The sequence below is a fragment of the Dendrobates tinctorius genome, unplaced genomic scaffold, assembly GCF_039654945.1.
Source record: "Dendrobates tinctorius isolate UK_male_01 unplaced genomic scaffold, ASM3965494v1 ptg000167l, whole genome shotgun sequence".
NCBI classification, from domain to species: Eukaryota; Metazoa; Chordata; class Amphibia; order Anura; family Dendrobatidae; genus Dendrobates; species Dendrobates tinctorius.
In genome coordinates this window covers 2467492-2597880 of record NW_027361834.1, presented here as the reverse complement: position 1 = coordinate 2597880, position 130389 = coordinate 2467492, and the positions used below count along the sequence as shown (strand labels likewise).

General features: G+C 44.3%; 1 protein-coding gene across 1 annotated transcript; it reads right to left on the bottom strand.

The window, feature by feature from the left end:
* Positions 1–61499: 61499 nt before the first annotated feature.
* Positions 61500–127553, bottom strand: GALNT15 (polypeptide N-acetylgalactosaminyltransferase 15). The gene is made up of 10 exons (XM_073550724.1): positions 126654–127553; positions 124057–124223; positions 121703–121907; positions 106837–107004; positions 106351–106468; positions 103188–103379; positions 99878–100009; positions 98384–98479; positions 87378–87506; positions 61500–62082 (listed from the first exon to the last, which is right to left on the bottom strand). Exons 1-10 carry the CDS (start codon positions 127133–127135, stop codon positions 61948–61950), a joined length of 1824 nt encoding a protein of 607 aa, XP_073406825.1. The 5' UTR covers positions 127136–127553; the 3' UTR covers positions 61500–61947.
* Positions 127554–130389: the final 2836 nt, after the last annotated feature.

Below are 130389 nucleotides of genomic sequence, written 5' to 3'. Positions count from 1 at the left end.
CGGGGGCACAACAGGCCCTGGAGGAGTCCTTGGACAGATGGGCCGCAGCCCCCGGATAGGGGCAAGCAGCGGCGATGCGGGGTGGCGGCTGGCAGGCTACCTGCGCAGCCAGCGACTGCAACGGAGGACCCGCGGCGAGCAACGGCCCAGCCCTTGCCGCGGACTGGAGAGGGACAGTGGTGGCCGCCGACGGCACTGGAGTAGCCGCGGCCACGGGTAGAAGCGGGGCGGCTGCGGGCAGCGGGGGACAGGCCCCCGTCGTGGGCTGATGTGAGGCGGCAACGGCCGCTGGGACCCGCGGGCAGGAGCGAGGCGGCAACGACCGCGTGTGTCCGCGGACAGGCCGCAGCTGCGGACTGGAGTAAGGCAGCAGCGGCCGCTGGTCGACGCGCGGAGAGGTTCTCGGACGGTCGTCTCGACGCCGTCCCACAGATGTCCAGGGGGAGTGTCTCTCCTGTCTCTGGCCTCCTTCCTGGCTCCGGTGAGTCGCTCTGGCTCGCAGTCGCTCCCACGGTCTCCTGCTCTTTCTGTCCCATTCTGCTGACTCACTGTGACTAGCGTTCCCCGCCCCTTTTATATTGGCTCCTCCTCCAGCCCACCTGTCAGTTTCCACGGTCCGTCCTTGATCTCTGTCCCCCGGAAACAGTTTCCCCCGGAACCTAGGCGATCGTTCCCTTGGTTCCGACCCGGACACTCGGCGGGGACCCTCTCTCCCACACTGCGGCAGCTGAACACTATTGACATGCGGGCCCACCAGCCCACACGTCAATAGTTAACAGCCGCCAGCCAATCGGAGGCTGGCAGCTGACGTCAGCCGCAGCGAGCACATCGCCGGCATCTGACGTCACTGTCAGTCGCCGGCAAGTATGCGCTTCAGCAGCGTGGAGTGACGGAGCCTCGCCGCTGGAGCGCGGCCAGGTAAGAACTTGTTTTTTTGGGGTTTTTTTGAGAGCGGCGATCCAGGGGGCCCGGGGCAGTATGCTGGACGCTGGGGGCAGAATGCTGAATGCTGCGGCAGAATGCTGAATGCTGGGGGTAGAATGCTGGATGCTGGGGCAGAATGCTGGATGCTAGGGGCAGAATTCTGAATGTTGGTGAAGAATGCTGGACGCTGGGGCAGAATGCTGGACGCTGGGGGCAGAATGCTGGGGGCAGAGTGTTGGATGCTGGGGGCAGAATGCTGGACGCTGGGGGCAGAATGCTGGACGCTGGGGGCAGAATGCTGGACGCTGGGGGCAGAATGCTGGACGCTGGGGGCAGAATGCTGGACGCTGGGGCAGAATGCTGGATGCTAGGGGCAGAATTCTGAATGTTGGTGAAGAATGCTGGACGCTGGGGCAGAATGCTTGACGCTGGGGCAGAATGCTGGACGCTGGGGGCAGAATGCTGGGGGCAGAGTGTTGGACGCTGGGGGCAGAATGCTGGACGCTGGGGGCAGAATGCTGGACGCTGGGGGCAGAATGCTGGACGCTGGAGCAGAATGCTGGACACGGGGGCAGAATGCTAGACATGGGGGCAGAATGCTGAACACTGGGGCAGAATGCAGACATGGGGGCAGAATGCAGACATGGGGGCAGAATGCAGACATGGGGCAGAATGCAGACATGGGGGCAGAATGCTGGACGCTGGGGCAGAATATGACAGTAAGACACAGTAGGGGGCAGAATGTGAGACATGGGGCATGATTGGAGACAGATGGGGCAGGGTTGGAGACAGATCGCCCAGGATCATGGGGCAGGATGGATACGATGGGGCGGGATGGGGAGATCATAGGCTAGTTTCACACTTGCAGCGTTTCGAGCGCACATGATATGCATGCAAAAAACGCTTACAAACGCTTGTAAATGCTGCATTTTTTCGTCGCATCATCGTGCGCATTATGACAAAAAACTCTGCGTTTGTATACGCTTTTATGCGTTTTTCCATGCGTTTGCATTTTTTATGCGCATGGTGTCACAATCACAGGAGGAAAATTCTTGAAAAATTCTTGCAACAGACTCCACCAATAGGACAGCAGTGGGCTTGTGTTATGGAAATTCTTTAAATAGACCCAGTTTACAGCTGAATTCTTCATATTTCCTTGGATTTTCTCTTGACAACATGGATCTGCGCTGGAAGAGTTTTCACTTCAACTTGGATCTGGACATCAGGATGGCTCAGGCTTATGCAGTTGCTTGCCATCAACAAAGGGAGAGAGAGAGACAACGAAGATGGCAGCAGCAGCGTTTGTGGATACATCCGATTATTGAACTCTGGGAGAGCTGTGGAGCGTAACACACCCTCTACAGTGAGCTCCAGGCAAACCCGGAGAAATTTACTGATTACACAGGAATGTCCCAACAAACCTTCAGGTATTTGCTTGGTCGTGTCCAAGATGCCATCCGGAGACAGGACACACAGCTCCGTCGGCTCCTGGTCACATTGCGGTACGTAGTATTGCAAAACCAATGCCTGCATAACTTTCTTTGTTCTCACATGAACTATTCCAAAGCTGGCAGAATTATTGTTCTGCCATGTAGTTAACCAAAGGCTGCATTTTTTTATGCCATGTAGTAAAGAAAAGGCTGCTTATATATTTGTATGCCTTTGTTTTTTTATTGTGTTATGTATTTGTTGTGGTTCTAAACAATCTATATACACAAATATTAATTTTTTTTGTTTCTCGGTTTCACAGATTCCTGGCTACTGGCGAGAGCCTCTCTTCACTGCACTTCCAGTACCGTATTGGAATATCAACATTGTCTGGAATAGTTGCGGACACCTGCCAGGCTTTGTGGGATGTTCTCTATCCCGAATTTATGCCCCTGCCCACTGTGGAAAAGTGGTTTGAAATTGCTGAAAGATTCTGGACAGTCTGCAATTTCCCTAACTGTTTGGGTGCCGTTGATGGGAAACACATCCGTATTATAAAACCAAAAAGAACAGGCTCTGAGAACTATAACTATAAAAAGTACTTTTCTACAGTACTCATGGCCATTTCGGATGCAGACTGTATGTTTATTGCAGTGGACATTGGGGCATTTGGCTGTGGGAATGACTCCCAGGCTTTTAAGAACTCTCAAATGGGCTGGAGGTTGTATGGCAACCAGTTCAATTTCCCCAAGCCTCGGCCTCTTCCCAACACTGAAGGTCCGCCTCAGCCCTTTGTAATGGTTGGGGATGAGGCATTCCAGATGTGCCAAAACCTGCTCAAGCCCTACTCCAGCCGGGACTTGGACCACACCAAAAGCATTTTTAATTACAGGCTGACCAGGGCCAGAAGAACTGTTGAGTGTGCCTTTGGTATACTTGTCTCCAGATGGCGCATTCTCAGCACAGCCATTAATCTGAAACTGGAAACAGTGGATGATGTGGTGAAGGCCTGTGTGGTTCTACATAATTTTGTCATGGTTAGAGAGCACCCGAACTTTGAACTCGATGATGCAGCTCCTAACCCATTGCCTGAATTTACTCAGCACCCTCTCAGGTCATCCGTTGAAGTTGGCGAAATGAGGGACCAATTTGCGGCCTACTTCAACTCAGATGTGGGACGGGTGGAATGGCAAGAGCAAATGGTGTAAACCAAATTTTCTTTTGTGTATGTTAATAAAAAACCTGTGTTGATACCTGTACCGAGTGCACTCTGTCTTCTTACACTTCAATACAATAATCAACTGGCCTGGTGTACCAGTGAATTAATGATGCTGTGTCTTGTGCATCATGAATTTACTAGTACTGAGCAGGTGAATATACACACACACACACACACAAGTTGTATGATCTTTATCATCTCTAGAGTTTGAGTTCAATTTGCTGCGACGGTGGAGATAGTACAAATAATTTTTGTGTCACCTGGCATGATGTTAACAATAGTGATTTGGGACTGCAGTTGCATCCCTCACTATTTATGACACCTAACGATGTGATTATAAATATTATATGTTGTATCATCACTGTGGCTTCAGTTTGAACGCAGACAGTAGACATAATAAAGTTTATACAACTAATACAATACCCAGATTAACACACTATAGTGTCCTCAACACTGCTATAATGGCACTTCTATAACTATGAACACATCAACAGGGAAATAAGATGTAACTAATATCCCAGAAAAATGAAGCGAACCAATAAATATTCTGTGATAAAATCATGATATTTTTATTTCATGAAAAAAGAATTAAAAAAGACCACATGTCATTTTAAACATAATATACCCCTAGGGGAAAATTGCACAGCCCAAAATTTCATAATCTAATTAATCAATATATATTCAATATACAGTATATCATCATTTAAATGTCACAGGAGGTATAATCAAAAAAATGTCTCTTGCACGGCTCCTATTTACGGTTATATTGCAGTGAAGGTAATTAAGTTTTATACTTATATTTCATACTGTGTAACAACTGCTTCTATCTTATATATATTTTTTCAGTGTCTCCTGCTTGGATTATTATATAATATCTTGTGGATAAAATTATTGCATGTATGGAGACTATATTATAGACCTTGTTGATGTGTATCATGGAGTTAATTATTTTAATTGTTAACTTTATATAATGATATTTGAAATTGATATCAGGAAGCGGTTTTTTTGATTATACCTCCTGTGACATTTAAATGATGATATACTGTATATTGAATATATATTGATTAATTGGATTATGAAATTTTGGGCTGTGCAATTTTCCCCTAGGGGTATATTATGTTTAAAATGACATGTGGTCTTTTTTAATTCTTTTTTCATGAAATAAAAATATTGTGATTTTATCACAGAATATTTATTGGTTCGCTTCATTTTTCTGGGATATTAGTTACATCTTATTTCCCTGTTGATGTGTTCATAATACAATACCCAGGCCTGGTGTCATGCTGAAGTGAGGACGCCAAAAGTAACGCATCCAGACTTCATAAGGTTATCACACATGGGCAGGAGAATACATGGGTCGCCCTCACACCCAGGGCTGTGGAGTACTCGGTACCGGGCCCGGTGGATCTCAATGGGAGTTGTCACGGTAGCTGGGACCCAGCCCGTGGCCCTGGGCGCCCATTGTAAATGTTCAGTGTCAATGAATAAGTCGTGACGCCACCTGTGGTGTTCGGCAATGTGGATGTTAGGCCGACGCTGCAGACAGTTCCCCTGGGACGGATGGTATGGTGCAGCAAGGATGGTATAGCCCTCCACAGGCAGGGCTGTAGTCCCAGGGCAGAGTAGATGTAGTGACACTTAGATGGTGTAGCGTCAGGCACAGGGGATGTAGCAGTGCCGGGTAGGTTGACGCAGGAATAAGTGGAGGACACCAGAGCGTGTAGTTCCAAAGCTTTACTCACAGTCTGTAGCGGCTCAAGAGCCCGCATCCGTGCTGAGTCCTCCGGGTCAGGAGCTCAGCCAACCTCCAGGCAAGATGAAGCACACCTCTCCAACACTCCTCCAACTTATGTGCCTTTTCTGAACGTCTCCCTCTTAGCGCCTTTAGTGAAGTCCTCACAGTACTGAGTTACACTGGAGTTCCTCCTGTCAGATGTTCCTATGATCTCTATTTGTACGGCAGACAGCTGTAGCCTGCTTCGGGGACTCTCTGCTACCGAGTCCCGGCTCTCTATCTCGTTGCTGTTGTGCCCCCAAGTCTGGTGTGGGAATAAAGTGTTCATCAACATCTATTCCTCCGGTGTCTGTTGCGGGACCATAAGAATCCAAACACCCTCGGGGACCGGACCCTGGCCTTGCGCTTAGAACTTGGGAAGGGTTTTCTCCTAACCCTGCTCCCCTGGTTCTCTTCCTCTCCTCACGTTCCATACCAATCCTTTCCTTCTTATGGAGATTCAGGCTTTCCTTCAATGTTCCTTTCCTGTGCCAGCGGACCCAGATTACTGAGGTCGGCTGCAGCACTTTCCTTCCTCCATCCCACTCAGGGGATCTCCTTACACAGGTCCGACCTCGTCAGACTCTTGTGACTAACTGTCTAATTCCTATCCTCTTCCCGCTCTTTTGGTGCAATCTAACTCCACCCGCCTCCCAGCACGCTTCGTGTTCCAAGCAGGGAGCCACCAAAGGGTGCTTTGCTACACTAATCCATTGTGTGGGGTGCAGGTTTTGGAGTGTGGATAGGGGTCTCCACCTTACCTGGATGGTGGGGTAACACACCTCAAGAGGTGCAGTACCTCTGTGGCGACTGAACCCTCAGGGGCGCCACATACACATAAGAGGTAACCTGCAGCATCGCAACAGTCTGATAGAAATATATGCAGACTGAAACAACGATGCAGGTTAAAACTCATGTGTAGTCACCTGGCCAGGTGTGATAGTTATGATACAAGGGCAGGGTATTGTACATATGGCGTGTATTTTCCCTGTCATCTCCTCAGTTTCTCAACACACACTGAATAGAGGATGTTGTTAATCACAAGGTATATCTAGAATCACCTTGTCTTGTATCACAAAAAGTTAAATGATGTTGGTAAAAACACACCATAGTCAATTAACTTTTGATGATACCTGGCAAGGTAACAATAGATACACCTTGCACTCAACAACATCCTCTATTCAGTATGTGTAATATTAGCTGACTCAAGAGACTGGTGTGGAAAATACAAGTCATATAGATTTGTGTTTTTGACTACATATATCTCCAAGAATGACACAAGAAACGTGGCAGTAATGGAGCTATGTGGTGACAAAAACGCTAAGTGTACGGCACAGTGTGTGTACGGCGCAATGTGTATACGGCGCAATGTGTGTAGGCGGCGAAAGACACATTAATCAAACAGTTTTTTGTGAAAGCAGAATTGCCCATTTATTTAAAAAAAAAAAAATTATTTTGAAGAACATTTGGGGGAAGAGTGGGAGAGGCGAGGAATGGCTGGAAGTTGAGGAAGGGGTTCTAGGCGAAGGGGCAACTAAAGTAGTCGGGGAAGGGATATCAGGGATGGAAACAGAGGCAGGTTGAGAAACATTAGAAGGAGAGGGGGGACTGACAAACAAAGTCTTTTGTTTTTTGGTCTTCTTTGGGGCAGGAGTCTCCTGCCTGGACCAACTACCACCCTGTGACCGCCTTACATTGCTTCCCCGCCTGGAGATGGTGGACCTTGTCTGTGGTGAGAAAAAGAGGGAATGTGAGTCACCCCTCTGCTGCTCGGTGGTGGGGGTGGCGGTGGTCCTTGAAGGAGAATATGTGGTGTTGGTGCTCCTAGAAGGAGAAGTGTTCTCGGTGCTTCTTGTTGGAGAAGTGGTGGCGGTTCTCCTAGTAGGAGAAGTTGTGGCGGTGCTCCTAGGTCCCCCGAGGAAGCCCTGTGTGTGCGAAATGCATAGGGGCATTGGCGGGACCCCCAGTTTACCACTATGGGTAAGAAAATCTTTTTGTGATATGTACTGATGACTGAATGATAGGAACTCAGGATCATAATGTGTGGTTATTTGGATGACCACGGAGCCTTGCAATTTTGCACATAGGAATTTTCCTTTGATAGGGCACTTTATGTATATGCACAGATGAGTAGTCTTAGACTGTGTGCCCAATTAGTAACCTGGGGAAAATCTTTTTCCTTAATCCGTTCCTGTAAGCTATTATTCCTCCGATCACATCATTATCACCGGGTGGTCTGGTCATGTAGTCTTCCACCATATACTGACTCATATTTTGTATTTTCTGATATTTTAAAAGCTGTAATTGCGTAATAAAATATTTATACTTTTTGCACAAGATAGTATTCTGTGTGTATTTATGCTTGTTTATTTAATTATCATAAACTTTTTTCCTTTTTGGGCGTTTCTTGAACTCTTTTTATCTCTGTTTGTGTGCCTAAGTATCGAGTTGCCCTCCTTGGACTTAAGTCCAATGCTTTGATCAATTATAGGCATGATATTCTGTATTAAAATCATAGCCTGTAAGAAAGCAGTGTTGCAGGCCTGTAACACATTCAGCTGTTGCTCAGGACTAAGGTGTTCCGCCATGCCCTGTTCAATTTTACTAAAGAAATGGTTCGCAGGTCTGTTGAGGTCAGCCTCCAGCCGGTCAAGGCGCTGGTCGACAGATTGGAAGCGGTGTTCTATGTGGATAAAATCGCGTTTCATGAGTGAAAAACCGCTTTCCACTCTATCGGACAGCGACTTGAGGCTGGCATGAAAGGCCTCGCTCAAGTGCATTAACTCGGGCAAGACAGGCCTGTCCGAGGCCCTCTGCCGCTGGCGGTTAGTGCCCGCATAACCAGTGGCAGAGACCTGGGACAGGGGAACACCTGATGGACCAGCTTCCTGGTCACCAGCTGTCCGTGTTGCTGACCTGCAAGTTGCTTCCTGGCTGTCAGATGGCTAGGACGGGTCTGAGGTCGATCGATGAAGGATCGCTCCAGGGACAGGTTGCAGGGTGCTGCTCCAGGTGCTGTGGAAAGAAAAGTAAAACATTACTATCATGCATTTACTAGAAGCATCAGCTGTGGAATAGAAAAGCACAGGTTATTACAAAAAAAATAAATAAATACTTACGCTCTAGTGGCAAGGACTGGTCTCAGGAAAGCCAACTCGCGATGATAGCGGTACTTTGTTCTGATCCTTGCCGCTGAACCACTGTGAACCTGTCCCTCAGCACGAACATCAGTGTTGAAGCGGTCCTTCATTGAGCGCCAACGTGTGCAGACTTTGTTCACTGTAGAAAAAGCAAAGAAAAAACGTTATACAATGCACTGATGGCAACATCTGTATCATCTCACACACCTGAGTGAACGTGGCAAACATTCAATGCGGCATCACAAAAGAATTCAATACACAATGCAGTCACTGTTGATCCTGAGGTCACAGGTGTGTTTACTGCAAGAATATATCTTGCAAGAAACACACCAGTATCAACAGCATCAAGAGTGAAAGCATGATCAATACAGCATTACAATACACAATGCATTCACTGTTGATCCTGAGGACACTGGTGTGTTTGAAGCAAGAATATATCTTGCAATAAACACACCAGTACCTTCAGGAGCAAGAGTGAAAACAGAATCAATACAGCAGTCCAATACACAAAGCAGTCACTGTTGATCCAGAGGACACTGGTGTGTTTACTGCAAGAATATATCTTGCAACAAACACACCAGTACCTTCAGGAGCAAGAATGACACCAGAATCAATACAGCAGTCCAATACACAAAGCAGTCACTGTTGATCCAGAGAGCACTGGTGTGTTTGATGCAAGAATATATCTTGCAACAAACACACCAGTACCTTCAGGAGCAAGAGTGAAAACAGAATCAATACAGCAGTCCAATACACAAAGCAGTCATTGTTGATCCAGAGGACACTGGTGTGTTTACTGCAAGAATATATCTTGCAACAAACACACCAGTACCTTTAGGAGCAAGAATGACACCAGAATCAATCCAGCAGTCCAATACACAAAGCAGTCACTGTTGATCCAGAGAGCACTGGTGTGTTTGATGCAAGAATATATCTTGCAACAAACACACCAGTACCTTCAGGAGCAAGAGTGAAAACAGAATCAATACAGCAGTCCAATACACAAAGCAGTCACTGTTGATCCAGAGGACACTGGTGTGTTTACTGCTAGAATATATCTTGCAACAAACACACCAGTACCTTCAGGACAAAGAGTGAAAAGAGAACCAATACAGCATTACAATCTACAATGCAGTCACTGTTGTTCCTGAGGACACTGTTATGTTCCCTGATAGAATATATCTATCAGGAAACACAAAAGTATCCACAGGAACAAGAGTCATTGTGGCATCAAACAGCAGGGAAATACTTACTAAACGCCTTTTTGGAAGCTGCAGAGGCACTGTGCCAGCCCTCCATCAACGCTGCGGCCACCTCATTCCAGAGCTGCTGGGTCACCACAATGTCTTTGTACTGCTGGTTACGGCTGTCCCACAACGGGACACGTTCCTGGACAAGGCGGGTAAGGTGCTTGTTGTCGAGATAGATGTCTTCATCCCGTTGTGAAACCTAGAAAAAAAAAATATTATAATCTTGGTAATTGATGAGAATCACATTGAAAAAAAAGGAAACAGAAAAGTAGAAAGATATAGAAGATGAAAAACAGGACAGAAAAAAGGAATAGAAATTTTTTTTTTTTAAATAAAGACCTTAAAAGACTTGATACTTACATTGCATCTCTTCGCCGTGACTTGGCTAGGCTGCTCCCGCTGTTCCGCCTCACTTGCCGGTTCCGATGCTGAGATCTGTAAAAGAACACAAATTATTACCCATTTGTAGAGGAAGCTATACTTACACAAAGGCAGCAAAATCCTCACCTCCCGGTCAGCTTGGGCCAGTTCTTCTTCGGATGGCAAATATTCGGATCCAGAAGACATGCTGGAATAAAAAAAACAAAAAACATTAGCACATAATATATTTTTAAGGACAGGCACATATATAGATTTTATAATACTCACATTTTAGCTGCTGAAGCTGTAATCCAAACTTGAGTCTTGTCTCTTGCTGGGTGGGTGTATTGTCTCTTGCAGGGCTTCTTGTCTCTTGCAGACTGTCTGTAGAGTGTGGTCTGGCACTACAGACCCCTTATTTTATGTACACTCCTCCAAAACAATGTTGCTTGTTTAGGGGGTGAATTAAACAAGTGTCTAGACATTGTTTACTCTGAAATCGCGACCCCATAGACTCTAATGCTATTTTTTTGCGCATTGCGTGCGCACACGCATGCATGCGATATTTTAACGATGTTGGGCGGAACAAAAAATGCAACATGTAGCGTCTGGCGCGTCTGGACGCACACCTGGAAAATGAGCAGCGCACGAAAACGCTGAGGCACGCGTGCAATCACTAGACACTGCACCCACCATTTTAAAGATAGGGGACAATTGTGCGTGCGACCAATTGCGCACGATGCGCTGCGCGATAAAGCGCTAGTGTGAAACCAGACATAGGGGGCAAAATGGATACTCATGAGGGTGGGATGGGAGTACATATGGCTGAAGCCAGGAATGAGACACACGGGGGTCAGGATGGGCGATATTATTACCATAGGGGCTAATTAAGGGATATTATTACTGCAGTGATGTATTTAATTTTTTGAGTATACTGTTTTAAATGGGGGCGGTCCTGTTACTCTGCGGAGCGACACTATGTCGCCTTTTTTTCTTCATGTGGTGTAATGTGGAAGTCGGGAAAAAAATAAGTAATGTGTTCTGCAAGCGGAGCTCTAGATAACTGTGTTATTTCCTGCAGAGACGAGCCCTGACTGGAAGACGTGATGGTGATCTGTGCTGGATGAAAGATGAAAAGCAAGGATGAAGGACTTCACCTAGAGACATCACTGGTGAGTTAGTGTGTTACCTATACACTGACACTATACAATGTATACTATATACAGAGGTCCTGTGTATAATGTCACCAGTGATCACTGTGTTACCTGTACACTATATACAGAGTTCTTGTGTATAATGTCATTGATCACTGTATTACCTGTACACAAACACTGCATATTAAGCACAAATCTCCTGTGTATAATGGCACTTATGGTGATAGTATTATGTTTTTTATTAATGATCAGTATTGTAGTATTCAGTCACCATGTAGTGGTAATATGTGGTCTGGGCATGGTGCGGTGGTATTTGTCCCTTGTATGTGCTATTATTTGGTCACTTTGTGGTGGTAATATGTGGTCTGGTCATGGTGTTGTGGTATTTGTTCCTTGTATGTGATATTATTTGGTCACTATGGTAGTAATATGTGGTCTTGTCATGTTGTGGTGGTATTTGTTCCTTGTATGTGGTATTATAGGTCACTGTGGTGGTAATATGTGATCTGGACGTGGTGCAGTGGTATTTGTTCCTTCTATGTGATATTATTGGTCACTTTAAAAATTAAAAAATAAATAAAAATATACCTAAATTGTATTTGCATATTTTAACAAATATTTAATAGGTTTCAGTAGAGTAGGGCCTGGCCAAAAGTGTCTACAGTGTTATGGTGGCGGCTTAAAAAAATCTTTTGGCCAAAGCAAAAGCTGCCGGCAATATGTGTGATCTGGTGATGGGAACTGTTAATGTGTGATAGGGGAGAAGTGGAGATTTTCCAAGAGAGAGCGGTGGGACTCTGGACAGTTCGAGGGGTGGTGGCGGGGCTGGGTGGAGCCTGCGCGGAGTCTCAAGGGGGCCCGAAAATTTTGCCAGTATGGGGCCCCGAAATTCCTGCTGAAGCGCGCACTTGCCGGCGACTGACAGTGACATCAGACGCCGGCGATGTGCTCGCTGCGGCTGACGTCAGCTGCCAGCCTCCGATTGGCTGGCAGCTGTTAACTATTGACATGCGGGTCGGCGGGCTCGCATGTCAATAGCGTTCAGCTGCCGCAGCGCCGCGCTAAGGGCCCGGTTTACCTGCCGGTAGGGGCCCGGTGAACAGAGGAGACCGGGCCCGATGTGGACCCCCTCTGCCCACCGGACCCCATACGCCAGTCAGGGCAGTAATGCCCTGATGGTGGCCCTGTGCTCAACCATACATCAACCTTGATGAAGTTGACGATCGGATTGTGACAGAGATCATAGGGGAAATATTCCCTAAAATGTACACAATATCTAAATTATTTCAAAACCTAATCAATTTTTTTTATTAAAATGGACATAAGGGTGAGCACACCTCCAGAATAAGATGTGGAAGGGGTTTAACAAGCTGAAGAATAGGTACAATATATTATGAATTTATTTTACTGTAATTTACCATCAACTATTGACACCAGAAAGATAGCAATCTTGACAATTTTGAATATTATTATTTTTCAACTTCTTCCATTGTGCTAGACTCATTGTTTTACATGTACAATTTTACACTGATGTGAAGGATTTCCTCCAAAGTTACTTATTGAATGCTAAGAATGGATGATCATTCAATAGTATGGGGGCGTTATAATTTGCAAAACCCACTTTACATCATTTGTTTGAATATTTATACAAGGATGTGAACTACATATTAGAGTACATTGTGGTTCCTGTCTGAGCAAATAATGCACATAAAAGAATGAAACTTTGTATTCTTTTTTAATTAAATAATGTTTTTTTCCATTTCCTTGACTGACCTTAACCAACCCCAGCAAATGTTATTTACTTAGGTTATTCTACATGTTATAAAAATATATACAGTGCCTTAAAAAGTATTCATACCCCGTGAGCTTTTCCACCTTTTTTCACAATACATTTATGTTTTTTGGCGTATTGAGTTACACAATGTGTTTATACCCCACAGATGTGGGTATAAAAAGGGATTTATATCCTTCTGCAGAAAGAGAGATGCTACAGAACAACAGCCAAGGCAGTATGGCACCATCAACAGAAACACAGATTTAATACAAATGGAGATTCAGTGGCGCTTGTGTATGAGTGTAATTCCAGCAGCAAACACTAAGACACCTGTCACAAGGGTGTCAAAGAAATAAGGTAAAATAACTAATAATATTAGTGTGCGCTTGGAACACTCAAAGAAGAGGGAAATCTAAATTGGGTGGTTATAGAAAAAAAAAAAAAACCTCTTATAAGTGCTCTTTATGTAGCTGGATAATAGCGAGAAAATAGCAATTAGTAATAGTCAATTGTAAGACCTCAGAAGAAGTGCTTAAGGGAAAAAGAATATATATAAATGCTGGTGGCAATCTTAGTTCCAACCTGAACAATCACAAACTAAAAAGGCATGAGTGAGGGTAAAAACCTGAAATCACTGAACAGGTTATATACCGCAGGGTAATTCTCCCTGATAGTAGCTAAAAAAAAAAAAAAAAAGTCAAAGTCAAATTGCAGCCTGTGAACGGCTGTGCAGAGTAGCCGCAATAGTAAATGCACAAGTCAGAGAGCGGTACCTGTAAAGATAATGCGATGCAAAGTCCTCACTCCAGTAAGCGGTGCAGGTTAAAATAGCGCTTTTTGCTCCAGCGCTTGGAAAAAGAGGGGGGGTTTGTACACTGGGGTATAGACGAGTTACAGGGCCTGCCCCGGCTGGTGGCAGCCTCCTGTCAGTGTACCTCCAGCTGTGGAGCAGACGTGAGCGGCCTCTCATGCTCCCGGCGTCTGTGAGCTGCTCCAGGTATACAGGACCTTCGTGATGTGAGTCATCACATGACCACGTCAGTTTCACTTGCTGGTGGTTGCGACGGGGACCAATGGACTTTCCAACATGTTTCAAAGACTAACTGTCTTCTTCCTCAGGGACCTTTTTTCACAATACATTTATGTTTTTTGGCGTATTTTATTGGGATTTTATTTTATATACCAACTCTAAGTAGCAAGTATTTGTGAAGTGTAAAGGAAATTATACATGGTTTTCTAAATATTTTAAAAATATAAATGTGAAAATTGTCATGTGCATTTGTATTCAGCCCCCTAAGTCAATACTTTGTAGGACCACATGTGACGACACAACATTTAATTTTAATTATGCCAGACATATATTTTCAGTGGGTCAAGAGACATATATGAACAATATTCTGAGTCAGAACGTTGACTCTTGAGTTGTTTGTGAATTGTTAAATGGTTGCCGTTTACCTCTTAAATCAGATTCTACATGTTATTCTCTGCTATCTTTGGAGGACAGGGTTGCAGAGTCATTGAACAATCAATATTTGCTAATATGTTGATTACCCACTGTACAAATCCATGTAGGTTGTTGACCTACTAAACAGGGGAGGATAAATTATGCATATTGATTAAATACTCAAACAATGCGAGTTACACAATGTGTTTATACCCCACAGATGTGGGTATAAAAAGGGATTTATATCCTTCTGCAGAAAGAGAGATGCTACAGAACAACAGCCAAGGCAGTATGGCACCATCAACAGAAACACAGATTTGACATTCTACAGGATGCCTGCTTAAGGGACCACGACCCTAGCTAAAAGAACACAGATCTGCTACATTGACCATTACTGAACCCATGGAGATGTTTGGGGAAGCCAGGTTGGGACCCTCCAGTCACCTGACCCAATGGATATGTTCAGAGAAGCCAGGTTGGGACCCTCCTGTCACCATGGAGACCTTCAGCGAAGCCAAGTTGGGACCTTTCGGTCACCTGGCCACGTGCCTCAATGGACTGTCAGCTTAATCAGCTTGTTATTACCTTCTCTATGTGGGTGCCTGCCAAGGGTGGGGTTCCATTGGTGGGGCAGTCGGCCCTGGATGCCCCGAAGTCACAGCTGCTCTAATCCAAGCGTGTCAGTAGAATGGTGAGACTCTGTAATTTTGCACCATCTTGGGTATTTGCTTCGAATGTTCTATATATTATTGTCTGTTGGTGGTTCAATAAAGTATTGCCATACTGTTTTACCCTCACCCTATGTCATTTGAATGCTATTCTGCCCACAAGAAAATGAGTTTGGGCGGTCAGTAGGATGAGCCCTGGTTCATGCTGTCTTTCTTAAGACTGCCGGGCTAGCGGACAAGAGCACCCACTGACCCTCATGTCTCCACACCACGTTTCTCTGCAATTACTCCTGCAAGAGTTTTGGTAATGTCTGCTGCAGTGTTAGTTTTCTGCAACACATAGCATTTTTCAGTTAGCCCAAAAAGTTCTACTTTGACCTCATTTTTCCACATGATAGCTGTGTCCCCTACATTGCTTTATGGCAACTCAAATGGGACTTCTTATGGCTTGCTTTCAATGGCTTTCTTCTTGCCACTCTTCCTTAACGACAAGATTTGTGAGGTATATGACCAGGTTTTCCTGTGGACAAATTCTAGCACCTGAGCTGTGGATTTCTGCAGCTCCTCCAGAGTGACCATGGGCCTCTTGGCTGCTTCTCTAATTAGTGCTCTTCCTTGCTTGGGATGTCAGTGTAGGTGGATGACAATGCCTTGGTAAGTTTGCAGATGTTCCTTATGCCTTCCATTATTCCATTTTGGATGAAGGAGTGAACAGAGTTCTGTGAGATGTTTAGAGCTTGGGCCAGGGGTGGACACTGAAAGCTTGGGGCCCTTGTGCAGGAAATGTGTCTGAGCCCCCTCTTTTTATGGCGACAAAGCTACATATATATTCATACATGCACAAACATGTATATATATATTACATAGTCTCATTTATTATGTATATTGCCGTCCCTTATTATACAGTGCCCTCTCTTGTTGTTTACAGCACCTTCCCTTACATATTGGATTGTATTGAGCCCTGTTTTTTATTGCATACCATCCTGTCTTGTTAGTTGTAAAATGCAATGATGGCTGATGGAGCATGGGAAAGCTTCTTTTCTAATGGAGGAACTGATGGACTGGTCGTCTGGTTAACGGCTCCTCCATCAACAGTCATTTTATATCTAACAAGAGCGGGGACTTTGTAATAAAATAGGGCGTTGTGAATAACAAAAACAACAAGAATACACTATGCAAGAGACAGCACTGTACATAACAACAGAGCAAGCTGTATAATAAGGGATAGCATCATATATAACTAGAGAGGATGGTACGTAATAAGGGACGGTGTTATACATAACAAAAGAGGAAACTATGTAACTAAGGATGGTGTTATACATAATAAGTGAGTACACTATATACTAAGGGACTGTGTTTTACATAATAAGTAAGTACACTATATACTAAGGGACTGTGATAGACAATAAGTGAGTACACTATATACTAAGGGACTGTGCTATACATAAAAAGTGACTACACTATATACTGAGGGACTGTGCTATACATAATAAGCAAGTACAGTATACACTAAGGAACTGTGTTAGACAATAAGTGAGTACACTATATACTAAGGGACTGTGCTATACATAAAAAGTGACTACACTATATACTGAAGGACTGTGCTATACATAATAAGCAAGTACACTATATACTAAGAGACTGTGTTAGACATAATAAGCGATAATAACGTCTTCCTCCACCTCCCCCTGTTCATAAATCCATTATAAATCAATCCCTCTTCCTCCCATCCCAATCCCCACACCCCAACTTCTCTTGCAGGCAGCGGAGCTGCAGGGATCTCTCCCTGCTGGCCGCACATGAGGGCAATCTGGCCAGGGGCCCTCGGAGCCTCGGGGCCAGATAAACAGGCCAGATTGCCTTCATTATTAGCCGCCCTGCAGGGGTCCACCTCCGGGTCCTGGTGCAGCCACACCGGTTGCACATGTGGTATGTCCATCCCTGGCTTGGGCTATTTTTTTTTATAACTTAACCCTACTTTACTCCTGGTGTGTTTTCTTGATTTTCATGATGCTGTTTGATCAATAATATTCTCAAACAAACCTCCGAGACCTTCACAGGACAGCTGTAGTTGTAATAAGAATAAATTACACACAGGTGTACTCAGTTTACTAATTATGTGACTTCTGGAAGCAACTGTTCACTCTAGATTTTATTTAGGGGTATCAGACTACAAGGGACTGAATATAAATGCATGTCACAATTTTCAGATTTCTATTTTTAAAATAATTAGAAAACCATGTATCATTTCCTTCATTTCCTTTACACGTCACAAATACTTGCTATTTTGTGTTGTTATATCACATAAAATCCCAATAACAATACATATGTTTGTGACTGTATTCTGAAAAAATGTGGAAAAGACAGGTGTTTTCAATTGTCCACCTATTACCCTTTGGGTGCAGCTTTATATTCTGCCCTGGCATTTCCTACTGGCAATAGATTCATTTGGATCTTCTGACATTCTGTTGATGCTTGGAGCCAGTCTGTGAGATTCCAGCTAAAGGTTTTTCGCTTTGCTGTGTACTTGCTATACTTTCCACCTATCTTCTGTATATTATTAGGAAGTAGGCAGTATATTATTTAACAGTACTTGCTTTATTCTTTGCTTAGTATTTTGTTATTTACTTTACTCGCTCTGTAATCTTTCCTTTGTTCATCACACTTCTCTTGTAGGTAATTCACACTCTACTCTGCCCTCAGGTTCCTTAGGAGGAATGTGAAGCAACTCAATGGCTGTTTAGGTCTGAGTTGCCATCTCCTGGTCTGTGGTTAGGACTATCTCTGCACCACAAGGGATTGTGGAGTCAGAATATCTAGTCTGTACAGGAACCGGCAGGGTCAGTTGCAGTTTTTAGTGTGTGACCTATTTTCCCCAGTAAGTTACTACACAGCCATGATACTATGTATGATCATTTCTGGGTCTTCCACAGATTCATTTTTTTAATCTATTACGAGAAGTGTAAAAGCAGGATCACATTTATGATAAATATTACGCTAGCACTGATCGTGGGCATTGCTGCATGCTGTCAGCTGTCACATACAGCTGACACCCGCACGCAATCGCCGCGGCGCTCAGCGTGAGGCCGTGCAATTGTGCCGCCGTGCAAATACTGATCTTTGCTGGAATGCACCTCCCGCAGAGGAGTATATGTACAGCGCATGTCGGGAAGGCCATGACGATGTGAAAATTGGAGAAAGTTGTTGCTTAATATAGAACCTTTGTGAATTTTAAAAGCGAGTACCAGGCAACCTTCAGGTAAGAATCAATGCAGTGATCTCGCATATTTACTACTTCCACTATATTATTTTTTTCTTGTGATTTGCATTGATTATGTATATATTATGATGTCATCAATTTGGATGTGGTTCGTCATTTTAAAAGAAAGTGGCTTCTCTGATACAGGCATGGTGAGATTAAGACCACTGAACAGTCGAAACGCGTCAATAGAATTTATACTCCCTGTTTTTGCATTTTTAAAGGAAGAACTAATAAAGTAAGTTTTTTTTTCATTCATCTCTATACAATTTTGCCACTTTTTGTCTCTAGTTTTGCACTGTTCCAAATATGAGTTACTCACAAGTGCGTAGAACACTCCTTATTGTCTAGTAAACCCAGCTCCGCTGCCGCATCGTTTACTAACTAGTGACCGAAACTTCTATGGTTCAGTCATTGCTTAGTAAATGATGGGTTCTTGCAAAGAATAATATCTTGCAGGTTCCCTGTGAGGGGAGTCACGAAAGGTTATGGGATCCCTCTCTGCGTACAGAGAATCCAGAACCCCGAAGTTCAAGACCGCGTTTTGCAGGAAAATCAGGCACTTTTGGGAAACATTAAGGCTTCGTTCCCATGTTGAGCTTTTGGTGAGTTTTTGATGCTGTAGAAATTCTGCACCATTTCTGCTCCCACTAATTAAAATAGGATACTTGCATTTTTTTCAAAAATATGCAGCAGAAAAAACTGATTATGAGCCTTGGGAAGTGTTCTGTGCACTTTTGTAAGTAACTAAGTTGAATAAATAGGGCAGCTCCAGACTGTTAATCCCTGTTCACACGTCAGTTTGAGACTTCCCTGTATCTGTTCCACTTTAGCAACACATGGAATTTGTGCCCAAAGTGGACCCTTTTACTATCTGATGCAACCAGAAACAGAACCTGTAGATAATAATGGTGTCAGTCTAGTTCTTGTTTGGTATCAGTTTTTTAAAACTGAAGAAAAAGTTATTTTTTTACTTCCATTGTAAAACCTGGCACAAAATGGAAAACCAGACTGACCGCATTATTATCAACACGTTCCATCTGATTGTGTTTGCATCAGTTGGCAAATGGATCCATTTTTGGCGAGAATTCCACTTGCGAACCTACAACGGAACAGACCATAGAGCTCCCAGACGGATGTGTGAACAGGGCTTCAGAGATGATGCGGTGTATAGTGACCTGTAGTGTGGGTAATGAGCAATTTTATGATTTTCAGCCACTGCTTTAAAAAAAAACATTTTCTTCATTTGGAGGAGGAACACATTCTCAAATATACATTGTGCATTAAGGTATATTCTATTTTTGTCCTTGTTTTTCTTTTTTTTTTATATACAGTATATATATTTTAAGTGACAACCAAATATCTACTAATCTTTATAGTTTGTTTTTCCAAGGTCAGCCATACTTTTTGGTTCGTGCAAATGACGTGTGACCCAAAAGATGTAAAACGAAAAAAGTGGTTTGGTACCGTGTTAGCCAGTAAAAAAAAATATATAAAGTGCTCTCAGTGAGAGAAACAAAATAGGAATCTTGTGGGTATGATACCTTTTAATGGCTAACAAATAATAGTGAATGTTGTTACAAAGCAAGCTTTCGGGACTGTTTATGTCCCTTCATCAGCCTGATGAAGGGACATAAGCAGTCCCGAAAGCTTGCTTTGTAACAATATTCACTATTATTTGTTAGCCATTAAAAGGTATCATACCCACAAGATTCCTATTTTGTTTCTCTCACTGAGAGCACTTTATATAAAAGATGTAAAAGAACAGTATGTAGCATACAATGTACTGCTGTTTTTCAGTAGAAACCTATTCCATTCATAGCCAGCAGGTGGCAAAAGAGACCTTATTTTTTGCTTTTGTTCATTTCTCTGTGTTCCATGAGTTTGAACATCTACATCTCTCACAGGTAGCGAATGTTAATTATTAATACATTTTGCATTAAATAAGTGAGAAATGCTATGGTCTGATGAGAATTTAATAAGCATTTTAGAAAGTTTGGATACTGCTGCCTTCACCATTTCAGTGCTACAATAGTGCAACTTTTCACAGGTGGGATCCACCATCTACGAATTAAAATTATCGTGGTAAGTTGGATTATGTACCCACGGTGCCGAGCCTCCCTAGGAGGGGGCGTTGCTAAGCGGCTACCTTGTCTTCGCTAGAGCTCCTGATGGTGGAGTTAGACTTGAGCGCAGGTTCGGACTGGGGTGTCTGGGGCCCACAGGGGAAATTGACCTCAGGGGCCCACCCTACAACTATAAGCAAATACCTGTTAGTCATTATCCCTGTTATAGTGAGGCATCGACTGTAAAACATTTGGCAACACCTGCACATCTACTGTTTGCCACCATAACTGGGATGTACAATTATGGTAGTTTGCATTAAGGGGATCTTTGGTTAAAACAAGTTATCACTGATCCAAGAGCTCCACAGGATAAGTGAACGTTTAGGTCGAACCATTACTAATGGCACTGATCGGAAGAATGGGGAAGTTTTATGCATGACATGACACTTTAATCCCCATTTTAAAATGCAGCGGCAGGTGGGATGTCTGACCGCAGCTCCATTCATTCTCTTTGGAGCTCCCAGAAAAAAAACAAGTGAAGCGCTGGCAGCCATTGAGGGAATTAATGGATCAGTAGTCAAGTTGCACATGCCACTCCATTCTAATGGGGATAAAAGTTCCACATTCTGCCGATTGGGTCCAAGCAGTCAGACCCCCACCAATCAATATGTTATCACTTATTCTGTGGAGAGGTGATTACTTTTTTCACAGGAGAACCCCTGCAGATGCATCTCTGCCGCAGTGTTGCAAGTATTTAATCTCCGATATTAATTAGGAGAAGATTCTTTATTTCCATTCAAGACAACAAATGACTGCCATACACAAGACAATCTACTATACCAAGACCAATACTACGACATACAGGGAAGAGATACCACCACACCATGACCAGACCACATAGTGACCGAATAATACTGCATGCAAGGGACAACCACCATCACATTATGACCAGACCACATATTACCACCACATAGTGACCAAATAATACCACATACAAGGAACAAATACCGCCAGACCACATATTACCAGCATATAGCGACCAAATAATATCACATACAAGGAGAAATACCGCCACACCATGACCCGACCGCAAATTTCCACCACATAGTGACCAAATACTACAATACTGACCATGAATACAAGCCACAATACTAACAACACTGTTATTACCACCAGTGAAATTATACACAAGAGCTCTGTATATAGTATACAGTGTATAGTGTAAGTTAAGTGTACAGAGGTCAGCGGCTGACGTGAGTGTGCCACTCTCAGACAGCGTATGACATTTGTTGTGAGTTCATTCTCCCCTCCGTCACTGAGGCCTGGTGATCTCCCTATTCTAGTGAAGGAAGGTAGTGAGCCTGATTATCAGGCACCTGGGACTAATGAAGAAGATTGGCTGAGTGGAGTCACTGACTGGATTTAAGGCAGCCTACGCCCTTTCTGCCCTGCGGGTGATTTCTCTGTGGACTCTTGGACACCAGTCTGATTCCTGCTCTCCTAAAGCTAAGTTTTCTGTTTTGCCTTTTTGCATTTAAGATTTGTTTTTGTTTTTCTTGCTTTTTGGATTCTGCCACTCTCTGCTGGAGTGTGCAGTGTTCCGTTAGCTCTGTCTTCTGAAAGTACCTGAGTGCTGATTTAGTTTTTGAAGCTTAGTTGCTTCAGGGCCATTTTTATATCAGCTTGTTGGCTTTTGTCTCTGATAGGGTTTTGGCAGATTGCAGACAGCAGCCTTCCTATCCGTTCCTATCTAGGTAGTTTTTGGGCCCCGTCTTTGCTCAGCCTGTCTTTCTGTCTGTGTAAGTGTTTTCATCTTGCTTCACTGTCATTATATGTGGGGGGCTGCCTATTGCTTTGGGGTCTGCTCTGGGGCAGTTAGATTTCCCCTTTCCTTCTTTAGGCCTATGTATCTCTCCGGCTGTGATCGAGGGGTCTAGGTCATCGTAGGAACCCCCCACGGCTACTGCTAGTTGTGTTGATAGGTTCAGGGGTCTGCAATCTGATAGTTGCCAACTTCTCTGGTTTTCTGGACTTGGCTAGCATTTCTGTTTTTGCCTCCTACGGTGACTCAATCATAACAGACATGGATGTCACAGACCGGCGACATCACTGTCATGTGCCGCCTGCGACAGGCGCATGCACAGAAGTCTGCCTCTGTTAGGTTGGCGGCCTATTGTGAAAGGGCAATACATTTCTACTGAATGGGTGTCCTCATTGTCCTTGTCACCAGCGGGCCCCAACTGCGTTCTGCTCGGGGGGCTCACCAAAGCCCCAGGGCCAACTGGAGAATTTTCCGCTGTCTCAGTGGACCTGTCCAACCCTGCTTGAGTGGCATGTAGCCACCAGGTACCACTCCTAGGTAGTCCCCTGTACTGCAGCTACTGACTCCCAGAGTTAAAATTGCAGGCAGGGACTGGACTTGCAGTCAAAAGGCAGAGCTGGGTTCAGAGAGACTCTGTTCAGATAACACAGGATCTGGGTTATCAGGCAGAACGGATACTGACACAGAGTCACAGGCAGGCCTGGATTTGAATACTGGAACAGGTTCCAACAGTATGTACTCTGAAACACTAACCAGGACTGACACTGGTGCAAGTTCAAATACTGACGGAAGAGTTTCAGGTTGCAGGTTTCAGGTACTGCAGATGCGGCTTCAAGGTTGAGGTCCCTCAGGGTTCAGGTGCCGCGAGTGCAGTTTCAAGCACAAGTACCACATGAGCAGTGTCAGGCTTCAGGTACCACGAGTGCCGCTTCAGACTCAGTTAACGCAGGGAGCAGTGTCAGGGTTCACACACCGCAGATGTTGCTTTAGGTATAGGTTCTGCAGTGAGTGACCTTGGGTTCAGGAACTGCCAGGTGCAGCATCAGGTTCAGAGACTGCCAGGTGCTGTTTCGGCTTCAGGGACTGCCAGGTGCGGCTTCAGGTTCAGTGACCGCTAGGTGCAGCTTCAGGTTCATCGACCACCAGGTGCGGCTTCAGTTTTAGGGACCGCTAGGTGTGGATTCATGTTTAGAGACTGCAAGGTGCGTCTTCAGGTTCATGGACCGCCAGGTATGCCTTTCGGTTCAGGGACTGCCAGGTGCTGTTTTTGGTTCAAAGACCGCCAGGCCAACCAAATGCCTTAGTGTTACAAAGGGGTTGTCAAGTGCATTTAAATAAAAACCTGTTGGAGTATTCTGAGTTAATAGAGGGAGACTTTTGTTTTGGGGTCATGCTCTCTTGGTCAGAGATGACAGTGGGGACAATACTGCGTTCCTCACCGTAAAGAGCCCAGCTCCATATTTTATTACAGAGAAAACCTATTAATCCTAATGGGCACTGTATGATGCATTGTATGATGCTTTATTTTGCTCTAGCGTCACTGCGGGAAATTTATCACATACTCTAGGCCCCAGATTCATCAAAGCAGTTTTGCCAGCATTTTAGAGTAAATTGCTTTGAAAAGTCACAACATTTTATTGCAACTCTGAGTTGCGCAAAAATGAGCGACTTTTGCCATTTGCACGCCAATTTCATTCAAATCCACCAAAATGGAGGTAGCTGGACAAGGGGATGAAAAAAATTATGATGTCGGAAATCATGAGCGCTGTTAAATTAGCTTTTGAGGAATGGAGGCATTTTTTGGAGATGGGCCATTCATCAAATCACTGTAGTCACTGATCATAAAAATATAACTTACATTGAATCAGCTAAATGGTTAATTCATAGATAGGCCAGATGGTCTTTGTTTTTCTCTAGATTTAATTCCTCATATTCAGGCCTGGGTCTAAGAATGTGAAGGCTGATGCACTGTCACGCAGTCTTGATTTAGTTTCACCTCCAGAACCTCCATTCTTCCTAAGGGCAATACAGTATGGTTTCTGTGGTATTCTTAGAGTTGGATGCGGAGATCCGTAAAACTCAGTCTTTGGCCTAGTCCGCCACTCCAGGGTCTAAGCCATTTGTACCTGTGTACTTAAGATTACACCTGTTACAGGAGTTTCATGATTCTATCTTGAGTAGTCATCCTGGGGTCACAGATATGCAGAAAGAAAGAGCCAAGACTCTTTTGCTGTTTTGGTGGCCGTCTTTGAGTAATGATATTAAAGATGTTGTATGCGCCTGTGAAGTCTGCGCCTGTGAAGTCTACGCCTATGCTAAAGTTTGACATAATCGGCCAGCCGGGGAATTGGTTCCATTGCCAATTCTGGAAAGACCGTGGACTCATCTGTCCATGGATTTAATCACAGATTTGCCTCATTCTGATAGGAAAAATGTTATCTGAGTGGTAGATGAACGTTTCAGTAAACAGGCTTATTTTGTTGTCAGGGTTACCTAATGCAGAGGCACTTTGCAGGTTGTTTATTCGTCATGTGGTGAGGTAACATGGAATTCCTCTTAACATTGTGTCTAATAGGAGAGTGCAATTTGTCTTCAAGTTCTGGAGAGCTTTTTATAAGAAACTGGGGACTGACTTGTCTTTCAAATCTGCTTACCACCCTGAATCCAACAGTCAGATGGAGAGGACAAATCAATTTTTGGAGCAAATTTTGAGATGCTTTGTTGCGGCTCAGCAGGAGGACTGGTAATCTTGCAGAGTTCACTTTTAACAATCAGATCAATCAATCTACTAGAATATTGACATTTTTCTGTAATTATGGCTTTCATTCTCATTTTGGTGAGGTTTCCAGGATGAGTTGTGAGTGGGTAGAGGTTGCCATACAAAAGCTTGGGGATGTTTGGGAGGAGATTCAAAGGAATATTGCGGTTCCTCAAGTTCGCTAAAAACAGAAGGTTGATCGAAGACGTTTGGCAGTTCCTTTTTTTAAAGTGGGAGATAAGGTTTGGCTACCATCCAGAAACATTAAACTTAAGGTAACGTCGGCGAAGTTGGGTCTGAAATTCATCGGTCCCTATGTGGTTTTTTGGAAGTGGTAAATCCGGTGGCATTTAGGTTGAAGCTTTCTCCATCTCTCCGCATCCCTAATGTCTTCCGTAGATCCCTATTGAAAGAATTTGTCCCCTCGCAGGTGTCACGCGGGGCTTAGGTCAACTAAGGCAGAAATACCCGGGGCCCCTGTGATGTCCCTTTAACTAGGGGAAACCCTGTCTGACCCTCAACCCAGGGTTTTTGCTGATGGTGCAAATGCCTGAGCCTCCACCCTTTCCTTATCTCCTGCTCAGCCCTAAGCTTAACCCTCCACCCTCCACCCAGTGAGGAGACAAAGCCGCAAACAATAAAGACAGACAGGGAGAACTTAAACTGCACCGCGCCGCATACACACAGGACTATACAGTAATGTGAACAGGGTACAACAAAACACAAATATGGGAAGGCGAGAAGGTAACAATGGATCATACGACACCAGATATGAATCTCTCTATCTCTCCAACACCTCCACTCCAGACCGGAACCACTTGGTATGACACACAAGCTATAATCGGCGACGCCCATAGGCCAGCACAACTATTTAAAGACCGTGGGCGTGACCAAACATCCAACCTGATCTTCAGCTAGATTAACCCCCGATAGCCTGAGAAACTCAAGCCGGCGCCACTGAGGCTATAGTGGACGGAGGTGGAACTACCTCTGCCTGCCGGACGCTGTGGTGTGAATAGCGTCCGACATGACAGCAGGTGTCTTCTCATCGCCGCTTCCTCCAGTTGCTGTCTATGACAGTCAAGATTAAGAGGTGCAAGAGCTGTGGATTCTTGGAGGGTCCGTAATTCCCTCCAGTACCTCATATATGGGAAGGGTTATGGACCGCAGTAGAGATCCTGGGTTCCAACCTGATCTATGAGGGCCAATCGACTGGTCAGAAACAAAATAGGAGAGAGGAGGGGGTGTTCCTGGTGTGATACCCGGTGGTCAAATAGAGTAGGTTAGGAACAGAGTACACTAACCTGCCGTGGTTATGCTGCCGGCATAACCACGTTTGCAGAGCCTGCAGTGCTTATCGTGCACCATTCGTCATCCTGGCTTCCAGGTTTCAAGGTTAGCTGGTCATAAGGGGCGTCACGTGATGCTGATGTCCCCACAGGTCCTCTGTCTTTCAGGTCTTGCAGGATGGTTGAAAGCCTGCTGGGTCCGTGCTGCACCAAGCCGCTCACCCAAGAAGGGTGTAAAATACAAGGAAAGAGAAGTACGGCTAATTAGGGCGCTCAGACCAAGACAGACACTTGTTTTGGATGGAAAACCTGATGAAAGCGCATTCACCGCCGAAAAGCTTTGTGAGGACATAATGACCAAGTAAAGAAGTTTCTTTTCCATCCAAAACAAGTGTCTGTCTTGGTCTGAGCGCTTTAATCAGCTGTACTTCTGTTTCCTAATCGACTGGTCAGGGCCTTTCATACTAGGTTTCCTGGTAAGCCTGAGGTCCAGTGCCCCCTTCCCCCCCTGAAGAGTGGGTATGGTCACGGTTTTAACATTACCTTTGGCCAGGAGCTCTATGAGTGACAGCCCAGACTCCCAATGGGATCTGGAGTGTACTGGACTGTCAGTTTTGTGACTGACAGTCCAGTTATCAAATCTGATCCTGGGGCATGCTGGGTTGTCAACATTTTGATTGACAACCCTGCTGTTCAATCTGGTGTAGTCTGTCGGTGCCTCCCATCCTTAATCATTTGCATGGTAGTTTGGTTTTAATAGTCAATGACAGTTGAAACTTTGCTTAACTTAGGTGTGTTTGCTTAGCCCTGTGTCTCTTTCCTCTGACCTTGTTGCCAGATCTAGGATTTGTCATGACAATTCTTGTAGGTTATCCTCTTGCTCTTGATTGTCTCTGACTTCAGGTATCTGACCCCGAACTTGGCCTCTGACTATTCTTTTGTCTTACTCACTTGTCTTGACGTATCCTTCTGGCATTTGACCCCCGACTGTTTCTTGACCATGCCTTTGACTTACCCCTCTGTACTATGAGCCCTCCTGGTATCTGACCTCAGACCTCCTGATTTCCTTTTCGCTAGATTGCCCATGAGTGGTGAATCAGTGTCACAGTAGAATTGTAATTCTAATAATGACTCATTCAGAGAAAAGAGACTTCCTGTTTCTACACAGAGCTTAGAAGGATTCAGCTAATCTGTTTTTAATCACATGATGTCATAGAGCTAATGGAAAAGATAAGAATTAACTGTGTAGAAGTGCAAAATGAGCACTTGTCAGTACAAAGTGCTATATAATATAATGACTGCAAACGATAGTGAAGTTCTTGCCACACACGGGTAAGGACGTCTGGTGTAACAGAGTGAATAACGTCTGTGATTATCTGTTTTAATATATTAATGTCGCTGACACGTTCAACGTACACATGTTGCTTTACAATTTCCCAAAAGTAAAAGTCTAAGGGTGTCAGATCTGGGGATTTATTGGATACTGTATACTTTCCTGTAACTGGTCAAAAGTGCACCATGACTTTACGGACACACTGTATATATGTAGTTTGTAAGCTTGCAAGCAGGGCCCTCACTCCTCTTGGTATCTGTTGAATTATGTGTTACTTATGTGATATTGTCTGTACATGTCCACTCTGAATTGTAAAGTGCTGCGGAATATGCTGGCGCTATAACAATAAAAATTATTATTATTATATTGTGGAATCTAAAAGCAAGTAAGTATTCTATTTGTCTGCATCACCTCCATAGAATTAGAAAAGCATTGCAAGCCTCCAAAGTTAGGCTAGTTTCACACTTTCTTTTTTTTCCAGCGCGTTTTTCCCGCAAAAAAACGCATTGAAAAAACGCATACATAAGCATACAACTGCTGCGTTTTTTTCAAGCATTTTTATGAGCATGCATGAAAAAAACGCAGCGTTTTTATGCGTTTGTATGCGTTTTTAGCGCGTTTTTACCGCGTTTGCGTTTTTTTCCAACATTTTTAGGTGGCCCCTCACACTACCCAAACCATGACTTTACTAACCCTAACCCTGACCCTAACCCTAACCCTAACCCTGACCCTAACCCTAACCATAACCCTGACCCTAACCCTTAACCAAATCATACTTAACCCTAACCCAAACCCTAAACCCTAACTAACCCTAACCCTAACCCTAACCCTGACCCTAACCCTAACCCTAACCCTGACCCTAACCCTGACCCTAACCCTAACCCTAACCCTGACCCTAACCCTAACCCTAACCCTGACCCTAACCCTTAACAAAACCATACTTAACCCTAACCCTGACCCTAACCCTAACCCTAACCCTAACCCTAATCCTGACCCTAACCCTGACCCTAACCCTAACCCTAACCCTAACCCTGACCCTAACCCTTAACCAAACCATACTTAACCCTAATCCTGACCCTAACCCTGACCCTAATCCTTAACAAAACCATACTTAACCCTAACCCTGACCCTAACCCTAACCCTGACCCTAACCCTAACCCTGACCCTAACCCTTAACAAAACCATACTTAACCCTAACCCTGACCCTAACCCTAACCCTAACCCTAACCCTAATCCTGACCCTAACCCTGACCCTAACCCTAACCCTAACCCTAACCCTGACCCTAACCCTTAACCAAACCATACTTAACCCTAATCCTGACCCTAACCCTGACCCTAATCCTTAACAAAACCATACTTAACCCTAACCCTGACCCTAACCCTAACCCTGACCCTAACCCTAACCCTAACCCTGACCCTAACCCTAACCCTAACCCTAACCCTGACCCTAACCCTTAACAAAACCATACTTAACCCTAATCCTGACCCTAACCCTGACCCTAATCCTTAACAAAACCATACTTAACCCTAACCCTGACCCTAACCCTAACCCTAACCCTAACCCTAATCCTGACCCTAACCCTGACCCTAACCCTAACCCTAACCCTAACCCTGACCCTAACCCTTAACCAAACCATACTTAACCCTAATCCTGACCCTAACCCTGACCCTAATCCTTAACAAAACCATACTTAACCCTAACCCTGACCCTAACCCTAACCCTGACCCTAACCCTAACCCTGACCCTAACCCTTAACAAAACCATACTTAACCCTAATCCTGACCCTAACCATGACCCTAACCCTTAACCAAACCATACTAAACCCTAACCCTGACCCAAAACCCAACCCTAACCCTAACCCTGACCCTAACCCTAACCCTAAACCCCCTTAACTAACCCCAACTCTAACTCAAACCCCTAAATTCCATGGTTAAAAAAAAAAAACGCATATGCAAAAAAACGCTTACATGAGCATGCCAGTGCGCACATATGCGCATCCATAGGCTATAATGGCCATTTTTAGCGCAAAACGTGCGCATATGTGCGCATGCGCTTTTTTGCAGGGCCAAAAAATGCAACATGATGCGTCTGGAAAATCCAATCGCACACCCCAAAAAAACGCAGCGCATGAAAATCGCATACATGCGCTTACAAGCGCGCAGGTATGCGCACCCATGTTAAATATAGGGGAAAAAACGCATGCGCAGGTTAGCGTTTTTTTCCAGCGCTAAAAAACGCAAATGTGAAACCAGCCTTAGAAAGCTTCTTTGTAGTGGCTGCACTCTAATAGATTACTTAGAAAGGCAGAGTTCTTGTATGGGAGCCTGCATCAATCCCTGGCAACTCTAACATGGCACATTTTATAAACTTACTTATAACCTTACTCTTTTTTTTACTAGCCACATAAATACACTATTAAAGTAGTATAACCACATAGAAAATTCTCTAGAAAAATGTTCCAAAGTTTTTTCTAGTTTGACTATTAAACTTAGATTACTCAGACTTGTTAAAGATGGATGTCTAGTGTATTCCAGTAAAGTGGGTGGTAAGCTTTATTTTGGTGACATGCGCTGATTTTACAGCTTGGCAAAGCGCGTTTTAGTATCAAGATGCCAAGACATTAAATTTGTGTTTTGGTATGTAGAGGATGATGACCCAGGTGCCATGGTTTTGGCCAGCTACACTGTAACCATTCCTTACACTGACCATTGACGTTTGCAGTGTGCAATTTATTTGTCTAAATGAAAGAGACTATTTTCCCCGAGCCGTATTCTGATCTGTGAGTCGCTATTGCCAGACGATCATATGTCAAAGTTATAGTGTAGCAAATCCAGAGCAACTGAAAACAGAGGAGAAAATGTTGATACAGCAGATTGGATGGAATGTAACGTAATCTGTTACTTGTTTGATGCCAAAGAGTAGCAGTGAGTGCAGGTTGTTAAACAGGTGGATCAAAGACATAATAGTAATAATAACCTATATTTATATAGCGCCAACATATTTAGCAGCACTTTACAATTCAAACAGTGGTTTTTTTTAGATTAAGTACGTAGTTAAAACCACATCTGAATATGATCATTTTTTCAAAACATTAATTACCGTATATACTCGAATATAAGTCGAGATTTTCAGCCCAAAAAATTGGACTGAAAGTCCCCCTCTCGACTTATATTCGAGTCATATACAAAGGGGTCGGAGGGGGCGGATGTGTCAGGTCATACTTACCCGTCCTGACGCTGTCTTGAGCCCCCAGCTTCTCCCCGTGCTCTCTCTTCCTGCCTTCAGCGGTCACGTGGTGCCGCTCATTAAAACTCATCAATATGCGCATATTGATGAGTTTTAATGAGCGGCACCACGTGACCGCTGAAGGCAGGAAGAGAGAGCGCGGAGAAGCTGGGGGCTCAAGACAGCGTCAGGACGGGTAAGTATAGCGATACTCACCTGTCCTGCGTCCATGGCTGCTTGCTGCTGTCTGTCATCGGTCAGTGACTTCAGACAGCAGAGGGCGCGGTGACGTGGTTAATGCGCACCACGCCCCCTGCAGTCTGAACGTCACTGACTGATGACGTGCAGATAGCGGTGAGCAGCCATGGACGCAGGACAGGTGAGAATCTGACACCCAGCGACGGAGAGGTGAGTATGTCATTTTTTTTATTTTTACATGCAGCAGCAGCACATGGGGGAATAATCTAAGGAGCTTCTTATGGGGGCAGCATATGGGGGAACAATATGGAGCTTCTTGTGGGGGCAGCATATGAGGGAACAATCTATGGAGCTTCTTATGGGGGCAGCATATGGGGGAATAATCTATGGAGTTTCTTCTGAGGACACCATATGGGGGAATAATCTATGGAGCATTTCCCACCCTAGACTTATACTCGAGTCAATAAGTTCTCCCAGTTTTTTGTGGCAAAATTAGGGGGGTCGACTTATACTCGGATCGACTTATACTCGAGTATATGCGGTATAATTATTACATCATCTGTATGACGCATGTTGAGCATGTCAATCTCTGACAGTAGCATTTAGGAATTGCAGTCCAAGAAGGCGTTCCACGCCGTGCCAATGTGATTGTGGGGTGCTGATGGGTTGCCAGAGCAGCCAGAAGCTTCCTGAAGGTCCCCGTGCCAGCCACGACAGTACTCCTGGGAATACTAAACTGTGGCTGAGCTTTAGAGGAGACCATGATATCCTCTACATGCTGCAATACCGTTGTAACAAATCATAACTTAAAAGGACAAAAAAAAGTAAAAATATTTAAAAAATCTCAATATTCAGTACTGCCGCTCCTATAAAATTCTGATCGATCAAAATATAAAGTTGTATAGCTCACCGGTAAATTCCGTTAAGAAAAAAACAAAATGCCAGAACTGTCATTTTATTGACACCTCAGTTTTTTTTAAAAAAAAGCCATAAAACATAATAATGAAACATTGTGTCTGCCAAAAAATAGTTTCACTAAAATGTCAGCTTGACCCCCTCAAAAAATGACAAAAAAATAAAGTTATGAGGATCAGAAAATGGTGAAACACAAAGCAATTTTTTTTTACAACTTTATGAAGCTTTTTTTGCACTATTAAAATAATAATGAAAAACTGTAAGGTTTGGTTTTGCTGTAATCACACTGAACTAAAGAATTATGGTGCAAGGTCATTTTTACCACAATAAATGTCGTAAAAAAAAATTCAAACCATGGCAGAAACTTAGTTTTTTTGTCAATTTAAAAAAAACTTAGATTTTTAGTCTAATTTTCCAGTACATTAGCAGACGAAACTAATGGACTAATGGTTTTATTCAAAACTAAAACTCCTCCCAAAAAACGGCTGTGTAAATGGAGAAATAAAACGTGGAAGAGAAAAAAACACAACCATCAAAATGAATATTGGCTGTAGCAAGAATGGGTTAAATTGAGTCTGTCAGCACAAAATGACTGTTCAAACCAAGCACAGGAGGTCAGTGAACCATTGGTATTGCCAAGCTATGCAGTTCACCTTCCCATATACTGCTTTTGCATCTATCCCCATCCCCCCAACGTCATTGATTTACAACAATGGCTAAACAGGAACCAAAGACTGAGATATTGGAAAGCAAATAGTCAAATAGCTTTGTGCATTTCTAGACCTATGTCAAGGCTGCACTGAGCACCTGTGCTTGGTTTGAACAGTCATTTTGTGCTGAACGACTTCCTTAAAATTAGAAATGATTTTAAATTGTGGCCACATAACATTCAAAAATTCATAAATTTTGTTAGTGTCATAAAACCCTAAAGTACAATATCACATCTATCAGAATGAAAACTTTTATTCACTTTGGTAAAAATCCTGATAGAAACCCTGTGAAGTGTTTGCCAAATGAACACAATTATTGCTGAGAATATCTCTACATCACAGCAGATGGAGTGTGTATTATATGCCTTCATAGTGAGGAGTTGTGGGAACCTCTACGCACACATGATTTGAGTCCTGTGAAAAGTGTATAAAACACTATTCAAACTGCAACCATGTTTACAACCTTAACCCCTTCACCCCCAAGGGTGGTTTGCACGTTCATGACCGGGCCAATTTTTACAATTCTGACCACTGTCCCTTTATGAGGTCATAACTCTGGAATGCTTCCATGGATCCCGGTGATTCTGACAGTGTTTTCTCGTGACATATTGTACTTCATGATTGTGGTAAAATTTCATTCAAATAACTTGCGTTTATTTGTGAAAAAAACGGAAATTTGGCGAAAATGTTGAAAATTTCGCAATTTTCCAACTTTGAATTTTTATGCCCTTAAATCACAGAGATACGGCACACAAAAAACTTGATAACTAACATTTCCCACATGTTTACTTTACATCAGCACAATTTTGGAGCCAAAATTTTTTTTTTGTTAGGAAGTTATAAGGGTTCAAAATTGACCAGTGATTTCTCATTTTTGCAACACCATTTTATTTTTACGGACCACATCACATTTGAAGCCACTTTGAGGGGTCTATATGATAGAAAATACCCAAAAGTGACACCATTCTAAAAACTGCACCCCTCAAGGTGCTCAAAACCACATTCAAGAAGTTTATTAACCCTTTAGGTGTGTCACAGGAATTTTTTTGAATATTTAAAAAAAAAATGAACATCTAACTTTTTTTCACAAAAAAAATACTTCAGGTTCAATTTTTTTTATTTTACCAAGGGTAACAGGATAAATTGGACTGCAAAAGTTATTGTGTAATTTGTCCTGAGTACGCTGATACTGGATATGTGGGGGGAAACGACTGTTTCGGCGCATGGCAGAGCTCAGAATGGAAGGTGCGCCGTTTGACTTTTTCAATGCAAAATTGGCTGGAATTCAGATCGGACGCCATGTCACGTTTGGAGAGCCCCTGATGTACCTAAACAGTGGAAACCCCCTACAAGTGACCCCATTTTGGAAACTAGACCCCCCCAAGGAACTTATCTAGATATGTGGTGAGAACTTTTAACCCACAAGGGCTTCACAGAAGTTTATAACGTACAGCGGTACAATTAAAAAATCATATTTTTTCCACAAAAATGATCTTTTCACCCCAATTTTTATTTTCCCAAGGGTAACAGGACCCTAAAAGTTATCGTGCAATTTGTCCTGAGTACGCTGATACCCTACATGTGGGGGTAAACCACTATTTGGGCGCATGGCAGAGCTCGGAAGGGAAGCAGCGCCATTTGACGTTTTTGGCTGGAATTGAGATTGGACACCATGCCACGATTGGAAAACCCCTGATGTATCAAAACAGTGCAAACCCCCCACAAATGACACCATTTTGGAAACTAGACCCCCTAAGGAACTTATCTAGATGTGTGGTGAGAACTTCGAACCCCCAAGGGCTTCACAGAAGTTTATAACATACCGCCGTACAATTAAAAAATCATATTTTTTCCACAAAAATGATCTTTTCACCCTCAATTCTTATTTTTCCAAGGGTAACAGGACCCTAAAAGTTATCGTGCAATTTGTCCTGAGTACGCTGATACCCCACATGTGGGGGTAAACCACTATTTGGGCGCATGGCAGAGCTCGGAAGGGAAGCAGCGCCATTTGACGTTTTTGGCTGGAATTGAGATCGGACACCATGCCACGATTGGAAAACCCCTGATGTACCAAAACAGTGCAAACCCCCCACAAATGACACCATTTGGGAAACTAGACCCCCTAAGGAACTTATCTAGATGTGTGGTGAGAACTTCGAACCCCCAAGGGCTTCACAGAAGTTTATAACATACCGCCGTACAATTAAAAAATCATATTTTTTCCACAAAAATGATCTTTTCACCCTCAATTCTTATTTTTCCAAGGGTAACAGGACCCTAAAAGTTATTGTGCAATTTGTCCTGAGTAAGCTGATACCCTACATGTGGGGGTAAACCACTATTTGGGCGCATGGCAGAGCTCGGAAGGGAAACAGCGCCATTTGACGTTTTTGGCTGGAATTGAGATCGGACACCATGTCGCGATTGGAAAAAACCTGATGTACCAAAACAGTGGAAACCCCCCACAAATGACACCATTTGTAAACTAGACCCCCCAAGGAACTTATCTAGATGTGTGATGAGCACTTTGAACCCCCCAGTGCTTCACAGAAGTTTATAACGCCCGGGCGTGAAAATAAAAAATTCGTATTTTTTCCACAAACATGATCTTTTAGTCACGATTTTTTTTATTTTTCCCAAGGGAACCAGGAGAAATTGGACCCCAAAAGTTGTTGTCCAATTTGTCCTGAGTATGCTGATACCCCATATGTGGGAGAAAACTACTGTATGGGCACACGTCGGGGCTCAGAAGGGAGTAGTGACGTTTTGGAATGCAGACTTTGATGGAATGGTCTGCGGGTGTCATGTTGCCTTTGGAGAGCCCCTAATGAACCTAAACAGTGGAAACCCCCACAAATGACCCCATTTTGGAAACTAGACCCCCTAAGGAACTTATCTAGATGTGAGGTGAGCACTTTGAACCCCCAAGGGCTTCACAGAAGTTTATAATGCCAGGGCATGAAAATAAAAAATCGTATTTTTTCCACAAACATGATCAATTAGTCCCCAATTTTTTTATTTTCCCAAGGGTAACAGGAGAAATTGAACCCCAAAAGTTGTTGTCTAATTTGTCCTGAGTACGCTGACGCCCCATATGTGGGAGAAAACTACTGTATGGACACACGTCGGGGCTCGGAAGGGAAGTAGTGACGTTTTGGAATGCAGACTTTGAGGGAATGTTCTGCGGGTGTCATGTTGCTTTTGGAGAGCCCCTAATGTACCTAAACAGTAGAAACCCCCCACAAATGACCCCATTTTGGAAACTAGACCCCCTAAGGAACTTATCTAGATGTGTGGTGAGCACTTTGAACCCCCAAGGGCTTCACAGAAGTTTATAATGCCCAGGCATGAAAATAAAAAAATCGTATTTTTTCCACAAACATGATCAATTAGTCTCCAATTTTTTCATTTTCCCAAGGGTAACAGAAGAAATTGGACCCCAAAAGTTGTTGTCCAATTTGTCCTGAGTACACTGATACCCCATAGGTGGGAGAAAACTTTTGTATGGGCACACGTCGGGGCTCGGAAGGGAAGTAGTGACGTTTTGGAATGCAGACTTTGATGGAATGGTCTGCGGGTGTCATGTGCGTTTGGAGAGCCCCTGATGTACCTAAACTATTGAAACTCCCCACAAATGACCCCATTTTGGAAACTAGACCCACCAAGGAACTTATCTAGATATGTGGTGAGAACTTTGAACCCACAAGGGCTTCACAGAAGTTTATAACGTACAGCAGTACAATTAAAAAATCATATTTTTTCCACAAAAATGATCTTTTCACTCCCTATTTTTATTTTTCCAAGGGTAACAGGACCCTAAAAGTTATTGAGCAATTTGTCCTGAGTACGCTGATACCCCACATGTGGGTGTAAATGACTATTTGGGCGCATGGCAGAGCTCGGAAGGGAAGCAGCGCCATTTGACGTTTTTGGCTGGAATTGAGATCGGACACCATGTCGCGATTGGAAAACCCCTGATGTACCAAAACAGTGGAAACCCCCCACAAATGACACCATTTTGGAAACTAGACCCCCCAAGGAACTTATCTAGATGTGTGGTGAGCACTTTGAACCCCCAAGGGCTTCACAGAAGTTTATAATGCCCGGGCATGAAAATAAAAAAAATTGTATTTTTCCACAAACGTGATCAATTAGTCTCCAATTTTTTATTTTCCCAATGGTAACAGGAGAAATTGAACCCCAAAAGTCGTTGTCCAATTTGTCCTGAGTACGCTGACACCCCATATGTGGGAGAAAACTACTGTATGGACATACGTCGGGGCTCGGAAGGGATGTAGTGATGTTTTGGAATGCAGACTTTGATGGAATGGTCTGCGGGTGTCATGTGCGTTTGGAGAACCCCTGATGTACCTAAACTATTGAAACTCCCCACAAGTGACCCCATTTTGGACACTAGACCCCCCATGGAACTTATCTAGATGTGTGGTGAGCACTTTGAACCACCAAGTGCTTCACAGAAGTTTATAACGCTCGGACGTGAAAATAAAAAAATCATTTTTTTCCACAAAAATGATATTTTTGTCCCAATTTTTTATTTTCCTAAGGTTAACAGGAGAAATTGGACCCCAAAAGTTGTTTTGCAATTTGTCCTGAGTAGGCGGATACCCTACATGTGGGGGTAAAACACTGTTTGGGCGCATGGCAGAGCTTGGAAAGGAAGGAGCACCATTTGACTTTTTCAACTTAGAATTGGCTGGAATTGAGATCAGACGCCATGTTGCATTTGGAGAGCCCCTGATGTGCCCAAACAGTGGAAACCCCCAATTCTAACTCCAACCCGAACCCCAACACACCCCTAGCCCTAACCCTAGCCCTAACCCTAGCCCTAACCCTAACCCTAGCCTTAACCCTAGCCCTAACCCTAATGGGAAAATGGAAATAAATACATTTTCGTTTAAGTTTATTATTTTTTCCTTACTAAGGGTGTGATAACGGGGGGTTTGATTTACTATTTATGGCGGTTTTTATGTTTGGCGGCTGTCGCACGCTAAAAGACGCTTTTTATTGTAAAAATAGTTTTTGCATCACTACATATTGAGAGCTATAATTTTTCCGTATTTTGACCCACCGAGTCATGTGAGGTCTTATTTTTTGCGGGACGAGTTGATGCTTTTATTGGTATCATGTTCGGGCACGTGACATTTTTTGACCGCTTTGTATTCTGATTTTTGGGACGCAGAATGAACAAAAACCAGCATTTCATGAATTTCTTTTGGGGGGTGTGTTTACACCGTTCCGTGTGCGATAAAATTGATAAAGCGGTTTTATTCTTCTGGTCAGTATGGTTACAGCGATACCTCATTTATGTCTTTTTTATATTTTGGCGCTTTTATGCAATAAAAACAATTTTATATAAAAAATAATTATTTTTGCATCGCTTTATTCTGCGAGCTATAACTTTTTTATTTTTTTGCTGATGATACTGTATGGTGGCTCGTTTTTTGCGGGACAAGATGACGTTTTCAGCGGTACCATGGATATTTATATGCGTCTTTTTGATCGCGCGTTATTACACTTTTTGTTTGGCGGTATGATAATAAATCATTATTTTTTGCTTCGTTTTTTATTATGTTTTAAGGGGTTCGCTAAAGGGGTTAACTAATGGGACAGTTTTATAGGGCGGGTCGTTACGGACACGGTGATACCAAATATGTGTACTTTTATTGTTTTTTTTTATTTCCAAAAAATTGATTTATTGGGGGAATATTTTTTTTGTTTTCTAATTTATTTGGCGATTTTTTTTAAATTATTTTAACACTTTTTTTTATTTTTTTTTAACTTTATTACATAGTCCCAGGTGAGACTTCACTGTCCTGTGACAGATCGCTGATCTGTCACATCACAGATCACTGTGACAGATCAGCGATCTGTCACAGGCACTACTGCAGACTTCCTCATGCCTGCGCTTTGCAGGCACTGAGGAAGCCAGCTCCCTGCAGGCCCCCGAAGGCCTCCGTCGCCATCTTGGATTCGGGGGCCTGAAGGGAAAGAGACCCCTGCAGCAGCGCTGCACATTGCGCTGCCGTGGGGGGCTCAGGGAAGCACGGAGGGAGTCCCCTCCCTGCCGATGCTTCCCTTTAACACCCGGTAAACTGCGATCATGTTTGATCGCGATGTGCAAGGGGTTAACGTGTCGGGGCGGTCCGTGACCGCCCCTGACACATTGTGCCGGGTGTCAGCTGTGATAATCAGCTGACACCCGGCCGCGATGAGCGGCGCTCACCACGTGGGTGCCGCTGATCACGCTAGACGTACTATCCCGTCCATGGGCATAGGGGCCCGGGTCCCATGGACGGGATAGTACGTCTGATGTCAGAAAGGGGTTAAAGGGGTTATCTATTACTCTGACAACCCCTTATCAATCAACATGTTTGTGTGGCGCCCCTGAGGTTCAGTCGCCACAGAGATATTGCACCTGCTCCTAAGGTGTAGTGCCCCACCATCCAGGTAAGGTGGGAACCCCCTTTCCACGCTCCAACACTCGCACCCCACACAACAGGGTAGTTCTGCACAACCACATTGCGGCTCAGTGCTTAGAGAGTAGCAGAGCACCTTTGGTGGTTCCCTGCTTGGAACACTGGATGTGCTGGGAGGTGGGTGGAGTTAAGATACATAAAAGAGTGGGAAAGTGTAGGATGTGAGGTTCAGTCTGACAGAAAGTCAGCCGGATAGGAAGTCACTCAGACAGGAGTGAGGATCCCTGGAAGAAGGGATGGAGGAAGGAGTGCTGCAGCTGCCTCAGTGATCTGAGCCAGCTGGCACAGGAAAAGAAAAGAAGGAGAAAGACATAGAACTGAAATCTAAGCTTCCATTAGAAAGAAAGACAAGTACGGAATGAAGGAGTAGAGAGAACAGAGAGGACGTGGGTTAGAAGAGGAACCCTGCCTATAGGTTCTCAGCGCAAGGCCGGGGCCAGGTCCCCGAGGTTGTATGGACACTTATGGTTCTGCAGCAGACACCGGTGGAGTAGTCGGCTGTAAATGCACTACTCCCATCTAAGACTTGGGGCACAACAGCAATTGGATAGAGAGCCGGGACTCAGGAGAAGGGAGTCCCCAAAGCAGGCAACCGCTGTCTGCCGTACGAGTAGAGTTCTTGGGAACATCTGTCAGGAGGAACTCCAGCGTACCATGGTACTGGAGATCTTCACACTTAAAGGCGCTATAGAGGAGACGTTCAGGAAAGGCATATAAGTTGGCGGAGTGTTGGAGGGGAGCGTTCCATCTTGCCTGGGGGTTGGCTGGGTCCCTCACACAGAGGACATGGCACAGAAGCAGGCACTACTGACTGTGAGTAAAGCGTTGGAACTACATCCCCTGCGCCGGACACTACACCTAAGTGTCCCCACATCTACACTGCCCTGGGACAACAGCCCTGCCTGTGGAGGGCTATACCATCATTGCTGTACCACACCATCTGTCCCGGAGGATCTGTCTGCAGCGTCGGCTTAACACCTCCCTTGCCGAACACCACAGGTGGCATCACGGACTATTCCATTCCACTTAAACTACATTACAAACTCTCCTTGATTACTTGGGTGCCCAGGGCCACGGACCGGGTCACCGCCGCTGTGACACAACCCCCTGACACCGGCCCGGTACCGAGTACCCCACGGCCCTGGGAGGGCGACCCAACTTGGCGTCACGAACAGGATGACGAAACCCGATGCCATCAGGTTCTGGGTGCCTGAGTGTTGTGAGTTCATATTCTGGTTCACCAGTTGTGAGTTCTCCTTCCAGACTCCCTCTGGTGGTAACAGGAGGTAGTGAGGCTGATTTGATCGGTGGAGATCTGCCACCTGAGAATGAGGATGACAATTGGACCTCAGGAGTCTCAGATTGGATTTAAGACAGCCGACGCCCTATTCAGTTGCTGGTGATTCCTTCTGGCTTGTCATCTCTTGGTTTTCAGCTCTGTTCCAGTCATCTAAAGCTAAGTTTTTCTGCTAATGTTCACACTGGATTTTGTTGGTCTATTCAGTTTTTTGTGTGGTCAGCCAGCCCCGGCTGGGGGCTGTGCTGAATTTCCACTCTTATTTATCAGTATTTTGCCAATTTGCTTTTTGTCCCTTACTAGTTTGGTCTCTTTTTGCTCTGTCTCAGAATGTTTCAGAGTGCTGATATAGTGGGAGAAGTCTAGTGACTTCAGGGTTAATTTTGCTATCAGAAGTGTTGGACATTATTTTTGTAGGGTTTTTTGCAGGTTGCAGACAGTGTCTTTCCTTTCCTTTCTAGTTAGTTTGGGCCCCATCGTTTGCTCAGCCTATTTTCCTGCCTGTGTTTGTGCCTTCATCTTGTTTCACCGTCAATACATGTGTGGGGGCTATCTATTCCTTTGGGGTCTGCTCTGGGGCAGTTAGTTTTCCCCTTTTCATGCTTCAGGCTTATTTAGTCCTTCGGCTGTGACGAAGCGTCTAGGATCATCGTAGGTACGCTCCACGGCTGCTGCTAGTTGTGTGGTAGGATCAGGGATCTGCAATCTGCATAGTTACCAACCTCTCTGGTTTTCTGTGACTTAGCTTGTTTTGATTTTTTCTCCTCAGTGACCAATTCACAACAAAATCACCAGCCATACCGCAGATTCTAGGGTACTCAAAAGCAGGAAAAAGTTGTTAAAAAAAAAAAGTGTCAGAATTTTATATTTTTTCCTCTTTTTCTCTGGGGCCGTAGGAGGATTTTTTTTTCTTTTTCCTAATGGAGATTAAGCAATTGTCTGATTGTGTGAAGCAGCTGGCTGCTGAAGTGCAGGGAATTTCCACCTACCTCATTCAGTCACATGCTGCTGAACCCAAGATCCCTACTCCTGATGTGTTTTCTGGGGATGGGTCTAAATTTCTGAATTTTAAGAATTGTAAATTATTTCTAGCCTTGAAGCCTAACTCATCGGGGAGCTCTGTGCAGCAGGTTAAAATTGTCATCTCCTTGCTGCGCGGCGATCCCCAGGATTGGGCTTTTTCTCTGACACCTGAAAATCCTATTCTGACTAATGTGGATGCATTTTTTCAAGCCTTGGGGTTGTTGTATGATGAACCTAATGCTGTTAATCAAGCTGAGAGAACCCTGTTGGCATTAAACCAGAGTCAGGATTCTGCAGAGTTATACTGTCAAGAATTCCGAAAGTGGGCGGTCCTTACTACATGGAATGATAGTGCATTGGCAGCTCTCTTTCGGAAGGGTTTGTCAGAGACCATAAAAGATGTTATGGTGGGATTTCCTGTTCCCTCTGGTCTGGATGATTCTATGTCTTTAGCCATTCAAGTTGATCGGCGTTTACGTGAACGTAAAACTACACGGGAGGCGCTGCCACCTTTTGAACAAACTTCTGAACCTATGCAATGTGATGGGGTTTTGTCTAGGGTGCAACGTCAGGAGTTTAGAAGGAGTAATAAGCTGTGTTTTTTCTGTGGAGACGTCTCTCATACTATTTCTGTCTTCCCAAAACGAGAGAAACGTTTTGCACACACATTTGCTGTGGGCAGTATACAACCTAAGTTTCTTTTGGCAATTACTCTGATCTGCTCCTTATCCACGTTTTCCACGAAGGCTTTTGTGGATTCAGGAGCAGCGTTGAATCTGATGGATTTGGATTTTGCTAAACGTTGTGGTTTTTGCATGATGCCTCTGCGGACGCCTATTCCTTTGAGGGGTATTAATGCTACTCCTTTGGTGGAGAATAAACCTCAGATTTGGACCCAGGTGACAATGCGAGTTGCCCCAGACCACCAAGAAAATTGTAAATTTTTGGTGCTGCATAATTTGCATGATACTATTGTTCAGGGTTTTCCTTGGTTGCAAACTCATAATCCAGTTTTGGATTGGAAATCTGGGTCTGTGGTGAGTTGGGGTTGTCAGTGTGTTGTTAGGGACGCTCCTGTTTTCTCTACCTCTCCTCAGTCTCATGATATTCCTGATTATCTAGACGATTTTTCTGATGTATTTAGTGAGAGCAAGTCTGCGTCTTTGCCTCCTCATAGGAGTTATGACTGTGCAATTGAGTTGATGCCTGGGTGTAAATTTCCCAAGGGTCGGCTTTTCAACTTATCAGTACCCGAACATGATGCTATGCGATCCTATATTAAGGAGTCATTGGAGAAGGGTCATATTAGACCATCCTCGTCACCTTTAGGTGCTGGTTTTTTTTTTGTGGCCAAGAAAGATGGTTCATTAAGACCGTGTATTGATTATCGTTCCCTTAACAAGATGACGGTTAAATATCAGTACCTGTCACCTCTGATGTCTGATTTATTCTCCAGAGTTAAGAGTGTCTGCTGGTTTACTAAGCTTGACCTCAGGGGGGCGTATAATCTTATTCGCATCAAGCACGGGGATGAATGGAAGACGGCGTTTAATACTCCGGAGGGACATTTTGAGTACCTGGTGATACCTTTTGGGCTCACTAATGCCCCTTCTGTCTTCCAGTCCTTTATGAATGATATTTTCCGTGACTTTGTGGATAAGTTTTTGATCATCTATCTGGATGATATTTTGATCTTTTCTAGTGATTGGGATTCTCATGTGGAACACGTCCGGACTGTGTTCCGGATTTTGAGGGAGAATTCCTTGTTTGTTAAGGGATCGAAATGCCTCTTTGGTGTACAGAGGATTTCATTTTTGGGATTTATCTTATCTCCATCGACTATTGAAATGGACCTGGCCAAGGTACAGGCCATTTATGATTGGGTTCAGCCTACTTCTTTGAAGGCCCTCCAGAAGTTTTTGGGTTTTGCTAATTTCTATCGTAAATTTATAGGTAATTTTTCTGGTATTGTCAAACCACTGACTGATCTGACCAAGAACGGCGCTGATGTGCTGAATTGGTCTCCTGAGGATATCTCAGCATTTCAGGAGCTTAATAAAAGAAACAAAACAAGGCGCATCCACTGTGTGAAACTTTTTAACACAATTGTAATGATGAGACAAGGAGAGACTCACCTGATAGGGTTGTGAAACTTCGGTCACAACACCTACAAACGCATGAAACAGCTGCTGCAGTCTGCACAGGGTCCAAGGACTTGTAAGTGAAGATGGCTTTAAGGTGCAATGATACACTGCGCTGCTGTAGGTATAATTCAAGGAAATTTATTGGTGCCTACGCGTTTCCTGAGCTGTCCCAGCTCACTTCATCAGGGCATCATGCCCGCTTTTTCTAAGATTTTCTATTATGGGTTTGATTTATTTCAGCAGGGTAGTATAATATTTTTTGACTACGAGATAAGTTCTATTTTTTCTGCTGATACCCTTTCTGTGAATTATTAAGAATTTTTAGACTACGAGATAAGTTTACAGTCCTCTATTACGAGATAAGTTTACAGTCCTATACTACGAGATAAGTTTACAGCACCTAGCACTTTTTTTAGCACGAGACAATAATTGTTTCTCCACTTTTTTCGGCATTGTGGTTGTGAGTATTTTTTGTGTCCCCTATTTTAGTATATGTAGGGAGGTCTAGGGCGTTACTAGGGACGCGGACGTTGAGCAGGGGCGCCACATCGTCAACAACTAGGGTGCCAACCTCCGCGGTCAGGAAGGATCTTGGTAGGGCATACTAGGGCGAAGTAGTTTTTGGCCCTTTATGTCTGTGAATTATTGAACCATTTGGTTACCTGACCCTCTGTCTATTTATCTACCTCCCTATGTATTGAGGTAATTTTACTGTATTATGCTTTTTAATGATTGAATTAAAACTTAATTTTTAGGGATTGTTCTTTTTCTGGTTCTGTTTAGAGTACATAATCCTGAATATATAATCTGCTGGAGGTTTGTAACTGGGATACTAGTCCCAGGGGGGAAATGTCTGAACCCCTAACGGTGGTGCCGCGGGCCCCAGTGGGTAAAAGCAGGTCCTGGGAGGAAGAAGAGAGGGCTGAGGCCTGTTGCCAGCAGACCATCCGACAACTGGCAGCTGAACACCGGGAGAGGGAGCAGCACCAGCTAGCGATATTAGGCCCAGATCTGGATGGGAAAGAGAAGGCTCGTGCGGGTCGCTATGGTCCCCGGGACACGGCTGGATGGGGACAGGTCCTCAACGTGAACCGCGAACCGGGGTTTGGGTTCATCGCCGTCCCCCAGAGGATCTCAGATTTGTTTTTCAGCCGGAGGAATGTGGAGTCTCACCTCCGGAAAGGGCACCCAGCGCGAGACCTGCAGCCAGGGGAATATGTCACCTATACCCGGCATGAGGGCCTAAGCGGTTGGTACGCTTTAAACGTATGCCGCATACCGGAGGACTTACTGTCCACGTACCAAAAGGAGAAAGTGCGTGTATCCCCACCGGTACCAGTCACCACCTCTGTGGTACCCCAAGCAGCATCTCGGCAGAAACCACCTACTGCTCCCATTGGCCAGAGTGTACCAAAGGTACAGAAAACAACAGGCTTTACACCACTGGAGGAGGAATATTTGAGGACTGTAGATGCATTCTTTTCACCTGGTAGCAGTTCCCAATCAGCTTCCAGAACCCCAGGAGGGGACCAGCACTAATGATTTACAGTAACTCTCGTTACCCAGGAGGGTTTGTTTAGCACCGTAGTGCCTTTTTGTTTTGCTACCATGGTTTTGTTTTTCCCAGAGTTGCCCTGTTTGGATTGGCAGGGTTCTTTAATGTGAGCTAGCAATCATGAACTTGGAGTGATCCAAAAACTTTTATTGTAAATAGTTGCACCTCTTTAGGTGCCCTCTCTTGGTTTTACATAAGGACACTTTGAGAAGATGATGTCAAGATTTTACGTAAGGACACTTTGCGAAGATGATGTCTCCCTCAATGGACACTGCAGGAGATCCCGGCAGGGAGCGGTGTCCAGCACTTGCAAGAATAATTGTTGAAAGTTTTAATGCGAAGTATTTTGATAATGATGTATCTTATGAGAATATTAGTAACTAGGATAGAATGAGAAATGTTTTGATACAGGAATGAGAGATTTGAATAAAGAGTTGAAAATGTAAATGGTGAACCAGGTATCACGGATGTCACTTGAAAGAAAGTAGAAAATGTGCACTAGAAAGAGAAGAAGAAATGTGTACTAGAGAAGGAAAGATGAAGAATACTGAAGTGATAGTGAGTCACAGATAATAGCACTTAGAATTATGTAAAATTTGAAAAATTGCACTTTTTGACTTAGAATTGTAGGTAGTTAATTGATAATTGTTTGCAACGTTCAAGAAACAATGCCTCCTATATTAGGAAGTTTAGTATAAGAAATGTTTATGCAGCATTACAAAATTTTGTGGAGTGAGGATCCCTGGAAGAGGGGATGGAGGAAGGAGTGCTGCAGCTGCCTCAGTGATCTGAGCCAGCTGGCACAGGAATGGAAAAGAAGGAGAAAGACGTAGAACTGAAACCTAAGCTTCCATAAGAAAGAAAGACAAGTACGGAACGAAGGAGTAGAGAGAACAGAGAGGACGTGGGTTAGAAGAGGAACCCTGCTTATAGGTTCTCAGCGCAAGGCCGGGGCCCAGTGCCCGAGGTTGTATGGACACTTATGGTTCTGCAGCAGACACCGGTGGAGTAGTTGGTTGTAAATGCACTACTCCCATCTAAGACTTGGGGCACAACAGCAATTGGATAGAGAGCCGGGACTCAGGAGAAGGGAGTCCCCGAAGCAGGCTACAGCTGTCTGCAGTACGAGTAGAGTTCTTGGGAACATCTGTCAGGAGGAACTCCAGCGTACCACGGTACTGGAGATCTTCACACTTAAAGCCGCTATAGAGGAGACGTTCGGGAAAGGCATATAAGTTGGCGGAGTGTTGGAGGGGAGCTTTCCATCTTACCTGGGGGTTGGCTGGGTCCCTCACCCAGAGGACACGGCACAGAAGCGGGCACTACTGACTGTGTAAAGCGTTGGAACTACATGCCCTGGTGTCCTCCATTCCTTCCTGCGTCCATCTGCCTAACACTGCTACATCCCCTGCGCCGGACACTACACCACCTAAGTGTCCCCACATCTACACTGCCCTGGGACAACAGCCCTGCCTGCGAAGGGCTATACCATCATTGCTGCACCACACCATTTGTCCCGGAGGATCTGTCTGCAGTAGAGTTGAGCGACTTTTGGTTTTTTAGGGTCGCGTTTCGTTTCGTGAAGCCCGACTTTTCCAAAAGTCGGGTCGAGCAAGATCGTCCGATTATAGGGAAAAGTCGGGGTCGTCCCGAAACACGAAACCCAATGTAAGTCAATGGGGAATAAAAGTCGGCAGTGAGAGGAGGACAGGAAACACACCTACAGTGCCCATTTGAATGCCAAAAGCATCAATTCTTCTTACTTAAGCTTGTCAACCTTAATTAACTTCATAATACAAGTTACGCACTGAAAAATGGGGGTTATTTGGCTAAAGTTGTGGGGGGGGAGGGCTGGCTGCAGGTTTTCATGTGCCCTGGGCGAAAGAGCGCCCCTTTAACACATACCACAACTCATCATGCTCCGATACGGCAGAGAAATAGCGGTATAGTACAATGAAAAATACCTCACTTTTTACATCTCATGACGAGGCCCATCTATTTCTCCATACAAAATCATTGGTCCCATATAATGTTTGAAACAGTATATGATGAGCTCCACATAATGCTACAGTATATGTTGGTCCCCATGGATGAAGCTCCACTGTCTTATGGGCCCAAATAATGCTCCAAACATAATGGGCCCCATTTCTAATGCTCTAGTGTATAATGGGCCCTGTAAATGCTGCTCCAGTGTCTGATGTCCACCTTTGGAATGTTCCAGTGTATGGTGGGCCCCATCTATCATTCTCCAGAGTATAGTGCTCCCCAAAAATTGCTGTCCCAACATTGAAAACAATCAAATAAGTCTCCTCGCTAGGGAATCCCTGTACTTGTCTGGACTCCTCGTCGTCCCCATCTTCCATCTCACTGCACAGTATTTCAACTTTGCAAGTGCTGTAATCCTGAGCAAGCAGGGGGGGCCCACTCGTTGGCGACGGCACTGGCACAGGGCCCCTGATAGTACGGTGGTGTGTCTGATGGCGGGTGGGCCGAACCTGCACTTTCATCTGCAGCTTCCTCTTTGTCACCGTGTAAGATGGAACTGTATATGGGAAGGGTAACCTGAGTTTCATCAGGGTCAGATTCAGGTCGTGTAGCGTGCGAGGGGAATGTAGTGGTCTGGGTCAATGTACCAGCAGATTCATCGAGCAGTGGCTGGGCATCAGTGCACTTGTGTCGCCCCCAGGAGTACGGTCGCCACAGTGGCATTACCTTCTTCCTAGGGAGTGTGATGTCATGCTTGGGAGCAACGAACGATCTCTCTAGCAGGTTAACTGATTGGGCGGCGTTATTCCCACGAGTCATGACCCTCCAAACAGCGTTCATGAAGGCAAAGTGTTTGTTTTACGTGGGCAGTATGGTTGCAAAGCTGAACCTTAAAGGAATGTCCAGAAGGGCACCACCAGGAGTGGAGCCTATGGTTAAATTCGACTCCACCTGGGAAACCTCAACCATGCCAGCTACAGAACAGATGCACACATTGCAAGCTTAATTCCATTAACGAACGAGACTCCGTCATGCCCCGCGGTCCGAGTCCGGCTTACTAGAGGGACACGTGAGGCTCTGGCACATGAGATTGGCCAATAACTGGTGTGTCATGCCCTTACATGTCCGTGGCTGCATGTGCGCTACACTGAAAAGGCCAGCGTTTGTCGCTTACAGGTGCAGATAACCCGCTGAACAACGTTAGTGATGGGGATCACTGAATACAATTATTACCCGCGAACAATGATTTCCCAGTAAGTGCAGGTCAACCGCAGTTCCGGAATTAGGCCTAACCGTCATTCCTGAAAAAATGAAAAACTTACGTGTGCAAACCACAGGTGCTGTAGCTTGCTTAACAGCTCGCCAGCCGTTCTCACGCCCAGTATGGATTACACGTGATTGCACAAAGGTGAGAAAGGGTACCATATCCCCAGATAACATGTATGGATAGCGTACACATTCAAAATATATGTCTATACATCAGGAGGCAGGCTCAGACGGTGTTAGGCCCAGTATGGATTGCACGTGATTGCACAAAGGTTAGAAAGGGTACCGTATCCCCGGATAACATGTATGGATAGCGTACACATTCAAAATATATGTCTATACATCAGGAGGCAGGCTCAGACGGTGTAAGGCCCAGTATGGATTGCAAGTGATTGCACAAAGGTTAGAAAGGGTACCGTATCCCCAGATAACATGTATGGATAGCGTACACATTCAAAATATATGTCTATACATCAGGAGGCAGGCTCAGACGGTGTTAGGCCCAGTATGGATTGCACAAAGGTTAGAAAGGGTACCGTTTCCCCGGATAACATGTATGGATAGCGTACACATTCAAAATATATGTCTATACATCAGGAGGCAGGCTCAGACGGTGTTAGGCCCAGTATGGATTGCACGTGATTGCACAAAGGTTAGAAAGGGTACCGTATCCCCAGATAACATGTATGGATAGCGTACACATTCAAAATATATGTCTATACATCAGGAGGCAGGAAGACGGTGTTAGGCCCAGTATGGATTGCACAAAGGTTAGAAAGGGTACCGTTTCCCCGGATAACATGTATGGATAGCGTACACATTCAAAATATATGTCTATACATCAGGAGGCACGCTCAGACAGTGTTAGGCCCAGTATGGATTGCACGTGATTGCACAAAGGTTAGAAAGGGTACCGTATCCCCGGATAACATGTATGGATAGCCTACACATTCAAAATATATGTCTATACATCAGGAGGCAGGCTCAGACAGTGTTAGGCCCAGTATGGATTGCACGTGATTGCACAAAGGTTAGAAAGGGTACCGTTTCCCCGGATAACATGTATGGATAGCGTACACATTCAAAATATATGTCTATACATCAGGAGGCAGGCTCAGACGGTGTCAGGCACAGTATGGATTTGACGGCCCAGACTACACAGCGGAGGAGCAGAGAGAGGTAAAGATTGCAAATGCTGGGGCCCTGCCCAAGCAAGGGGGGCCCACTCGTGGGCGTCGGTACTGGCACTGGGCCCCTCATAGCACGGCGGTGTGTCTGACGGCGGGTGTGCACCACCACCGTCAGAGACACTTGATTGCACTATGAAGGACCCTGTGCCAGTGCCCGCGCCCAAGAGTCGGCCTACCCACCTGTCCAGGGCAACGGCACTCGCACGGTGTCGTGCGCTAGGTGGTGACCCCGGCCATGGGGGGGGGGAGGCAGCACAGTTAGGGAGTTTTAGAACGTGGCATATGTTGATGTTGGACATTCAGCTGATGCAAAAGGTGAAATAGGTCAAGTCCCAGGAAGAGGTGGACCAAAGCAAGCCATTTTTCTGTCACCCTATGTGTCATCAGGGGAAGGTGGGACAAAATCCTTGGAAACCCATGCGTGGTTCATTTTAATGAAGGTTAGATCATCCACATTTTGGGTTGACAGACGGGTCCTTTTTTCTGTCAGGACTGATCCAGCTGCACTGAAGACTCTTTCCGATAGCACACTTGCAGCTGGGCAAGCGAGCTCCTGTAAGGCATATTGTGCCAATTCAGGCCAGGTGTCCAGTTTAGCGGCCCAATAGTCAAAGGGGAATGACCTGTGTGGGAGAACATCGATATGGGAGGAAAAGTAGTTTGTAACCATAGTTGATAACTGCTGTCTCCTGTCACTTTCCATCGATGCAGTATTACCAGTTGTGTGAGCGGTACTTGAAAAATCAGTCCACAACATTGTCATGAAACCCCTGTCTCCAACGCCACTTCTGCTGTGTGCACCACGAACACCTCTGCCAAGCTGCCCCCGGCCCGTACGGCTCGTGTGAGAACCATCACCGCTGCTGTGTGCTGGGAATGCCTCAAGAAACCGATTTACCAGAGTTGCTTGTTTATTAGCCAATATTAGGTCAAGGTTCTCCTGTGGCATGATGTTTTGTAATTTGCCTTTATAGCGTGGATCCAGGATGCTGGCCAACCAGTAGTCGTCATCGTTCATCATTTTGGCAATGCGTGGGTCCCTTTTTAGGATCTGCAAGGCATAATCTGACATGTGGGCCAATGTTCCCGGTGTCAATGATGCACTGCGAGTGCTGGTTGGAGGAGCACTTTCTGGCAAATCCACATCCCTCCAGTCACGCACAAACCCTGTACCAGACCTTGCCACGCCAACATTTTCACTTGCCCCACGAGATGCATCCTCCTCCCCTAAGTAATCATCCCCATCATCCTCCTCCTCTTCTTCCTCCACCTCGTTCAGGAGAGGTCCCTGAGCAGACAATGGCTGAATGTCATCAAGGATTCCCTCCTCCTCTTCCTCCTCATCAACATTGGCTGCAGACGCCTGCTCCTTAAGGTGCGTCAAAGTTTGCATGAGCAGACGCATAAGTGGGATGCTCATGCTTAGGATGGCGTCGTCTGCGCTTACCAGCCGTGTGCATTCCTCAAAACACTGAAGGACTTTACAGAGGTCTTTCAGCTTCGACCACTGCACACCTGTCAACTCCATGTCTGCTCTCAAAGTGCCTGGCCGTGTATCCTCCCACAAATGCATTATGGCCTGCCTCTGCTCGCACAGCCGCTCCACCATGTGCAGGGTGGAGTTCCACCTTGTTGCAATGTCGATAATGAGGCGGTGGTTGGGAAGGTGGAGCAATCGCTGCAGCTTCTGCATACGAACGGAGTGTACAGGCGACCGGCGGATGTGCGCGCACAGTCTTCGCACCTTCTGGAGCAGGGCTGTTAACTCCGGATAATTTTTGAGGAAGCACTGCACCACCAGGTTCAAGGTGTGAGCCAAGCAAGGTATATGGCTGAGTTTTGAAAGGGCTATGGCTGCCACAAAATTACGGCCGTTATCACTAACTACCTTGCCTGCCTCAAGATGTACACTGCCCAGCCATGACTCAGTTTGTCGCTTCAAGTACTCGGCCAGCACCTCGGCGGTGTGTCTGTTGCCCAAACACATTATCTGCAACACAGCCTGCTGACGCTTTCCACTAGCTGCTCGATAGGGGGACACATCGTGTGCAACAGTGGCAGCTGCAGATGGAGTGCTCGTACGACTGCGCTCTGTGGACGAGCTTTCGCTTCTGGAGGAGGAGGAGGAGGAGGGTCGAACGCCTACAGCCAACTGTTTCCTATACCGTGGGCTAGGCAGCACTGTCCCACCACCGCTGTCCCCTGTGGACCCTGCATCCACCACATTAACCCAGTGCGCAGTGATGGACACGTAACGGCCCTGACCATGCCGACTGGACCATGCATCAGTTGTGAGGTGCACCTTTCCGCTCACTGACTGCTTGAGTGCATGGTCTTTCACATGATGGTGGAGGGCTGGGATGGCTTTGCGAGAGAAGAAGTGGCGACTGGGTAGGTCATAGCGTGGTACTGCATAGGCCATGAGTTCGCGGAAAGCTGTGCTTTCCACCAACCGAAAGGGCATCATCTCAAACGAGATTAGTTTGGCAATGTGGGCGTTCAAACCCAGTGTACGCGGATGAGAGACTGAGTACTTTCTTGACCTACTCATAGTGTCTGGGAGGGTGAGCTGGACTTGAGAGCTGCATATGGTGGAAGTAGCGGTGGACAGGGCGGACTGAGAGAGGGTTGATGATGGTGATGGAGTTGGTGTTCTTTCTGATGGCCTAGAATCAGTCTTTCGTTGATATAACAGTGGGATTCCCTGACTGCTGTGGCCTTGCAACGACACCTCAACATTTGCTGCTGTGCTAACCGGTGGGCTTACAGTGGGGGAAACAATGTAGCGTTGCTGACTACCTTCGTTGTGATCAGTTGCACATGTGGCACTTGAGGTTTGGTGTTGTGTCCACGCTTGCAAGTGCATGCTGGTTAAATGTCTAAGCATGCAACTGGTATTCAAATTTTTCAGATTTTTCCCTCGGCTAAAGGTCTTTGCGCACTTCTTACAGATAACCTTGGCCTGATCATGAGGATTTTGTTCAAAAAAGTGCCACACTGCACTCTTCCTACTTTGGCAGACATTTTGCGGCCTAGCACGCTGTGATCTTTTGACCCTCTGGACAAGCTGTCCAGCAACTCTTTTGATGTTTGGAACCTGTCTTTGGAGTGCTCCGGGCCTGCCAGATAACAGCTGTTGCGATGTCGATGTCTGCTGTGGATGCTCCTCATCTGAGCTATTGGAAGCAGCACCCTCTTCCCCCAATGGATGCCAATCTGGGTCAACAACTGGGTCATCCATCACCTCCTCTTCTATGTCATGTGCACCTTCCTCTGTGTCACCGTGTATGGTGGTATAGTGTGCGGGAAGGGGCACCTGAGTCTCATCAGGGTCAGAATCTGGCTCTGTACACTGCGAGGACAATGTAGTGCTCTGAGTGAATGTACCAGCAGAATCATCCATCAGCGGCTGTGCATCAGTGCACTCCATGTCAGATTCATCTTGGCCTGGGTAATTCACCATTTGACTTGATAATCCAGGCATGGTATGTGAAAACAGCTCCATGGAGTAATCAGTAGTATGGCCTGCGTCATCCTTCAATCTTGGTTGGGGTGAAGGACACAAGGAAAGGTGTGGTTCATGAACATGAGCCTCCAATGACGACTCAGTGCTTTTACTTTTTACAACTGAAGAAGAGGAGGCGATAGAGCTGGAGGCTGAGTCAGCAATGTAAGACAAAACTTTTTCCTGATGCTCTGGCTTTAAAAGCGGTTTGCCAACTCCTAGAAAACTAAGCGTTCGAGGCCTTTTGTAGCCAGACGATGACGCAGGCTCAACACCTCCTGCATTCGGTCCTATTTTGCTCTTGCCACTACCATCAGATCCACCACCAACACCATCATTACCAGCTGCCAACCCCCGCCCAATTCCACGGCCTCTTCCACCAGCCTTCCTCATTTTTGGTAGAAATGTAGACAAAATCCAACAAACTATATAGTAATGTAAAACAAGGTACAAGGTGTCTATAGGACAGGGGAGATTTTGAATTTCTGCAGACACTTGTGGACACTGGACACTTTTGGATTGTGTGAGGCCCACTGATATCTGAGCGCTATGTCACAGGCTCGATGGCAGATATGTCACAGGCTCGATGGCACAGCTGTGACAAAAGTGACTAGAGGATAAGGGAGATTGGATTGCTTTTAAAAAAGCAGTTTGCAGAGCAGTGGGTAAACAGCAATGCCAGCCTGTCAGGAAGCCTTAAAAGGCAGCCCAACAACCAACACCACCGATACACCACAATATAGCCTCCCCTTGCACTGCACACACAGTGACTGGTGTGTTGTGCAGGCCAAATCGCTAGCAGCAGAAGCAGTTTTTTTTTCTTCTCAGCAGGACAAAAAAAAAAAAATTGGGATTGCTTTTAAAAAAGCAGTTTGCAGAGCAGTGGGTAAACAGCAATGCAGGAATGTCAGGAAGCCTTAGAAGGCAGCCCAACAACCAACACCACTGATACACCACTATATAGCCTCCCCTTGCACTGCACACACAGTGACTGGTGTGTTGTGCAGGCCAAATCGCTAGCAGCAGAAGCAGTTTTTTTGTCTTCTTCCCTGCCTAACGCTCTCCCTACAGAATCAGCAGCAACCTCTCCCTATACTGAGATCGGCAGAAGTAAGATGGCGGTCGGCGTGCACGCCCTTTTATACCCCCTGTGACGCCCACCAAAGCAAGCCAATCACTTGCATGCCCTTCTGAAAGATGGTGGTGACCCCTGCCTATGTCATCACGTTGCCCACAGTGTCCGTGGATCCTGATTGGCTGAAAAAGAGCGCAAAACAAACTTTTGAAACGCGACTTTGGCGCGTAAGTCGCCGACCTCGTGGCCGACCTCATCCTAGGGTCGGGTTTCGTTTCATGAAACCCGACTTTGCCAAAAGTCGGCGACTTTTGAAATTTTTCGACCCGTTTCGCTCAACTCTAGTCTGCAGCGTCGGCTTAACACCTCCCTTGCCGAACACCACAGGTGGAGTCACGAACTATTCCATTCCACTTAAACTATATTACAAACTCTCTTTGATTACTTGGGCGCCCAGGGCCACGGACCGGGTCACCGCCGCTGTGACACATCCACCTGACACCGGCCCGGTACCGAGTACCCCACGGCCCTGGGAGGGCGACCCATTTGCCCACAGTACACTTACTCGCCTCCAGTGCTGGCACTGTTCCAGCGGTGTCTGCACTCGCTCTCCTGGAACAAGCTTTACTTTGTCATGTGATTCAGCGCTGGCTTCCCTCTCCCCACCTTTGGATGAATCAGACATTAAGAGGGTCAGAGCTGCAACTGGCCGCTCACTTTCTCTTGGTGTTTGATTCACAATAACGCGGGGAGAGTGAAGCCCACACTGATTGGGCACAGGGTTCACATGACATAATGTGACTCAAGCACCAGGAGAGCGAGTGCTGACACCTCTAGAATGGCGCCAGCATCGGAGGCGAGTATACGTGTTGCCATTTTACTTGGGAAAAACATGCTGATTGAGACGAGGTTGTCTGAATAGTAAAGCATGACGAATTAAGTGACTGGTAAAATAATAGGCTGTAGAACGGCATCTGTAATTGGAGGTTTTGATTATAGGCCAAATGATATGCACCAAACCCCCTTAATGCATAGTGTAATTATCTCTGAAAGAAAGAGTAAGTTGTACTTAAAGAGAATCTGTCACTAAGATCAACCCTTACCCCCTCTCATAAACCGCATATATGGCTAAATGTAGATCCATAGACCTTTTTATATCTCCTATACATTGCTGTATTTCTGAGTAATCAGTTTTAATTCATATACGAATGGGGGTGTCAAGTGCTCTGGGTTTGACAGAACACGTAAGAAGCCCCAGCCTCCTTAGGTTGTTTTGCCACCCAGCACCAGCGTCTTTCAGTTGATTGACGGTTCAGGGTCTGTGTATTGTCAGGCAGCGGTGTTAAGGATATGGCATGTTTGATTTGGAAATGCTGTTCTCTAGAGATAAGTAGCCACCAGGAGCGCGCCTGTGTATGATGGGAGATTCAGGCAGGATATCTGCCTGCTGAACGATCAGCCCAAACCATGGGTCAGCCGACAGTAATTCAAAGTGTGTCGGTTGCTTAACCCCCTTCACGCCGCAGCCCATTTTAGTTTTTGCGTTTGTATTTTGCTCCCGTGCTTCCCAGAGCCATAACTTTTATATTTCCATCAGTATGGCCATGTAAGGGCTTGTTTTTTGCAGGATGAGTTGTACTTTTGAACGACACCATTGGTTATAGCATATTGTGTACTGAAAAACAGGAAAAAAATTCCAAGTGCAGTGAAATTGCAAAAGGATGCAATTCCACAACTGCTTTTTTTTTTATAAACATGTTCACCAAATGCTAAAACTGACCTGCCATTATGATTCTCCAGGTCATTACAAGTTCTTAGACACCAAACCTATAGATTCTTTTTATTTAAGTGGTAAAAAAAATTTATTACATAGATACATCAATTTACTTTTACCGATCCTTAATAAGAACCAGTTATTCCCAGGCTCCAGTTATTATTCTTCAGGCTCCAGATCTAAAATCCCCTAACATTCCTTGCAGGCGCAATATCTCCACAGGGTTTGTTCTTATGATTTAGTACCTACAATCTTATGTAATTGGAAAAAACTTTCCCAATGACTGCTTAAAATTACTACTATTTGAATTTCAAATGCATCTTTGGAATCTAAGAGACTCAAACACCACAAGAGCAATATAATATGTATTTACAGAGTTACTCAGCATTTGAGTTTCATAAAAACACACTGTAAAATAAAGAAATATTTCCTGAATGTACAAGAATTAAATCCATTTGTCCAATGCATGGGTAAGTACAGCGTAACAAATTGTTAATTACAGCATCTTACAAATCTATACAGTGTTACCTACTCTGTACAATTAGAAAAACATTTTGCTTCGTAGACAGAAAAACATAGATGTTGGCCTGTGTACATTTTCTCCATCTGGTTTCCAATTCTGCTACAATTCTTCATTAAATAATATTTGCGGGAGGGGGTTATACTAGAATCAACATTATAGAGAATATGCAAATCGACTCGATCCAGTCCAGCAACCTTAAGGGTGTGCGCACACGTTGCGGATTCTGCTGCGGATCCGCAGCGTTTCTGGCCCTGCGGGTCCGCAGCAGAATCTGCTGCGTTGTACAGTACCATTTTACTCTATGTAAAATGAAAACCGCTGTGCACATGCTGCGGAATTTTCCGCACGGTTTTGCTGCGGTTTCAAATCCGCAGAAAGAAATGACATGTCACTTCTTTTCTGTGGATTCCGCTGCAGTTTACCATCTCCTCCATTGTAGAGGTGATAAACAGCAGAGCAAAACCACAGCCTAATCCGCAGGTAAACCGCAGGTCTTTTGGCCTGAAATTTACCTACGGATTTTACAAAATCCGCAGGGAGAAATCCGCAGCACCTAAGAACTACGTGTGCACATACCCTAATAATCTGTTGCTGCAGGTCTGGTGCCCAGTGAATGGCCACTTACCTTACAGTGTCCCCAACTCATCTTTTGATTAGCCAGCCTGTAATATCGCACCAGAAGAAGACCCATCGATGCCAGCAGGTAGGGGGTGCAGTGGCTGGATGAAAGATGCAAGAGTCTGTCTGAATCCCAGAAACTCACTCAGCTTTTATGCACACACACTGATTACAAGCAGACAGGTCAGATGTGAGGATGTTACCTTTAGTAGCCATTAAACCCACTTGCATTAACTTCAGTGCATATTATCAGGCCAAAATCACCCGGGTATGTGAACTTTTGATCCAGGTCATTTAGATGTTTTGGGTTGTCATTATGATTTAAAAAGAGAAAACACAGTAGTTTGACATTAAATGGCTTCACCCAACCACCAACCATGAGTGGAGAAAAAGTTTTAGCGTTGTCATTCATATTCTCTGAAAAAAGGCCAAGAAAGCAATAATGCTGCTGGGGTGTGTAAACTTTTGAGCACAACTGTATAAGCAACCAAAGTGTTGTATTAAAGATCACTTAACAAATATCTGCAACAATTTTGTTTGGCCCATTTATTGGGTTTTGTGTGAAATTATGTCCAATTTGCCTTTCTTTTCCTGTTTTTCTGTGGTTCCAATGCACACAAGGGAAATAAACATGCGTATAACAAAACATGTGTAATTGCAATAATTTTCTGGGAGAAATAATTAATTTTCTGGAACAATTTCAAGGGTTTCAACACTTTCGGCCATGACTGTATATAGACCTGTTAACCCCTTAACCCCCAAGGGTAGTTTTCACGTTCATGACCGGGCCAATTTTTACAATTCTGACCACTGTCCCTTTATGAGGTAATAACTCTGAAATGCTTCCATGGATCCCGGTGTTTCTGACAATGTTTTCTTGAGACATATTGTACTTCATGTTAGTGGTAAAATTTCATTCATATAACTTGCGTTTATTTGTGAAAAAAATGGAAATTTAGCGAAAATTTTGAAAATTTTGCAATTTTCCAACTTTGAATTTTTATGCCCTTAAATCACAGAGATATGGCACAAAAAAAACTTAATAAATAACATTTCCCACATGTTTACTTTACATCAGCACAATTTTGGAACCAAAATTTTTTTTTTGTTAGGAAGTTATAAGGGTTAAAAGTTGACCAGCGATTTCTCATTTTTGCAACACCATTTTATTTTTACGGACCACATCACATTTGAAGTCACTTTGAGGGGTCTATATGATAGAAAACACTCAAAAGTGACACCATTCTAAAAACTGCACCCCTCAATGTGCTCAAAACAAGAAGTTTATTAACCCTTCAGGTGCTTCACAGGAATTTTTTGAATGTTTAAAAAAAAAATGAACATTTAACTTTTCTTCACCAAAAAATTACTTCAGGTCCAATTTTTTTTATTTTACCAAGGGTAACAGGAGAAATTGGACTGCAAAAGTTATTGTGCAATTTCTCCTGAGTACGTTGAAACCTGATATGTGGGGGGGAACCACTGTTTCGGCGCATGGCAGAGCTCAGAAGGGAAGGAGAGCCGTTTGACTTTTTCAATGCAAAATTGGCTGGAATTCAGATCGGATGCCATGTCATGTTTAGAAAGCCCCTGATGTACCTAAACAGTGGAAACCCGCCACAAGTAACCACATTTTGGAAACTAGACCCCCTAAGGAACTTATCTAGATGTGTGGTGAGAACTTTGAACCCCCAAGAGCTTCACAGAAGTTTATAACGTGCAGCCGTATAATTAAAAAATCATATTTTTTCCACAAAAATGATCTTTTCACCCCCAATTTTTATTTTCCCAAGGGTAACAGGACCCTAAAAGTTATTGTGCATATTTGTCCTGAGTACGTTGATACCCCATATGTGGGTGTAAACGACTATTTGGGCGCATGGCAGAGCTCGGAAGGGAAGCAGCGCCATTTGACTTTTTTGTCTGGAATTGAGATCGGACACCATGTCGCGTTTGGAAAGCCCCTGATGTACCAAAACAGTGGAAACCCCCCACAAATGACACCATTTTGGAAACTAGACTCCCCAAGGAACTTATCTAGATGTTTGGTGAGAACTTTGAGCCCCCAAAGGCTTCACAGAAGTTTATAACATACAGCCGTACAATTAAAAAATCATATTTTTTCCACAAAAAATAATCTTTTCACCCTCAATTTTCATTTTTCCAAGGGTAACATGACCCCAAAAGTTATTGTGCAATTTGTCCTGAGTACGCTGATACCCCATATGTGGGGGTAAACCACTATTTGGGTGCATGGCAGAGCTCGGAAGGGAAGCAGCACCATTTGACGTTTTTGACTGGAATTGGGATTGGACGCCATGTCGCGTTTGGAAAGCCCCTGATGTGCCTAAACAGTGGAAACCCCCCACAAATGACACCTTTTTGGAAACTAGACCCCCCAAGGAACTTATCTAGATGTGTGGTAAGCACTTTGAACCCCCAAGGACTTCACAGAAGTTTATAATGCCCGGGCGTGAAAATAAAAAAATTATATTTTTTTCCACAAACATGATCTTTTAGTCCCCAATTTTTTTATTTTCCCAATGGTAACAGGAGAAATTGGACCCCAAAAGTTGTTGTCCAATTTGTCCTGAGTATGCTGATACCCCATATGTGGGAGAAAACTACTATATGGGCACACGCCGTGGCTCGGAAGGGAAGTAGTGACGTTTTGGAATGCAGACTTTGATGGAATGGTCTGCGGGTGTCATGTTGCCTTTGGAGAGCCCCTGATGTACCTAAACAGTGGAAACCCCCCACAAGTGACCCCATTTTGGAAACTAGACCCCCCCATGGAACTTATCTAGATGTTTATAACGCCTGGGCGTGAAAATAAATCCTATTTTTTTCCAGAAAAATGATATTTTTGCCCCAAATTTTTTATTTTCCTAAGGGTAACAGGAGAAATTGGACCCCAAAAGTTGTTTTGCAATTTGTCCTAAGTAGGCTGATACCCCATATGTGGGGGTAAACAACTGTTTGGGCGCATGGCAGAGCTTGGAAGGGAAGGAGCACCATTTGACTATTTCAACGCAGAATTGGCTGGAATTGAGATCAGACGCCATGTTGCATTTGGAGAGCACCTGATGTGCCCAAACAGTGGAAACCCCCCCAATTCTAACTCCAACCCTAACCCCAGCACATCCCTAAATCTATTCTCAGCCCTAGCCCTAGCCCTAACCCTAATGGGAAAATGGAAATAAATACATTTTTTTAATTTTATTATTTTTCCCTAACTAAGGGGGTGATAAAGGGGGGTTTGATTTACTATTTATAGTGGGTTTTTATGTTTGGCAGCTGTCACACGCTAAAATACACTTTTTATTGTAAAACTAGTTTTTGCATCACCACATTTTGAGAGCTATAATTTTTCCGTATTTTGACCCACGGAGTCATGTGAGGACTTATTTTTTTGCGGGAAGAGTTGACGTTTTTATTGGTACCATTTTCGGGCACGTGACATTTTTTGATCACTTTTTATTCCGATTTTTTAGACACAGAATGAACAAAATCCAGCGTTTCTTGAATTTATTTTTTTTTGGGGGGGGCGTTTACACCGTTCCACGTGTGGTAAAATTGATAAAGCGGTTTTATTCTTCGGGTCAGTACAGTTACAGCGATGCCTCATTTATGTCTTTTTTTAATGTTTTGGCGCTTTTATGCAATGAAAACAATTTTATATAAAAAATAATTATTTTTGCATCACTTTATTCTGCGAGCTATAACTTTTTTATTTTTTCGCCGATGACGCTGTATAGTGGCTCGTTTTTTGCGTGACAAGATGACGTTTTCAGCGGTACCATGGATATTTATATCCGTCTTTTTGATCGCGCGTTATTGCACTTTTTGTTCAGTGGTATGACAATAAAGCATTATTTTTTGCTTTGTTTTTTATTTTTTAAGGGGTTTGCTAAGTGGGTTAACTAGTGGGACAGTTTTATAGGGCGGGTCTGTGATAATCAGCTGACATCCGGCCGCGATCAGCTGCGCTCCCCCCGTGAGCGCCGCTGATCGCTATGACGTACTATCCCGTCCCTGGGAATTAAGTCCCAGGGCACATGGACGGGATAGTACATCCTATGGCAGAAAGGGGTTAATACTGTATATAGTTGGCCTGCTTATTGAGAGTAAGGTGCTCATCCTAGACTTCATTTATTCCAATGATAAGTGTAATGAAAGATTCCTATCAATAGGAAGCTACTTTCTGCTCTTTTGGCCAGTGGGTCCCTATGCAGATGAACAAGCTGCACTTATGATTTTTTTAATCCTTGGTCCACCTATTTGTAGGATAATCATGTAAAAGTCATGCAACATTTAAAGTCAATATGAAAATATTTTGTTTCACCTTTATGTAGCTGGAATACTCTACTACAATAATAGGAACATAATGCACAACAGTTGTATATTGGAACTCATAGAACATTCCTTAAAGGGGTATAGCCATCTCTGAGATCCTATCCCCATATGCAGAAAGTTGCTTACCCCATGTGCAGGCATTGCAGTAGATTAGGTATCCATGGTACCGACCACTCATATAGTGACAGGTAGTTAGTTAGTTGTTAGTGGTTGTAACCATGGATACCTAAGCTGCTGCAATACCTGCACATGGGGTAAGACATAGCGAATCAGAAGAACTATACTACATTTCTAATTGGAGGTATTTGCTAATATTATTTTTTTACACCTACTACATATTGGGATAGGATTTTGGAGATGGGAATACCTCTTTATATATTAGTCAAATTAACATACAATAAAAGGTACATGGTGCATGACTTGCTCATTTTGGTATAATTTTCCAGATTTGGTTCCTTTGGCTATAATGACATGGTTTAATGAATAGAAGTGTGTTGCCAGTCTGTGTTTTCCTTGGTGCCATGCATTTGCCAGTAGAAATATGAATCATCAATCCAGCCTGCAAAAGAAAATAATATCACATAATGTATATTAAGTAGAATTTATAAAAAATGCAATTGATATAAAATGGACTTCTGTATTATTACTTAAAGAATAACCAATATTTTAATTTTTGTTTCATGCATCAATAGTACACATGAAAATAAGCAACTTTGTAATATATCTCATCAGAAAAATCTGCTTCTTTCTCCACGAGAATTTATCATTGTTGTCACGATCGACGTGTGACTGGATACACCGCCTCCAGCAGGGCGAATTTAAATAATAAGACGTGCAGCCGGATATACTGCCTCCAGCAGGCGAATTTCAGAAACACATGTAAAACCGGATCCACCACGTCCAGCAGGGCAAATTTAAATAATAAGGGGAAACACCAGGGAAACAATAACAATGGTGGGCCCTGCGATAGGGAGAAGGGACATGGAGACCTCCTGCACTCCCCTGAGTCAGTGTCTCTACACTCTTACTGATCCCTAGGCCGGTTCCGCACCCGACGCTGCTCAGGATACCTTTAAACCCTAGCTCGCCCTGCACCTACCCCTTTCTAGTGTAATGGCCGGTGCAGAAACGAATCCCACCACTGCACTGAAACACACACAAGGGAAAGTGACAAAACAGGGAACACCACTTAGCTCTGCTCTGTTGCTCTTGCTCCTAGCAAGAGTTCACCACCAGAATGCAGCTTTTCCTCCAGATTTGCTGCAACCTCACCAGGCCTTGTCAGTGCTGCAAGGAACTCTCTCACTAGCTCCTTCCTCCACCAAGGATGGTTAGAAATGAATACTAACACCAACAATCAGTGAGAGCACATGACACACCTTTATAGTAAGCCAGAGGAATCACACCTGCTTAATTATCATGTGCAATGACACTTACCACCACCGGGGGCAAACTAAACTGAAACTACAAAAGTGCAATGACCCTAATGGCCACCTGGGGCAAAACTAGGAAAAAGACACCACTGTGTAATAACCCTTAATGGCCACCGGGGGCAAAACCAACCCTGAGCAAACAGCTCACAGAAAAAAAGGTTACTTGTGTTTTTATCTGACATGATCCAGCATGGATCATGACAATTGTCATGGCAGTAACTTGCATGCCTCCTCTGAGTCGCCCTACTCACCATGGTCACCATGCGGCTTCTCCTCATGTCAGGCCGTGTCTCACTGAATTTGCCATTTGCAGCACTTCTCAGCACTGCTGTATCAGCATGCAGTTTCCATGTGGCCTTAGGCACGCATTGCCAGTCTCTGCAGGAATTTAACCCTGCTGTGTACTGCAGAGATTAGGTTCCCTGACCTATACCTTCCCAGCAGGGTCTATATTAGACAGCTCCTCCCACCACTCTCTGCCTGAACATTGGTTCCTAGCCTGATAGCACCTTGTTTATGCATTTCTCCATATTCTGTCTACCGTTATTGACCTGGCCTGTTTACCCGCTCTGTCTGACTTTTCCATCCCTTACTCAAGCTTTGCACTGTGAACCCGTGTTGCCTGCCTCAACCAATGACCATCTGATTACATTTCTGTCTCATCGTCCTGTACCTCGTACCCACGCCTCTGACCCTCTGGTCAGCAATGGCAGTCCCAGGGACTGACCTGATACCTAGCAACTACCTGCAGTCTGGCCTATCCTCACCACTAGAGGCCCTAGTGAAGACCCAGTAGACACTTAAAGGGGTATTCCCATCTCCAAGATCCCAGCCCAATATGTAGTAGGTGTAATAATAATATTAGCAAATACCTCCAATTAGAAATGTAGTATAGTTTTTCCTATTTCGCTATGTCTCTTTCCTCATTTACAGGGCATTGCAGAACCTTAGATATCCATGGTTACGACCACTGATATAGTGACAGTTACTTTGCTAGTTGCTGTTGGTCGTAATCATGGATACCTAAGGTCCTACAATGTCCTGCACATGAGTATAGAGACATTTTCACGTGTACTATTGATTTATGTAATACAAATTATAAGTATTACTGTTAGATGCTCAAAGATTCATAGTATGGTGACAAACATTTGCAGTAATAATGAAGATATTAACACTAATAAGCCCAAAAGTGTATTTTTAATAGCAGAACAAAATAAAAAAGAAATAAAAAACAAAACAGCAGAGTGCAATGTATTCATCGTACGGTACGCTCAGAAAGTATTGCTGAGTCTAACGTACTTCTCATAGGAAGGAGAAAACTTAAAGGAAACAGATGGTGAACAAGGACTGGACAGCATAATAACAGTACAGAAAGTTTGTCAGGGCTTGAAGGAATTCTCCGGAAAAAGAAAAAAAATCAAGGAACTGTCATTTTAAATAAATTCCTAAATACATTTAATTAGCAAATCACGACTGTTTTGCCTAGAGAGATAATTACTATAGAATTGAAATGGCAGCCATCTTGTTACTGTCAGGAACACCGCACTGCACTTGCTCACTGAGCCAGTGCGTGTGCCCTGAGTACAAAAACAGTGCTCAAAGATACCTGTGGAGCGGGGCAGCAGCGGTGATGATGCATGCTTCAGACTATCAGGACCTGAAGCACGTGACTGCTGCGGGCGTGACCTAAGCTCCACAGAGCTAGGAGCTGCAGGGAAAATCCTAGAAAGGTAACTACGGTACAAGTTACCAAGGGGCATAGACAGGGACGTAAACCAGATAAAGCCGGGTCAAAGCACGAGATAGCAGGACAGTACCAAAGGGTTAGACAGAACGAATAGTCAGGATGTAGCAATAGATCAGAAAACCAGAACTGGCATTGGACGGTACAATAGGGACAAACTGTAACGGACTAACAATAGCCAAGCCAGGAGGTCAGAACCGGAGAAGACAATAGTACCAAAACGAGAGACGGAGTACAGAGTGAGGGGACAGACCGGGTCATACACGGGAATCAAACAAGCAATGCAGTATACACGCACACCATGGGGGTCAGACACACAGCCAGAATACCAGTATAGCTGACACGGAATCCTAGTCTGGAGTGAGTATAAATACCCCTCCCAGAACCAAAGAGAGGCCGGCAAAAGTTAACCCTATGAGAACAGGACATTAACCATGTCCTAACCATGACAGTACCCCCCTCTTAATGGGGGGCCACTGGACCCCCAGGTTTCTTAGGGTATCTGGCATGAAAAGCCCGCACCAGTCAATCAGCGTGCACCGAACTGGCCGGAACCCATGACCAATCCTCAACGGAATATCCCTTCCAATGAATAAGGTACTGAAGTCTCCAGCGCACCCACCGTGAATCAATGATGCGCCCTACCTCATACTCCAGTTGACCCTCTACCAACACTGGTGGAGCCACAGATGAGGGATCGTCTCTAACTGTCCCCACAGGTTTTAATAGGGACCTGTGGAAGACGTTAGATATTTTGAAGGAGGTGGGCAACTGTAATCTTTATGCCACCGGGTTGATCACCTCTACAATCTTGTATGGGCCAATAAATTTGGGCCCAACTTCATAGAGGGTATTTTAAGTTTGATGTTACGGGTGGACAACCAGACTTTTTCCCCCACTGTTAACGCAGGAGCCAACCCCCTCCTCCTGTCCGCAAAATGTTTGTACTTCTTCTGGGCTTTGGAGATGTTCCCCTGCACCTCCCTCCAGAGGGTTTTTAACTGTTGTACCATCCCCACGGCACCAGGGCAATCCGAATCCATACGGGAAAATTCCCCAAACTGCGGAACAAACCCATAATTGACCTGAAAGGGAGACTTTCCGGTAGACTGATTAAGACGACAGTTGAATGCAAATTCTGCCATGGGCAATACCTCACACCAGTCTTCCTGTCTGGAGGAGGCCAGGTACCTCAGAATCTGCTCCAACGACTGGTTGGTGCATTCAGTCTGTCCATTGGATTCCGGGTGATAGGCAGAGGAGAATGACAACGTGACCTGTTGTGAGCTCATTTTCGGGTTTGCCTCTGGCTTCTGGTGAGGGTTATGGAGCTGGCTGTGCTGACAGAGGAGTAGTGAGTTCTCTATCTGGACTCCCTCTGTTGGTGAAGGGAGGTAATGAAGCTGATCTAAATGGCAGAGACCGGCCACCTGAGGAAGAGGACTGCGATTGGACATCAGGAGTTTCTGATTGGATTTAAGGCAGCCGACTCCCTAGTTTCTTGCTGGTGATTTTTCCTGACTGTGGCTTCTGGTTTCCAGTTTGGTTCCTGCCTTCTCAAAGCTAAGTGTTTTTGCTAATGTTCACACTTGATTTTGTTGGTCTGTTCAGTTTTTTGTGTGTTCAGCCAGCCCTGGCTGGGACTGGGCTGAATCCCCATTTTGTCTCTGATCAGTTGATCTCTTTTGCTCTGTCTTCAGAATATACCTGAGTGCTGATATAGGGAATTGAAGTCTAGCGACTTCAGGGCTTTTTTTTTTCAGATGTGTTGGACATTTTGGCAGGGTTTTTTGCGTGATTGCAGACAGCAGCTTTTCTTTCCTGTCCTTTCTAGTTAGTGAGGGCCCAATCGTTTGCTCAGCCTATCTTTCTATCTGTGTTTGTGTTTTCATCTTGTTTCACCGACAATACATGTTGGGGGCTGTCTATTGCTTTGGGGTCTGCTCTGGGGCAGTTTAGATTTTCCCTTTCTTTCTTTAGGCTTATTTAGTTCTCCGGCCGTGACGAGGCATCTAGGACCACCGTAGGCACGTTCCACGGCTACTGCTAGTTGTGTGGATAGGATCAGGGGTCTGCAATCCGCTAGTTACCAACGCTCCGGTTTTCTGGGCTTAGCTTGCTTTTTGTTTTTTCCTCCTCGGTGACTCATTCATAACAGTGACCCCCAACTTCATACAAAACGCTCTCCAAAACCTGGCCACAAATTGCACACCCCTGTCCGACACCACGTTCACAGGCACTCCATGCAATCGAACAATGTGCTGTATAAACAAGCGGGCCAAGGTTTCAGCAGATGGTAACACAGGTAATGGCACAAAGTGGGCTTGCTTAGAAAATCTATCAACCACTACCCATACCACTGAGTTGCCCTTGGAAGATGGAAGATTAGTGATAAAGTCCATGGACAGGTGTGTCCATGGTTTATCCGGAATTGGCAAAGGCACCAATTCCCTGGCCGGCAGGACCTGAGAGCTTTTAGAGCATGCGCACACCCCACAAGTATTTACAAACTTTTTTACATCAGTACCCATAGAGGGCCACCAAAAACCCCTAGCTACTGCCCACTGGGTAGCTGCAATACCAGGGTGTGCACTTAACACAGAATCATGAAATTCTTGAAGGAGTGTGAGACGGAATTGTTCGGGTACAAACAATTTACCTGGGGGTTTATTCCTGGGAGCTTGTGCTTGTGCTTCCAGAATCTCTCTCTGTAACTCAGAGGAGATTTCAGCTACAACCACTCCGGGTTGAAGAATGGAGGAAGGAGGTTCTGGAGAGGACACAGAATCAACACTTCGGGATAAGGCATCTGCCTTTACATTTTTAGACCCTGGTCGAAACGTGATGGTAAAATGAAATCGAGAAAAAAAAAGTGCCCACCGAGCCTGTCTGGGGGTCAATCTCTTAGAAGACTCGATATAGGCCAGGTTTTTATGATCAGTGATGACCGTAATGGGATGAGCGGCCCCCTCCAAAAAATGCCTCCATTCTTCGAAGGCCAATTTAACCGATAACAATTCCCTGTTACCGACATCATAGTTTCTCTCGGCCGAAGAGAACTTCTTAGAGAAAAAGGCACACGGTTTGAGGTTAGTCAGGGTAGAGGGGCCCTGTGACAATACTGCCCCCACCCCCACCTCTGAAGCGTCGACCTCGACGATAAAAGGTCTTGACGAATCGGGTTGTACCAACACAGGGGCTGTGGTAAAACACTTCTTTAATGTAAGGAAGGAATTTTTTGCGGCCACGGACCAATTTTTTACATCTGCCCCTTTAAGAGTGAGGTCCGTAAAGGGTTTCACCACCTGCGAGAACCCTTTAATGTACTTCCTATAATAATTAGCGAAGCCCAGAAATCGCTGCAACCCTTTCAGATCATGAGGCTGCACCCAATCGGTAATGGCCTGAACCTTGCCTGGATCCATGCGGAATCCCTCCCCGGATACAATTACACCCAGAAAAGACAGTTCTTGCACAAAAAATGAGCACTTCTCCAGCTTAGCATATAAATGGTTCTCCCGGAGTCTCATAAGAACCGTACGTAAATGGTGTAAGTGTGACTGACTGTCCTCAGAGTATATCAAAATGTCATCCAAGTAGATGACTACATAACGCCCAATCAAGTCAGAAAAAACAACATTAATGAAATCTGAAAAACAGCAGGAGTGTTAGTGAGGCTGAAGGGCATAAGCAGGTTTTCAAACAGCCCCTCAGTTGTCAGGAACGCTGTTTTCCATTCGTCCCCCTCCCGGATCCTTATAAGGTTATAAGCCCCTCGTAGATCGAGCTTAGAAAACCATTTGGCCCCCGTGAGTTGGTTGCATAGATCAGGAATCAATGGGAGAGGGTACGTGTTCTTAACAGTAATTTTGTTCAGTTCCCGAAAGTCGAGGCACGGTCGCAACCCACCATCTTTTTTCTTTACAAAGAAACACCCCGCTGCCACGGGTGAGACCGAGGGCCGAATATGCCCCTTGTGAAGGCTCTCTTTGATGTACTCTTTCATAGCTTGGCGCTCAGGCCTGGACAAATTAAACAAACGAGCCTTGGGTAATTTGGCTCCAGGTACTAAATCGATAGCACAATCAAATGGTCTACGTGGTGGGAGCGCCTCAGCCTCACTTTCAGAAAACACGTCTTCAAAGTCTCTCAGGTACTCTGGAATACCCTCCAGACCGACAGACGACACAGATACAGATCTTATCGGATTGACAAAAGGAACCGGGTTACAACACAGACCTTTATCATTACATCCCCATCGGATGATCTCCCCCTTCACCCAATCAATGAGAGGATTGTGACGTTGCAACCAGGGTATCCCCAATACCAGTCCTGCAGGCAGATTATTCATAACGAAACAACTTAACCTTTCCACATGAGTGGAACCCATTTTCATAGAAAAAACTTCAGACATAAAGCAAGTTCCATCCCGGGTAAGAGGGGATGAATCCACAGCCACAATTTTAACAGGGTCTTTTAACCTGACTGTCCCTATCTTATTAAGAGTCACAACTTGGGCATCAATCAGATTAATGGAGGAACCACAGTCAACAAAGGCAGTGGTCATAACAGGACCGCCAGCAAGTTCCAATTCAACCTAGAGCACAATCTTTGTACATGAGAAAAAATGTACCTGGGAGTCTGGACAACCTCCTCGATTGTTGCCCAGACTCAGTCGTTTCTCTGATGATTTCTCTGAAGAAGGGCAGGAGGGGCAATTCCTTTTCCAATGTTCAGAGGCTCCACAGTAAAAGCATAGCAGATTGTCTCTACGGTGCCTTCCCTCTTTCTCCTTAACCGAGACTGACCCAACCTCCATGGGCTCAGATACAGGTGTAGTGTCACACAATTTGGGGTACAAGGGAGACTCTTGTTGCATCATTCCTCTAGCACGGAGTCTCCGGTCCATATGGACCACCTGCATCATGGCATCCTCCAGGGTATCAGGGGGAGGATGTAATGCCAGAGCGTCCTGCAGACGGTCAGACAGGCCCCTGCAGAACAACCCCCTCAGGGCGGAGTCGTTCCAGGATACTTTGGCGGTCCAACGTCTAAACTCTGAGCAGAACCATTCAGCATAGTGCCTCCCCTGTGTCACACTCATCACCATATCCTCTGCCAGACATACTCTATCAGGCTCATCATAAATGTGCCCCAGAGCCTCAAAGAACAAATTCACAGACATACGTTCAGGAGCAGAGGAAGAGAGAGAGAAAGCCCATGCCTGTGGAGCCCCCCGAAGTAGGGAAATGACGACCCCCACCCTCTGGAACTCATCCCCGGAGGAGCGGGGCCTCAGAGAAAAAAAAGCTTGCATCCTTCTCTGTACGACCTGAACTCCTTTTTATCCCCTGAGAAAGGGTCTGGCAATTTGACCGGAGATTCGGGGGATGCCAATGACACATGTCTATACCCAGCACTAAGAGCCCCTGCAGCGACAGCCCCCTGCACAGTATGCACCAACTGTTGCTGGATATGGGCCATTGTGCGCTGTTCCCCATTAAGTTTGTGGAACATTTGGATCAGGTGCTTGACCTGATTAGCCAAAGCTTGTATGGGATCCATGAGGATAACACACTTTTTTTTTTCTTCAGAGGAAAAAAAAAACTGAAATGGTCAGCTATAATGTCAGGAACACCGCACTGCACTTGCTCACTGAGCCAGTGCGCGTGTCCTGAGCACAAAAACAGTGCTCAAAGATACCTGTGGAGCGGGGCAGCAGCGGTGATGATGCATGCTTCAGACTATCAGGACCTGAAGCACGTGACTGCTGGGGGCGTGACCTAAGCTCCACAGAGCTAGGAGCTGCAGGGAAACTCCTAGAAAGGTAACTATGGTACAAGTTAGCAAGGGGCATAGACAGGGACGTAAATCAGATAAAGCCGGGTCAAAGCACGAGATAGCAGGACAGTACCAAAGGGTTAGACAGAGTGAATAGTCAGGACATAGCAATAGATCAGAAAACCAGAACGGGCAATGGACGGTACAATAGGGACAAACTGTAACGGAGTAAAAATAGCTAAGCCAGGAGGTCAGAACCGGAGAAGACAATAGTACCAAAACGAGAGACGGCGTACAGAGTGAGGGGATAGACCGGGTCATACACGGGAATCAAACAAGCAATGCAGTATACACGCACACCAGGGTGGTCAGACACACAGCCCGAATAACAGTATAGCTGACAGGGAATCCTAGTCTGGAGTGAGTATAAATACCCCTCCCAGATCCAAAGAGAGTCCGACAAAAGTTAACCCTGTGAGAACAGGACATTAACCATGTCCTAACCATGACAGTTACGCTGACATAAACAACCTAGAAGGCCAGGACAGGAGCCTGTGAGCAGGTGCAGGAGGAGCTCTGCTGCTGGGATCTGGTGATACTTATATTGTTATTTAGAGAGACAGGGCACACAGCAGTGTGAGCGGCCTCTTCTTACCTCAGCAGTTCTGGTATCTCCAGTAGTATTACTGGAGCACATCTCCTTACATATAAAGGAGAGCGGAGCTTCCTTCTGCACCTACTCACAGGCTCCTGTCCTAACATTCTAGAACAGGTTTCTCTCAGTGAAACAAGGCGGACGCCATTTTAATTCTCCACTGATTATCTCCTTAAACTAATTAAATGTATCTAGGAATACTGTATATTTATACTGACATTTCCTGCAGTTATTTAGATTTTTCTGTTCCTGGAGAATCCCTTTAAGGCTGGAATTACACCAGAGTATGGCATCCGACCCTATAACCTAATGACTAGAGTTGAGCGAAACGGGTCGAAAAAATTCAAAAGTCGCCGACTTTTGGCAAAGTCGGGTTTCATGAAACGAAACCCGACCCTAGGATAAGGTCGGCCACGAGGTCGGCGACTTACGCGCCAAAGTCGCGTTTCAAAAGTTTGTTTTGCGCTCTTTTTCAGCCAATCAGGATCCATGGACACTGTGGGCAACGTGATGACATAGGCACGGGTCACCACCATCTTTCAGAAGGGCATGCAAGTGATTGGCTTGCTTTGGTGGGCGTCACAGGGGGTATAAAAGGGCGTGCACGCCGACCGCCATCTTACTTCTGCCGATCTCAGTATAGGGAGAGGTTGCTGCTGATTCTGTAGGGAGAGCGTTAGGCAGGGAAGAAGACCAAAAAACTGCTTCTGCTGCTAGCGATTTGGCCTGCACAACACACCAGTCACTGTGTGTGCAGTGCAAGGGGAGGCTATATAGTGGTGTATCAGTGGTGTTGGTTGTTGGGCTGCCTTCTAAGGCTTCCTGACAGGCTGGCATTGCTGTTTACCCACTGCTCCGCAAACTGCTTTTTTAAAAGCAATCCAATCTCCCTTATCCTCTAGTCACTTTGGTCACAGCTGTGCCATCGAGCCTGTCACATAGCGCTCAGATATTCATTGGGCCTCAAACTGCTTTTTTAAAAGCAATCCCATTTTTTTTTTTTGTCCTGCTGAGAAGAAAATAAAACTGCTTCTGCTGCTGATAGCAATTTGGCCTGCACAACACACCAGTCACTGTGTGCAGTGCAAGGGGAGGCTATATAGTGGTGTATCAGTGGTGTTGGTTGTTGGGCTGCCTTTTAAGGCTTCCTGACAGGCTGGCATTGCTGTTTACCCACTGCTCCGCAAACTGCTTTTTTAAAAGAAATCCAATCTCCCTTATCCTCTAGTCACTTAGGTCACAGCTGTGCCATCGAGCTTGTCACATAGCGCTCAGATATTCATTGGGCCTCACACAATCCAAAAGTGTCCAGTGTCCAAAAGTGTGTGCAGAGATTCAAACTCTCACTTATCCTCTAGTCACTTAGGTCACAGCTGTGCCATCGAGCTTGTCACATAGCGCTCAGATATTCATTGGGCCTCACACAATCCAAAAGTGTCCAGTGTCCAAAAGTGTGTGCAGATATTCAAAATCTCACTTATTCTCTAGTCACTTAGGTCACAGCTGTGCCATCGAGCCTGTCACATAGCGCTCAGATATTCATTGGGCCTCACACAATCCAAAAGTGTCCAGTGTCCAAAAGTGTGTGCAGAGATTCAAAATCTCACTTATTCTCTAGTCACTTAGGTCACAGCTGTGCCATCGAGCTTGTCACATAGCGCTCAGATATTCATTGGGCCTCACACAATCCAAAAGTGTCCAGTGTCCAAAAGTGTGTGCAGAGATTCAAACTCTCACTTATCCTCTAGTCACTTAGGTCACAGCTGTGCCATCGAGCTTGTCACATAGCGCTCAGATATTCATTGGGCCTCACACAATCCAAAAGTGTCCAGTGTCCAAAAGTGTGTGCAGAGATTCAAACTCTCACTTATCCTCTAGTCACTTAGGTCACAGCTGTGCCATCGAGCTTGTCACATAGCGCTCAGATATTCATTGGGCCTCACACAATCCAAAAGTGTCCAGTGTCCAAAAGTGTGTGCAGAGATTCAAAATCTCACTTATTCTCTAGTCACTTAGGTCACAGCTGTGCCATCGAGCTTGTCACATAGCGCTCAGATATTCATTGGGCCTCACACAATCCAAAAGTGTCCAGTGTCCAAAAGTGTGTGCAGAGATTCAAACTCTCACTTATCCTCTAGTCACTTAGGTCACAGCTGTGCCATCGAGCTTGTCACATAGCGCTCAGATATTCATTTGGCCTCACACAATCCAAAAGTGTCCAGTGTCCAAAAGTGTGTGCAGAGATTCAAAATCTCACTTATTCTCTAGTCACTTAGGTCACAGCTGTGCCATCGAGCCTGTCACATAGCGCTCAGATATTCATTGGGCCTCACACAATCCAAAAGTGTCCAGTGTCCAAAAGTGTGTGCAGAGATTCAAACTCTCACTTATCCTCTAGTCACTTAGGTCACAGCTGTGCCATCGAGCTTGTCACATAGCGCTCAGATATTCATTGGGCCTCACACAATCCAAAAGTGTCCAGTGTCCAAAAGTGTGTGCAGAGATTCAAACTCTCACTTATCCTCTAGTCACTTAGGTCACAGCTGTGCCATCGAGCTTGTCACATAGCGCTCAGATATTCATTGGGCCTCACACAATCCAAAAGTGTCCAGTGTCCAAAAGTGTGTGCAGAGATTCAAAATCTCACTTATTCTCTAGTCACTTAGGTCACAGCTGTGCCATCGAGCCTGTCACATAGCGCTCAGATATTCATTGGGCCTCACACAATCCAAAAGGGTCCAGTGTCCAAAAGTGTGTGCAGAGATTCAAAATCTCACTTATTCTCTAGTCACTTAGGTCACAGCTGTGCCATCGAGCTTGTCACATAGCGCTCAGATATTCATTGGGCCTCACACAATCCAAAAGTGTCCAGTGTCCAAAAGTGTGCGCAGAGATTCAAACTCTCACTTATCCTCTAGTCACTTAGGTCACAGCTGTGCCATTGAGCTTGTCACATAGCACTCAGATATTCATTGGGCCTCACACAATCCAAAAGTGTCCAGTGTCCAAAAGTGTGTGCAGAGATTCAAACTCTCACTTATCCTCTAGTCACTTAGGTCACAGCTGTGCCATCGAGCTTGTCACATAGCGCTCAGATATTCATTGGGCCTCACACAATCCAAAAGTGTCCAGTGTCCAAAAGTGTGTGCAGAGATTCAAACTCTCATTTATCCTCTAGTCACTTAGGTCACAGCAGTGCCATCGAGCTTGTCACATAGCGCTCAGATATTCATTGGGCCTCACACAATCAAAAAATTGTCCAGTGTCCAAAAGTGTGTGCAGAGATTTAAAATCTCACTTATTCTCTAGTCACTTAGGTCACAGCTGTGCCATCGAGCTTGTCACATAGCGCTCAGATATTCATTGGGCCTCACACAATCCAAAAGTGTCCAGTGTCCAAAAGTGTGTGCAGAGATTCAAAATCTCACTTATTCTCTAGTCACTTAGGTCACAGCTGTGCCATCGAGCTTGTCACATAGCGCTCAGATATTCATTGGGCCTCACACAATCCAAAAGTGTCCAGTGTCCAAAAGTGTGTGCAGAGATTCAAAATCTCACTTATTCTCTAGTCACTTAGGTCACAGCTGTGCCATCGAGCTTGTCACATAGCGCTCAGATATTCATTGGGCCTCACACAATCCAAAAGTGTCCAGTGTCCAAAAGTGTGTGCAGAGATTCAAACTCTCACTTATCCTCTAGTCACTTAGGTCACAGCTGTGCCATCGAGCTTGTCACATAGCGCTCAGATATTCATTGGGCCTCACACAATCCAAAAGTGTCCAGTGTCCAAAAGTGTGTGCAGAGATTCAAACTCTCACTTATTCTCTAGTCACTTAGGTCACAGCTGTGCCATCGAGCTTGTCACATAGCGCTCAGATATTCATTGGGCCTCACACAATCCAAAAGTGTCCAGTGTCCAAAAGTGTGTGCAGAGATTCAAACTCTCACTTATCCTCTAGTCACTTAGGTCACAGCTGTGCCATCGAGCTTGTCACATAGCGCTCAGATATTCATTGGGCCTCACACAATCCAAAAGTGTCCAGTGTCCAAAAGTGTGTGCAGAGATTCAAACTCTCACTTATCCTCTAGTCACTTAGGTCACAGCTGTGCCATCGAGCTTGTCACATAGCGCTCAGATATTCATTGGGCCTCACACAATCCAAAAGTGTCCAGTGTCCAAAAGTGTGTGCAGAGATTCAAAATCTCACTTATTCTCTAGTCACTTAGGTCACAGCTGTGCCATCGAGCTTGTCACATAGCGCTCAGATATTCATTGGGCCTCACACAATCCAAAAGTGTCCAGTGTCCAAAAGTGTGTGCAGAGATTCAAACTCTCACTTATCCTCTAGTCACTTAGGTCACAGCTGTGCCATCGAGCCTGTCACATAGCGCTCAGATATCAGTGGGCCTCACACAATCCAAAAGTGTCCAGTGTCCAAAAGTGTGTGCAGAAATTCAAAATCTCCCCTGTCCTATAGACACCTTGTTTTACATACTATATAGTTTGTTGGATTTTGTCTACATTTCTACCAAAAATGAGGAAGGCTGGTGGAAGAGGCCGTGGAATTGGGCGGGGGTTGGCAGCTGGTAATGATGGTGTTGGTGGTGGATCTGATGGTAGTGGCAAGAGCAAAATAGGACCGAATGCAGGAGGTGTTGAGCCTGCGTCATCGTCTGGCTACATAAGGCCTCGAACGCTTAGTTTTCTAGGAGTTGGCAAACCGCTTTTAAAGCCAGAGCATCAGGAAAAAGTTTTGTCTTACATTGCTGACTCAGCCTCCAGCTCTATCGCCTCCTCTTCTTCAGTTGTAAAAAGTAAAAGCACTGAGTCGTCATTGGAGGCTCATGTTCATGAACCACACCTTTCCTTGTGTCCTTCACCCCAACCAAGATTGAAGGATGATGCAGGCCATACTACTGATTACTCCATGGAGCTTTTTTCACATACCATGCCTGGATTATCAAGTCAAATGGTGAATTACCCAGGCCAAGATGAATCTGACATGGAGTGCACTGATGCACAGCCGCTGATGGATGATTCTGCTGGTACATTCACTCAGAGCACTACATTGTCCTCGCAGTGTACAGAGCCAGATTCTGACCCTGATGAGATTCAGGTGCCCCTTCCCGCACACTATACCACCATACACGGTGACACAGAGGAAGGTGCACATGACATAGAAGAGGAGGTGATGGATGACCCAGTTGTTGACCCAGATTGGCATCCATTGGGGGAAGAGGGTGCTGCTTCCAATAGCTCAGATGAGGAGCATCCACAGCAGACATCGACATCGCAACAGCTGTTATCTGGCAGGCCCGGAGCACTCCAAAGACAGGTTCCAAACATCAAAAGAGTTGCTGGACAGCTTGTCCAGAGGGTCAAAAGATCACAGCGTGCTAGGCCGCAAAATGTCTGCCAAAGTAGGAAGAGTGCAGTGTGGCACTTTTTTGAACAAAATCCTCATGATCAGGCCAAGGTTATCTGTAAGAAGTGCGCAAAGACCTTTAGCCGAGGGAAAAATCTGAAAAATTTGAATACCAGTTGCATGCTTAGACATTTAACCAGCATGCACTTGCAAGCGTGGACACAACACCAAACCTCAAGTGCCACATGTGCAACTGATCACAACGAAGGTAGTCAGCAACGCTACATTGTTTCCCCCACTGTAAGCCCACCGGTTAGCACAGCAGCAAATGTTGAGGTGTCGTTGCAAGGCCACAGCAGTCAGGGAATCCCACTGTTATATCAACGAAAGACTGATTCTAGGCCATCAGAAAGAACACCAACTCCATCACCATCATCAACCCTCTCTCAGTCCGCCCTGTCCACCGCTACTTCCACCATATGCAGCTCTCAAGTCCAGCTCACCCTCCCAGACACTATGAGTAGGTCAAGAAAGTACTCAGTCTCTCATCCGCGTACACTGGGTTTGAACGCCCACATTGCCAAACTAATCTCGTTTGAGATGATGTCCTTTCGGTTGGTGGAAAGCACAGCTTTCCGCGAACTCATGGCCTATGCAGTACCACGCTATGACCTACCCAGTCGCCACTTCTCTCGCAAAGCCATCCCAGCCCTCCACCATCATGTGAAAGACCGCATTGTCCATGCACTCAAGCAGTCAGTGAGCGGAAAGGTGCACCTCACAACTGATGCATGGTCCAGTCGGCATGGCCAGGGCCGTTACGTGTCCATCACTGCGCACTGGGTTAATGTGGTGGATGCAGGGTCCACAGGGGACAGCGGTGGTGGGACAGTGCTGCCTAGCCCACGGTATAGGAAACAGTTGGCTGTAGGCGTTCGACCCTCCTCCTCCTCCACCTCCTCCAGAAGCGAAAGCTCGTCCACAGAGCGCAGTCGTACGAGCACTCCATCTGCAGCTGCCACTGTTGCACACGATGTGTCCCCCTATCGAGCAGCTAGTGGAAAGCGTCAGCAGGCTGTGTTGCAGATGATGTGTTTGGGCGACAGACACACCGCCGAGGTGCTGGCCGAGTACTTGAAGCGACAAACTGAGTCATGGCTGGGCAGTGTACATCTTGAGGCAGGCAAGGTAGTTAGTGATAACGGCCGTAATTTTGTGGCAGCCATAGCCCTTTCAAAACTCAGCCACATACCTTGCTTGGCTCACACCTTGAACCTGGTGGTGCAGTGCTTCCTCAAAAATTATCCGGAGTTAACAGCCCTGCTCCAGAAGGTGCGAAGACTGTGCGCGCACATCCGCCGGTCGCCTGTACACTCCGTTCGTATGCAGAAGCTGCAGCGATTGCTCCACCTTCCCAACCACCGCCTCATTATCGACATTGCAACAAGGTGGAACTCCACCCTGCACATGGTGGAGCGGCTGTGCGAGCAGAGGCAGGCCATAATGCATTTGTGGGAGGATACACGGCCAGGCACTTTGAGAGCAGACATGGAGTTGACAGGTGTGCAGTGGTCGAAGCTGAAAGACCTTTGTAAAGTCCTTCAGTGTTTTGAGGAATGCACACGGCTGGTAAGCGCAGACGACGCCATCCTAAGCATGAGCATCCCACTTATGTGTCTGCTCATGCAAACTTTGACGCACCTTACGGAGCAGGCGTCTGCAGCCAATGTTGATGAGGAGGAAGAGGAGGAGGGAATCCTTGATGACATTCAGCCATTGTCTGCTCAGGGACCTCTCCTGGACGAGGTGGAGGAAGAAGAGGAGGAGGAGGAGGATGATGGGGATGATTACTTAGGGGAGGAGGAGGATGCATCTCGTGGGGCAAGTGAAAATGTTGGCGTGGCAAGGTCTGGTACAGGGTTTGTGCGTGACTGGAGGGATGTGGATTTGCCAGAAAGTGCTCCTCCAACCAGCACTCGCAGTGCATCATTGACACCGGGAACATTGGCCCACATGTCAGATTATGCCTTGCAGATCCTAAAAAGGGACCCCCGCATTGCCAAAATGATGAACGATGACGACTACTGGTTGGCCAGCATCCTGGATCCACGCTATAAAGGCAAATTACAAAACATCATGCCACAGGAGAACCTTGACCTAATATTGGCTAATAAACAAGCAACTCTGGTAAATCGGTTGCTTGAGGCATTCCCAGCACACAGCAGCGGTGATGGTTCTCACACGAGCCGTACGGGCCGGGGGCAGCTTGGCAGAGGTGTTCGTGGTGCACACAGCAGAAGTGGTGTTGGAGACAGGGGTTTCATGACAATGTTGTGGACTGATTTTTCAAATACCGCTCACACAACTGGTAATACTGCATCGATGGAAAGTGACAGGAGACAGCAGTTGTCAACTATGGTAACAAACTACTTTTCCTCCCATATCGATGTTCTCCCACACAGGTCATTCCCCTTTGACTATTGGGCCGCTAAACTGGACACCTGGCCTGAATTGGCCCAATATGCCTTACAGGAGCTCGCTTGCCCAGCTGCAAGTGTGCTATCGGAAAGAGTCTTCAGTGCAGCTGGATCAATCCTGACAGAAAAAAGGACCCGTCTGTCAACCCAAAATGTGGATGATCTAACCTTCATTAAAATGAACCACGCATGGGTTTCCAAGGATTTTGTCCCACCTTCCCCTGATGACACATAGGGTGACAGAAAAATGGCTTGCTTTGGTCCACCTCTTCCTGGTACTTCACCTATTTCGCCTTTTGCATCAGCTGAATGTCCAACATCAACATATGCCACTTTCTAAAACTCCCTAACTGTGCTGCCTCCCCCTCCATGGCCGGGGTCACCACCTACCGCACGACACCGTGCGAGTGCCGTTGCCCTGGACAGGTGGGTAGGCCGACTCTTGGGCGCGGGCACTGGCACAGGGTCCCTCATAGTGCAATCAAGTGTCTCTGACGGTGGTGGTGCACACCCGCCGTCAGACACACCGCTGTACTATGAGGGGCCCAGTGCCAGTACCGACGCCCACGAGTGGGCCCCCCTTGCTTGGGCAGGGCCCCAGCATTTGCAATCTTTACCTCTCCCTGCTCCTCCGCTGTGTAATCTGGGCCGTCAAATCCATACTGTGCCTGACACCGTCTGAGCCTGCCTCCTGAGACATATATTTTGAATGTGTACGCTATCCATACATGTTATCCAGGGATACGGTACCCTTTCTAACCTTTGTGCAATCACGTGCAATCCATACTGGGCCTAACACCGTCTGAGCCTGCCTCCTGAGACATATATTTTGAATGTGTACGCTATCCATACTTGTTATCCAGGGATACGGTACCCTTTCTAACCTTTGTGCAATCACGTGCGATCCATACTGGGCCTAACACCATCTGAGCCTGCCTCCTGAGACATATATTTTGAATGTGTACGCTATCCATACATGTTATCCAGGGATACGGTACCCTTTCTAACCTTTGTGCAATCACGTGCAATCCATACTGGGCCTAACACCGTCTGAGCCTGCCTCCTGAAACATATATTTTGAATGTGTACGCTATCCATACATGTTATCCAGGGATACGGTACCCTTTCTAACCTTTGTGCAATCACGTGCAATCCATAATGGGCCTAACACCGTCTGAGCCTGCCTCTTGAGACATATATTTTGAATGTGTACGCTATCCATACTTGTTATCCAGGGATACGGTACCCTTTCTAACCTTTGTGTAATCACGTGCGATCCATACTGGGCCTAACACCGTCTGAGCCTGCCTCCTGAGACATATATTTTGAATGTGTACGCTATCCATACTTGTTATCCAGGGATACGGTACCCTTTCTAACCTTTGTGCAATCACGTGCGATCCATACTGGGCCTAACACCATCTGAGCCTGCCTCCTGAGACATATATTTTGAATGTGTACGCTATCCATACATGTTATCCAGGGATACGGTACCCTTTCTAACCTTTGTGCAATCACGTGCAATCCATACTGGGCCTAACACCGTCTGAGCCTGCCTCCTGAAACATATATTTTGAATGTGTACGCTATCCATACATGTTATCCAGGGATACGGTACCCTTTCTAACCTTTGTGAAATCACGTGCAATCCATAATGGGCCTAACACCGTCTGAGCCTGCCTCTTGAGACATATATTTTGAATGTGTACGCTATCCATACTTGTTATCCAGGGATACGGTACCCTTTCTAACCTTTGTGTAATCACGTGCGATCCATACTGGGCCTAACACCGTCTGAGCCTGCCTCCTGAGACATATATTTTGAATGTGTACGCTATCCATACATGTTATCCAGGGATACGGTACCCTTTCTAACCTTTGTGCAATCACGTGCAATCCATACTGGGCCTAACACCGTCTGAGCCTGCCTCATGCTGTATAGACATATATTTTGAATGTGTACGCTATCCATACATGTTATCCAGGGATACGGTACCCTTTCTAACCTTTGTGCAATCACGTGCAATCCATACTGGGCCTAACACCGTCTGAGCCTGCCTCCTGAGACATATATTTTGAATGTGTACGCTATCCATACATGTTATCCAGGGATACGGTACCCTTTCTAACCTTTGTGCAATCACGTGCAATCCATACTGGGCCTAACACCGTCTGAGCCTGCCTCCTGAGACATATATTTTGAATGTGTACGCTATCCATACATGTTATCCAGGGATACGGTACCCTTTCTAACCTTTGTGCAATCACGTGCAATCCATACTGGGCCTAACATCGTCTGAGCCTGCCTCCTGAGACATATATTTTGAATGTGTATGCTATCCATACTTGTTATCCAGGGATACGGTACCCTTTCTAACCTTTGTGCAATCACGTGCGATCCATACTGGGCCTAACACCGTCTGAGCCTGCCTCCTGAGACATATATTTTGAATGTGTACGCTATCCATACATGTTATCCAGGGATACGGTACCCTTTCTAACCTTTGTGCAATCACGTGCAATCCATACTGGGCCTAACACCGTCTGAGCCTGCCTCATGCTGTATAGACATATATTTTGAACGTGTACGCTATCCATACATGTTATCCAGGGACACGGTACCCTTTCTAACCTTTGTGCAATCACGTGCAATCCATACTGGGCCTAACACCGTCTGAGCCTGCCTCATGCTGTATAGACATATATTTTGAATGTGTACGCTATCCATACATGTTATCCGGGGATACGGTACCCTTTCTAACCTTTATGCAATCACGTGCAATCCATACTGGGCCTAACACCGTCTGAGCCTGCCTCCTGAGACATATATTCTGAATGTGTACGCTATCCATACATGTTATCCAGGGATACGGTACCCTTTCTAACCTTTTTGCAATCACGTGCAATCCATACTGGGCCTAACACCGTCTGAGCCTGCCTCCTGAGACATATATTTTGAATGTGTACGCTATCCATACTTGTTACCCAGGGATACGGTACCCTTTCTAACCTTTGTGCAATCACGTGCGATCCATACTGGGCCTAACACCGTCTGAGCCTGCCTCCTGAGACATATATTTTGAATGTGTACGCTATCCATACATGTTATCCAGGGATACGGTACCCTTTCTAACCTTTGTGCAATCACGTGCAATCCATACTGGGCCTAACACCGTCTGAGCCTGCCTCATGCTGTATAGACATATATTTTGAATGTGTACGCTATCCATACATGTTATCCAGGGATACGGTACCCTTTCTAACCTTTGTGCAATCACGTGCAATCCATACTGGGCCTAACACCGTCTGAGCCTGCCTCATGCTGTATAGACATATATTTTGAATGTGTACGCTATCCATACATGTTATCCGGGGATACGGTACCCTTTCTAACCTTTGTGCAATCACGTGCAATCCATACTGGGCCTAACACCATCTGAGCCTGCCTCATGCTGTATAGACATATATTTTGAATGTGTACGCTATCCATACATGTTATCCGGGGATACGGTACCCTTTCTAACCTTTGTGCAATCACGTGCAATCCATACTGGGCCTAACACCGTCTGAGCCTGCCTCCTGAGACATATATTTTGAATGTGTACGCTATCCATACATGTTATCTGGGGATACGGTACCCTTTCTCACCTTTGTGCAATCACGTGTAATCCATACTGGGCGTGAGAACGGCTGGCGAGCTGTTAAGCAAGCTACAGCACCTGTCCAGACAAGTACAGGGATTCCCTAGCGAGGAGACTTATTTGATTGTTTTCAATGTTGGGACAGCAATTTTTGGGGAGCACTATACTCTGGAGAATGATAGATGGGGCCCACCATACACTGGAACATTCCAAAGGTGGACATCAGACACTGGAGCAGCATTTACAGGGCCCATTATACACTAGAGCATTAGAAATGGGGCCCATTATGTTTGGAGCATTATTTGGGCCCATAAGACAGTGGAGCTTCATCCATGGGGACCAACATATACTGTAGCATTATGTGGAGCTCATCATATACTGTTTCAAACATTATATGGGACCAATGATTCTGTATGGAGAAATAGATGGGCCTCGTCATGAGATGTAAAAAGTGAGGTATTTTTCATTGTACTATACCGCTATTTCTCTGCCGTATCGGAGCATGATGAGTTGTGGTATGTGTTAAAGGGGCGCTCTTTCGCCCAGGGCACATGAAAACCTGGAGCCAGCCCTCCCCCCCACAGTTTGTAGCCAAATAACCCCCATTTTTCAGTGCGTAACTTGTATTATGAAGTTAATTAAGGTTGACAAGCTTAAGAAAGAAGAATTGATGCTTTTGGCATTCAAATGGGCACTGTAGGTGTGTTTCCTGTCCTCCTCTCACTGCCGACTTTTATTCCCCATTGACTTACATTGGGTTTCGTGTTTCGGGACGACCCCGACTTTTCCCTATAATCGGACGATCTTGCTCGACCCGACTTTTGGAAAAGTCGGGTTTCACGAAACGAAACGCGACCCTAAAAAAACAAAAGTCGCTCAACTCTACTAATGACCCTTATTTTCCATCATTATTTGAAAAATATATCTTGCCAAATCAGACAAGGTGATTTTCTGGATTTGTTTTCTCATTTTGACTCTCATAGTCGTGGTCTACCTATGATGTCAATCATAGGCCTCTCTCAACTTTTTAAGTGGGAGAACTTACACAATTGGTGGCTGACTAAATACTTTCTTCCCCACTATATTTAAGAACTAGAACAAGTGGGTGAGGTGTGTCATGAGATGAGACCTCAGATGCAGAATGGTAAGCTTCAGGGCTGTTATCTATGTCCACTGTGTTGATTGCGAGGGACTTTGATAATGAACCTGTTTTTTTTATGATCCATGGTGAAAAATCTGTTTAATAGACTAACAAAACTGGGGATAAAGAGACAAAAAACCTTCATTTTTCAATTTCTACTCCGCCAAAGATTATACTACCATAACCAACCTTGCAGTGAATATACTAAGAACAAGTATCTAGACATGTTAAACATTTAGGCCCCGGATTCATTACATTGTTTATAAAACTCTTTCCAATTTGACATTTTTGTGCGACATAAAGTTACACAAAAATTTAGCGACTTTTGGTGTTTTTACACATGTTTTGGTCATCTCTGCTAAAATGGGCGGATATGGGGTGGAGGCAAGGCGTGGAAAAGCCTATCTGACAAATTCATTTAAAGTGGTGTGGTATTCCTTACTTCGAAAAGGTTACTACAGTCCCTACCTGACCTAACATTTCTGGTGAGGCACATGCCAATGAAAAGATGGGTTTAATTCATTAAGTAGCATGTGTCTCTTCATAAAATAGGTGCGTCTTATTCCTTCACGGCAATCTTAATGAATTGGGGCTGTTATCTTCCCTTTTAAGTGTGGTACTTCTACTTTGGATTTATACTCTGAGTTTATGAGTGAATATGTCCAACATTTCCATTAAAATAGTCTTATCTGTTCAGTAAATTACATCATGTCATGATTTTTCCTTTGGAAAGGTAATGACTGCTTATGTATGTGTAAAACAAACTCCTCAACATTGTAACTGCAACACCAAGAAAGAAAAGTTGTGACATTTTTTGTAAATTGTAGGATGCGCAGACATGTTAATGATGTGCAAATGATGAAAAAATGGAAAGAAATGTTTCAAAACATCTCAATTTATTCAGTATTGACTATGAGCAACACTTGCAGAAATCTGCGCACTTCCATAATTTGGCATGCTGAGGTATTAATGGTTGTCAAAGGAATGTTCTGCATTGAGGAATGCACTTGAGCATACAAATCATCAAGCTGGCAGCTCCCATTGCAATAGGCCATGGTAGCACATTTAGGCAATGCATGAGCAACATGCTGCCTGGTGGCGGCATGTTGAAAATCAGCCCCTGAGATGCTTTAGAGAAATGGCAGGACCACTTCTTACACGGGTGATCTATTCGGTACTGTAAGTGAAATTGACTGTCACGTACCAAGCTTACGGCGACAAATAATGTCTACGCAAACCATCAGGAGAAATTTTCATGATATTGGGCCACAAGCCAAATGTCCAGCTACAGGTGCTCCATTAACCTCATGCCACCAGTCTCAAAGGCTGTCATGGTGCTGAGCACAACAGCAATGGACCCTGGAATAGAGGTCTACCTATCTATGAGTCCCGCTTTTGTCTTCGATGCAGTGAAGATTGGCCAACATCACGAAGCATCCTTCACAAAAGAACGTCACTCCAGTTCTAATTTTGGGATTGTAGTGTTAAGTACCATAATATGTGATAGCTGGACCCCTTTAGTTTACATTCCAGGTACACTAACAGCTTGCATTACATTAATGTGGTCATGGAACCAGTGGATCATCAATTTAACCTAAGTGACCCAAGAGTTATTTTTCAACAGCATCGCCTGGCTGCTTGTTGCTCTTGCTACTATAAGCAGTCTACATAGCACAAACGTGCTTCCCATGACCAGTAGCATCTCTGGATTTGTCTTCCATTGTCTTCCATTGAGCACATCTGGGACATCATCGGTCGGCAATTGCAAAGGAGCTGCCAGATCTTGACCATTTTCATGCCCAATTGCATTCATCGTGGCATAACATTCCTCATACAACCATTAAAAGCCTCATTGATAGCAGCTAAGATGTGTAAGTCTGTGTATTTCTGCACATGGTGCTCATACTCAATACTAAATAAATTGAGATGCTTTGAAAAATTGGTTTTATTTTTTCACTACTTCCATATCATTAACATGCCTATCCGTCCTGCAAGTTACATAACTCCATGTCTTTTCCTTCTTGATGATGCAATTTCAATGTTGATTAATGCAGTCAGAAGTATGGGCACTACATATGTAATGCTTTTAATAATCGGCTCCATAATGCAGAACAATTGTCTGAGATCAGAACCTTTTATAGTTGAAGCATGAAGACTTGTAAACCAGTTTTATTGAGTTTCCTCTAAAGGTTTACAAGCCTTTAAAAATCTAAAGTTCTGAAACTTTAATGTGCAAATTTGTAAAAATGTAAGAAATGTATAAACAGAATATTCCTTTTACTGGAATATACACAATCTAAATGGCAAATAGTACAAATAAAGATACTTAATGTCCATATTAGATGCTCTGTATTAGCATAAGATGTTGTAGTAGTAGCAAATTAAACATTTTTGGATAATTTAGTTGTTTTTTTACCTACTCATTTTTACTTTTGACCATATTCAAAACTTAAAAGTTTTTCCCACTATTTTAAGAAAATTGTTCACAAGGAAGATATGGTATAACGTAAATAAGTAACATTACTCACCCCTTTAATTGCCCTCTCTGGAGGTTCCCACTGATCTGTTTACCTCCTCTAGCAATGACAAGCCACCCATGTATACATGATTGCAGCAGTCAATCACTGACCTCAGTGGTCATACATCATTGCTGAGTTCTGCCATTGGCGGGGCCTAGTAGGATGCAAGCCACTGTAATACTGCCTGCATGATCGCATGCTAAAGTTCCCTAGTAGAACCAAAATCAGTCAGCATGACCGCAGTAGTCACACCCAGTCAACAGAACAGCGCATATGCTCTATTGACGTGATGTCACAGAAAGCTGCAGAATTGTCGGCAACAGCGATCCATGACCGCTCTGAGTCGCCAGAGAGTGTCGCCGAGCACAACAGACAAGTAAATAGCAACTACCTGCCTGTCACTTCTTGGGCCCATAAGAGAAAAATAAAATAGTCCCAGATAACCTTTTAACAGCTTCAGGCTTTGAAAGTTGTAAAGTGGCTAAAAGAAGTGACCTGATCATTATTCAGGAGGCTTCTGCTTTGAAACCACTAAATAGTTTTATATTAAAATGTCTAACGAAAAACTCTTTTAAAAATTAAAAAAAAAAGTTTGAAATGGTGCTGGAAAAAGATGCTTCTAACAAAAGACGTCGGCACGTCCTAAAGTGTCTTTCTCTGGCAATGCTCAGCAGGTACGTCGGCATCTCAAATTGGCTGTGTGCACACAGCCTAAAAATGTTCTAGAATTTTGGAGTGGAGGGATTAAAAAAAAAAAAAAAAGACCGTCATATATCACAACTGCCAAAATGCTATACTGGTAAGGTGTTAATGCCTATATCAAAGCACAAAAAGTACAATTTAGAAAAACAAAACTTTATAAGGTACTTGATTATCCCAGTCCTTGATTTGCAACAAAATTAAGGCTTCATTTAGAAATCCAAACATTGAATAAAAGTCACTGCATTATATACATGAGGCTTTTTGAAGGTCTTTATTATAAAGACAGATGTAAATCCTAAAGGAAAGGTAAGAAGAAAGAATAAGGTGTGCACCTAGCCTTACTCAGTAATTACTTAAACAATTTTTATACTATATAATTTAAACAATATTTGTACCTCATTAAAATCCCATGTGGATACATCATTGAAGGAGCAGTTTCTAAGGAGAACATTTTCATCTGTTACATCCAGACACAGAGATTCTGACGCTCTTAATTGCAGCTTCTTACCATAATAAACCAGTACCTAGGAAATAAAACATTTGTAAATTGATAAAAAATTAAAACATGTGAATCTCAGTATTATTTATACTCAGACAAAACAAAGTGATTGTTAGGAGTCAGATTTCTGGCTCTCCCTTGCTGAAATCTAGATCCTCACATTCTCCAGTCTCCTGCACTTTTCCTGCTGCAGAGGAGATTGCAGAGGAGATTGCCCTCTGGCAACTCTCTCCAGAGGCTAAGTCCTTTGTTCCCTCATATGAGCATGCTCATGGGACGAACTCCCATTGGAGTTCGGGAGTCAGGTGCTCAGGTACTGTGTCGAATCCCATTGGCTCTTCCTGGAGCCTTGGAGATTTCCGGAAGGTCCCGTTCGGTATAAAAAGCACGCATGGCTGTTCTGCCATGCGCTAGTATATTCATACTTGCTGCTGTATGTTTGTTGATGAATGCTTGGACTGGTGAATGACTCATTTGAAACCCCCATTCCTCTGGTACTACGTCTGTGTGAGTGTTTGAGCTCTGCCAGTAGCAGCGCTAGCGCCAGCGCGCATTTGCTCCATCTAGCTCAGCAGCTTAGCGTCTGCATTGCGCCAGCGTGATAGCGGCGTTTTGCCAGCGGCGCAATTATCGCCGCACTGCGTTTGCAGTCCTGCCGGGCGTTCGCAGTTGCAACGCCACGCACACGTGACTCAACGGTAGGTCTAGACTGAGTAGTCCTGCAGTCTAAGGCTACTTCTGTGACCACAAATACCACGTTTGTATCGCTGAGTGTCTGTGACCTTAAACAGACTCAGCGTTTCTGTGTTTGCTTTTTGCTGGTAGACTCTGTGATTGTAACAGAGCTTACTTAGTGCAATTGGGTGCAGTATAACCCTTTGCACACTGCTGACAGATTGCTCTGCCGTCACTTAGCTGCGGTTTTTCCATCTACCGCACGGGGGACCCCGAGTGGCGAAGGCACTTCATTTATATTTTTTATTTAGTGCCTTCCGCAACTCCTAACAGTTATGGAGCATATAGTGTGAAGTGTGGGGTGGTATAAAAAGAAGGGTTTATTATTTTCCGTTTATGTTGCTTACCGTGCTATGCATTGGCACAGATTATATCATAAAGTAAAAAAAGTTACATTTTAAAATCTAAATTTATTTTATATAATGTAGTGTCTGCAGCAAATAAAATCTGATTTCTTGTGAATATGTTAATGAATGGTATATTTGGGACAGATTTCCCCTTACGATCTAAGATTAAAAGCTAGATTTTGATTATGCTTTTTTTTCAATGTCTTTTTTGATGGTGAGAAAATACATTTTAATTTTTTGGATGTCAGAATATATTCCTTAACCCCTTCCTGCCATCCGACGTACTATCCCGTCCATGGGACCTGGGCCCCTATGCCCATGGACGGGATAGTACGTCTACTGCGATCAGCGGCGCCCACGTGGTGAGCGCCGCTGATCGCGGCCGGGTGTCAGCTGATTATCACAGCTGACACCCGGCACAATGTGTCAGGGGCGGTCACGGACCGCCCCCGACACGTTAACCCCTTGCACACCGCGATCAAACATGATCGCGGTGTATCGGGGGTTAAAGGGGAGCATCGGCAGGGAGGGGGCTCCCTCTGTGCTTCCCTGAGCCCCCCACGGCAGCGCAATGTGCAGCGCTGCTGCGGGGGGCTCCTTTCCTGCAGGCCCCCGAATCCAAGATGGCGACGGGGGCCTTCGGGGGCCTGCAGGAAGCTGGCTTCCTCAGTGCCTGCAAAGCACAGGCATGAGGAAGCCTTCTGCACTGCCTGTGACAGATCGCTGATTTGTCACAGTGATCTGTGATGTGACAGATCAACAATCTGTCACAGGACAGTGATGTCCCACCTGGGACTATTTAATAAAGTTAAAAAAAAATTAAAAAAAGTGTTAAAATAATTTAAAAAAAAAAATCGCCAAATAAATTAGAAAAAAAAAAAATATTCCCCCAATAAATCCATTTTTTGGAAATAAAAAAAACCAAAACAATAAAAGTACACATATTAGGTATCGACGCGTCTGTAACGACCCGCCCTATAAAACTGTCCCATTAGTTAACCCCTTTAGCGAACCCCTTAAAAAATAAAAATAAAAAACGAAGCAAAAAATAATGATTTATTATCATACTGCCAAACAAAAAGTGTAATAACGCGCGATCAAAAAGACGCATATAAATATCCATGGTACCGCTGAAAACATCATCTTGTCCCGCAAAAAACGAGCTGCCATACAGCATCATCAGCGAAAAAATAAAAAAGTTATAGCTCGCAGAATAAAGCGATGCAAAAATAATTATTTTTTATATAAAATAGTTTTCATTGCATAAAACCGACAAAACATAAAAAAACGACCTAAATGAGGTATCGCTGTAACCGTACTGACCCGAAGAATAAAACCGCTTTATCAATTTTACCGCATGCGGAACAGTGTAAACGCACCCCCCCAAATGAAATTCATGAAACGCTGGTTTTTGTTCATTCTGCTTCCCAAAAATCGGAATAAAAAGCGATCAAAAAATGTCACGTGCCCGAAAATGGTACCAATAAAAACGTCAACTCGTCCCGCAAAAAATAAGACCTCACATGACTCGGTGGGTCAAAATATGGAAAAATTATAGCTCTCAATATGTGGTGATGCAAAAACTATTTTTACAATAAAAAGCGTCTTTTAGCGTGCGATAGCTGCCAAACATAAAAACCGCCATAAATAGTAAATCAAACCCCCCGTTATCACCCCCTTAGTTAAGGAAAAATAATAAAATAAAAAAAATGTATTTATTTCCATTTTTCCATTAGGGTTAGGGTTAGGGCTAGGGTTAGGGTTAGGGCTAGGGTTAGGGTTAGGGTTAGGGCTGAGATTAGGGTTAGGGGTGTGTTGGGGTTCGGGTTGGAGTTAGAATTGGGGGTTTCCACTGTTTGGGCACATCAGGGGCTCTCCAAATGCAACATGGCGTCTGATCTCAATTCCAGCCAATTCTGAGTTGAAAAAGTCAAATGGTGCTCCTTCCCTTCCAAGCTCTGCCATGCGCTCAAACAGTGTTTTACCCCCACATGTAGGGTATGAGCCTACTCAGGACAAATTGCAAAACAATTTTTGGTGTCCAATTTCTCCTGTTACCCTTAGGAAAATAAAAAATTGAGGGCAAAAATATCATTTTTGTGGAAAAAAATGATTTTTTTATTTTCACGTCCGAGTGTTATAAACTTCTGTGAAGCACTTGGGGGTTCAAAGTGCTCACCACACATCTAGATAAGTTCCGTGGGGGGTCTAGTATCCAAAATGGGGTCACTTGTGGGGAGTTTCAATAGTTTAGGTACATCAGGGGCTCTCCAAATGGCCATGACACCCGCAGACCATTCCATCAAAGTCTGCATTCCAAAACGTCACTGCTTCCCTTCCGAGCCCCGACGTGTGTCCATACAGTAGTTTTCTCCCACATATGGGGTGTCAGCGTACTCAGGACAAACTGGACAACAACTTTTGGGGTCCAATCTCTCCTGTTACCCTTGGGAAAATAAAAAAATGGTGACTAAAAGATCATGTTTGTGGAAAAAATATGAATTTTTTATTTTCACGCCCGGGCGTTATAAACTTCTGTGAAGCACTGGGGGGTTCAAAGTGCTCACCACACATCTAGATAAGTTCCTTGGTGGGTCTAGTTTACAAAATGGTGTCATTTGTGGGGGGTTTCCACTGTTTAGGTACATTAGGGGCTCTCCAAAGGCAACATGACACCCGCAGACCATTCCATCAAAGTCTGCATTCCAAAACGTCACTACTTCCCTTCCGAGCCCCGACGTGTGCCCATACAGTAGTTTTCTCCAACATATGGGGTATCAGCATACTCAGGACAAATTGGACAACAACTTTTGGGGTTCAATTTCTCCTGGTACCCTTGGGAAAATAAAAAAATGGTGACTAAAAGATATTGTTTGTGGAAAAAATACGAATTTTTTATTTTCACGCCCGGGCGTTATAAACTTCTGTGAAGCACTGGGGGGTACAAAGTGCTCACCACACATCTAGATAAGTTCCTTGGGGGGTCTAGTTTACAAAATGGTGTCATTTGTGGGGGGGTTCCACTGTTTAGGTACATCAGGGGTTTTCCAATCGCGACATGGTGTCCGATCTCAATTCCAGCCAAAAACGTCAAATGGCGCTGCTTCCCTTCCGAGCTCTGCCATGCGCCCAAATAGTGGTTTACCCCCACATGTGGGGTATCAGCGTACTCAGGACAAATTGCACAATAACTTTTAGGGTCCTGTTACCCTTGGAAAAATAAGAATTGAGGGTGAAAAGATCATTTTTGTGGAAAAAATATGATTTTTTAATTGTATGGCTTTATGTTATAAACATCTGTGAAGCCCATGGGGGTTCAAAGTTCTCACCACACATCTAGATAAGTTCCTTAGGGGGTCTAGTTTCCAAAATGGTGTCATTTGTGGGGGTTTCCACTGTTTTGGTACATCAGGGGTTTTCCAATCACGACATGGTGTCCGATCTCAATTCCAGCCAAAAACGTCAAATGGCGCTGCTTCCCTTCCAAGCTCTGCCATGCGCCCAAATAGTGGTTTACCCCCACATGTGGGGTATCAGTGTATTCAGGACAAATTGCACAATAACTTTTGGGGTCCTGTTACCCTTGGGAAAATAAAAATTGGGGTGAAAAGATCATTTTTTTGGAAAAAATATGATTTTTTAATTGTACCGCTGTACGTTATAAACTTCTGTAAAGCCCTTGTGGGTTCAAAGTTCTCACCACATATCTAAATAAGTTCCTTAGGGGGTCTAGTTTCCAAAATGGGGTCAATTGTAGGGGGTTTCCACTGATTAGGTACATCAGGGACTCTCCAAACGTGACATGGCGTCCAATCTGAATTCCAGCCAATTTTGCATTGAAAAAGTCAAACGGCGCTCCTTCCATTCTGAGCTCTGTCATGCGCCGAAACAGTCATTCCCACCCACATATCAGGTATCAGCGTACTCAGGACAAATTGCACAATAACTTTTGCAGTCCAATTTCTCCTGTTACCATTGGTAAAATAAAAAAAATTGAACCTGAAGAATTTTTTTTATGAAAAAAAGTTAGATGTTCATTTTTTTTTAAATATTCAAAAAAATTCCTGTGACGCACCTAAAGGGTTAATAAACTTCTTGAATGTGGTTTTGAGCACCTTAAGGGGTGCAGTTTTTAGAATGGTGTCACTTTTGGGTATTTTCTATCATATAGACCCCTCAAAGTGGCTTCAAATGTGATGTGGTCCGTAAAAATAAAATGGTGTTGTAAAAATGAGAAATCGCTGGTCAACTTTTAACCCTTATAACTTCCTAACAAAAAAAAATTTTGGTTCCAAAATTGTGCTGATGTAAAGTAAACATGTGGGAAATGTTAGTTATCAAGTTTTTTGTGTGCCGTATCTCTGTGATTTAAGGGCATAAAAATTCAAAGTTGGAAAATTGCGAAATTTTCAAAATTTTCACCAAATTTCCGTTTTTCTCACAAATAAACGCAAGTTATTTGAATGAAATTTTACCACTAACATGAAGTACAATATGTCACGAGAAAACAATGTCAGAATCACCGGGATCCATGGAAGCATTCCAGAGTTATGACCTCATAAAGGTACAGTGGTCAGAATTGTAAAAATTGGCCCGGTCATGAACGTGCAAACCACCCTTGGGGGTGAAGGGGTTAAATTGATTATAACCAAAATGTAATGTTATAACCTATCTATCACAATAGTTGGACTAACACCAACCCAGAAAGCGTGGTTCTGAAATGCCCCATCTGAATGGGGAGATGACTGGCCATGCACGCCACCCTCTGCTCATTTTCTACTGGCATACTGGAGGTGAGTGCAGGATGGGCAATCTCTGGCAGTCTATGTGTAGTGCCAGTGTGGACAACATTTAATTCCGATAAAGCATTTCAGATCCCTGTTCTCTGGATTGGTGGAGATTTGACTGCTGGAATCCACACTGATCTACAGGTTTTCACCTATCTGGTGGATAGGTGATACATTCATTGTTGGGAACAACCTTTTTAGCACATAAAAAAAGGCTTTGAATCAGATTATTCGTGAAAAATATTTAAGGATTTCTTGATAGATTTGATTTAAAATAGAATTGTACTTTCAGCAAACTTTGCATAAATCAATAGTACTGGTGCTTATGATAAATATTGTGCTAGGAGTCGGATTCCTGCGTTTACTCAGCAGGGATCCAGATCCTCACATTCTGCACTCTCCTCCTATTTTTCCACGGCAGAGGAGATTGCAGAGGAGATTGCCTTGCAGCAAATCTCTCCTGATGCTAAGTCCTTCTGTCCTCTTACTGGGCATGCTCAAGGGATGATCTCCCATTGGAGATCTGGAGTCATGTGCTCAGGTCCCGCTCCAGTTCTCATTTGTACATCTCAAAGATCTGGAGGCGTGCAGAAGGTCCTGGCTACTATAAAAGGCGTGCATGGCTGTTCTGCCATGCGCTAGTATAGCCATACTTGCTGCTGTGTGTATGAGGACGGATGCATGATTCTGGTGACTGACTCATTTGAAACCCATTCCCTCTGATATTACGCATGTGAATAGGGATAGAGTTAGTATCAGCGCCAGCGCTCCTCTGCTTCAACTTGCACAGTGCTAGCGTCCGACATTGCGCTTGTGCCTTGCCTTTGATGTTAAGCGGCAGTGTCCACGCCGCGCTGCGGTAGCATCCTTCTTTGCGTTCGCAGTTGCAACACCGCACACACGGTAGGTCTAGACGGACGTAGTGCCGCCGTCTTGGGCTACTCCTGTGACCGTATACCGTGTGTGCATTTTTTACTGAGTCATGTGACTACAACAGGCTCAGTTATTTGTGTTTGTACTTTTTGCATCTCCGTGAGTTTAACTGAGACTGCTCTGCGCACCTGGGTGGAGTTTAACCCTGTGTGCAGTTCCGCCATATTGCTCCTGCCACCACTTAGCAGCGGTTATTTCACCTACTGCACGGTGGACGCTGAGCGGCAAATGCACTTTATTTATATTTTTATTTAGTGCGTTCCGCTGTTCCTAACATATTGCAGTGTATCTAATCAGATAAATCAGTGTCCTTCCCTACTTACAGCTCTAATGCTGGTGGGTGTGGACCCACTGCTCAGGGGCCATGCTTACCCAGAAGGAGTGTGGTTAAGTGTCTACCGGGTTTTCCCTAGGGCCTCTGATGGTGAGGATCGGCTGAGCTGCCGGTAGACACCAGGTACCACTTCAATGCAGTCCCCGCGACTGCAGCATCAGACCGGAGAGTCAGAGGTGCGGGTATGAAGATCAGAAAGGCGAGACAGAGGTGTACGCAGATGGTTCAAGGTCAGAGCAGGCAGCACGGATTCACAGTACAAAGCCAGAGTCACAGATGGAGAAGTCAAACAGAGCTGGTAAACAGGCCAGGTCGATAACAGGAGACAGAATACGATGTTATGCATAAACAAGGTGCTAGCAGGCTAGGAACCTACGTTCAGGAAGAAAGTGGTGGAGGAGCTGCTGAATATAGACCCTGCTGGCACAGGATAGGCCAAGGAATCTAATCTCTGCAGGACACAGCAGGGTTAAATTCCTGCAGACACCGCCCACACCCCCGAAAGACAAATGGAAACCACTTGCAAATGCAGCAGTGCTGAGGAGTGCTGCACAAGGCAAACTTAGCAAGACTGCCTGACAATAGGAGAAGCTGCATGTTGACCACAATGAGTTAAGTGGCCCTGAGGAGGCATGCGTGTTCTGTCCTAGCAGTAAATTTGCTTTCTAAAGTCGTCATTTGGTGCCTCACATTTATTGCAAGTATATTTTTCTAAGTATTTAATCCTTCCTATATTTTTATATTGAATGGTAACAGCACCATCTTCTGGCGATTTGGTGTATGTATTCTGGTGCAATTTGCAATGCATTATTGGAAGTTCCTAGGGCATTGTGGGATTGTTCCTGTTGCATTGTGGTCTTGTTATGACACTGTGAAAGGAACAGCAGCCATTGTTCATATATGTTCCTGAGGAGAAACCATATCACTTGTTTTTCTGTCTTGCTCTTTGTAAACAGCCTGCTCTTAGCATAGTTTGTAAGCCACTATCTATGGGTTACAGCCCTGTGTTTATAAGGATGTTTGCTGTATTAAATAGGTAGTCATCACCTTGTATATTACCTCATGTTACTGTGTATTGCAAACTGTCTGTATTTTATGCACTGTACAGCTATATATTCTGAAATGCTCCCGTTATTGCATCCTATAGTTTCACCCTTTCCTGTCACATCTACAATCAATAAAAGAAGGTTACAACTTTACAGCCTCTTTTTCTGAAAGAAGACAGGGGGTTTAGCTACATGTCTCATTACACACTGTGCTAATGTGTATGAGGACAGCATAATGAAAGTTACTGCCATAACAACAAGAAACTTCTTACCCTGCTCCTGCCTCCTGTACTCATTATCCACTGTGAAAAATCAGCTCAAGTCCATATTGCTCAGAGATGATGGATTGCAGGGATCGTGTGACATAAACAAGTACAGTTGTGCTCAAAAGTTTACATACCCCGGCAGAATTTTTGCCTTCTTGGCCTTCTTTTTAGAGACTATAAATGATAACACCAAAACTTTTTCTCCACTCATGGTTAGTGGTCGGGTGAAGCCATTTAATGTCAAACTACTTTGTTTCCTCTTTTTAAATCATAATGACAACCTAAAACATCCAAATGACCCTGATCAAAAGTTCACATACCCTATTTCTTAATACTGTGTATTGCCTCCTCTAACATCAATGATAGCTTGAAGTCTTTTGAGGTAGTTGTGGATGAGGTTTTTCATTTTCTCAGATGGTAAATCTGCCCACTCTTCTTGGCAAAAAGCCTCCAGTTCCTGTAAATTCCTGTGCTGTCTAGCATGAACTGCTCGCTTGAGATCTCCCCAGAGTGGCTCAATGATATTGAGGTCAGAAGACTGAGATGGCCACTTCAGAACCTCCATTTTGTTCTGCTATAGCCAATGACAGGTAGACTTGGCCTTGTGTTTTGGATTGTTGTCATGCTGGAACATCCAAGTACATCCCATGCGCAGCTTCCGAGCTGATAATTGCAAATTTGCCTCCAGTATTTGCTGATAACGTGCTGCATTCATCTTTCCTTCAACTTTGGCCAAGTTTTCTGTGCCTTTGTAGCCTACACATCCCCAAAACATCAGCGATCCACCTCCTTGCTTTACAGCAGGAATGGTGTTCCTTTCATCATAGGCCTTGTTGACCTCTCTCCAAATTTAACGTTTATGGTTGTGGCCAAAACGTTCAATTTTGGTGTCATCATTCCAAATTACCTTGTTCCAGAAATTTTGAGGCTTGTCTCTGTGCTGTTTTGCATATTGTAGGTGAGATACAGTACTTTGTGGCATTTGCTCTGTAATGGCTTTCTTCTGGCAACTAGACCATGCAGCCCATTTTTTTTCAAGCGTCTCCTTATTGTGCATCTCAAAACAGCTTCACCACTAGTTTTCAGAGAGTTCAGTAATTCAGCTGATGTTATTTGCAGGTTTTTCTTTGCATCCCGAACAATTTTCATGGCAGTTGTGAACAAAATTTTTGTTGGTCTACCCTGACAGTGGTTTTGTTTGTACAGAGCCCCTGATTTTCCATTTTTTAATCACAGTTTGAACGCTGCTGACTGGCATTATCAAGTCCTTGGATATCTTTTTGTATCCTTTACCTGTTTTATACAGTTCAACTACCTTTTCCTGTAGATCCGTTGACAATTCTTTTGCTTTCCCCATGACTCACAATTCAGAAATGTCAGGATTAAAGATGCAAGAGTCTGTCTGGATCCCAGAAACTCATTCAACTTTTATGCAAACACACTGATTACAAGCAAACAGGTCACAGGTGAGGATATTACCTTTAGTAGCCATTCAAACCCATTTGTGTCAACTTCTGAATGGGAGGAGACACAGATTAGATATTAGAAAAAACTTTTTGACAGTTAGAGTGATCAATGAATGGAACAGGCTGCCACGAGAAGTGGTGAGTTCTCCTTCAATGGAAGTCTTCAAACAGAGGCTGGACAGACATCTGACGGATGATTTAGCGAATCCTGCTTTGAGCAGGGGGTTGGACCAGAGGGCCCAGGAGGTCCCTTCCAACTCTACGATTCTATGATTCTATGATTCTGTGCATGTTATCAGGCCAAAATCACCAGGGTATGTGAACTTTTGATCAGGGTCATTTGGATGTTTTGGGTTGTCATTTTGATTTAAAAAGAGAAATCACAGTAGTTTGACAACAAATGGCTTTACCCAACCACTAACCATGAGTGGAGAAAAAGTTTTGGTGTTATCATTTTCTCTGAAAAAAAAGGCCAAGAATGCCGGGGTATGTAAACTTTTGAGCACAACTGTATTCTCTATTGAGCAGGGTAGTAAGGAGGAGGAGTGACCAGAAGGGAAAGGAACAGAGAATCAGACAGAAAAACATGGTGCAGTGTTCTATAACAAGTGTTTTATATCAGAGCTTGATTCGGATCCATACATCTCAGCTCTGCTGCATAATGTTCTCCATGTTGCTGCAGCTTTTCTCTGTGAGCTATAAAGTGAATGAAGGTCAGGTCTTCCCTCTCTCTGCTGTGCTGTCTATAGGAGAGATCACTGCAGCTCATTTCCTCCCCTTGTTCCCACTGCACTGCAAATGACAAATAGCATACAGAGGGGAAAACTGGTGAAAATGTAGGATATAAGTTGCTTAATGGACAAGAAATGGAGTTATTCCAGAGATACACACACAAGAAGCTTATTCTGAAAAGTTATGTGAAAGCAGTTACCCTTTATTTTTATCTTGCTGCCTACAAAAAAATTTGAAAGACACAAATTAAAACTACCTGATTCACTTTGTCATCACAATGGGAAAGCTCTACCAGCTGATTGCTTCCGTTATATGAATACTGCACACACTGTCCAGCATCTGAATTTAATAGCTGTAAAAGTTAAAAAGACAGAGTTAACCAAATGTGAATTCTGTAGGTTTATAAGCACACATTTTCTATATTTAATAGTGTTTTATAGTTTTGCCATTTATGGTAATTTTGTAAAAACTTTTAAAAAAATGGCGTTACAGTGGTTTTCCGGTCATAAAGATATTGATGACCTTTCCATTGGATGGGTCATCAATGTCAGATCAGTGAGGGTCTAGCAAAGGGTACTCCCTCTGCTCAATGTAATAAGCTCCGACAGCCACCTGATGTGAACATGATGAACTGAACTGCAATGCAATTCAGGCCGGGTTCACATGAGCATATGTTCTCTCATACTAGAGAATTGGGCCAACTATGCAAATGACTCTTGGATCAAACGCTCATTAAAAAGAAAGAGAGCAGCATCCCATCCAGGTGAAAAATCGTGTCAGAGATTTATTCTGCCAGTGAAAAAATACAACGTTTCGGCCATATTGTGGCCTTTTTCACCTGGATAGGATGCTGCTCTCTTTCTTTTTATTGGACACTTGTGTTCACTTGGGTTCGTGAACTTGGAGCTTGCATCCATAATACTCCTGCTGTGCTGTCGGCTGTCTTTTGCTGTATTATCTTGGATCAAACGCTGTCAGCATTTGAGCCGAGTTTCAGTGCACTGTGCTCCAATTCTCACTCATGAGTGAATCACAGCACAGGTGTGGCGCAGACGGAGAGAGTAATTTCTCCATCTCCTTCATTGCCTGCATGCGCAGTAATCGGACTGCATTAGGATGACATCAGAGTGCAGTCTGATGTTTCACACACACCCATAGAATTGTATGATTGTGCAAGGTCCAGTTCTTGGATGCCCTTGCAGCGTGAGAAAATAATTGCAGATCTGCATGGCCCCATAGTACAACATTTGGCCGAGTGCTCTCTGAATTTTATTTGGATTACACTTGTCCAATTTATGCGCCTGTGTGAGCGAGTCCTTAATGCAGAGGTGGGGAATCTTTTTTCTGCCAAGGGCCATTTGGATATTTATACCATCCTTCGGGGGCCATAGAAATTCCGCCCACAAAGTACATCCTGACTCTGGCACTGGTGTCAGGACGTAATCTTTCATTGCATGCCCTTCAGTGTTCAGTAGTGAACACTGCGTGTGTGTGCTCACAGAGCAAGAAGAAATTAATGAGCTGTGGCAATCAAAATATAACTCCCTGTCAAAGTACTGTGGTCCCTGAGAATCTGCCCAGGGGCCGGATTAAAGGTCATGGAGGGCCGTAAATGGCCCTGGGGCCTGAGGTTCCCCACCCCTGCCTTAATGTGTGGCTGCTGCTGCATACGGAAGATCAGTGTTTACATATATTTACAAAACTATTCCAAACTAACAAAACTATTTCCGTCTTAATCAATATTTATTACTTGTCCTGTTGATTCGAGAACTGGAAACATAGTGCTCATAGCGGGATCAATATTGGATAAAAACCATGTGAATCCTTTACATCCCAATCGCATGCGGAGTTGTTTCAGCTCAGTAACATCATTCATCTCTATCTAAGGCAGAAAGAAAACATGTTGTAATTCCAAATACTGACACCGGATAGAAGGAAAAGTAAAATCCCATTATCTGTTCTGAAATTTTGCTTATCCCAGATACTTTATTAGGATGAGGGTGATTAATCCTACATCAAATTCCTAAAGATTTTTGGCTATTAATTTTGGTATAAACTATGCACTTCAGTTTACAGATTTTCTTAATACAACTGAACACTACTTTAGGAACCTAGATTGGCTTGCAAAAGTATTCACCCCCTTGGCATTTTTTGGTGTTTTTCTACCTCACAACCTGGAATTTCACAGTTTTTTTAGGATTTGCATCAGTTCATGTAAAAACATGCCTACAACTGTGAACATTTGGTTTTCTTTTTTTTATGAAGCAAACAACAAATAGGACAAAATAACTGAAAACTTCAATGTAGTGTACATAACTATTAACCCCCCTAAAGTCAGTACTTTGTAGAGCCTCCTTTTGCAGCAATTACAGCTGCAAGTCACTTTGGATAAGTATCTATGAGCTTTCCACATCTTGCCACTGGGATTTTTGCCCATTCTTCAAGGTAAAACTGTTCCAGCTCCTTCAAGTTAGATGCTTTCTCTGGTGAACAGCAATCATCAAGTCTGACCACAGATTCTTAATTGGATTAAGGTCCGGGCTTTGACTAGGCCACTCCAAAACTTTTACACCTTTTCCCTTAAACCAATCGAGTTTTGTTTCAGCAGTATGCCTTGGGTCATTGTATTGTTAGAAGGTGAACCTCCATCCCAGTCTCAAATCACTAAGTGACTGAAACTGGTTTTGCTCAAGAATATCCCTGAATTTCGCACCATCCATCTTCCTTTCAACTCGGACCATTTTCCCTGTCCATGCTGCTGAAAAACATCCCCACAGCATGATGTTGGCACTACCATGTTTCACTGTGGGGATGGTGTTCTTAGGATGATGAGCTGTGTTGGTTTGGTTCCAGATATCTAAAAATATTTAAACATAGGTTGTAATGTAACAAAATAGGTAAAAAGCTAAAGTGGGTGAATACTTTCACAAGCAACTGTAGAGGTCAGTCTCACATAGTTTGACTATACTTTCCTAGATGTAGCAGAGCAAGTTATGTGCAGACAGTCAACAAGCAGAGACTAATGGGAGATTTAAGCTCAGGCACCTGCAGAACTACAGTATGTATGAACTGTAATGACCCTCATGAGCTTAATGGTAGTGATCAAAACTCACAAATATGCATATGAGCATTTACAAAGAAAAGGTTAGTGGCAAGCAAACTAAAACACCCTGTAGCCATTCAGCAACATCTACTTACAACATTCTCATACACCACAATATGCTTTTTGCCCAAAGCTGCTTAATAGTGCATTTTCACAGTCTTCGGGAGATTCACTCTCCTTTAAGTAATTTTTTTAACAAACTTTCCTTCTCCTTTGCTCTGCTATCTGTTTCCAAATAAAGCTAATTGGTTCAAGTTGTTAACACTGATTCTACAACGCTTGTAGCCATGCGGATCAAGCAGAAAGATGTAGGTCCAGGTTGGATATATACTGTAGATCCATGCTCTTTTGATGCGATATTCCGCACTAATTTTAAAGCAACAAATATTCCATAGTCCAAAGCACATGAAGCAGAATAAAACTTCACATTTAGTTACAGATTTACAGTACCAGTCAAAAATTATGATACAACAGGTCATGCAATTGTTTCCTTATTTTTATAAGAATGTACACATTGCGTATTCAGACTAAAGGCAGCAAAACCACAAATGAATAAATCTGGAAATGAGGAGTAAAAAAGAAACAAATATGAAATCAGAATATGAGTTAAACCTTAGATTCCTCAAAGTACCCCCCTTTTACTCTTATGACTGCTTTACAGCCCCTTGGCATTCTCTCAAGCAACTTCATTTCTTAGTCACCTGGAATAACTTTCACAGTCTTGAAGGCATTCTCTGAGATGCTGAACACTTCTTGGCTGGTTTGCCTTCACTCTATTGTTCAACTCATCCCAAGCTATCTCAACTGGGTTGAGATTGGGAAGTTGTGGAAGCCATATCATCTGGTGCAGTACTTAATCGCTTCCTTTTTGGTCACATACCTCTTCCATAGCCTTAAGGTGTGTTTTGGGTCATTGTCCTGTTGCAACACTATTAATGGTAACAATAAGTGCAAACCAGATGGATGTCATGTTATTGCAGAATGTTGTGCTGGCCATGCTGGATTAGCATACCTTGAATTTGTAGTAAATAACCAACAGTGTCACCAGCAAAGTACCCCCACACCATCACAAGTTACCCCCCATGCTTCATAGTGGGTACCACATACGCAGAGACCATCCACTCTTCTTTTCTTTGTCTCACAAAGACATGGTGGTTGGTACCAAAAATCTCAAAACAAACTACAGTATATGTTTCCATTGATCTGTTCTCCTGTCCTTGTGTTTCTGTCTCAAATAATAAGTCTCCTCTTCTTATTCACGTTCCTCACTAGTGGCTTTTTTTTGCATCAGTTCGACCAGAAAGACCTGCTTCTCATTGTCTCCTGTGAACAGTTGATATTGAGATGTGCCTGTTACTTGATGACTATGCATCACTTATACTGATATCTGAAATGCTGTCAATTTTCAGTTTCTGAGGCTCTGATGCCTCCACATGCGTCGTTTTGACGGTGCGGCGTCCTGCGCAGAAAGCAACGTGTTGCATTTTGTTGCGGTCGCCGCACCATCAAAATGACGCATGTGGAGGCATCCACATACATCGGCATGGCCTGCGTACCCAATGCTAAAGATAGGTACGCAGGCCGCATGCCGATGTAGGCGGAGCTGAATGGAGGAGGTGCAGCAGGGGGTGAAGCTTTACGGAGGAAGTCTGCATCCCTCCGCAGCTCCTCCATACGCTAGTGTAAAACTAGCCTTAGTCTTACCCAATTTTTTTCCTATGGATGGTCATCAGTAGATCGGTGGATCTGCTTCAGTGAATATTCCTATAAGCTCAATCATAACTCCATCTGGTGAGTACAATTCAATTGTATCAAACCATTTATATCTTGGATAAGACCCTAGTTGCGCTATTTTCTCCAGCAGCACTTATAAGCTTAATGTGATGGAAGAAAGTGACCAATTAATATATAAACCTACACAAAAAGGTGTTAAAAACAATACACAATAAGTTCTTACCGGCTTAGTTACCAATTCTTTTCCAATATTATGGTAGAAGATATCTTTGTAAAAGTCCATCCAAACTTCTGCTATTCGGATCTTATTTTTTAGAAGTGTTTCATTTTGATATGTATTATATGTTTGATTCTTAAGCAAATGGCCAACTCTTGAACATGGCACGATTTCTAATGATCCACCACAGAGCCAAACCTAAGTAGGAAATAAATTTAATGATGCTAAATACTAATACTAAGTACTCACTACTAGAGTAGTACACATAAAAATGCCCCAGCCACTAAAATTTAACACAATAGTAAATTAAAGGGAACCCATCGTGATTTATACTGCCCAATCTTAAAGCAGCCTATCATAGAAAAAAAATGAGCTCCATAATATACAAGTTTATTTCTGTCATGATCCAGTCCAGAGTTTGTTTTCTGCTGTCTTCTCTTTGGACTGGTCATGTGGAGGTTAATCCCCTCTGCTTCGTTCTGGAGGTGGCTGGGCTATTTCAGTCCTCATAGCTTGCAGGCCAGTGTCAGCTATACTGCAAGCTTCCAAGCTAGAGCCTCTGACCTGTATTCCTTTAGTGTTCCTTCTGCCCCTGATTACCTGGACTTGTTTATGACTCAGCTTGATCTCTGGACTCTGCTTCTGGTTTTCCGTTTCTGATACGCTTCACGACTGGCTTTTGACCCTATGGGTTGTACCCTGATTACGTCTTATGTTTCTGATACCACGTTCCCGGTCCCGACTTCTTGCTCGTCCCTGACTACGCACTTGCTGTCTCCCTCGGTACTTCTGCTCCTGACAGTTGCTGACTTCAGCTAGTCTGACCACTCTTTTGTTACCTGTGACACCTGTGCTGCTGCTCTGTGTTACTACACTGTGTGTGCAACCTCTCTTCCCTCATCAACATCCCTTGGTGGAGGTTGCGTTGTACTGCACTGCAGCAGCACGTTACAATTTTTTTGGAAACTACAGAGTAACTTTTGACAGGACTCCTGGGAAAGCCAATGAGAGACCTTCTTACCCTGCACACAAATACAGTGTGTACAAGCTTCTCTGTGCATACAATATGAAGTAAGATGTCAATCAGCCTGTGTAAGCGGGGCTTTCAATATCAGTTTAAGTAGTGCTGTCGGGATTTTCTTTCATTTTTACTAAGAAGAGACAATTAGCATATTTCCCAGAGGAGCATTGCAGCTTTAAGTCGCCTCATCTCGGCATCCTTAGCATGTCAATCTCCGAAAGGAGAAACAATGCTTTTTGGATATCGGTCAGACGCCTCTCAAACAGCCAAACCAGATCTCACACTTTGCACTGATGAGGGGCAGTACCCAGAAACAGTGTCTGCAAATTGAGAATCTGGTTTGGCTTCTTATCCTAAGTCATATGACAAGGCTCGTTAAAGGGTCGACATTGACTTTTAGGATTGCTACTTACAATAGGTGGCACTAGAGTTCTAGGTCTCTTCTTCTCTGTTAGAGACAATTTGCATATTTCCCAGAGGAGCATTGGAGCTTTAAGTCTCCTCATCTCGGCATGCTTAGCATGTCAGTCTCCGCAAGGGGAAACTATACTTCTTGGCTTTCATTTTTGCTAGGAAATTCTTCATCAGTCATGTAAATCTTATCATGAAGCCAACATAAGATGTACAACCTCCAGGTCACTAATAGATTTGACTCAAGTTAAGCCAGAGAGCTGAGTCTAAAAATATTTGGTCTCCCTCCAGAGCTTGGAGAATTCCCAGGTTACTGCCCCTGGTGTATTCTCTTTTTGTAATCGCTTGTGAGTAGACGTACTGGAGACGCCAAGTCACAGTAGCAGGGCAGAGTAGGAATTGTAATCAGACAGTACACTGGTAAAGGCAGGTGGACATCAGTCACAGGCAGGATTTAGGGCATACAAAAAATGTAGTCAAGAATACAAGGAACGACACATGTTAGCAAACATAAGAAACCACAAGGATCTTATTGCACATTGCATTGTAGGAGTGCGTACCTTGATATTGGTTGAAGTTATGGGCACTTGATGAACCCTTGAAGAAATTGGGAGGCAGCACATGAATGCAACACACACAAAATGGCATAATGAGGTAGGAAGAATGACATCGGGCACCTCTCTGGGTGAGGCAGCATCCTGCTTAATACCTGTATATCAAATACAGTAGGTCAGCTTCTCCCTCTGTGCCAATATTTAAACTCATGGATCAGAACTGGATCCATTAGGCAAATGTAGTCAATTATTGAAGTCTTCTATCATGACCAAACTGTAGTATCTTAAGAGAGTGGCAAGAATCTTTGAACTTTTACTTAATTTTAGTCACCTGTTTCTCGTGGAATATAGATGGCAGGTGATACAGAGCAGTAAGACGACTAAGTATTGTGGTTCCGCCCAGCCTAGAAGATTAGGGATTTATTCCTTGTTAGTTCGTGTTTCTGCCTGCTATCAACTCTAGACAAGACTACTCTATATTTAAACTCCTAAGAGTCAATTTCCTTTTCCAATTATAGTGAATACTACTTTGGTTGTCGACAGTCTGTTTCCTCCTGTTTTGACCTCAGCCTGGTTTCTAATGATTCTCCTGAACTACAATTCTGCCTCTGACTTTGATCACTTGGTGCCAGCCTTGCATGACAAACCTTCTTGCCGCCAACTTGCTACAATGGCCAGCAGTTGACTCCATGGCACTCAAACCAGGACCACTGTGTATCTCCAAATCTCTGTACATGGATTAAATGGTGAAGGCCAGGGCAACCCTGGGATCTGGTAGCCGAAGTGGCTTGTGCTGAGCCTTGTTTGTAGAAGCCCTATTAACATTTGTCTGGCTGTCATGAACGGTGCCTCCATAATAGCTATGTATTTTGGTATCCTAATTTCTTAGTAGGTCATGGTCTAATAGCAGTCCTGATATTTGTGGTTGATCCAAGCTTGTCAATAGCTAAGCAAAATGTTAGTCACAAATGAAGCATTAGGGGAAAAAGTCATACTTGTGTTTTTGCCTTGCATTGACCTGGCCTTGGCTTAATATCATGTGCACGGGCTGCATTTCACTACTACAATGCTGCAGGGTTTGGCTCATCTTGTTCTAAACCTTATTAAAGACTGCAGTCTGTTTGGGTTTTAATGTGGACCCTATTTTATTTGTAAAAAAAAATACATATTTTTAATAATTTACCCGGATAGAAAGCTCTATATTTTCCACGCCTGAAACATTCATGAATGTATCAAATGCCCCAATGTTCTGGAAGTAGTGACGATCAACAGCTATAACGCATCCGGGTATTACTGGAGTCCTGGTTACATAGAACACATAAAATGTAAAACATTTCTACATTTATTAACATATTGTAAGTAAATAACATGCTTTAATACAAGAACTTCAAGTTAGTAATCTATAAAAATGCCGTATTTCTATCACAACAAAATGGTCACGTTTCTTACATTTAACACATAGGTAGAGCAGGGCCACCAGTGTTAGATCTATTTGTTAGCTACTCTCCACTTAAAAGCGGTGTCCTAAACAGTGGACCCACCTCTGATTTTTGTATGCTCATTAAGGACAAATATAATGTGGTCACATAGAGATCTGTTCTATCATTTACAATAAATGCTTATGTGAGTGTCTGACAACTTCATCCTGAGCAGTGCATGAAAATATTACCTGAATGGAACGATGGGGGATTGCCGTACCTTCTGGTCACTTTCTGATAGAGTAACCCAGTGAAAATCAAGGCTCCAGTCAAACACTCCTTGTCTCAAGTCTGTAGAGTGATAATACTTGAACGTTCTCCAGTCAATTATATCTAAAACAGGCGACACTATACAATTCCTTAAAACAAAAAGAAAAATATCTGTTTGCTTTTATTGTGAACAAGGTTACATAAAATGTTTACTATGAGTCACGGATTATATTTTTTAGAATATTTCCTTTTAGGATCATTCACAAAATATAATTTATTGCCCTAATGGGATGTGAAAAAAAAGTGTTTCTTATTGTCCTATGATGAGATATCTTTTAATTTTTAGTATTTATTTGATACACTGTATATTAAAGTATCATATACAGCCATGTACAGTACTTATAATGTTTATTTCAGCAATCTAGAGAAAAAAAGTTGAAATTGGCATCACCATATATTTCAGCAGTTTATCAACCAATGTAGAATCCATGCATGAAGTAATACAAAAATGATGAGACCAATAAATCAATAATTATACCTTTATTAATGCAAACAAAATATAAAAAGCATATAACACAAAAGACATTTTAAAAATGGAAGTAGGCTGGAGGAGCAGAAAGTTGCCCCCAAAAAATGTTGTCAAAGATGAGATCATAATAATTAAAAGTGATAATGAGGCCATATATATATATGTATTGTAAGGTGGCTGCCGGACACATAGTTGATTGGAGATATGTATCATGGATGTGAATGTCCTCTGTGATGTAAACCTGGAGTAATGCTCTAGTGCACATAGTACTAAGACATTTGTTTTGTGCGCCTCCTTCAGGTTTGTGGGCAGCCTGAGATGGGCGAGTCTGGCTGCCCACATACCCCACCTGTGGGTGTGGTTCACAGGGTAAAATGTAGTCTGTTTGACACATGGTCTGTGTGTGGAGGTAAAAAGAACTCCTGTGTGATATCTCCAGACTGAGCCAGTATACGGAATGCTATCCAGCCTGTACGTCCTAGACTGTCTCTAAAGTGACTTTTTTAGAACTGTTTACTTTGTTTTGCCTGCACTGAAAGGCTGTTTATTTTCCTTTGCATGTGGCATGGTTTATGAAGCTCCAAAAAACCAACCTGGACATTTGAACGGAAACTGTACTCGTGGTATCTCACCACGCACCAAGTGCATAGCATTCCCACTGTATATATGTATATATTGATATATTGTGGAAGGTTGGTTCATTTAGCTGCTCCTCGAAGTAGACACATGCACACGTGGGTTTAAAGTCTTTGGGTGGTTTATTGTAATCATAAACCCAAAATGGTACAAGAAAAAACAACCTTTATGTCTTAAAAGGAAATAAAAAGTTCATAAACAGTCCTGCCCTGCTCTTCTGGGCCAACACATATGGCAGCTCTCACAGGAACGTCGGCCTAGATGCTTGCTTGCCTCTACACAACACAGACCAAAGAGAAAAAAAACTGGCTGGACATTTATTTTCCCAGCCACACCCTTGAGGAGGAAATATGGTGAGTAGGTGTCCCACCCATCTCTTATCTACTCACCTAGAAACCCACCCATAACATGGCCGCTTAACTCCTTCAGCACATATCATGCTGAAAAGAAACGTATGAGTTTCTAGATCACCCATGAAAGCAGTCTCCATGACACATATCTCTCCTCACATACCGTGACAGTGATTCTGTCAATGTATCCAAGGCCCATTTTATGGCTAGACACACTTGATGATGGCGTAGTTCTTCTCGAATGACAAGAGCTTCCGGCTCTTGAGCAACCCCATCAAAGACATATTTTTAAAAGCCCATTTTAGGGTAAGATCCCGCATTTGAGCAGTCCCCAAATTTTCCTCAGCAACCCCCAGCTCAGGAACCTCGGCCTCACTGGTCACCGTTTTGTTTTCTTTCCAACTAGGACACACAAGGGGAACTCCTCCACCTCCGACTAGGAAGGGAATTCTTCAGGGTGGCGCAGGCTCCTGTCTGAGCCACTGGGAAACCCTGCCTTTCCCCATAAGCCCCACAACAAGCTGAAATCCCACCCGATTATCACAGGGTGTAGTGAGTCTCTGACTACCCTGACCTCATGGAACTCCATACAATGGCTCATTTTAATCAACACTCTGGCAACCATGTAGTCTTTGGCATCCCCGTGGAAGCAGCGCACATCCACATATTTACTGTCATGGTTTGAACAGGGTTCTTGCCCTGCACTCACAGGGTTAAGTGTTCGTGGCCTCTTTCTGGATCTGGGAGGGGTATTTATACTCACTCTTTACCAGGGTTCTCTGTCAGCTATACTGTTGTTCTGGTGTGTCTGACCCCTGGTGTGCGTGTATGCTGCGTTGCTTGTTTGCTTCCCGTGTATGACCCGGCCTGTTCCCTCACTCTGTACTCCGTCTCTCGCTTTGGTACTACTGTCTTCTCCGGTTCTGACCTCCTGGCTTGGCTATCGTTACTCCGTTACAGTTTGTCCCTATTGTACCGTCTATTGCCCGTTCTGGTTTTCTGACCTATTGCTACGTCCTGACTATCCTTTCTGTCTAAACCCCGTGGTACTGTATTGCTATCTGGTGCTTTGACCCTGGTTTCGTCTGGTTTCTGTCTCTGTCTATGCCCCTTGGTAACATTGCCCCGTAGTTACCTTTCTAGGAGTTTCCCTGCAGCTCCTAGATCTGTGGAGCTTAGGCCACGCCCCCAGCAGTCATGTGCTTCAGGTCCGGATACTCTGAAGCACGCATCGTCACCGCTGCTGCCCTGCTAAACAGGTATCTGTGAGTACTGTCTTTGTACTCAGGACACCCGCACTGGCACAGTGAGCAAGTGCAGTGCGGTGTTCCTGACATTATAGCTGACCATTTCAGTTTTTTTTTTTCCCCCTCTGAGGGAAAAAAAAAAAAAAAGTGTGTTATCCTCATGGATCCCATACAAGCTTTGGCTGATTAGGTCAAGCACCTGACCCAAATGTTCCACAAACTTAATGTGGAACAGCGCACGATGGCCCAGACCCAGCAACAGTTGGTGGATACGGTACAGGGGGCTGCCGCTACAGGGGATTCTTGTGCTGGGGATAGAGATGTGTCATTGGCATTCCCAGAATCTCCGGTCAAATTGCCAGACCTTTTCTCAGGGATAAAAAGGAGTTCAGGTCGTTCAGAGAAGGATGCAAGCTTTTTTTTTCTCTGAGACACCGCTCTTCCGGGGATGAGTTCCAGAGGGTGGGGGTCGTCATTTCCCTACTTCGGGGGGCTCCACAGGCATGGGCTTACTCTCTCTCTTCCTCTGCTCCTGAACGCATGTCTGTGAATTTGTTCTTTGAGGCTCTGGGGCACATTTATGATGAGCCTGATAGAGTGCGTCTGGCAGAGGATATGGTGATGAATGTGACACAGGGAAGGAACTCTGCTGAATGGTTCTGCTCTGAGTTCAGATGCTGGGCAGCGGAGGTCTCCTGGGATGACGCTGCCCTCCGGGGTTTGTTCTGCAGAGGCCTGTCCGAACGTTTGAAAGATGCCCTAGCCCTTCATCCTCCACCGGATTCTTTGGAGGACGCTATGATCCAGGCTGTCCGCATGGACCGTAGGCTGCGGGCAAGAGGGGTCATGCTACAGGAGACCCCTTTATTCTCCAATCTGAGAGACTCTGCATCTAGTCCTGAGCCCATGGAGGTTGGTGCCACATCATTGGAGGAAAAAGAGAGGCGACACCGAAGAAACAACCAATTGTGCTTTTACTGTGTATCCGCAGGACATTGGAGAAGGAACTGTCCTTCTTGCCCTTCTTCAGTGAAGCCGTCAGGAAAACGACTGAGTCTGGGTAACAATCGAGGAGGTTGCCCAGACTTCCAGGTACCCTTTTACTCGCTTACTAAAATTCTGCTTCCGGTGGAACTGGAACTTACAGGCGGTCCGGTTGGGACTACCGCCTTTGTTGACTGTGGTTCTTCTATTAATCTGATCGATGCCAGAGTTGTGACTTTTCATAAGATAGGGACAGTCAGGTTAAAAGATCCTGTTAAAATCGTGGCAATTGATTCTTCTCCTATCACCCAGGAGGGAATTTGTTTCATGACTTATACCTTTTCTCTGAAAGTGGGTTCCACTCACGTGGAAAAATTAAGATGTTTTGTCATAAATAATCTGCCGGCTGGACTGATACTGGGTATGCCTTGGCTTCAACGTCACAATCCTACTATTGACTGGGTCACAGGGGAGATCATTCAGTGGGGTTGTATGGCTAACGGTCTATGTTGTAACTTGACAACTCTTGTCACCCCAGTAAAATCTGTGTCAGTGTCGTCTGTCGATCTGGAAGGTATTCCGGAGTGCCTGAAAGATTTTGAAGACGTATTTTCTGAAAGTGAGGCTGAGGCGCTACCACCACATAGACCCTTTGATTGTGCCATTAATCTAGTCCCTGGAGCCAAGTTACCCAAGGCTCGCCTGTTCAATTTGTCCGGGCCCGAACGTCTAGCCATGAAGGAGTACATTACTGAGAGCCTCCGCAAAGGGCATATTAGGCCTTCTGTTTCACCTGTGGCAGCGGGCTTCTTTTTTGTTAAGAAAAAAGATGGTGGTTTGCGGCCGTGCCTCGACTTTCGGGAATTAAACAAAATTACTGTGAAAAATACATACCCTCTCCCCCTAATTCCTGATCTATGTAACCAACTCACCGGGGCCAAGTGGTTCTCTAAACTGGATTTACGTGGGGCATATAACCTTATAAGAGTCCGTGAAGGGGACGAATGGAAAACAGCATTCCTGACGACTGAAGGGCTGTTCGAAAACTTGGTCATGCCCTTTGGTCTCACCAACGCTCCTGCTGTTTTTCAGAATTTTATTAATGTAATTTTCTCTGATTTAATCGGTCGTTTTGTGGTTATCTATTTGGATGACATTCTGGTGTACTCGGTGGACAGTCAATCTCACTTGCACCATTTGCAGATGGTTCTCATGAGACTGAGGGAGAATCATTTGTATGCCAAGCTGGAAAAATGCTCATTTTTCATGCAAGAAGTATCCTTTCTGGGGTTGATTGTGTCAGGGGAGGGGTTCCGCATGGATCCTAAGAAAGTCCAGGCTGTTACGGAGTGGGTGCAACCTCATGACTTGAAAGGGTTGCAACGATTTTTGGGCTTTGCCAACTTTTATAGGAAATTTATTAAGGGCTTTTCGCAGGTGGTAAAGCCTCTAACGGACCTCACTCTCAAGGGAGCTGATGTAAAAAATTGGTCTGTAGCTGCAAAAAACTCTTTCATGACATTAAAAAAGTGCTTTTCTTCAGCCCCTGTATTGGTACAACCCGACCCGTCAAGACCTTTTGTCATGGAGGTTGACGCCTCGGAAGTGGGGGTGGGGGCAGTTTTGTCTCAGGGCCCTCCTACCCTTACTAACCTGAGGCCTTGCGCCTTCTTCTCTAAAAAATTTTCCTCTGCCGAGAGAAATTACGATGTCGGCAATAGAGAGTTGTTGGCGGTAAAGTTGGCTTTTGAAGAATGGAGGCATTTCCTGGAGGGGTCTGTTCATCCCATTACAGTCATCACTGATCACAAAAATTTGGCCTATATCGAGTCTGCCAAGAGATTGACCCCCAGACAGGCTCGGTGGGCGCTTTTTTTTTCTCGTTTTCAGTTTACCATCACATTCCGCCCGGGATCTAAAAACATCAAGGCTGATGCCTTATCCCGAAGCTTTGATTCGGTGTCCCCTCCAGAACCTCCCTCCTCCATTCTTCAGCCAGGAGTAGTGGTGGCCGAAATCTCATCTGAGTTACAGAGAGGGATTTTGGAGGCCCAGGCTCGGGCTCCTGGTGGTAAACCCCCGGGTAAATTGTTTGTACCGGAACGTTTCCATCTTGGACTTATGCAGGAATTTCATGATTCTGTGTTGAGTGCTCATCCTGGGATTGCAGCTACCCGGGGGGCAATTGCAAGGGATTTCTGGTGGCCCTCTATGGTAACAGATATTAAAAAGTTTGTGACTGCATGTGGGGTGTGCGCTCGTTCCAAAAGTTCTCAGGTCCGGCCGGCCGGGGAATTGGTGCCTTTGCTAATTCCGGATAGACCATGGACACATTTGTCCATGGATTTAATCACAAATCTTCCTCCTTCCAGGGGCAACTCGGTGATATGGGTGGTGGTGGATAGGTTTTCAAAACAAGCTCACTTTGTACCTCTCCCCACGTTACCATCTGCTGAAACCCTGGCCCGCTTATTTATGCAGCATATAATTAGGTTACATGGAGTGCCTATGAATGTGGTATCAGACAGAGGGGTACAGTTTGTAGCCAGGTTCTGGAGGGCTTTTTGCAAAAAGCTGGGGATTTCGTTGTCCTTCTCCTCTGCCTACCACCCAGAGTCTAATGGACAGACGGAGCGCACGAACCAATCGTTGGAGCAGATTCTGAGATGCTTGGCCTCTTCCAGGCAGGAGGACTGGTGTGAGGTATTGCCCATGGCAGAGTTTGCATTCAACGGTCGTGTGAGTCAGTCTACTGGGAAGTCTCCTTTTCAGGTCAACTATGGCTTTAACCCACATTTTGGAGAGTTTTCCCGTATGGATTCAGGTTGTCCTGGTGCTGAGGATGTGACACAACGTCTTAGAATTCTCTGGAGGGAGGTTCAGAGGAATATTTCCAAGGCCCAGGAAAACTATAAGCGGTTTGCTGACAGGAGGAGGGGGCCAGGTCCAGCATTTGCAGTAGGGGAGAAGGTGTGGCTATCCACCCGCAATATCAAGCTTAAGATACCTTCTATAAAGCTGGGCCCCAAGTTTATTGGCCCATACAAAGTTGTGGAGGTTGTTAACCCAGTAGCCTACCGACTGCAGCTGCCCACCTCCTTTAAAATTTCTAATGTCTTCCACAGGTCCCTGTTAAAGCCTGTGGGGACAGTGAGAGAGGATCCCTCATCAAATGCTCCGCCAGTGCTGGTAGAGGGGCAGCTGGAGTATGAAGTAGGGCGCATTGTTGACTCCCGGTGGGTGCGCTGGAGACTCCAGTATCTGATACACTGGAAGGGGTACTCTCTGGAGGATCGGTCATGGGTTCCGGCCAGTTCGGTGCATGCCGATCGTCTGGTGCGGGCTTTCCACGCCAGATACCCAGACAAGCCTGGGGGTCCAGTGGCCCCCCATTAAGAGGGGGGTACTGTCATGGTTTGAACAGGGTTCTTGCCCTGCACTCACAGGGTTAAGTGTTCGTGGCCTCTTTCTGGATCTGGGAGGGGTATTTATACTCACTCTTTACCAGGGTTCTCTGTCAGCTATACTGTTGTTCTGGTGTGTCTGACCCCTGGTGTGCGTGTATGCTGCGTTGCTTGTTTGCTTCCCGTGTATGACCCGGCCTGTTCCCTCACTCTGTACTCCGTCTCTCGCTTTGGTACTACTGTCTTCTCCGGTTCTGACCTCCTGGCTTGGCTATCGTTACTCCGTTACAGTTTGTCCCTATTGTACCGTCTATTGCCCGTTCTGGTTTTCTGACCTATTGCTACGTCCTGACTATCCTTTCTGTCTAAACCCCGTGGTACTGTATTGCTATCTGGTGCTTTGACCCTGGTTTCGTCTGGTTTCTGTCTCTGTCTATGCCCCTTGGTAACATTGCCCCGTAGTTACCTTTCTAGGAGTTTCCCTGCAGCTCCTAGATCTGTGGAGCTTAGGCCACGCCCCCAGCAGTCATGTGCTTCAGGTCCTGATACTCTGAAGCACGCATCGTCACCGCTGCTGCCCTGCTCCACAGGTATCTGTGAGTACTGTCTTTGTACTCAGGACACCCGCACTGGCACAGTGAGCAAGTGCAGTGCGGTGTTCCTGACATTTACCTGGGTTCAATTGGTGGGGAAGCCTGGCCGTTATAAAGGTCACCAACCTCCCGGAGTCTAAGAGTCCTGATACCAGTACTCCGTTTATGGTCACGGGGCATGACTGCGGCACGTCTCTGGGATGATAGTCCACACTGCAGGCTGGGTAGACATAATATGAGCAACACCTGCCCATGCTATAATCCATCAACTTGGCAGACACAGAACAACAGGCCACTATGTGTCCAGGACCGTGACTCCGCCAGCAGATCAGGCCTTTACCAGTAGCCTTTGGTAGCCCCTCAGTGGTTTCTTGGAACCTCGGACTCCCCCCAGTGGTGGCTCTGTTACCCTTCTTTTGGGATTCAGTCTCCTGCTGGGTATCTTAGTATGGAGATATACCACCCCCTGGCTTTCTCAGGGACCTCTCGACCACTTGGTACCTTTCTACGAGGCCCACCAGGTCATCCATATTCCGGGGGTCTCCTTGGGCAACCCAGGCCTGCACCGGCCTGGGGAAAGAGTGAATAAATCTGTCCATGATGACCCACTCGACCATCTGGGCTGGAGTGGAGGACTCCGGCTGCAACCATTTCTGGACCAAATGCAACAAGTCATTTGGTCTTTGGGCTCTAACAGACATAGTGACCCCTGAGCATGACAATATCTCAGTTTTCAACTTGGCATATTCCCGGGCATCCTACAAGGCCAAGTCAAAATAGGCTTTCTGGGGTTCACCTGTCAGATAGGGGGCCAGCACCGCCGCCCACTGCTCCAGGGGAAGCCTCTCCCGCTCTTTAACCAATTCAGAAACAGTCAAAAATGCCTCTTTATCATCCCCTTGGGTTATCTTTTGCAAATCTCATCTTACCGCTTTCCAGACACAGGAGTCATCACCTTAACGTGGTGGAGGGGCAGTTTCTCTGCTGCAGACCTCTCCCATCAGTAGTTCCATCTGTCTTTGCTGTTGTTTCAACTGTTGCATTAGGAGCTTATCAGTCTCCTGCTGTACCTGGTGCTGTTGCTAGTGGCTCAGGATCAGGTGCTTGAGTAGTTCGTCCATTTTGTCAAACTGCTGTTCCATCTCTGTAGCAGCCTTAACCCAGGACATACGATTTGTCTGCCGCTGCTACACGTGTTCCTGTAACGTTTGCCCGCATCCAAAACACCACTTGCGGAAGGTCGTCTCACTTAGCTGCTCCCCGAGGTAGACACAGGTACACGTGGGGTTATAGTCTCTGGGTGGTTTATTGTATCATAAACCCAAACTGGTGATAGAAAAAACAGCCTTTTTGGCTCAAAAGGAAATAAAAGTTTATAAACAATCCTGCCCAGCACTTCTGGGGCAACACATATGGCAGCTCTCACAGCAGCGTCAGCCTAAAGGCTTGCTTGCCTCTAAACAAAACACATACCAAAGAAAAAAAAACTGGCTGGACATTTATTTCCCCAGCCCCAATCTTGAGGTTGAGATATGGTGAGTAGGCGTCCCACCCATCTCTTACCTACTCACCTAAAAACTTGCCCATAACATGATCGCCTAACTCCTTTAGCACATATCATGCTGAAAAGAAATTCGAAATTGTTCCAGAAAATGAAATATTTATCCCACAAAATTATTGCAATTGTTATACAGACTGGCACGACAGGTGCAGATGGGTCTGGCTGAAATACAAACTGACATGGAAGGCATTGGCACACAGGTTTGCAACGGACAGACACTAGCGGAACAAGTGGGAACTAACGGACAGGGACCTGAAAATTAGCAAGTGTGTTGGAAACAAACTAACAATGTTTCACAGGCACCTACATGCAGGTGGAGGTGCCTTAAATAATAAGTGTCTCCCAGCCATTGGCTGGAGACACTTTAGGATGGCGCGTGCGGCCCTAATAAGAAGGAGGGAGTGTGTGCCCTAAGCACAGTGCCTGGGGGAGGAGCAGCGCACAGAGATGTCGGCACATCACCTATAACTAAAGCTTCAAGATTAGGTCATAAAAATAAATTGTTTATCTAGTGCAAAATACCTTTGCAGATTGTAAAGGGGGTACAAAGGATGAGGCCAAATAAGATTTTGCAAAATAGCACAAACCACAAAACTACTAGCCAAACAAGTAATTGGTGAATAGACTAAGGGGGAAATTTATCATGAAGAGTATTTTTTAAGTCAGTTTTGCTGAACTGATGTTTCTTTGTGCTAAATTTAGCAAAGTGTTGCACAATGTTTGATACATTTGGTGCATTTTTATACATAACACTTCAGTTAACAGTTTAAGATGAAAATCTGCAGTCACTCTGTGTGGCTGTAGACTTGTAAAAATCCTAGCAGAGCGAGCTGTCATGGGTCTCCGATGCTGGCAACGAGATTGAGTGGTCCTGTGACTGCACAGGATGCATACTCCTGACCAGATTCCGAGTATAGAGTGACTGCACACTTTGGTGACAAACCTGGACAACCCTTTTAAACTAATTTACCTATCTACTGTAATAAAGCTTAAAGGGGTTTTCCGGGCTTTTCACATAATCGCAGTACATATCTGGGCTGCAGAATTATGACAATAAGTAATTTACTTTCTGTCACTAGTTTGCACGGTTTTCTAGATATTCTGAACAGAACGTCCAAGGGGGGGTATGTTATGGCATTGAGATGAGAACTGGTCGTAACCTCCTACTCTACTCCAAACATGCCCTCTATAGCAACAACCCCACCCTCCATAGCTACAGGCCCTCCCCGTCCACATGAAGAAGCCGTCATCACACAGTAACAAATTCTTCCCCTCCAGCAGCTTCAGTGCAGAGAGCAGAGAGCTGCTCCTCCCCCAGACACACGCTGAACAGTTATCTATGGAAAGTGAAAGTAGTGAGGAGGAGGGAAAATCGTCCTGTATTCTGGGCCACTCCATGATGACAATACATAACTCATTATCAGTAATTCCTTCCCTCACTGTCCCAGGCTGCTGGCAGCAGTGAGAACAGACTGTGTGATGGCCAGTGATGGGAGTCTGCAGCTTCTAATCTGCACAGGGGATGGCAGTCACTGATGTAATCTGTTGTGTGACAAAGCCTCTGCTGTGTGAATGAGACAGCTCTGTGTCACTGATGTCTTTACACAGCAGCAGATCTCATTTCAATGCCATAACACCCCTTCCCCCTTGGATGTTCTGTTCAGAATATCTAGAAAACTGTGCAAACTAGTGACAGAAAGTAAATTACTTATTGTCATAATTCTGCAGCCCAGATATGTACTGAGATTATGTGAAAAGCTCGAACAACCCCTTTAATTTCCCACCGACTATTAAAAGTGGCAAGTGTGGCACAGAATCATAAAAGGTTGCTAATTTTTGCCCAAATGCAATGTGTGCCAAAATTATGAAAATTATATTCTAATGCTCCAATAAGAATCCATTCAAATTAATAACTCCTTGATAATAACTAATCAAAATTGCTGTGTGGTGAACTTGAGAAGAAGAACTGTGTCACTATTTTCAACTGGAAAACAATATCCGTTAGTCTTCTGACATAAAACTATGCAAAGCAAGAGTGTAAATTTTAGCAACTTTTTATGCAGTAAATGTACCTTTTCACAATATTAGTGATAATACCTTTTAATATTCTAAGTATTTACAAAGTCAACAGCAGTCATTCACAATTTTGAATTGAAATAGCAATACACATTTGTCAGGATGTTAGAGTAAAATGAAAGTATCGTGTGGTGTATTTCTAATCTTCAGAACTGCTACAAATTAGACGAAACAATAAAAACATTATTGTAGACATCAGGATTTTGACCATAGATTATTTTTAGAGTTTTACTTTTTATAATTAAATTTAGAAGTTTATTTCTGGCATCCACATAATGTAACATATGAGCAGTCACTCCCCTGGGAAATTATTTGGTTTCAGAAGCTTTTACATTGTTATTAAGTCCTTATTGGCTATAGTACATTGTGTAAAAAGCAGATTTATAAAGAGTCTAGTAATAACATCTGTTTTCTGGAGAATATTTGAATTCATTTAAATTAATTATTGAGGGAGAAAATATTTAAAAAGTATTAGCCAATTGCAGCCACAATAATATTTCTCTCCAACTGCTACACTGATGCTGCCATACTTTACATTACCAGTCTTTACACTTGGTTGCTCCTGCCCTACAGAGTCCAATATAAACTTAGTTCTGCACCACCCTTCCTCTTCTCCCTCATTCCCTCATCTCTGTCTACTACCCTACCCATTCTCTCCATCACTAATAACTGGAGACTAACATCCTCTATAATCCTAACCACCTACTTCTGTCTCCAGAACTTCTCTCGTGCTGCACCAGTTTTCTGGAGTGCACTACCCCAGACAATCCAGTTAATTACAAGTATCCACAGTTTCAAGTGTGCACTAAAGACACATTTCTTTAGACTGACCTATCATTTCACCTTCCTAATCTATTCCTTGTTCTCCCTGCTATGCATTCAATAGCAGCTTTTATCTATACTCATACAGATTTTATCTGGGGACTGGTTCATGCAGTGTAATTTGAATTACCCTATTTATTATATTGATGGCTGGACTGTACATGACAAGCACTTTAATTTTACCCATTGCGTCATCCCTATTTCCTCAAAGATTGTAAGCTTGCGAGCACGGCCCTCACTTATCGTGGTATGTGCTGATCTATGTCTTACTCTGAAATGTCCTCTCTAAATTGCAAGGTGCTTCAGAATATATTGGCGCTATAGAAATAAAAAATATTATGTTATTATTACAAACCAAAGCAAAATTTCAATTTTTGCTGAAAAATGTAAAACATTCCTCTTTAACAATGTGCATAATGCTACTTTCACACCATGTTTTGTGGTGTCCTGGATGTGTGTGTTTGACTTAGAAAAAAAATTATTTAAACGGATATGCTGGTGTGACATAAAATATAGTGGGTGAAATGTAATTTAAATGGGTATCCGTTTGTCATATGTCTGTGCATTTTTCCTTTTAGATCCGTTTTTTGGGGGATGAAAATAGCGTCGTCTTCTGTGTTTTATTATCATTATCCTTTTTTATTCTTATTTTATTTTTCTTTTTTCTGGCTTATTTGTATCATTCAAGAAATCTATTTTGAAACTAAAGAATAATGATACAAGTTTGCTGCCTGTGTCAGACAGGGGTTCTTTGGGTCTAACAGAAAAAAATATTCTAAGAACTCACCCTCTTTCCATAAAGAAGACATGCCCATACACGCTTCTTGGTTGTCAACATAGCACACAGATAACATTTCCTTAGTAAAGGTCAATAGATTACTTGAGAATTAGCTCTTGCCGCTAAGAAAGTCTTTAGTTGAAGTAACTGGCTTCACAGTCACCTCCAAATGGATTTGTGCTCAATTGAAACTCCAAGCCCTGATTTATTAGTGTCCATTATTATGCTAGTGTCTATACCTACCTAAGGGATATCTGGCACTCATGGGTCGAATATACCCAGTGTTGGACTGGGGTGCCAAAGTCCCACCAGTAACCAACTCCAGGGCACCACCTTTCACCTACAGTATATACAAATGTGACATTATCTTCAAACACAAATTTATAGAACAATGAACTGGGTAGATTGTTAAATGAATAAGATGCCACCTCTGTCTGTACATAGTGATTCAAGAATATTGTGCCAAGTAATGCATATGTGGGAGAGAGGGTCCCCGTTGAGTGTCCGGGTCAGAACCAAGGGGACCGTCACCTGGGTTCCCGGGGGAAACTGTTTCCGGGGGACAGAGTTCAGGGACGGACTGTGGAGACTGACAGGTGGACTGGGGGAGGAGCCAATATAAAAGGGGCGGGGAACGCGAGTCACAGTGAGTCAGCAGAACGAGACAGAAGGAGCAGGAGATCGTGGGAGCGACTGAGAGCCAGAGCGACTCACCAGAGCCAGGAAGGAGGCCAGATACAGAAGAGATACTTCCCCTGGACATCAGTGCTATGGCGCCGAGACGACTGTCTGAGACCCGCTGCCCCGCGTCGACCAGCGGCCGCTGCCTTCCTCCAGCCCGCGGGTGCGGCCTGCCCGTGGTCACCAGCGGCCGTTGCCGCCTCGCTCATGCCCGCGGCTGCGGCCTGCCTGTGGTCACCAGAGGCTGTTGCCGCCTTTCTCCTGCCCGTGGCTGCAGCCTGCCCACGGACACCAGCAGCCACTGCCGCCTCGCTCCTACCCGCGGCTGCGGCCTGCCCGCAGATACCAGTGGCCGCTGCCGCCTCACTCCAGCCCGCGGCTGCGGCCTGTGTCCCGCCGCCCGCAGCCGCTCTGCCCTCACCCGTGGTGGCGGCAAGTCCAGTGCCGTCGGCGGCCACCACTTTCCCGCTCCGATCTGTGGCAGGGGCCCAGCCTCTGCTTTCCACAGATTCCCCGTCGGAGCTGCTAGCTGCACAGGTGGCCTGCCACTCGCCACCCCGCACCGCTACCACTTACCCCAGCCCTGGGGCCGTGGCTCACTCATCCAAGGACTCCTCTGGGGCCAGAGGTGCCCCAGTGTCACAGGAGCGTCGGAACGCTCGAAGACTACGTCGACTCTTCAGCAGCTGGGCCCAGCGGCTGCTCCACCGAAGAACCACCGTCCAGGACGCCGAGGGACGTCAGAACGGCTAAGTTGACTATATAGTTAAGGACCCGTAGTCGGCCATACCGCGGCCCTATAGTGATCGGCTTTCGCCGGACGTAGTCGTGTTCTACTCTGGTTGTGTTTGCTTGTATTGAGCCCCTGCGAGGGCAACCTTTGTTACCCCTTTTGTTGGTCAGGCTGTGACTGCAGATAGTTACCTCTAGGCCTATAAACATTATTATAAAAGCACCAAACCGTCTCGCGACTCGTCACTGCATCCTGCGTACCTGCAAGTACCACACACATATCAGAGGTTTTCCTGTGGGTCAGTCCATACCTGGATGTACCATTTACTGGAATGTAACAGTAAGTAAGACACCGATATAGAAAGCATTCCAGTCATATAAGCAGACTACTTTTTTGTTAAACAGGTCTATTGAACAGAGTGCTAATATATAATAGAATAGAATAATCTCACACCTGTCAGTCATTATTCTACTCAAAAGTGGTTCTAGCCAGCCTGGGTGGCACTCACAATATGGGTCCATAAATACAAGAATTTCCCCAGTTGCCCTTGCTGCCCCAAGCATCCGACCTCCAATAACACCAAGTCTCTTGTTGCTTCTTATTAGCTTCACTCCATCTATTCTAGAGACATATTCACTTAGGGCAGTCTTGAGATGGCCTAGGAACATAAGGACATACTGTATATAAGTACAAATATGCAATGTATATCAAATATAATATAATTGCTATTATTCAAAATATGTATCAGGTTAGTTTCTCACAATCTCACTTTTCAATGTTAATATAACTGTAGTTTTACCATATTGTGTAGATAGGATAACTGAATATTCATTAAAGTCTATAGAAATTGCTCAAAATACAAATGTGCCATATTTGATTCAGATTACAAACTGTAAGAAATGTCAGATACTCAGGTTAGTTTTTCTTTGGTGAAGTCATCATTTGGGGTATATTGCTATTAAATCACATGGTTAATTCAGACATAAAAAAAGCTATGACTAACCCTCAGTGTGAATAAAAATGTATTAATATTATTGTGATGAGACTGTACAGAAGATGGTTTACTAAATGAACCCCTTCTGAACATTTGACATAAGTTTACGACATGGTCAGGAAGGGGATCCCGCAAAATGATGTAAACTTACTTCATGGTAAATTATTTTCTACTATTATTCTTTTTGAAAATTAAAAACTTGAGGCCAAAGCAACATTTTAGTGTAAATTTTCCATTTACTCAGCCCAATGTTATACAATTCTGTGAATCTCCTGAGGGTTAGAAATGCTTACTACACCCTTAGATGAATTCCTCCAAAGATGTAGTTTGCAAAATGGGGTCACTTGTGGGGGTTTCTGCTGTTTTGACATGTCAGGGGCTCTTCAAATGTGACATGACATCTATTCCAGCCAAAATTGTGCTCTAGAATTCAATTGGCGCTCATTCCCTTCCGAACCCTTCCGTGTGCCCAAACAGTAGTTTTCCACTATATATTGGGTGTCAGTGCACTCAGGAGAAATTGCTCAACAAACTGTATGGTCCATTTTCTTCTGTAACCCTTGTGAAAATGAAACAGTTGGAGCTCAAGCAACATTTTTGAGGGAAAAATGTATTTTTTCCATTTTCATGGCTCAATGTTGTAAAATTCTGTGAAACATCTGTGGGCTGAAGGTGCTCACCACATCTCTAAATAAAGTCCCTGGGGGGTGTGGATACCAAAATGGGGTTTTTCTACTGTTTAGGCACATCAGGGGCTCTTCAAACGTCGATATATATTCTAGCCAGTTTTGTATTCCAAAAGTCAAATGGTGCTCCTTCCCTTACGAGCCCTGCCATGCACCCAAACAATAGTTTTTCACTACTCATGGGGTATACTATCTACGTACTTAGGAAAAATTGCACAACAAAGATTCTCATGCTATCCTTGTGAAAATGCAAAATTTGATGCTAAAGCAACATTTGTTGGAAAAAGTAAAATTTTCATTTGTTTTCCTCATTGCTTTAATTCCTGTGAAGCATCTGAATGGTTAATAAACTTCTTGAATGTTTTGAGCACTTTGAGGGGTGCAGTTTTTAAAATAGTGTCACTTTTGGGTATTTTCTGTCATATAGACCCCCAAAGTCACTTCAAATGTGATGTGGTCCCTAAAAAAACTGGTTTTGTAAATTTTGACAGAAAAATTAGAAATTGCTGATAAACTTTTAACATTTCTAACTTCCTAACTAAGAAAAAATAAAAGTTTGAAAAATGCAAAATTTTTGCTAAAATTCCAATATTTTCACAAACACAAAAATAGTTTACCTAAATTTACCACTAAGAAAGTACAGTGCGTCACAAAAAAACATTCTAATAATCACTGGGATACCTTGAAACGTTCCAGAGTTCTTACGACATAAAGTGACACTGATCAGAATTGTAAAATTTGGCCTGGTCAGGAACATAAAAAAAGGCTCTAGAGTAAAGGGGTAAAAGGATCTTAATGAAGCCTTGCAGCTCTGGGGTCCTGGGTTCAAATCCTACTAAGGAGAACATCTGCAAGGAGGTTATATGGTCTCTCCGTGTATGTATGGGTTTCCTCCGGCTTCCTCCCACACTCCAAAAACATACTGATAGGGAATTTAGATTGTGAGTTATGACCCCCCAATGGGAACAATAATGGTGATGAAGTGTATAAAGAGCTGTGAAATATGCTGGCGGTACTTAAGGAAGGAAAATAAATAAATCACTGGCTTCCATGCACCATTAAAGTTTATTGAAAGAAATTAATAGAATGTTCTTACCTAGCCCTTTATTAAAGCCTAAAAGTGTTACCTTTGTGACTTAGGTCATCCACGAGTATTATTTCCTTCAAGATCTTTTTTGGAGAGTTGTCTAACACACTATGAACAGTTCTCAGTAACGTAGACCATGCTTCATTATGGAAGGCAATGATAACGCTGGTGGTAGGAAGCTTCTCATTGTAAATTTGCTTCAGACATCTGTTCAAACAGAAATCTTTTCTCTTAAAATAAATATGAATTTCTTTGCTTACTTACATACAATAATTGCCATGGTTAAAATAAATGAACACATATGACACCATAAAAGTATGATAAAACTGACAAAAATGCTTTCTTACTTCAACAAGCTAATGCGTTTACTCAAAAATAGTTGCTATCTCAGCTTAAATCAAGAATACCTTCCTGCATGTAATGCATTTTAGACAAGTCTGTCATTTATCCTACTCGTACATCGACAGCTGTATATACACAGCACGTCCCCCAAACTCACTATAAATGCCGCGGCCCTGCAGGTAAACAGCTTGTAAGTGCATTAACCAGAGTTCTAGGGTGTGTGCACACGTTGCGGATTCTGCTGCGGATATTTCCGCCCAGATTTGTCTAAATCCACAGGTAAATCCGTAGGTCAAAAGACCTGCGGTTTATCTGCGGATTTATTGCAGATTTGCCTGCGATTTGACACCTGTCATGGAGCAGGTGCCAAACCGCTGCGGAATCCGCACAAAGAAGTGACAAGCTGTGGATTTCAAACCGCAGCAAATCCGCACCGTGTGCACTCCGTTTTTCATTTTGTATTGACTTAAATGGTTCTGCGGATCCGCAGCAGAATCCGCAACGTGTGCACACACCCATATTGAAAGGTTCATTTAACCTCTTAAGGACCAAGGGTATTTCCGTTTTTGAGTCTCCATTTTTTTGCTCCCCTTCTTCCCAGAGCCTTAACTTTTTTATTTTTCAGTCAACATGGCCATCTGAGGGCTTGTTTTTTTGTGGCATGAGTTGTACTTTATAATGATCCAATTGGATTTACCAAATAGTGTACTGGAAAACGGGAAAAAAATTCAAAGTGCGGTGAAATTGCAAAAAAAGTGCAATCCCACAGTTGTTTTTCTTTCATTTTTTTTATCGTGTTCATAAAATGCTAAAATTAACCTGCCAGTATGATTCCCCAGGGCATTATGAGTTTGTAGATACCAAACATGTATAAGTTCTTTTTTATTTAAGTGGTGAAAAAAAATCCAAAGCTTGTAAAAAAAAAAGTTGCCATTCTCTGAGACTTGTAGAATCTTTATGTGATCTGGGGCTGAGTGATCACTTATTTCACCCATTATTCGTTTTAATGCAATGGTGCAACAACCAAAAAAATGTAATTCTGGCGTTTTGATTTTTTTTTTGCCTTACGTCGTCTACCGATTGGGTTAATTCTTTTGGTATATTGATAGATCGGGCAATTCTGAATGCGGCGATACCAAATATGTGTATTTTTTAATTTTTTAATTTTGAATGGGGCCCTGCTCTGTGTAGCAGAAATGCTCACTTGCTATGAGTGACAGCCACAGGGCGGCGCTCATAGCCATCAGGCAGTGACAACCACAGGGGTCTCCTGCAGTCCCCGGGTTGTCATGCCAACCCATCAGCAACCCGCGGTCATGTGACATGGGTGCTAATGCCATACGGTTCCATAGATGCAGTCCATTTTTTTCAGTGCACATTTTTACGGTCTTCTTTACTAAAGGGGTGTGGCTCATAGGATTCTCTGGGGGCGTGCCTTTTGGCTTATCTGCATAATTACATTGTGATCAATGCCACCTTTGTAAAGATGATAAAATTTAACACTAATAAAAACGTCCATATCTCTGAAACTATATGGAGGATTTAAGGGAAAAAAAATAAATTGATATCCATAGGATCAGTGGGATTAACATAAGAGCAAAACCTGGCCACTTTGTACCTGGTGTTAGGTCCTCATTGAAAACCTTTGAGGTAATGTTTTATTTCAAATTGACATATAATAATAATAAATTTTATTTCTATAGCGCTGACATATTCCGCAGCACTTAACATTTCAAAGGGGATTTGTACAGACAATAGACATTACAGCATAACAATAATCACATAGATCATAACAGACACCAAGAGGAATGAGGGCCCTGCTCACAAGCTTACAGTCTATGAGGAAAGAGGTAGACACGAAAGGTGGGTGGTAACAATTGCCCTGATTGTTTGGACTGTATTAAAAAGACACAAACCCTGAAATCATATCATTTTCAGTAGTCATCCCATTATAATTACAGGTACTCTGATGCTCCATGGCCTCTGCACAGATCACCGAGAAACTGTTTTACAGAAGCCAATGAACATCTCCAGACCATTGCTTCCTATGGGCCACGCATTATGTTCCTTGCTACAAAACGTCTTTCAAAATGATACTAATAGAACATACTATGTACTGAACATAAATTTAAAATATCTATAGTCACAAAAGAAAAGCAGAGAAAATGTATGCTTTAATATCAGGATATTTAAAAAATAAATAAAATATATACCACCAGTAGGATAACAAGAACCTGTACCAGAATGTATAAAGCTTGTTAATTTTAACTTAAAAGTTCTTTCATTAGTACTCACAGTGAATGTCGGCCCTCGGGTATCTCCCTGTGTAAAGAAATTTTCTGGCTGCCGTCTTCATCAAGTCCAGGTATGGTCCTTGCTTTTTCAGTCTGCACACTGTTAGTCACTGCATCGTTTTCATTGCTCCTCTTGTGCTGCTTGACTATCCTGTACATGCTCTTCCTGACCTTGTCAAAGGTTCTTCTACTTCCAGACATCCCAATAGCTATTAGTTCCTCATCCCTAAAAGAGGAAAGTGGAGACAAAATCTCCACCTTATATTGATTAGTTTCTTCTACAGACTCCAGCAGTGAGTTGACACCTGCCCATCGATGTCCTCCTCCACCACCATGATGCTGGGTAAGATAGCTGGAATGGTCCTCATTCTGGTCTTCTGGATCCAGTATCGCTACCATAACTAGCAGCAAAACGAATGCAAACATAAGAATTAGTATCTGCAGTTGGCACAGCCGTGATCTGCACCTTCTCCTCAACAGCATGGTTCTTGTGATTTAGAAAGGCACACACCGTCATGGTATTTGTAAATATCTTCATTCCAGATCTGTTCCCTTCACTGACTCATGTGTGTTTTCCCACATACAGGTCCGTCTTTACTCTCAAAATTCCACTTGCAAGTTCCTTCTTCGTATATTTTCTTTTTCAATCCCTCTCTTTAAATAAATTCCTTCCCGTCAGTGTAAGAAAATATTTAGAATAAACAAGTAACAGTATTCCAAGGGATTTCATCAGGATTATACATCTTCAAAAGAATCCCACATAAGAAAAAGGCAAAAAAAAATTCCTAGATTTTCTAGATATCATCCTCTTCTAGGAAATGGGCAATTCTATCCCATAATGGTGTTATCGTGTTCTCCCGGCAGCCCAGATGTTGGATGGCTGCTCTGTTGTGATACTGCACTGAGCTCTGATGAACAGATGTGAATAGGCAGCCACTGCCTCTCACAGAACTTCTCCGCAGCCAGACCCTCCTCGTCACTGCATCCTGGTCCTAACGCCCACTATGTTTCCTGTGTTATTGTGTCCTTACAACATATTATGCAATAACAATGGACTTTAAATCTGAACTAGTAGTAAAATCATATGAAGCAGAGGGATGGGGTGTAGCTGCCAAAGTAATATTAAACTATAACTATACAACTAGTATTACTGATTAGTTCCAGCTGAACATTTGGAAATAAAATGATGCATTTAAATGTTGTAGTTTGAAATATTAAAGAAAGAAAAATAGCAGCACAAGAAAGGACACAGTGACCAATGCTCTTCTTGCCATGTAGAGCAGTATTTTTCCAAAATGTCATTGCCATTAATTTTGTTGACAGACGTTTTAATAAAACAATGCACTAATTCGCATCACCCAAACTATGTGCTGATCTTCGCTTGAGGATGCAAGGTTCTATGCCTTTTTCCAGACCATCTTCTAGGAAATCTAGGATCTGGTCAATGTCCAGATGAAGGGGGTCCAGAGGACTAGAGCCACATCTTGCCATAAATGTCATTTTTTATCAGTTTCCTACTTTTTTGAGGGGTTATGGGGTACGTTTGACTTTATCTTAGAGGCCCTTAACTTTTATGATCCAAACTCAGAAGCTAAGCAGCCATACACAGGCTCCCTGTGTCTGGGTGGTAGATCAGACCCTGGTGAAGAAGGCTGCTGACAGGCTGAAGAATTAGAGAACCTTCTAACTTTAGGCTGTTCAAAGTCCCGAATCTGCATCTATTTTGGCCAGAGAGGTGCTACTAAGATTGTTCTGACCTTCTTGGTCCTTATCTTCTGTAGTGTCATTGGCTAGACCGGAATTTGTGAAAATGTATATGCCAAGTTGAATCCCATGGGGTGGACAAATGCATTCACCACTATACAGGCATCGTCTGGGTTCAGGGAGAAGTCCTGATCTTCCTTTGCATTCTGATAGCCTGCAAATAGGTCTGCTTCTGGACTGCCCCATCTTTTGTTCATCATTTAGAAAGTCCCCATATCTAGACTCCATTCGCCTGCTCAGAAAGTTGACTTCGATGTTGGCGGTGCCTTTTATGTGGAGATCTGATGGAGAAAGGAGATGTTCCTCTGCTCAAGAGAAAATTCTTGTCTGACTGACTTTAGATCCTTGTACTTGATGCTACCTTGATGGTGAAGGTGAGCTAACATGGTCATGTTGTTAGAATTACTCTTTAAATGGGTGTCCTGTACTATGGACGTCTACAGACCAGAAGACCTCCTTTACTGCCTTTAGCTCCCTGAAGTTGGAAGATTCTCCGCTGATTTCTTGTGTCCAGTTCACCTGGAGAAGTTTTGGAGATCATAGCTCTCCATTCTCTTTTGCTGGCACCCACTGATATCATTGTTGGAGGATTCTGAATCCAGAAGACTCCTTTCACTATATTTCTTGGATTGAGTCACCAGGCTAGAGAGAACACTAAACGATCAGGTACAAAGATCTTCTTGCTCAGGGACTTTAGGGATCCGTCCCAGCTTGAAAGGATGTAGGTTTGCAGAACTCTGGCATGGGCTTGGGACCATACCACTGACTGAATGTATAATGTCATGGAACCCAAGACTGACAGCTCAAATCTTAAGGATTTTATAAACACTCGAGGTACTGATAACCGCGAATCTTAAGAATTTCCGTTAGGGAACATGAGAATTGGCATTTTGTAAGTCTATGGTTGCTATCACGAAGTTCTCCCTTATCAGGGGGATGGTATATTTTATGGACTCCATCCTGAACCTTCTGTAAGTGATGTATTGGTATAGAGGCTTTCGGTTTATGATAATTCTGTAAACTCCGCTTTGGTTTTCTCCCAAGTAATTTTAGCCAGTAATAATGACCTCTGCCTCTTTCTATTTCTGGAACTGCAGAATTTACTCTCAAAGAGATCAAATCCTGGAGGCCAGACATCAGGGCATTTCGTAGTTCCTGGGAAGAAAGGTTAGTTACTTTCGGGCTCTGCAGGAGATCGGAGGAGAATTCTATTGTTACTCCTCTGATGGATTACAGCATCCACTGATTTGAACAAATCATCTGCCACTTGAGGAAGAATCCTGAGATCCAGCCCCCTATCATTCTGGCATCATTGTTTATCTTGTCGCTGGTTCTGAGAGAGAAAGATGTTTCTGATTTGTCCTCCTTTTGGGTAACTCCATCATCCCGATTTTCCATTCCCTCTGCTTCTAAGGGGCTGGTTCTATGGTAGACGAAAGGGTTTCCTGTTGGAGTTTTTTGGTTTAGTCAAAGAATTCTTCTTATCTGTGGCCTTTTCTAGCGCCAGGCCGAACATGTATACTCCCTGGAAGGGAATGGAACAAAGATTAACTTTGGAAACCACATCTCCATTCCACGATTTCAATCAGAGTGCTCACCTCACGGAGTTTGACAGAACTGAAGATCTGACCACAACTCTCACTGACTCCCCGACACATCTGCCAGGTATCCTGGGGCCTTCTGCAGAAAATGCAGGGAAGCTAGTAGATCCTCTCTGGGAGTGCCCATACTGAGATGATTGTGACGTATGCTGTGATAACAAATAGGTTACGTCCGAGAGTGGACCCTCTGGATCGCGGCACTGGAGCTCCCAGGGGTGAGCGCGCCAGGTGGTGCCGACCCCTATACAGGGGCCGTTAGGGGCAGACCCTAGGAAGACAGATGCCGCGACTGCTAGAACCAAGAGGGGCGACTCGAAGGACTGAGTGGAGGGTGCCAGACTGAGAACTGGTGTATAGGACTGGGCACTGGAG

Excerpts from the sequence above, each read along its gene's own strand:
- GALNT15 (XM_073550724.1), bottom strand. The coding sequence starts at position 127,135 with ATGCTGTTGAGGAGAAGGTGCAGATCACGGCTGTGCCAACTGCAGATA. Across the intron at positions 121,908-124,056 it reads GGATGACCTAAGTCACAAAG|GCCATCTCAAGACTGCCCTA; the intron begins GTAACACTTTTA and ends TTATGTTCCTAG. Across the intron at positions 62,083-87,377 it reads CCACATGGGATTTTAATGAG|GCTGGATTGATGATTCATAT; the intron begins GTACAAATATTG and ends TTTCTTTTGCAG.